This window comes from Sebastes fasciatus, chromosome 4, assembly GCF_043250625.1.
Source record: "Sebastes fasciatus isolate fSebFas1 chromosome 4, fSebFas1.pri, whole genome shotgun sequence".
NCBI classification, from domain to species: domain Eukaryota; kingdom Metazoa; phylum Chordata; class Actinopteri; order Perciformes; family Sebastidae; genus Sebastes; species Sebastes fasciatus.
This window is the reverse complement of record NC_133798.1, coordinates 24,755,170-24,899,348: the sequence shown is the minus strand read 5'-3', so window position 1 is coordinate 24,899,348 and position 144,179 is coordinate 24,755,170. Positions and strand designations below refer to the sequence as shown.

At 40.8% G+C, this 144,179-nt stretch overlaps 1 protein-coding gene and 2 long non-coding RNA genes across 9 annotated transcripts in view; all 3 read left to right on the top strand.

Annotated features, from left to right (window-relative positions):
- The window catches only part of mctp2a (multiple C2 domains, transmembrane 2a), a 35,611-nt gene extending 12,054 nt beyond the window's left edge, over positions 1–23,557 (top strand). For all 6 annotated transcript variants that reach the window (XM_074633025.1, XM_074633020.1, XM_074633024.1 and 3 more), the window contains exons 9-23: positions 314–490; positions 1,193–1,323; positions 1,430–1,616; positions 1,899–1,992; positions 2,091–2,193; positions 2,281–2,383; positions 2,488–2,589; positions 2,713–2,787; positions 3,066–3,185; positions 12,963–13,082; positions 14,192–14,233; positions 18,956–19,065; positions 19,161–19,270; positions 20,460–20,557; positions 22,709–23,557. In XM_074633025.1, coding sequence (XP_074489126.1) covers positions 314–490; positions 1,193–1,323; positions 1,430–1,616; positions 1,899–1,992; positions 2,091–2,193; positions 2,281–2,383; positions 2,488–2,589; positions 2,713–2,787; positions 3,066–3,185; positions 12,963–13,082; positions 14,192–14,233; positions 18,956–19,065; positions 19,161–19,270; positions 20,460–20,557; positions 22,709–22,768 — 1,632 coding nt within the window. In that variant the 3' untranslated portion in view covers positions 22,769–23,557. The remainder of the gene's footprint in view (positions 1–313; positions 491–1,192; positions 1,324–1,429; positions 1,617–1,898; positions 1,993–2,090; positions 2,194–2,280; positions 2,384–2,487; positions 2,590–2,712; positions 2,788–3,065; positions 3,186–12,962; positions 13,083–14,191; positions 14,234–18,955; positions 19,066–19,160; positions 19,271–20,459; positions 20,558–22,708) is intronic.
- A 12,649-nt stretch (positions 23,558–36,206) lies between these two features.
- Positions 36,207–109,543, top strand: LOC141766309 (uncharacterized). 2 transcript variants are annotated; one of them, XR_012593611.1, is made up of 4 exons: positions 36,207–36,402; positions 105,052–105,292; positions 106,950–107,030; positions 109,474–109,543. It is a non-coding gene; the product is annotated as an uncharacterized LOC141766309 (long non-coding RNA). The 2 variants fall into 2 exon arrangements; XR_012593612.1 differs by lacking the exon at positions 105,052–105,292.
- An 18,350-nt stretch (positions 109,544–127,893) lies between these two features.
- LOC141766311 (uncharacterized) overlaps positions 127,894–144,179 on the top strand; it is a 93,207-nt gene continuing 76,921 nt past the window's right edge. The window contains exon 1 of the long non-coding RNA XR_012593615.1: positions 127,894–127,977. This is a non-coding gene — a long non-coding RNA (uncharacterized LOC141766311). The remainder of the gene's footprint in view (positions 127,978–144,179) is intronic.

The following is a 144,179-nucleotide window of genomic DNA, read 5'->3' as shown; positions in this document are numbered from 1 at the left end:
CTGCCTCCCCACACTCAGTCTGGGAGCCAGTGATGAGTGGGACTGTCACAGCCAGGGACATCTGGCTGCTCGCTGACGTCCCTCTCTTCCTCGCTCTCCAGGAGCCTCCATGGTGTGGCTTACCTGTCAGTTGAGATGTGGTAATGTGCTCCAACAGAGATGCGCTGTATAGTGTGGACCTTTGTCCTACTTTCATGCACTCTGTGAACATGATGAGGTGCCAGGCTGAGGCAGGAGCAGGTAAACAGAGGGGGAGAGCGTCCACACACACATTTTTGAAAAAAAACTGTCTGTGTGTATCTTTGCCCTGCAGCAGAACCTGGCCGCACCAACCCCGCGGCCAGCTGAGACGCAGAGGAATCAGCTGAGGAACCAGATGTGGACTGGGGTGCTTGGTATCGCCTTGGTGGAGGGTCAGGACCTGCCGCAGCAGGGCCATGGGGACATCTACGTCCGCTTTCGCCTCGCTGATCAGAAGTACAAGAGCAAGGTTGGACTTGTTTTTTAAAAGTCTTTCTCTTTTCCAACTTCTCCTACACTCCCTTTAGTCATGCTCCTCTGTCTTTTTAATGTCGGCTCTTTATACTTCAAGTCTTTCTTCCCAGCCCCTATCTCTTACTTCCCCACTTCTCCCTCTCAGCAGGTGCCTGTCAGTGACTCACCTCCACCTTGGCTCACTGGGCCATGGCAGAGGCAGCTCATTAGACTGGGCAAGGCTGCCACTCACTTCTCCCTCTGCCTCGGGTGCTGGGCTTCATTGCCTTCATTTGCATACCCAGCATGCCCTGTTCATCTACCTGTACTTGTTGGCCTCCCCCCTGATGATTCTGTGGTGCACTTGTCTTGTGTTGTCGTGTCATTTCTTTGTAAACCTCTCTGCTTTCCTCTCTGCTTGTTTGTTTGTTGGACAAAGCTGATTCTAATTGGAAGCTGTCAGTGTTTACAATCCCAGAGTGGCTACTGAGGTGTACACATACAAGCACACACAAATAGAGAGAGACACACACACACACACACAGCACACCTCTCTTTCTCATCTCCTGCCTCGCTCTGGTTGGACTGAATGAAGACTTAATCTACCTGTCATGCAGGAGCTGCTCACTCTGATAATGCATTAAAGCTGACATTGCGTCAAAGCGTGTGTGTTTCCACGTTACTGTATGTGCTGAATCTGTGTCTCAACTGCCCTCAGAACCTCTGCATTCAGGCCAATCCCCAGTGGAGAGAGCAGTTTGACTTCAATCAGTTTGAAGATAACCAGGAACCCTTGCAGGTGGAGGTGTACTCCAAGAGAGGGAGGAAGGGCGAGGAATCATGGGGGATGTAAGTATTTCCTGGTGGGTAGTGTTAATTTTGCTCACATTGGCTCGTCCACAGAACTAGTTGGCCTTATATGTTTCAACTGAGCTATTTTTCTTTTGTGTGTCAGGTTTGAGATTGACGTATCGAGACTTTCACTTAATGAGAAGCAGCACTACACTCATGTGCTGAACCCAGGAAAGGGCAGACTGGTGGTTCTGGTCACCCTGAGACCCTGCTGGGGAGTCTCCATCTCTGACATCGAAACTGCTGCCTTGGAGAAGCCTGATGAGAGAGACGCAGTACTGGAGAAATTTGTAAGTTATTTTTTTGTTTTAGTTTATTTTCATGTAAAAAGAGAGTCCCCAAATATTTAGTATAACATTTATAGTTTAGTAATGTCGGCTGATTCATTAAGAAATACAAATATGTCATTATGGATTTAATGAAGCGCTGGTGGGAACATTTTCAATAACATTAATATAATTCTGTTACACGCCAGGTGTTAAGAATGCAATTTTATGTGGTACATTTATGAACCATGCTCATAAAAGGTGTTTTGAATAACATGTTTTGAATGATTTTCTTTCTTTTTCCAGAGCTTAAAGAACTCTCACAAGTGTGTGGGGGAGGTCGGCTTCCTTCAGGTCAAAGTTGTAAAGGCAAATGATCTTCCTGCCACAGACCTCAATGGTAATCCGTTACAACAATTCACTTCTGTTTTTCTGTCCTCATGGTCATTGCTTTTTTTTTTTTTACATTAAATAATAACACTTCTTTTTCATTTGCAGGAAAAAGCAACCCTTTTTGTGTTGTTGAGCTCGGTAACAGCAAACTTCAAACTCACACAATCTACAAGACCCTCAATCCGGAGTGGAACAAAGCCTTTACATTGTAAGTAAGACATCTGGTGAAAACAAAACAGGACATCTGTCTTATTCTGTGTTGTATATTTTAATGTGAATGATTCTTATGTTACAGCCCAATAAAGGACATTCATGATGTGATAGAGTTGACTCTCCTCGATGAAAATGGAGACAAAGCCCCAAACTTTTTGGGGAAAGAGGCCATTCCTTTACTGACTGTGAGTTTGTTTATGATCAGACATTACTGCTGTGACAGGATTTAGTTTGTCTTAGATATTAATATCTGATATACAACGTACACATTTTCTTTTTATTCTAAAAGGTCCAGAATGGGCAACAGATATGTCTGTTCTTGAAGAAAGAAAACTTGGGAAGTGCATCAAAAGGAACCATCACACTGGTGCTGGAGGTGATCTATAACAAAGTAAGGATCAAACTAAATATGTTCAAGCTTGTTAGAAAGGTGATAATGTTCCATATCATATAGCGTGAAGACAAAAAGTAGTTAAAACTGCAGTGTTTTATTTTGTTCTTTCTTTGTCCCCAGGTCAGAGCTGGTATCCGAACCTTCCAGCCGAAGGAGTCCAAATTAATGGAGGAAAACCTAAAGTTCTCCAAAAAGGTTATCTCTATTGATGTTTTTAGCAGATGGAACAAAAAGGCTTGCCAGTATGTTCCCGTCACATCCCGATAATAAAGTAGCCACAACAAAGCCACACACGGCCGCAGTTTGGATCGGACACAGTCAAACTAATTTGTTTAATTGGCTTTAAACATCTAGCTTCACACGAAGCAAATAAGGGATAGTAAAGCTGATTGAACTTCATTGCAAAGTCATAAACATTATGTCCAGTATCAAATGATACTAACCGGTGTTTTGTTCCAATCATTTCCCATTAGGTCCTTGCCCAGAATATATATCGGGTTCGAAAAATCAGCACAGCAGTTCTGTACACGTTACAGTACATTAAAAGCTGTTTTCAATGGGAGAGCACGCAACGGAGTCTAATAGCCTTTCTGGTAAGTCATTGCCTCACGTTAATGAACTCTCTTTAAGCCTAGGGGCGAACAAGTTTTGTCCCATTTCGCTGCAGCCCAGTTTTAACTCTTTCATTTTATGTGAATTAGATGTTGGTGGAGAATCTTTGGTTTAGTTGTTTTCTCCCTCGCTAGTCTTTTTCCCATGAAAAACAATGTCTGCCTTCTGTTTTTATCCCATGCGTATGTGATGGATGTGCTTTATCCTTTAAATCAAACCCCACTTGGCTTTCCCTCAGTTCTGATGACATTAGAGTGTATTTGAAGGGGAAGGGTTTGGGCGTTTGTACATCTGACTTCTTAGCAAAGCCTCCTAGCCCGGGGGACGGTGTAAGGAGGATCACAGTCTCAGCTTCCTTGGGTGGAGGAGTGACAGTCTGCCTCCGAGATTTGAACCTTGTTTAAATGTCTCTGTTTAGCTGTTTTTAATGAGGGTATGTGATCTAAGGTCCTAAGCTTAAATAATCTTAAATCACCCTGTGAATCCCCCTCAGTACAGCACATGTAATGTCATGATTAAGAGTGTACACTTGCCATGAAAGCCCTGCCAGCGCCGTGTCAGGGTGAGGAAGCGGTCACAGACAGGGTGTGTGAAGAACTCTCCTTTCACCGCCTTTCTTCTGTCTGCTCTGTCTCAGAATGACATGCAATTCATACCTGGTGTATTCTGTAAGCCCTTCTCACTGATCCTGAGGTGCAAATCCCCCCAGGCAATGGCCGGGCTCAATGTATCACAGCCTTTTTAAAACAGCAAGGCACACAGACAGGCGGGCGGACACACAGACAGGAAGACGGAGAACAATGCAGGCGATTGTATAAGGATAGAGTGGGAGGCAGGCTACTATCTGGGAAAAAGAAAGTTGGAGCGCAGAAAGAGGAAGACAGTTGGGTGAGAGTGCGGTCCACGAAGGCAGATAGCGAGAGACTCCGAGGCAGGGATATGGGCAGGAGAGCAGGAGGATAGGCAGGCTGACAGGTGACAGGTCAGCGGGATGGGGCCATCTTCTTCCACCTATAATTAGATCCTCCGCAGGCGATGGGAGTGTGTGGTGGCACACTCTAATCTTTCATTTCCACTTCTACTCCACCTGCTGTTTAGGAGTGCAGCACACAAATAGAGATCTTAGAACGAAGGAAAAAAGACTCACTATTTTCATCAGCGTCATCATTGCTACTGTAGTATATGTGCTTCCCAATCTTATTTTAGTCAGCTGTGTGTGTCATCTGCGCTCATCTGCGCCAGTGCGGATGGTTATTCTTGTGACATTGACTGTAGCTGCTTTGTCCTTTTTCATTCGCTCTGTTTTCAGACACTAACACCAGCACCAGATATTTGTAAAAGCAGACAGTAGTCAGCGTACGCCTTTGTCTGCCACGAGGTGCGCTTCAAATAGTCTAAGTGTCGAAGGTGCACGGCGAGAGTTGCCCAAACAGAGAGAATCCGCCGCTGCGTATTCATCACCCACTCATCAGCAGACTGAGAGTTCAACGAGTGGAAAGTTCTTTCTTTTGAATGAGTTATTATATTGTCAACAAGTAACACGCAGAGTGAAACATGCAAAACACATGTAAAAAATTGCATGCAATTGATAGTAACCGGAAAAACTCTGAACTTCAGTCAGGGAGGGCAACAACAAGGTCTTCACTGACTGTCATTATAGGCCTAGAGCCATGCCGCTATCCACACTAGTGCCCCTGCCCACTCCAAGGGTAGCCACTGTACAGCCACTCCTCCTCCTCCTCCAAGTCATCATTTGCAATTAAGTTAGTGTTTGGAGCTGTCCGAAGCAGCATGCCACCATGTGCCTTAATGAAAGCAGCTCCCACTCCTATCTTTATATCTTTAGGCAGTGGTAATAAGGTAACTGATTCAGACATTGACAGATGGCCTCTGCTTGCCTCTCAGATGTGCATAATTATACCACTAGTGTCTGCTCTTTTCCACCGTGGCAGGCAGCGCAGGGCTTCTCAGGGTATGCCGGTAGGAAACGCTGCAGTGGTGGGTCTGGCTTTAATATACATTACAATACATTATTTATCAAGCAGGCAGACCGGTCCTACCCTTTTACACCATATACATCCTGTAATGCATTACCGCTGCTGTGGTTTCTACTGGGACTGCGGGATGCTCGCGTAGTGCTTTACCAGGAATACTTAGCCATTATATCACTCAGTCCCACAGGCCAGTTTTCTGACCTCCACACAGCATGCAGTCTACATTTGTATCCTGTTTATGTAGATTCATGTATGCATTATGAAGCGGTTGTTGGTGGTATTCAAATTCCACATGAGGGATCACCGCTCTGGTTCACGTTAACTAAGTGAATGGGAATGCGAAGATTTTTCTTTTTTTTTTGTTGAGAAGTCTTCTTTGTTCATATCAAGATAACTTTTTCTCTCATGAGTGGCAGTCTGAAAGCTGCACATCCAGGGAACATGTCAATTTAGCATTTACAGATTGATGTTTTATTTGGTTTTTGTGCTGCAACGGAGTGTTATTGTGTGTGAGGAATGGAAATACTTGCAGTATTGTCACTGTTTGCGAGTGCAGGGAGGTTACTTGTTTTGATTGTGCAATCTCATCAGCAGAAGTCCATTCCGTTTGAAGTCGCCTTCGATTTTCCACCAATGTGAAGCAGTTTTAAAATAGAAACTCTCTAATTAGGTAATGTAACAAAAAGAGAAAAAAATTCTTTCTCACGCATTTAAACAAAGTTCTGGCAAATCCTCATAAACATTTTCATCAGTGAACGGAAATACAAACAAGAAATTTTGATTTTTTTCCCCCCTCTTCTTGTTTATGCTACAGTAATGAGCCTAGGATCTGCGCTTTTCAAGAGTTTGACAACAGCATGTTCCTTTCTCTGAGAGAGAGGAAATGTGACAGCTAAAATCTTCATAAAATAACGGCCTTTAGATGTGCTTTTCACTAAGACTGAGCGAGATGAATGTGCTATACATCAGCAGTGACTGCAGAGGGGTCACCCAGAGTTCTTTGCTGCACACAAGAATAGGACCTGTAGATGGAGCTACAGCACTGCTGGAAACGTGAACGGAGGCGCTGAGGAGATCAGTTACTTTTCCCAACAGGAGCCGTTCGTGGGAACAACTTGGAGTGAAATCCTCCATTCTGTGCATTACACCGAGAGACACAAGTTTCTTCAGCAAAAAAAAAAAAAGAAAAAAAGCTAAATGAGCATGCATTAGCCAGCCAAATTAATCCGTTTCAGAAGTTTAAAGTTGAGAACAATTTTGATTTAGATGAAATGGATGAAAAAAGAAAAGGGATCATTTACACTTGAAAGCTGATTTTGAGCTTTGCTGTCATTAGACCGCTTTAAGTATTTAAGTAGAATTAATATTTTAACATATGAGGTACCTCATCTGTCAGGAGTTGGACTAGAAAGAAACCTGTATACCTTATGTGAGTATTTGAACCGTTTTCTTTTTGTCACTGCCAGGTAGCAACCGCTTTAGACACCATTTGACAGCCTGTGAAATGCTGATTGCCTCACATCACACACTGTAAAGATGGCATTTGATGAATGTTTGATGCGATGCAGCTGTAAACACACTTGGCAGCTGCATCGGGCACTTTTTTTTGGGGAGGCTGATAGAATCATCGTCTCCCCAGATGAGGGCAGGACAGGGTCAGATCTGGCTCCAGAGGTCTCGGGAGACCACCTGTGTAGTGGAGCCGCAGCAGTCGGGGCCATTAACCAGAACACCAGCCCGGCCGGGATCAAAGCCATAATCAGAGTTGTCATAATTGTTCTTGTTAACACTGTCCCTGAAAATGAGATGCTTTGTGAGTCTTGGATCTGCCTATTTGGTGGTTTACTGCATTGCAGTGTGGCCGAGCCTTTGTGAGAACAGCGAGACTGTGTGCGCGCCTGTGAATTGTCTCCTTGTTTCGTCTCTGCATCTGTTTTCTCTCTGTTTGAAAAAGTTGGAGGCCTTAAAGGAGTGGGCTTCTTCGGTCTCATGGGGGTTACACTCTCCATCTCCCTGGCTGTGGGAGTTCTCACAGACTGCGTAGTGGGAATGTGTCTAGTAGGAGAGAAAAAAAGGATGACAGTGATGGCGATGTGTGTATTCATGGTTCGGAGTCTGAGATCTATTAATTATTAAATGATAGGCTATGACTACTTGCAAACTGCTCAGCAGTGCCTCCTGATTTAACACAGTGTTATTATTTAGCTGCCCTGAGTGGCTATGTGTCAGTTGACAGCTCTGGAGGGTGGCTGAATGTGTAACCTTGAAACATGTCCCCTTATTAGTGGGATTAATAAGCTTTCTCTGTTAATATTCACTTCATTAGAGCTGTGAAATTGTTTCTATTTTTTACACGTTTTTAGGACATGGATTTCAGTTTTGAGAACACACAATTTAAACTCCCCAAATTCATCCTTATTATTTAGCATTATTAAACAGAAACTTTTAAGTAGAAACAAGTAAAGTGTCCTAAGATGTATTAATAGCTAACTGCACTGAATAAAACCAGTAAAGGTTTTATCTGTGTGTTTTCATGTTTAACCCCATTGTGTGTGCCATATCATAATTACTGCCTTTAACATACTCGCCACCTTCCTAGTCACAGAGGACACCTCTCCCCAGGCAGCTGAGGCGGCGACCTGTCCGCCCCTGTGTGCGGCTGTTCCGGGGCCGGTCTTGGCCCCGGCGCGTTAACGTGCGTGTGAGCGGAGCTGACAGGGAGAGAGAGTCCATGCCACTCCCTCCCCACCTCCTCGGGGGAAAAGGCTCGCATGGCAGATCTGTCACCCAGGAGGTCGCTCAGTGTTAACGCTCCCGACACGGATTAAACACTAGTGGCCAGTGCCGGAGTGCAGGGTCAGTGTAGCCACCACTGACAGGCACCACAGGGCCCCCGCTGACTGCCCCGCTCCAGCCTCGCACCGCCGCTACTCTGGCCCTGGCATGTGTCAGACAGGCGGGGAGACAACGGCCAGAGCTGGCCCTGTGAGCAAATGCTAATGCGTTGACTCGCACGGCTGCTCTTCCTCAGTGCTTTGATAAAGAGCTGCTATCACTATTGCACTGTGCGGTGCATGCGTCCTTACAAGCTGTGGCGTTTGTTTCATCATTCGCTTACTTTTTGTTTACAAATTAGAAAAAAATAGTGAACGCTGAATTAACTGAAATTAGACTATATGACACAATTTTTATGATTTATATTTTAGTTTTGAATTTAAGAGAAAGAAATAGAATTGTTTATGCTTATATTTAGTGATGGCTTTATTACTAAAATGTGTACTTTTGTTGCTCTTTTTTTATTAAGCTATCATTAAGCAAAATAATACTAATAATTGTAAACAAAGTGGAAAACTAACCACTTAACTTGAGTAACTTAAAATAGAATAAATATCAGTGTTACTATATACTGTAGCATATTTGATTTAAAAATTGAATTGTGAATTGCATCACACTCCAACGACTGATTTCGTCCCGCTGAAGAGGGACATGAGATTCCCCATTTTATTGCTCTCACTGGTATATAGCCTCTCTCTTTCTCCCCCTCTTCCTCTCTCTCTCTCTCTCTCTCTCTCTCCCTCTCTCTCTCCCCAGTCGATAAGACTTGAGCTGAGCGTATGTGAAATATTTATTCAGCGTTAGCTCAGAGCACCATGGCTGCCCACACACTCCACAGTACCTGCCCCGAAGAGAAATCTTATCTGTGCTTCCTCTGCCTCCGACACCCCCTGAAAGCCTGTCCCCACACTGGCCCGAGCTCAACACAAATTACATGTCTCATTGCTCTGCGTTTACAGCTACTTTAAAGCCTGCCGCTGCTGTCCCCAACATAAGCCCTCAGCCAGACTCTGTTTCAGCCGGCCTGAAAAAAGAAAAGACCTGCGTGAGCTGAGCTGCTACTTGTGCCTTTGATTCATTATTAATCTCCTTTTTTTTGTATTTTAATTGAGGAAGTAATGCAGATTAATTTTCACTGCCCTTGATTTCACCCAGAAAAAGACCATCTCTATGAAGTGTAGTCAAGGTTTTTTAGAGGTTCCTATTTGTTTTTTTAAATTAATAATCATTTTAATTAATTTTCTTTATTTCTATATACCGCATTTGCGCGTAGCCGCATGCACGGATCCCGGCCTTTTTTCTGTCCGTTACACAAACACCGCATACACACACACGGAGACAACCATACATACACAAAACCCTGCAGCCTGTTAGTCAGTCTTGTTAAACTCTTTCAGTATATGTTCACGTAATCTGGCATCCGTCCACAGCCCCCATGACTGACCCTCATAATGCTGGCTGGCGCTCTCCTCGCTTTGTTTAGCTTTCCAAGTGGAGTGAAACTGAAGAGAGAAGTGAAGATACAGCCAAGATGAAATCTTTCGGATGGTACATAGTCTTAAAAATAAGGGTATTTTTGAAATGCACCACGTTAAACAAATTTTTAGTTAGCGGCAACAGTAGTGATATTTTACGGCCCCGTGTGCTGTGACATTACACTAATTTGGCTCATCAACAATATTATGTGTGCTATACTGATGTGACGCCTATATTTATAGGCCGTTATCTGCTGTAGTGTATAAAAGGAGAGCATTTGGCAGCCTTGCAGTCTGGTAGTACGTCTGCCAGTCAGTAGTTTGGGTTGGTAGACTGGGCGACCCCCTCCCCTGTTAATCAATTTACAGGATGGTAGAAACTCTTATAGAGGGTGTCTTTGTCCCTTTGTTCCTGCTACGATCCCTTCTCCCTCTCCTGGGAGAGTGTGGGTGGTGGGAGCTGCCATGCTTGCTCAGCTTTAAGTTATTTTATTCACACTTTTAATCGCTGAGTGCTTTATTATTAGGTACTGGATTCTGCTGGCCAGGGGATCTGCATGAGAAGGCGCAGAATGCATTTAGTGGAATCATATTAATGGCACTATAAAACAAATCTGTCAGGCTGTTCTTAACCCTGCTGGCAGAATGGCTCTGCCCAGGGTTGCCCCCTTCTCCAAGCGCTTACAGGTGGCTAAGGAGAGTGCATCTCCATCATCTACTCCACCGTGTGCTAATAGTTTTATTAATTCATTCTTTTTTTTCTCCCCAGGCACCCTGCGCATAATCATACAGACATTTTTCAGCTAAATGGTGTTTGTCAAGGGAGTTTTCCTACATTAGAGACACTCCTCCCAGACATACATACTAACACTTGTTCAATTACAAGTCGTTCGTTATCCAATTCTGCTGTGTGTGAACCTAAATGCTCAGGTATATCATTAATTATTACCCCCCTTGCTTTTGTTTTGTTGCTTTATGGCCCTTTTGGTTAAATAAATGACTGTTTTACCGCTCGCGCAACATATTAGCATTGTCGTGTTTAAAGAGTTCAAGGTTTTACTTGTCATGCGTAATTTGTTTACGGGATGAAAAAAAAAAAAAAAACGCAGTCAGGCCCTTAAGACTGAAACGGAGCCTCTTTGATGGCAATTAAAATGTGGATTATTTTTTATAGAAATTTTTCACTTGCGCCTGAAAGGTTGCACTTTGTCCAACATGTCCTTTAATCACTCAGCTGCTCGCTAATAAAACATAAACCACTTAGCGGGGAATTAGTTCTGTCTCCGTTTCACAGAAACTCTGGAGAATGTGGGGAGACGAGGGGAAGGTTTAGTCCTGCCTCTGCTCATTACTGCGGGATGTCTGACGGCAAAGTCTCAGTCTGTGCACCTGAGTAAAGGAATCTGAGAGCTTTTCCCAGATGTTTCTCTCCATCGTTTTTATTAGTGTTAAAAAAGCATGTAAATCCTGAACACATGGGCTGACATACCATGAGGGAGGAATTGAGAAGATATTTCTGACAGTTTTGGTTTATACCCTCATTTAAGCACTCAGTTTAGACACAAGGCATTGTATTTCTGTAGGCTTTTATCTTGTCCACTGAGCCAGAACGCGGCGAGCAGAAATTTGCATTAGTGGGCGATTATGAATACCTGTGACAGATTCTCTCTGCCGGCTCCCTGGGCGGAAATGAATTGGCTCCCTCTGTTGACTCGCACAGGAAGACAGAGACCAAGCAATTAGACTTTAGTGGTTAATGTAGCAGCTTTTGCAGGGAGGGCAAGGAGGTTCAACATTCCTGCTGGGCTCATGTCAGTTTCCAGGCACATTTCCCCCCCTTTTCTTTTTCCTTTTTTTACGAGAATACTGGGAATATGACAAGCTACCTGTCCACCAGCCAGCTGAATTCCTCTGGGGGTGAGGGGAGCGTCGCTTTAGAGTCGCCTCATGGGAACTGAGGTGACAACACATGACGTAGGTTATTCATAACAGAGATGAGATGTACTGCAACTACCTCGGCACATCATGCATATTCATTGTTTACCTTTTTTTTTTTTTTTATCCCCCACTAGCTCTAGTCTGTTGCTGCATACGTAATTCAAATGAGCCCTAGTAAAAAATATAAATAACATATCGTTCATTTCTTTACACCTTGGTCATCCCGCTGTGTTTCTGCATGACGCTTTGGCTCACCCTCTATCTCCCCAGGTTTTATTGAGTGATAATAAGCAGTACAGTGGTGAAGCCCAGGGCAGTTTGGGCCACAGAGTTGTCTGCATTACTCACGGTTCACGTTTCCCTGGTGGCCGTTTGAACCTAGGCCTGGTGTGGCAGTAGGTAGACTGGCCCCCAGAGCAACATACACGGACTCTGTATGGTTGCTATGACAGAAGCAGTCTGCTGTTTACAGGCCTGCTATTGAGGCCTGAAGGCCCCGGTGGTTCACATCCTGTCTCGGGCTTAACTCGAACATATTGTTCATAGTCTAAGCAGCCTCCAGCTCTTCGAGCCTAGACTGCACTGTGCTACCATCGGGTGGGTTCAGTTATACTCAACATTTTGAAATAAACTTTGTAAAAAGAAAACTTAGGACGAATGTAACTGTTAGAAAGGATGCATTAATTATAGAAAATGTTGTATATAAAGCACGAGGACACACTTACATTGGGAAGAATATGTCTGCGGTAAATAAAAGTGGACCATATGTTGGAAGTATTGGCACAATAATCACACTATAATAGATTTTAACTCGACTTGCTGTGTGGGGACATTTTTTTATTTCATCCCTGTCAACCGGCTGGTGTGATCCTCCTCACACATTCCTGATAATTTCAGTTGGAGACAGACTCATTAGGCTGTCACTAAATGGGTTTAAATGCAGCCGTCCAATTAGTGCTCTGCTGTGAAATGCAGTGGGTGTTGTGCAGCGTGCTTAGCACCACTCCTTTACAGAATTATGAGGGATTACTCATTCAGTGTGATCCATCTTATTTCTACCAGGGGTCTTGGCTTTTCTCAGTATCACCGCCACGGAGGGGGTAAATGTTGCAAATGCTTCTCCAGTTGCCATATGCGCCTCGTCAGAGAGCCTCGCTGCCTCCGAATCTAAGAGGATTTGATGTGCTAGTTAAAAGACAGCATACCATGCCTAACCATGTCATACTTTCTGTTCCGCAGTAAGGCACTCTGCCAGCACACTGTTATTGGTGTATATAAATAGGATTTCAAGATATTAAAAGTTGTCCCTGAATGTCTGTTACTTTCAAACCACTAAGAGTAAAATCTGTTGCCATCGGCTGTAAATCTCAGAGGCTTTACAGTCTGTAGTGCTTTTCATGAGATTTAGGACGTGGTTAAATCCATTATATATTTTGTTTTGGGAACAGGCTTGCTGAGATTTGAAAGCTATAGCATGATGGGCTTTGCGTCATACTGTCATGTCCTGTCTTCTCAGATCTTCCTTGTGACGGTGTGGCACTGGGAGCTCTTCATGCTGCCCCTCTTCCTGCTGCTGCTCATTGGCTGGTTCTACTTCCAGCTCTCTGCGGGGAAGGCCAGCTCCAACCAGGACCTAGTGAGTGACGAGGACTTAGAACTCTTCAGTATTCATCTGTACACATCTGTAGATGCACGCTGTTAAAGTGCAAATTCAATCTATATGTTAACCCGACTCTGGTCTAACCCCGATGGAATGAAATCCCTTTGGCACACATTGGGCAAATTTGCAGTTTTACAGTAATGTCAATTAACAACTCTTAACACATTGTGTGTACACTGTATAATACAGGAGCTGGTCTATAAAATGCACCTCACAGTACAGCCAGTTGTAGCAGCATTCCACGGTGTTTTATAGCTGGTTAAACTAGTTTCTACACTTTCTCCAGAGGCCCAATAAAACACCAAGCAGGACGAAGCCACTAAAATCGAATCACTGTAAATGTATGTATAGCTTATAGTCTGTTGATTTAGTCTCATCACATCTGTTAATGCAGTTCTCTCCACAACATACCACTATCTCCTCTCTATCTACTGTTATGGAAATTATGTTTGCCCTACACATGTCTGTGAAGGTTAATGCTGTTCACACTTCTGACTGCCCCCCAATTTCACTGTGTTGTAAGCCTTCTCACCGGCCGGCCGGGGGCCTGGCCCGCTCACACACCCTCCCCAGAGCAACATCCCCGGCCCGGTGATTGTGTTTATGGCTGCTGGCAAAGATGCCGTCCCTGGGCAATGTTAAAGCCCAGGCTCACCCTCATATCCAGTGTTGAGACACTGCCACCCCTCTGTGACCCTCTGGCCGGCAATGACACAGCTCTGTTCCCAGGCAATGTCACAGCGTGCACCACATTGGGGTCAGGGATGACTTGATATAAAGTGATCTAGGCAACAGCATCCAAATTAAATGTGTTTTTTTCCTCCTCTTTCTGTTTTTCTGTGTGCTTATGTTGTGGAGAAATGAGATTGCTTTGGTGTGACAGTGCTCTTGTGAGGAAGGCCCTCTTTCACCTCTCCTTTTGTGTGAGGTCACCCCTGTGATGCAGTCTCTATGGAAACAAGCCTCTCCCAATAGGGGTGAATGTACTCAAAGAAAATTTCATTACTAGGTGTTTGTTAAAAATGCTCCAGTGCCCACATGTCCCGTTCGTTTGAAATCACCCTCTACCCTTTATTTTCTCTCAGGTGAACATGAGCATGGGTGACGACGAGGAGGAAGACGAGAAGGTATTTCATCTTGTCTCTTTCTAACATTTTAAGGGATAATACATTTTGGTGGAATGTCATCGCTTTTCAGTTTTCACCATAAAACATAAATAAATCCTTTACGGTTTACCATAAACTCTGACTGTTTCAACATTTCATAGAGACATTCCTCAATAGCATGTGTAAAGATCATTTTCGAACATATCGGAAGCGTGAATCCTGCTGATATTTCTTTCTGAATAACCAAGGTTAAATCAAACACATAACAATGTCTGTGTTGCCTCTGGTGGGTACAAATTCCTGGTACAGCAGATTATTCTTATACAAATGAACACTTGTTTCTTAGAAAATATAAATTATTTTACCAAAGAGCCATACAGGTTCTAGTCTGTATTTTAGCAGCGTCACAATGACAGTTGCTTCTCAGAAGCTCTTTTCTAACTAAGAATAGAAATATTTTCATGCATCCCAAATGAGGGCAACATCTATGAAACAGTCGTAGCATGTAGATCTTTATTCTGCTCCTCTGGGTATTCAGTGTCACTCTACAAATGCACTCCGCCGAGATACCGCAGCCCTTTGAAAAATCTATAAATCAAATTTAAACAGCACCGTCAATTAGATTTTGCACAGCTGCAGGGGATAAAAATCAGTACATTTTTTTTTTTGTATCATTTTCTAAATGGGATAGTTGTGTTGAGAATGACCTTTTACTACCAGAACAAATGAACAAAGTAGAATAACACAGCAGTAAACTTCTACTCTGCCCCCAAAAGGTTATCAGTCATTTCCACTTGTTCGTTTGTGAGAAATCATAAATGATAATGTTTATTAATGTGTCTCTCTGGTGTCTCTTGAAAAACAAAACAACAGGAAATCTTTAAGTAGCCTGAAAATTATACTTCCCCACAGCACATAATATTCAATTACACTCATCCCACTGTTTTCTGTAAAGAAGGAAGAGTTAACAGGGATGTGTATTATTGCTTTATGGCAATGAAGTGTGGAGCTAAGGCAAAGCCTTCAAGCAATGACCCTTGTGCTGCGTGTCTAGGCCCAGGATTCATATCCATAATGCGCTCAATATATTCTGTTGTGATGACCCGGGGCTATGAAAAAAAGCCAGCTTCTTTTAAAAACACAGGCACATCCACCAAATCCTGTCTGAAAGGATGGGCTAATTCACAGATGAAACTCGCATGATATGTCTGCACACACAAAAGTGGGAAGCAGGACTTGCTATCACAGCTAGGAACAGGCAAACTGGTGCTTAAACAAACAGCAGTGACACCGAAAACCCTGTGTATTTATGAATGTTGAATCGGGCAGGATTACCTTTTATGCACTGAATTTAATATCCTTGCTATATAGAATGATCATTACATTTGTCTTTACCTTGAAACCTCAATATATAATAGAGAGATGTTTACTTTTTTAGATTAAGAAATGTCTTTAGAAAGGTTTAAGGTTCTCTCCATACGCTGCACGCGTTTATGAACTCTTAAAGCTTTTTGAAAGGTTTTCCATGAGCCTCCCTAAGCCCTTTCACACTCAGAGGAAATGAAATATCTCCTTTCATTTACTAATTAAGCAGTCACCCATGTTTGTTTTAAGCTGTCAGCTTTAATTTAAAGTGGCTTTTTTTGAAAGTCTTGTTATAGTCTCGCTGTCACTTGAATGTGATATCATGCCGTTAGATCAAGCAGTGTAGCTTTACACCTCCTATCAAAGTCTTCTTTAGAAATATTTGGGGTTAAAGAGTGATCAGTGTTAAATTTGATGACTTCAAAGCCTTTGCTTTTTCCCCCCCTAGTCTCTCCTCTAACATGTGAATAAAGGCTTTTCCCTCTGAGAAGGTTATGATTACCACTCAAATATGTTTTTATCCCCCTTTTTCCCCCCTTGAGGAAGGAAATATTTAAACCTCAGACAGAGCAGCAAGAATGTGAAGGCATGACGTTAAAGAGAGACGAAAGGCAAGGCAGTGTTACAGCGGGATAATACAGAACAGATTCTCTGCCTGTGAACAAATCTGTCCTCAGGGAAAGAGACAGTTTACAAATTATGTGTGGGCAAAGTGACTTCCCTTTGGCCTTAGGTATCAATTGTGCAGATAGACAATATTTAATCATAACATAAAGAAACAGAGAGGCAAAACAAGTCCATAGATCTCCAATAGAAATGAAAAGGGAAGATGAAACAGGCCTTTCATTGCCCCCCGGCTGGCAGTGCTGGTCTAGGGTTGACTTGCTCCCAGAGCCTCGCCCAAGGGAGTTGAGGGGGGAGGGTGAGGAGGTGGTGGTTGTGGGGGTGCTAGACTGGGCTGGGGGGTGACTCCATCTCTCACCCGATAGTCCACAGTCACCGCTGGGTCTCCTTGAGCACACCAGTGAGACAGACTGCCCGTGTCATGATCTGTGGAGTGCATTACGAGAGCAACCGCACACGGACCCAGCAACACATTAAATCCACTGAGAGCTTTTTTTGTGTGTGTGTTTTATCCCCGCAAATTGTTTGTTAGCTTATTTTAGCTTCATGTGAGATAATTTGCCTGGAACACAGGTGTTTTTCATTTAGACGCACTTCTTATCTTCGTCGAAAAAAAAGTCACTCGGAAAATATTCAGTCTGAGAATTCAAATTTGGCACCGTTTATTCTAATTAGAATGATGCTAAATGAGCTTTTTCCATCCTTTGATAACACCCCACGTGTCTGTGAGAGTATGTTTACCTTTGTGCAGGAGATCAAATTGGTTCTCCATTACCGCACCTTAAAAGCAAAGCTTTTACAATTTTATCTGAAATGAGAATATGATTTCACACAGGTTTAATCAGTAGACATTTAGGATTCATTTAGTCCATCCCCAGTTTACCCATCCTTTTCCATTTCTGAAGGAGCTCTTTTATTTATTTTTGTTTTCTCTGCACTCATGTGCTCGCTGAAAGGAGAAATGAGCAAAGATAAAGAATATCATCAAATGATTAATGTAGGAAGGACTTCAGTTTTTGGTCGCTAAGGAGATGGAGGATTTCAAGAATCTTAAAGCACATGAATAATGATAATCATGAGAGCTGTGCCTCTCGATGCACACTTCAGAGTCCATCTATTTGTCTCTTTTTCCTTTTTAGAAATGAAAGCCAATATAGTTTTCTCTTTTTTTTCCCCAGCCGGAGCTGTATTTCTGGCTAAATTTACCTTGCATGTGTATCCAGTGCAGTTAAATAACGCTTCATATCTCGTATTAGATTGGAATTCTAAATCGTGTAATTGGGTCGCTTAAACAAGTTTAGATGGAAATATGAAAAGGAGTATGAGCCTAACTGATGAGCCTCCGTATCGTGGCTCTCTGCGTCCATCAGGAGCTCACCGACACGGATTGTAATGGCTTTTTAGCACACTCTAACACTGTTCCCCACTTTCAAAATAAACTTTGGATAAAGAGCTCAATTAACACCTGATGTGGAGTACAAGACATGCATGTAGGTTCGCTCAGCAATGCAGTGGAGTGGAGTAAGATGACGCATAAACACAGATAGTCCCCGCGATGAGACCATGAGATGCTAATCTCAAAGAAAGCATATTTGTGATAGTTTCTCCTTTTTTGGACAGTGCTGAGCCTCCAGTGTTTGTCCACATCCGAGCCCAGTGGGGGAGGCTCTGCTAGTGTGGGAATTGCTCTCTTCCTGCGCCTTTCGTGGAGGAGAGTGGGCCTGACAGTGGGGAGTCTCTATGTGCTGGCAGACAGTGTGTTCCCAGGGGCGGCCTCATGAAGCTCTGATAAAGGCATTCTGTCTGGACCCTGTCAATGCACACAGGCTGCGGCTTCGGCTGACTTGTAACATAAACATATAGACATCCCCGAGCCTCCTGCTAGGGTCCATCAGAGCGCCCTCCCCCCAACACTCTCATCCCTCTTCTCCCTCTCACTCTTCCTCTCCCGCCCTCTGTCATCATTCCTGTCATTATTTCCTCCTTTTGATGTGAGGCTTCTCAGCCCTCTTTAGCTTGTGTTACTTGTGTTATCTCCAGTCACTCCTCTGCCTCTGGAAGGCTTCACACTCGTTGTTATTTCCAGCCTTGATGTGATCACATTTATTTCATTTTGAGACCCTCCAACCCCCCCCTCACATGTTGACTTTGCCAGACTCTGTCATTATTATATCAGTGCATTTAAAAGCAAATAATACTTTATGTGACATAGTAGACACGAATGATGCGCGTGAAAAGAGTGAACAAAATTCCAACTGGTGTTCTAAGTGAGGTGAAGTGTTTTTCTCATGCAGAGAAAGTGTTAGGAGAGGTTAGAAAGCCAGGTCTGACAGATTTGTAAAAACATGTTCAAACTTGTCCTGCGCAGGCTGCTGGAAAGGAATCTTTTCCTAAGTTGCGAGCCTGCACTTCTTCTCGTCCAGGTCGTCTAGTCTGCCTGATTGCAGATGGCCATTTTGTGTGTTTTTCATCCACCAGAGTCTTGATTGTGCTGCACTTGTGCAACAGCTCTATTGTGTGTGGCGGACAAAAGCTGAAATCTCTCAGCCATCCACATAACTGCTTCTGAGCACCGAGTCTGTCTCATCTTCAAAAGCATAGTCTGAAGATGTACAGTGTTTGCTCATTATGGGCCATTCAATAGATAAATCACACATAATAGCACAGCAGAGATAAACTGCTCTTTGTCTACCCTGCCCAACAATTGACATACAGTGTACCTCATCAGTGTCTGTGCATTTTTTTTTTTTTCAGGACTCTGGAAAAAAGGGTTTGATGGATAAGATACATATGGTGCAGGAAGTCGTGCTGGCTGTCCAGAATGTTATGGGGGAAATCGCAAACATCGGAGAGCGAACCAAGAAGTAATTTTATATTTATCCTACAAAGTATCTCTATTTTTTAATAAAAAATTTTTTTTACAGAACTTCACATTAATCTGACAATCTTTTTTTGGTAGCGTATTCAACTGGTCTGTCCCCTTCTTGTCGTGCATGGCCTGCATGATGCTTTTTGTGACAACAGCGCTCTTATATTTCATCCCACTGCGATACATCGTGCTGATATGGGGTAAGTTCTACATCTAAAAACACTGTTTAATTCATAAAATTGTAAATTATAAAAAAAATGCAAAACTAAAACTGTATTGGGCGATTACATAAAAAAAAAAAAATTTAAAAACTCCAACTATCTGTGTCTAGATCCGTCCAAACACCGACCAAAACATCCTGACAAATTGTATAAAAATGCCTCTTTACGCCTGTACCATTGTAGCAAAACACAACTCTTATTCAATCTTCCTAACTGCAAATCCGTGATTTAATGAAGTAGAGTAATTTAAGAACTCTGCCATGCCTACACCTCTGCAGATGCACAGAGATCAGACAGCTGCAGAGGTTGGCTCTGCTCAGTGTGGGCTGATGTAGCAGAGCCCAGCAGAGGCGAGGCCTAAGGTTTGTGCGAAAACAAAGCAGAGGTAGAGTAGCAAGCTGTATATAATACATGATGTCCTTGGGCAGTCTGTAGGCTCCTGGTCTAGCCTCTCATTATCTGCTGTAGTCATACAGAATAGACAGTCATCTCAGTGGTCAGGGAGATATGCTGCCCTTAACAGGCTCTCCTCCTCCAGCTGTAAGCCCACAACCACTGTACTTCCACGCTGCCTTCAACACAATCAATACCAAAAAACCATCATATCAAACAAAAAAACACACAGTCTGAGACACTCCTCTGCCTCCCCAGTTAACCCCTATCTCTGTGGTTGCAAGGCAAGCCTTTCAAGTTGCTCGCACATATTTAAGTCCTTAGGTTCTTTGTCTGCATGTTGAGGTACAGGCAGTACCAAGCTGTGAATATAATGGTCCCATTACAAGACCCCAGAGATATTGTTTTTTCTCCGTGGTACTGTATGCAGCCATGTGCAAAGTAAATATAGATATGCTAGAAATGATCACATCCAAGCAACAAAAGTGAGGAAAAGTTGTCATAAATGTGTGCCTCTTTATCGAATTATAGTTATTCATCTGCTCCTTATTGATTATGTATTGCTTTAACTTGTCCCCATTGCATTGGTCTGGCTGAAAGGGATCAATTGAAACAGCATCATATAATGCAGTTACTGATACACCGGTGGGAACGCTATACTGCGCAGTACATAGATAGGGTTACACAACTCTTCTTATTATTATTATTTTTTACCTTGTAAAATATGCTGGTCGGTATGACACCTTTATTTATTAATGTGTCCTTGTTTTCACAGGCGTTAACAAATTTACCAAGAAGCTGCGCAACCCATATACTATTGACAATAATGAAATACTGGATTTCCTCAAGAGGGTGCCTTGTGATGTTCAAAAGGTAAGGGTCCAATTTTACATACAGATAGGGAAGGAATTCCCTGAAGATGTCTGCATTATTTGCTGTAGCAGAATTCCCAAGTGTTGCAGAAATATATCCTCTGGCTTTGTTTGATTATTAATGGACTCTCGCCTTTAAAGCAGCTCTGGCCCAATTATTCCTCAGCGCAGCTCCGTGTAGTCGCCGTATTGCCTGAGTGAGGAGATGCTCAGATCTGTCCTCAGCCATATTGCCGCGGCCTCGTCCGTTATTAGCAATTTTATCTGTCTGATTGAAGCGCGGTGACATTAAAGTTGGTGATTGGCCGAGGGCCGGCGGAGGGCTCCTGACGTCTCCGGCTGTTGTGTCAGCACAGAAACTCTGATGTGGCCTCAGTCACTTCAGGGTGGTGGAGTCAATTAATGTAGTCGTGAGCCCCAGTCGTCTTGCTGGGTGCCATATGTGATTACATATTAGCCATGGCTGATATGTCATTTGCATTTACATCACAGAGCTGAGGAGAGCTGTCAGGGTGTTGTAAGTGGCGCCGGGCGCGCTCGCTGTTCTCTGACTGAGAATTTTGCTCAGCCAGGAAATGAAGTGCCACACAGCGCCTTCATCTCCCAGGTAACTCGCCAGACTGAATTCAGCGAGAAATCCTGACAGTCTGGATCTGGAAAGACACTCTCACCCCAGTCTGTTTCTGTGCTGCACCCTTGATGTCCTCCTGCAGCAAGCCATCGCTGACTCCTCTGTGATGTTGGAGGGAGCCTGTGTTGTTTGAGATTTGGCTGACTGAGTTGGCAAAACAAGGTGGTGAATACATTTTGATTCAGAATCCTTTGTATGTCTTCTTCCCCATTGGGATACAATGTTTGAGCTTTGAAAACGACTCACTTTCAAATCTCATGGAAACAATACTTTTTAGCCCGGTTTAAAAGAGAAACTACATCTTGAAAATAGCTCCAATCATAAAAAACAAAACACCCTTAAGATTCATCATAAGTACGTTTCATTGTGTACTGTGAAAAATAACCTTAACATCATATACACAGGAGACCCAAAACAATAGACCACATATTTTGTTTTTGTTGACTTAGAACTTCAATCCTCAGATAGGTGTGGACACAAAAACACCACAAAGGCTGAAAATTGACTCCTGTCTTTCTTGCAAATGTGACTTGGCAATTAGTGCCTGTGCACATCTACAAAGTCTGCCTCAAACGGGGACTTCTGACGACACTGTGTCTGTCCTGAAATAAGAAGCATCTGTCAGTTCTGAGGACAGTTTCATGTTCTGATGCAGGAGGCAGTCACTTTGTTCCCACATTCCATCTCCCATTCTAATAATGGAGACCAGCTAATTAGCATAGAGTTCTTACCTTTATTCAACAGATTCGCCGTATTGTTTGAGCTCAGCAAGCATGCTTCAAAAGCAAGTTTTCAAATTCCAGCTCTTCTCCTTTTCAGTTTACCCTATGATCAGTCCTCTTTGGATTGTGGTGGCAGTTTTGGACAATTGAATCTAATTTTTTTGAATGTCAAAGAGAACATGAATCTACAACATACATTTATTTTGTAAACCCATTTGAACATCAAGGAATTTCTGGAAAAAGAAACACTGAAACATGAGTGAATCTATCTTGAGCTTAATTCTACACATGTAACTTGCGGAGAAAAAAAAACAAGGTTGCAAGTTCAAATGTCAAATTTTCAGGTCTTGTTTTTCCCCGAAGAAATCAAAGTCACACCTAGGGTCTGTAAAGCCGTGGAGAAAGTTACGCGTCAACTGATAACTTAAACAACACTCGCTTTATGCTATTCTCAGGCTCGAGCAAAGTTTTCTTCAGGGGACATAACTTACAGTGAGTGATTATGCAGTTTGCAACTCCCTCACTGGCCTGGCAGGTCATCTCAACAGTTGATTTCTGTTTCTAATATTGTGATTGTGGTGCAGAATGAGGGGGGCGTACGCTGGTACGGAACCCTTGACTCTTCAAATCCTTCCTCCCTGTGATTAATCCCCTCTGCTCCTGTGTTTAAAAAATGATTCATTACAGGCGAGCCCGCCTCGCTTTCCCCTGCACCAGCTCTCCTCAGGGGAGCCATTACCGTGCGCTCCACTGAGCTCGGATTACCTGCCTCTGACCAAACTCCTGTTTGTTTTTACAGGTGCAGCGCAGCGCGCTGAGAGCGCCCACCAGCCAGAACCAGCCGCGGAAGAAAAGGTAAGCTTCGCGGACACGCTGGATGAAAGGCTGGTCTCCTTTTGAATACGGTACGACGCAGTCCACCTGACAACAATGCCCCGGTGCCAGCAGAGCCCGTGACCCCGTGCACCCCACCGTACCACCCTAACTCTGCCCCCTGCTGCTGAGGGGCAGCCAGCCGCTCTCTGGCTTGTGTGTTTGCCCCCCCCTGACAGAGGCTGTGAACTGCAGCAGCTAGGAGGGCAGCACATGGCGCTGTCAATCACAAGCCTGGAGGTAAAGAAAAGAGAGAGCTGCAAGGCTCAGCCTTCATCTTTGGATATAATTTAGAAAAGGAATGAAAAGCGTCGGGTATGGCTTACCTTAGACCTCCACTGTTTTGCTTCTTTTTTTTTGACTTTGGTGAAACTAAGAAATTTGCCTTCAGGTTAAGTTAATACAAGCTTTCTGGAAAACAAATCATATTATACCTCGTCTGTGTGTTAATATAATTAAAGGTCAAAAGGTCATATATATATCGCAATAAATAATAATCAAAATAATATGCTTTTTCACACATTTTAAATGACAGCGTACTGACTGCTATTCTTTTTGTGGTAAGGATTTACTGTAAAATAAAAAGGCTGTCAGTTTTCTTTCTTTTATTTCAGCAACAAATATATATTCATGCACAGCATGTGTATTATTTCCAGCTGACTTTATGTGTTACTGTGTGTTAGCCTGATTAATGTGAGTTTTATTTTTACTCAGTATCTTGTCTGCATCATCAACTGGAGAATTTGCAGGAATCCTGTATAAAGAATCGTGATCAGTTTGAGCTCTTGTTTTTTCAATAACTGCACTCTAGTGAGGATGGATTACACCACTTCTTTACTTGAATACACAGTAAACACATCTGATTACACAACACAGCCATTGGAACAGAGCTCACACACCGGCCACCGCTGTGCCTTGGTTACCGAGCTCACATCAAAGCTGTGTGGCTCCAGTGTGCTTCCTAATGCATTGCTTTGTTGCCTTCTCACAATAACAGGGTCCAGATGAGAGAGAAAGAGCTCATCTCACAGAGAGTGCTCTCTCCGTCCTCGCCACTTAGTGCTTTACATTTCCACTAAAATCACCTGGCCTATCTAACGGTTACACACACACGCGCTACGGTTTTTCCCATCTGTCTCCCCACAATAGTTTTTCCAAGAAGAGGGATGTAGTAATATCCTCTATCGATTTTATCATGCATATTTAGTTTACATATGAAAAAATAAATTATACACACATTTTGCCATTTTGAAACCAAATATGTGAGACATGTTTTATTCTCGTATTAATGCCCTACTGGAAAAAAAAGTACCTTCAAAATATTTATAATTCATACGGCACTGATTCAGTATATTGGCTTGTCTACGTAGGCAGTTCACCATGCTGATACGTGTTTCCTTCTTTACCTGCTTTCTGATAGTAGACAAATGGCAAGCACTCTCTTTTAAAACATACATAGTTAGAACTGAAGTTGGGCTGAACTGAGGCTTGGACCCCACCAGTGGGAGTTTGTTCTAACTGATTGGGGGACTGCGCATCGCGGCCGGGTGCCCCCCTCCTCAGCAGTAGCACGCTGGTGAAAGAGCATCCATCTGTGCTTTGTGAAGAGTTTGATTGGCTCAGGGGGACCTGGTGGAGCCCCGGGCTATCTCTTTTGACAGGCTGATAGAGACATCACTGGGCTCTCCCAGGAGCTGCCACCAGGGGTCCATTTCAAAGTGAGAGGGTGTGGAGGTGACCCTGAGCTTCTGACGAGCTAAATCCCACACACTGGCTGAAACCCTCCTACATTCTTGGCTCCATTGGGGCTTGGAGGAGGTGGGGGGGGCTGGTTTTGGCTGTGCTGGGAGGAGGGCAGAGCTGAGGAGGGAGGGGCGGAGGGTACAAGGAGATCACTGGCAAGACCCGATGAAGTGTCCCCAAGAGGTGAAACCAATTAAGCAATACTCCCAGGGTACTTTTCATCGACATTTCAGCAAACATCCAAATTGCAGCACCGGGACATCTAAATCTCTGACAGAACACGTAAAAATAAGAAACTGACAATTACTGGGCACATGAAGCCAAATTTAACTAAAAAAAACTCACTTTGGTGAGTTTAAGTTGAAATAATAGGCAGATATATCATTGAGGCAAAATGCTGCCAGTGACATTACGAGAGGTCATATGGGAATACGGTTGCCTGCCTCCAAGCTGTCAAATCTTTGGATCTGTGGCATCGAGGTCGTGGACTTGGATGTTCCTGGTATCATTCATAGTCAATGGATCATACAGAAGAGTCTGACAGGGTTACAACAATTGTTGATTCGGCTCTGCATGCACCGATGCACACTCATGCTACCTCCTCACACACGCGCGTGCGGTGAGCGCGCACACATAAACCGCACATAAGGTCCTCTTCAAAGAGGAGTGATCATACTTAAGGAATTATTCATCAATGTATTTCCTCCTGGGAAGGCTGTGAATCTCAGCAGAGGAAGTCACTGTGCAATATGGTCCCCGAATGCAGTGGGGAAAATCCCTGGATGTTTTACAAGCTTGCTAATGAACATTTGAGCCACACAGCAGTTAACATTGTCTGATCACATTTTTTTTTCACCAGTAGTTGTTGTTGTTGTGCATGGTGTGGCAGTGATGTCTTCATCAGGCTGTCAAAAAGGAAGTGCCTGCAGCTGTGGCGGATCCCCCCAGAGCCTGTCACACTCCTTGTTTCCATGGCAGTCCTTCAGGCAGCACCACAGGCAGGCTGTGTGCAAGGACCCATACAACCTGTTTTTTCAGCAGCCGCTCCTCTGATGTTCAGCCCCGGAGCGGGCGTCAAACTACCAAGTGCAGAGAGAGAGAACACTGCAGCCTTTCTCGCCGTCGCAGCTCTGCGCTGCTTTACAAGGAGATGCACAGCAAAAAAAAAAAAAAAAAAACTACCTCATTTGAATAAGCCACTATTCTCAGCACCTCCTTAGTAATTGTTACATGTGCAATGCTGTTAAGGTGCTCTGACCTCCTCTCTGAGAGACATAATGTGCACAGTAGGACAAAGTAAGAAAAGCACGACTCATAGTTGACTTACACGTGTTAAAGCTCTTATGCATGTGTTATTTGGTCTGCTTGTACCACCTGAGAAGCGGGTCACGGGGATCAGTGGCTGCGCTCCAAGTCCCAACTGGCCTAAATTAAAGGTGCAGAGGTTACGGTCTGCCTCCAGACAGAACCCTGACACCAATAAAGAGCAGAATTCGCCGGGGCATCAGCTCAGCGGAAACACAAACCAAATGACAGAACAGATTGAGTTTCCTACAGTTAGATAGTTTTGCCTATATGAGCAAATCTACCCGAGGAGGCTGCATGGGGAGCTTTTCAAATAATGCCTGCTTTTTGCTGTTTGCTCCTAACTTAAACCTGCAATAGGCAGAATGTTTTTTGCATCATTGGGCAAAAATAATAATAATAACATTTCAGCATATTGTAATTCAAGTGTTCAGAGAGATAACTAGACTTCTGCACCTCCTCATGACTCTATTTTCAGGCTTTAAAAAATCTAGACTAGATCTAGATCGAGACTTTGGCCAATCACAGGTCATTTCAGAGAGAGAGCGTTCCTATTGGCTGTTCAGCTGTCAATCACTTGCGAACTCCGATCAAACAGTCAAACTAGGCCGCGCTGATCAAATATGAATTAATATTCTGTTACTGTAATGCCTATTTCTCGCCTCAAATGTTTTCAGAAACATCTTGTAGTGTACTGTTTAGCTGTAAAATTAGAAAGTTTGCTCCGGCTGGTGGGCGGTGCTTAGTATTTCCTCAACTGAAATGAAAACATTTAAGGCAAGAAATAGGCATTACAGTAACAGAATATCGATTTATATTTGATCAGCGCTGTCTAGTTTGACCGTTTGATCAGAGTTCGCGAGTGATTGACAGCTGCTCAGAGACGGCAAGGCTCCAGCTCGGCTCTGATTGGTTGTTTTCCTCCGGTCTGTGAAATCTTGCAGATGCCGTTAGGAGCACCGGAGGACACAGAGGCACATTATTTTTTTTCAGATTACCTGTCTTATGCACTACTGTCTGGATATAGTGACCGTTTTATAAAAATAACTTTTCTTTTAATCATATTTGCTACATTTTCACCCGCTGCAGCTTTCACCAGTCGGCACATTGCTTTAGTCTCTCCCGTTGTTAGAATATATAAATCATGGTAACCAGGATTGATGTTGTCTCTGGGAATAGGGGTGGGAAAATGACTGAGATAACAACAGGGAGAAAAATGGTCGCTAATAGCGGCTGTTTTCAGTAGCTCCAGTTTACTAATAATTCATTTTGTGGCCCACAGTACACACTGGTGTTAAGACATGGCAAAAGCCGTAATTCTTTATAGCATCAAGAATAGAAGATGGCCTTTAAGAGCTGAAATTAAATCATTGGCCTTTAAAAGCATCTCTCTAAGGGGCACGCTGCATTAATAAATTCAACTGATTCTGCTTTAATATTATTCAGAGTGCATTAAAATGAAGACAACAGCTGGGATCATGCCCAGTCTCGGGAGTATTGCTTGGGCCAATGAGTGCCGGCGAGATGCAAAGCATGTCTGAGCGCAGCCCTGCGTTGTGGACGAAGGGGGGGGCACGAGGTCTCGGTGTTACAGGTGCAGGCCTGACAGTTGCTGTTCCCGGATCAGAGGTTGTTGGGTACTGACACCGGCCACAGGACAGCTACTGCCTGCTTCAAAAACAATGTCACATGGGAACAAACGCCCGGCCACCCAGCCAATCAGGCCAGCAACACCTTCAAACTATTAAATGCTTTATTTTTATATCCACTCAAAGGAATATTTATGGGTTTACTTTGTTATGTTGAAAAATGGATAAACTGTAGGAGAAAAAAAACTGCACTGTGGCTTTGAAAAAACAGGAGAGGAAATAAAGTGTTAAGCTTTCTAACATTTGGTGTTACATCAGTGCTCTATAGTTAGCACGAGCAGATGCGTCAGGAAACAATACAAAGAATAATTGAACTGCATATTTCATTCTAATTAACAGTGATATAACGCAATGTGACTCTCAGCCTCCTGAGGAAAGAGCACCATATTTTGTTTGATGAATCTGCTAAAGCCACAGCTAGTCTCGCCACTAACCCCCGGGGAATCAGGTATCATTAGAGATATGAACAGATCTGCTTTTTGTCCCGCTGAAAGAAGGGGAAAACACATTTTCCTCCGCGCTGGCACATGGGTGAACGTGAAAGTGTTCAATATTAATAGCCTTTCATCAAGGACACAATTAGGACACCTCTATTTGACACATTCTATAGGTTCTGAATGAATATGGATATATGCTCCCAAGGAAGGAGCCACTGGCTGAATAACAAAGTGAAATCTCCAGCAGAATGAAGAATGCACAACATGACAATCGGGGGAGATGATGTATTTTGATCCAATGTGAATTTAAAAGAAGCAAGAGACTCTAAGTGTATTATTATTAGCACGATTTATAATTCACGGCCAAGGGCAAGTCGTATATTTATCCAAATTTGCATACATGCCGCTATACAAACACACAAATGCAGCACATATTAAAGAGGCCACATTTCTTTCATGTGGTACACTTGAAGTATTACTACTTGGGAAACACATTGACACCACTTGTGTGTTTCAGCATCTCTGTTCCTTTCAAGAGAATAAAAAAAAACACCAAACGATTAAACCTTAACACTGGTCACGGATCAGTCAGAGGTTCACCGTCAGAGCCGATCTGATTAGTGAGTGCGGTTTAGGATATGTAATTTTCTACACCAGAGGTTCGTGCCGCTGCTGACTGCAGAGCTAAGGTGTGAAGAGGGCTGTGGTGAAGTGAGGAGACTAATCACATGTGTTTCACCCCTGAGCACCGTCTCCTCCAAGCTCTGCCACGTTATGACACCAGAGAGTCGTGTAGCACACGAGCACAGTTAGGCCCATTAACCAGAGCGGCTAATTATCGGCTCCTACAAGGTCTTCAAGCTCTCCGGCAATGCATGCTCTCATTTCTGATTAAAAACATAAATGCGTGCAGGAAAAAAGAGGATCAATTACAGCGAGGCAGAACAGATAACAGCCCCGTACCAGAGTAATTAGGCTGGGTGTTTCATCGGAACCGCTTGCTCTGTGATGAAGGTTTAAAGGGTCCAGTGGCAGAAACACCACAACTGTGTTTGTTTTATTTATGATGCTGCAGTGTCACCCACCGGGGCCCAATTAGCCTGCGACTGATGCCTTGGAAACCAGCTCCTCTTTGACAGGAAATGAAAGCCGCACTTGCTCGTGTCCTTCTAGTGACCCGTGGGCTTCAACCTGTTAAGGGCAGACTGGCCAAGAGCAATGACTCCAACATGCCACCACAACCTCCTTCCTCCTTTCAGGCCATTTGCCAGTACATTTCATACCATTTAACTGTGTCAACGGAGGACGTCGGGGGGGATAATGTGCCAGTTTTGGAGGTATTTAGTCTCCAGATTCACTTTCTCCTGGCTGATTTTATAGTGTAATGTATGTAACAGTTCCTCACCCACATGAGGGAGCACCACCATAAGGAATGAGCCTGATTGCAATTGTTGGCTTGAGCTTCTTACACCGGCTTCAAAACCGTTTGTCAAAGTAATTTTCTTAATTAACTGCGATGTGCTCTGATTAAAATAGCATTTACCAATTTACATCATATCAGGCAGCACTGGGTGGCTTTCATGGACGTAATGTTTCACAACGAGAGAGAGAGAGAGAGAAATAAAGCAGTAAATGATCTAGTCAAGCTTTGATATGGTATTATAAATACTCTTTCTTAAAGGACATGCTCATTTTAGCGAGCAGTTTCTTTTTCAGTCTCGATAACAATAACAACTGTTCTTAAAACCAGTCATAGCAGTCCTTCACACCTTCCTCTTTTCTCCATTAGAAGTACACAGCGCTTCATGTAATCCTTGAATTACTACACGCACACACACACACACACACACACACACAAACACAGACATAGTTTATTAGTTTCAATAGGCAAATGAAAAAGAATGTCTATGGTCCTTTAAGCAAGCAGCAAGAGACCAATTAGCAAGTATCTCTATTCAATTTCTCCATATCTCTACTTGGTGAGTGTGAGGGAGAGAGAGAGGTCTGGGGGGAGGAGTTTGAGCGGCGCAGACAGGAAGAGAGAAAACAAAGCCATCATCTCCCAGTGCTTGCCCTCCTCTCCCCTCTCCTCTGCAGCTCCAATTACTGGCTCCTCTCCCTGCCATCAGTATGCAGCAGGGCCGCTCCGCTCCTCCACTCGCCCCAGGCCATTGAATACGTTACCTCCGCTATGGGGCTCGGGGCTCAGGGGCACTGCGCCCCCTAACCCCCTGGATAATTTGGGATTCCTGCTCCTGCCTTGGAGAGCTGAAAACAAATAAAACACCCCAGATAAATAAAGAAATAAGGTTGCCTCACAAATATCCAGAGATCTACTGATTTATTGATTTGCTCATTCCTCTACTTATTATTTGTAAATCATTACTGATCTGCAGCCAGCCACCCACCTCCATCCTAAACCCTAAGCGGGAAGAGGATGAGAATGCACTTCACTCATGCGGGCCAAAGTTTTGAGCAGCTGAAAGCAGATGAATGTAGTTTTTTAAAAGTTTCTTCTTCTAACTAAAATAAGTAAATATTAATATGTTGCGGTCTACTTTATAGAGTAATGTCTCTGTGGTTTTGCAGATATCCAAATTTGAAATGTATTATTTCAGTGTACATATTTAGCTTTTTAATATTCTCTACATTCATTTTTGTAAATAATGCATTTTTCTAACCTTGTAACATTTTAAAAGCTGATTTTCTTCCTACTCAGACATCACTTTGTTTCCCACAGAATGAACACAAGCGTCTCAAATCTCTTTTACTCGAAGCATTCTGCGAGAACAACAACCCCTTTTTTTTGTTTTAAGCAAAGACCATTGTCAGGTGAGAATAACCATTTCCATTTCTTTTGCACCCCAAAATCTGCACAATGCACTTGAGGCGAGACTATAAAGCTGTTCAAACTAGACCGCCTTTGGCTCAGATTTCTTTTCCATCTCCCCGTCTTTGTCCAAGGTTTAAGGTTTAAGATAGCTCACAGCTACAGACCATACAGTTCTTATTAAAGCACTTCAGGTTTCACACACAATACAGAAAGGTGTGTTTTAAAATCCCTTTTTTTAAAATGAGCAACAATTATTTTATGGAGAACTAAAAAAGCACCATACCCCCTTACATCACTACTTGTATCAGTATCACAATGCTTAAGTGGAGCTGAATGTATTGGAAATGCATACAATCATGAGGTGGAATGAATAACAAAAGAGTGATCCACAGTGGATCTAAAATTGTGAAAGAGTGTCTGTCTAGAGCCTTTTATGTTGACAAACACCTACACTGTAGTTCTCATGCAGTGGTCGGCGTCCACAGCTGCTCTTCCCACTCGCCTGCGAGCAAATGCACGCTTCGCTCTTTTGGGTCTCATGACTGACTGAATTGTTTTCGGAGATATGGGGATAACAATGAAATGCAAACAAATGGGGTGGAAATGGTGGCGTGAAAAAGGAGATCTTCCACTTCGCTGTACAGCTCGAGGAGGTAACTGAGAGCAAAACACCCAACGTGGGCCGTCTGAGTCAGATAGCACTCACATCGCAACCCGAACCGCTCTGTTCTCCTCGTAGTGACATTAATGCCGGTTTAATATGCTTCTGTTTCTCCCAAAAAAAACAGTTGGTGTAAATGATTACTAGATTACTTAATGTAGCGCTGAATCAATTCTCAAATGTGTCCGTCCCTGCTATGCAGAGCAGGCTCACAGAGAGACAGTGAGTATGATAGAGCCATAGGGGGAATTAGGAGACTATTGAGGAGACACTGTTGTTACTCTTGGCTTCTCACAGGATTTTGTCAGTGGATGTATCTCCATTTTACCAGCAACTGGTCAGGCAGTGTTAAACCTGCAGTAGGCAGAATGTTTTTGGCATTATTTGGCAAAAATTCCATAATAACTTTTCAGCATATTGTAATTCAAGCGTTCTGAGAGAAAACTAGACTCCACCGGCCAGAGCAAACTTTCTAATTTTACAGCTAAACAGTACACTACAAGATGTTTCTGAAAACATTTGAGGCGAGAAATAAGCATTACAGTAACAGAATATTGATTCATATTTCATCAGCGCTGCCTAGTTTGACCGTTTGATCGGAGTTCGCGAGTGATTGACAGCTGCTCAAAGATGTCAGGCTCCAGCTCGGCTCTGATTGGTTGTTTTCCTCCGGTTGCAATCTTGCAGATGACCGACCGGAGGACACATGATTTTTTCAGATTACCTGTCTCATGCACATACTGTCAGGATATAGTGAACATTTAACACATAACTTTTTTTTAATCATATTTGCTCCATTTCTACCCACTGCTGCTTTAAATCTGCTGGCCACATGATTTTATTTTGTGATATATGTCAAATAACATGTTCACAAATTCAACCATGATGTAATGTAACGGTGAGGTAATCCACTTCCAATGATTAAGAGGCCCCCCGTTTTTCTTTTTTCCTCCATCAACTTCAAGGCCTGTTGACCGTAATGAAGCGCAGCTCCATAATGGCCCCATATGCAGAAAATTCTACATTTGAAACAAACCACAGACAAGGTGGAATTTGACAAGCTCATAAAGTATCATCTGCTTAAATGCCTTATGACAATGTAAGATTAATGACGGCCCATTCGGTGCCATAAGCAGCAGAGGTGGAGGAGGCACCTGCTCCTCAAAGGCCAGCTCTAATCATTCTCATCTGGACTCCCCGCTGACATACTAACCTGCTGTTCCTAAGGAAAGGAGATCTGCCTCCCAGATCCTCAAACACTTTCCTGGGCCCGCCGTATTACTTTCCTAATTCAGCCCAGATGTGACGTCCCCACTCTGCCATCCTGTTTTTTTTTCTTCCCCCCGCTCTGCTTCATCTCATTCCCACCTGCTAGCTGACCTGGGGACCCAAGGCCCAGACTCTCATTTGGTTTGCCTTTCTCAAAGTAAAGTCTTTGAATTGCAGCAATCTTTTTTTGTGCCTCAGCCTGGAGGGTCTGCAGTGAAGTCTGCACACTATAGAGAGTGCTGGAATCTTCCTACTGTCACATCCTCACATGTCTGCTGTTGTCTCAATACGAAGCCCTTTGTTCATCGTAGAGTGGTCAGCCTTCCATGTTGATGGCTAACAACTGGTTTGGACTCCAGTCTGTTAGAGTACATGCATACTGCAGCATCACTACAGCTATTGTTCTATAACACCTTATTCATGAATTAAAGCTGCAGAGGGTAAAATTGGAGTAAATAGGATTTTAAAAAGTTATTTTTATAAAACGGTCACTATATCCTGACAGTAGTGCATGAGACAGGTATTCTGAAAAAAATCATGTTCCTCCGGTGTCCTCCGGTACTCCTGATGGCATCTGCAAGATTTCACAGACCGAAAGAAAACAGCCAATGAGAGCCAAGCTGGAGCCTGCGGTTTCTGAGCAGCTGTCAATCACTCGCAAACTCCGATCAAACAGGCAAACTAGGCAGCGCTGATCAAATATGAATCAATATTCTGTTACTGTAATGCCTATTTCTCGCCTCAAATGTTTTCAGAAACAGCTTGTAGTGTACTGTTTAGCTGGAAAATGAGAAAGTTTGTGACCCGGCAGCCATGTTGAGATCTGCTGAGGAAATACCAAGCACCGCCCACCAGCCGTAGCAAACTTTCTCATTTTCCAGCTAAACAGTACACTACAAGATGTTTCTGAAAACCCAACAAATAGGCATTAAAGTAACAGAATATTGATTCATATTTGATCAGCGCTGGCTAGTTTGACCGTTTGATCGGAGTTTGCGAGTGATTGACAGTTGCCTCCGTTGAATGAACAGCCAATAGGAACGCTCTCTCTCTGAAACGACCTGTGATTGGCCAAAGTCTCCCGTCACAGGCTAAATTTTTTAAAGCCTGAAAACCGAGCCATGAAGAGGTGCCGAAGTCTAGTTTTCTCTCAGAACACTTTACATTTACAATATGCTAAGAGGTTATTATGGATTTTTTGATGCCAAAATCATTCTGCCTACTGCAGGTTTAATAAGTGCAATCAAGGTGTTTTGGACCATTTTAGGGTTGTTTTTGATAACAACAACTGATCATCTTGCATATTTTACAGTGAAAGGGCTCTGGATTTGAATAAAAAAAAAAATATCAAAGCAATGTCATTGTTGGATGATGAACACTACTGGTTAGCACTGACCGCCTGAAAGATCTCTACTTTAATTGGATTGCTTGGCTTCCTCAAGCTGATGGACATGCTTGTCTCTCAGGACCACTGAGCGTCTGTCTCCACTGGATGGGCCCCAGTAAATAATCTCTCTCCCCTAAACGCTAACCGTTAATTGTGTTTTTCTTCTTCTTCTTCTTCTTCTTGAGATGTGGTGGGGGTTGGGTTGGGGTGGGTGGTGGGGGATAATTAAGACAATGCCTTTGCGCTTCACTTTGGAGCGTGGATCCCACTAGGGCTGAGGCAGGTGCCTCTTACTGGAAGAGACTTACCGACAAGGCCTGCCAATCAAGCCTGCAGAGCTCTCCATTTCTTGAGCTCTTAGGTGCTCTATTCCCTTTAGTCCGTTTATTCCAAACACAGTTTTAAAATGCTGGGGATTAAGCAGGTAGCAAACAGGCCCAGTCTGTCGGAGGGAATCAGTGTTCCCCAGCCTACGAGTACATCGTCTGTCTGCAGATGCACTCATGGTGGAAGGTTTTATACAACAATTGATTAGAGAGCTCATACTGTCGAAGTGGAATTGTTACACTAAATTAAAAACAGCACAACAACATCACAGACTTTTGATAATGGGAATATGGATATCAAAGCTATAGCAGTAGCCTACAATGTCTTTTTTATTTGAGTGTTTGCCCACTCAAAAAGTTTGCCAAGATGGTCCGACAAACCGTTTAGGTTTTTATAATGCAAATAACTCTGTTTAAATAAAAACTACAAGCCTTTCAGCCCATGGATTTTCTTAAATGTATGTTTTTGATGTTGCCTGAAGCCTAGAAGGTATGCTACAAAAATAAAACAAAGATTTCTAAGCATTTATTCCTCTGACCGTGGTCTATATGAGTTGCAATATTATACCTTATTTTTTTTTACCATATAGCGTATAGGCTAAGGTCATTTTTTTATTTATTCCATTGCGCAATGCGTTTGAGATTAGAGCTGCTACAGACAAAGAGTAGGCTGTAGAAGCAAAGAGACAAGCAGCCGCTGCCGCCATTTTTGGACTGAAAACGCTTTAATGTATAGTATTTTATTGTTCAGCACAAGCCATTTCGGTAGAATATGACAATAGAATATAAATAAATTTGTTTTACTTTTGTACACTTGCACATTTTAGGCGGATGTTTTCGTATCTTTGCTGCTTGGCGCTGATGTTGCAATGGAACAAACAATTGGGTTGCGTCCAAAATTAAAATACTAACATGCTATTTAGTACGTTAAAACAGTATGGGAGATATTTTAGTATGTATGAAACCTTACTATGAAACCAATAGTATGCAAATTGCAAACTATTTCCCATTAAATATTACAGTACAGCTCTGTAACGTCAATAACGCTTCAATTTAACTGTAAAGTATACGATTTCACTTTGTTAGGGACTGTTTTTAAAATTATAGTTCAGACTTTGATTCTCAAAAACCATCTTTTTGGTCATGTGAGGTTGGCCACGGGTTACCATGGTTACACGTCTCCATCCGGCAAGGAGGCTCTCAGGAAGTGACGACGTAAATTACTGCTCAGTGCGTCCGAAAAGATACATAATACTGGCACTGTACTATAAAAACATTATATTTGGTTGTTCTGATTACAGTGACAAAGACAGTAATGCATTAAATGCTTTAAACTGTAAAGCCTAATTTCTTTGTATTTATGAAAAAATGGAATTATATCTGTCAACAATTTCTTCCTCACAAAACAAAAAAGCAATGAAAACAATGAATGTATGCAATATCTTTAACGTTTTTAAGTGAAATTATTGTCATACTCTCGCGTGGTCTTTTTTAAAAAATGTTTTTACATTGTTTAAATTTTATGTTGGTTTTGTTTCATTTCTGTTGTCCTTTTATGTTTGGCACAGCTCTTTGTTTATGTTTTCGCTATGCTTCTTCTGTATGTAAATGTTTTTATTGTTTTCTGCTGTTACTTTGTATACTGCCATTTTGAAATAAAAAAAAAAAAATACATACTACTGTTTATTCAGACAAAAGTATGTTGAACGATAAATAGTACTATCTATTGATTATGTGGTACACTTCTTTCACTTCTTGCGCAATATACTGTACGTCCTTTGGTCAAGGCCTCTGATTGGTCAACATGTCAGGAACAGCCTCTGATTGGTTGACAGACTCAACGCAAGGCAGCAGGTGTAGTGGACGGCTAATTATACCAACAATTACTGTTTACAACACGGAAAAAATTGATTAATTACCACAGAAAACATTCAGTGCAAGATTCATCATCGTTATGGATTTATTCTACAAAGTCTCCAGAAAGACCCTGCACTAGCTTCTCGGCTAAAAGTAAGTCTCTCACATACAGCTGTCTGAGCTATTAAGTCGCCTGTGTCGTATACGATAGAGGTTACTTTCGAGCCTGAAGCCTACAATATAGTAGTTTACAAGTTAGTGTAGTTGTATTTCAACATTGTAACGTCTGCACACGTCTGTGGTGTTTCCCCACAGACCTTTTAGAGTGATACACTTGTGAGAAGTAGCTGGTTAGAGGATGTTTATTGTATGTTTTTTTTTTTATTGAACAAATTCAAATTTACAAACAACATGGCTCATAGATTATTGCATTAGAGTAAAATGACAAGGTGCATACAGAACAAGAACAGATTAAATATGTAAAATTATACATGAAAATAATAATAAATTAAATTAAGGGCTGTACCTGTAATTCATATTCTTCTATTATACTAAGAAGTTTCAAAGCATTTTTGTTTTTCATGACATTAAGGGCTTTTATGTAAGAAAGAAACTCAGAATGAAACACATTAAACCTATAGGTTTCACTGTCATATACTTGGATTTGTGCAAATAACATTTTCCAAGAAGGAGAATGTTATTCACCAGAAAGTCATCTTTGTTATTGTCCATGACAAGACCATAAACAATGTCCTTTTGAGAGAAGTTTCCCAGATGAGAAACTTTTGGGAAAAGCCAGTTATGTATATCATCAAACCATAAAGCTCCAGAATACATACTGTTTATTGTATGTAAGCAGGGAATGAAATGAGCACCTGCCAGCTGCCAAATAACAGGTAAATAACAGGCTAAATGTTGGCTGTTGCAGGTAAAACTTTCAGGTCACCTATAGGTAATAGGTTTTCCTTATATTAAGAAATATTAGTTTTAAAAAGCAATTCCTAAATTAAAAATAGTCAGGGATTAAGGTTTCATGATCCATATTCTACTGTCTGTTACCACAGTGTTTACTAGGGGTGGCCGAAAAATATTGAGTATTGCAATATTGTGTTTTGTGATACTGTATTAATTCTCAAAAACCCCTGTATTGAATTCTAATTAATAGTTTACATGCAAAGATTAACTCAGGAAATACTTTACTTTATTTGCAAAGATATGCAAATGCATGTCCTACTATAAATGCAAATGCAGATCCTACTATTCTGATTGCATAAAAAAGTTAACTTTTTTATGATCAGATTTGATGCATATACTGTAGCAGTGTTATTTATAATATGAAAGTTTTTTCCTAAAATTTGATTTTTTTTAAATCGCAATATATCGCCTTACTTACAGTATCGCAATATATCACAATATATTGCATCGTAACCTCTGTATCGTGATACGTATCTTATCGCCAGATTCTTGCCAATACACAGCCCTACTGTTTACGATTCTAAAGCGTTCTACATAGACTTCAGAAGTGGTCAGACAAAACAATTGTGTGGCTAGTAGAAATGTCTAGTGACCTGCCACAGTGGCACGTGAGGAAAAAACTTAATTTTAGCCCCTGTATGTAAGGCTGTTACGGATTTAATAAATAGTGTAAGCAGCTGAAAATGTTTTAATTGTCCATTTTGAGTAGAGACGGGGCAGAATGAAACATGTTGGCAGAGGAAACAACTTTGAGAGGAAAGATGTGCAGCAGCAGTAAACAAATCAATGCACATTATAAAAACAATATAAACATTGTAAATTGGCACAGGACATGAAAAAGGTTGCCAATCTTGCTCTATGATCTGTGATATTTTGTTTATTTCCCATCATTTCTAGTAACTTCATCAAACAAATGCATTATTGATGTGCTTGTGAACACAAACAATGGGATTATTATTACAGCGGCGGCTGTAGGGGGAGCTAGAATGATGGTGGTCCTAATGTTAAGGGGGGGAAGTGCCAAATAACACTCCTTGGTTCTAATGCCAAAACACTGTTCCTAAATTTTCTCTGCATTTCTTAATTCCTGCTGAGTATTTTGCATGGAGAGTAGTACAACTATACAAAGATTCTTTGAGGAACACCGAAGGAGACTCCTTTTTGTTATTCGTATACCTGACCTGGAGGGCGTTGTCAAACTGTGCAGAACCGTGCGGACATAGCGTATAGTATAATAACATAATCAAGGCAAAATCGTAATGGTTGTGGTAAAAAAAAAATGTGGTATCTCTTTAAACTTGCTCCTCATCTAGTAGACAGGCTGGAGAGAGGTGCCAGCAGCTATTCACAACGAAGCGGGAAAGCAGGTCATGGAGTCACGGCCACTAAGAGCCGCTGTGCTATAGAGTGCCACTGACAGGCTTGTACAAGGCCAGGGCCTCATCTGGCTGCAGTGCCAAAATTTAGGCACTGAATATGGTCTACTGTTGAGACATAGAAAAGATATCCTTGCACAAATGGAAACGAATATCTTCTTCCGTCCAGCATATTTGCTCACAAAGTGTTTCATAAAAGAAAGAAAACATCCGGATATGAGGAATAGTATGTTTAACTCTCATACATTTTCCTTTTGATTCTCATGTAACATTTTTTTATTCTTATTTTTTTTGAAAAACGGGCAGACACTCGCTTTGTGCTAAATGTGATATGGGAGTTAAGTGAATGGGAGAGTGGGTCTGAATTCCCCAGCAACCATAGCCACTCGTCACACACAGACAGGAAATGGACAGCCACTTTGGGGAAATTCAATTCAGTTGTCGTCCACTGTGAAAAAGATTGAATCATGTAGACATTTGAGGTGATTTAATGGTGTTAACATACGCACAGTGGAGCTCCATGACTTAAGCTGCGCAGGCTTTGGATTATTGAGTTCAGTGTAAAATCAGTCACTTCTCCAGAGTCCATTTGACTGGGAGAAATGGATGGACATTAGTGGGAATTCTGAAAGTGATCCATTTTTTGGGAGGATAAACTAGTGATGGATTTCGCCTCCGGAGCTGTTTTAACAGTCACTGGATCTCACTTCTACTTCGTCTTTCTTCGAATGCATCACATTTGGCCGTGTTTTTATACTATCATGCAAGTTCTGATATGTTGGAAAAGAATATAGCACAGGGCTCGCTGGGTTGAAGCTGCTTTTGTTTTTCCTTGCCAGAAGGTCTGGTGCATTGTGTGAGTCTGGCCAATGAACACCAGAACTTTATTTTCATTTGAAATGCTGGTAAACTGTAAGTTTTGTGAGATTTTATAAAATCTGATCTCTCTGTGAAAGATGGAGGTACAGTATAGTGGCAGCATTTTCACCATAAATGGAGATAACCCCCCCCCACCTCCTCTCACACTTCATAAAAAACAATGTAAATCATGGTACTCATGATATATACTTGTTATGCTACACTTTGGTTCTTGCTACCAAGCGAGATGGACCAAAAACAGTCAATGATGTCATGGAGGACTTTGACGTTCTTTATGGACATAATGCATTTTCTGTTTCCCCCTGCCAACCTTTCTCCATTAACTGTTGTTATGTATCTTTGCTGGGAAAAATTATGGCCGAAGGCTCCTTGGCTTTAAGCGCAGATGATAAATCCTCCCGTGATGAGTGCAGCATTTCTTCTGCCACTCAAGCAGTGTTTGAATACATATTTGGCATACAGTAGTTGTAACCCAAGGGTGGAAATATATTCGCTTTGGTCCGGCTGGTCAGATGAAGTATTTCAAAGATCTGAAATGTTTGTTGGAAGTTGGTTTTAAACACTTTGGTCATGTACAGTATAGTGTGTAAGGAAGATAGCTTTTAGGGGCTGCAGGCAGGGATTTTCCTCTTGTGCTACGTCCACAATTGTTCACTCATTCATTATTCACCTATAAACTATGCAGTGTGTAAATTGTCAAAATTATAAACAACAGTACCAAACAGTTTATTTTGTTACTTTGTACTTGTTATCACACTACAGGGTTGCAGGGCTGTCGATGCAATGCATGATGCATTAGTTTTGTGGCCATTAAATGTCCATTATTGATTACACAGTCAAGTCAAGTCAGTTTTATTTATATAGCCAAAAATTACAACTCCAACGTTTAATTCGCCAACTACTTTCTTAATCAATTAATCTGTTTGAGTAGTTTTTTTATGAAAAAAATGTAAAACAAATATCTGATTCCAGCTTCTTAAATATTAATATTTTCTGGTTTCTCTACTCCTCTATGGCAGTGAACTGAATATCTTTGAGTTGAGGACGTCATCTTGGGCTTTTGGGAAACACTGATTGACCTTTTTCACAATTTTCTGACATTTTATAGACCAAACATCTAATCGATTAATCGAGAAAACAATCAACAGATTAATCGACAGTGAAAATAAAGGTTAGTTGCCACCCAACGTCCAATCACAAATATCATATTTGACTCAGAGGGCTTTACAATCTGTACAGCACGAGACACTTTCTCTTCTTAGAGCCTCGATTCAGATAAGGAAAAACTCCCTCAATGGGGGAAAAAAAAAAGAATGAATACTTTTATAAATAAACTTCATACCGTAAGACATTGTTGTGGAATGATTTGAGTCCACTATATACCATAAGATTTAGTCTATCTATTTGAAAATGTAAGAATAATTTCAGACAGTTTCAGTCTCATTTTTGTCATAAAATCAATTTAAAATCTTAAAATACAATTTTGTTATTTTTGTTAATTTAGACATTTCTTTAATTATATGTAAACTTCTCTTTCATTCAAAAGATGTCTTAGATAAAGAGAACTTAGAAACATGAACTCCTTACACTTTATATACATACTGCGTAACGTCATCAAGACTCCCACTGGATTTTTCCGAAGGACAAACTGTCTGCAAGTGGCCAGCAGGCTTGACCTTGAGTTTCACTTTGCACACTTGCAATAAATAAACATTATTAGAAGAGAAATGAACTTGTTCTCTCCCGTCTCTGCTCGTTATTGTCAGTTTGAGTTCGTCGAGTGTTGAGCGTTCACAGTTTTGTCCTCCTCACCAGCGGAGATATGAACAATGTCCATTTCTAAAGACTTCCTCATCAGCTGCAGAGAGCGTGGGAGTGCTGGTATCTGGAAACAAGCTTTAGCTGACTTTTTTTTCAGACTACAACAACATCCTCCTCCCCTGTGCTCCATGCACATGTCCCCCTCACTACATGCATTATAACCCTGATGAGCTGACCACATCCTTGGAACACTTCACAAGATAAATAATTGAACCCTCAATAGCCCTTGATGGACAAAAATTGCTCCTCCAGCTGCCACTTCTTCTTTTGCTTTGTTCTCAAGAGCAACAACAACAAATGGGCCTTTGCAGAATCCCACACTAAGAAAACACATTTCACAATGATAACACATAAGAGCTGGGGGTTACATTACTCTCCTGCTCAGATGATTTGTGCCATTAGAGGTAGCCTATGTGTTGTACAAATAGTAATAAAGAAGCCTTCAAAAGAGATATGTGATCTTAAAAGAGTGTTTTATCCCAGCAGATGACTGATGTCACCATCATCAGTTATCTGTTACCAGCTAACTTGTCTTTTCAGCAATCAAGAGAGAAAAGGCAGACAAAGGTTTCAGAGCGAGACATGATGAGGGCTTTGGACAATAGGTGGCAGTGTGCTACCACAGACGGCGGCGGCGGCGGCGGCGGCTGCAGTATATCTGCAAGTTGTCTGAATCCAGTCTTGGCAGAGGAAGGCTTGAGGCTGTTCTGCGGATTTAATTAGACAGAAACAGATACTCACATGTTCATTTCTCAGCTGCCTCCCATCCATTTCTTTACAGTCTGTTGGGGAAAAACGCTTTATGGTCCAATTGTAACTTTAACTGTGAGCACAGAGAGAACCACACATTCATAGTGAAAAAGCCAAGTGTTAAGACCTTGTTTCACACCTCCTAGAGGCAACCATTACAGCAGGTAGAGCTGTCAGAATCACAGGCCAACTGTTAAAATACACAAAAGAGAGGGCACAGACTTTTTTTTTTCTTTTCCGCGGATAAAGAAAGTATTTTTGAAAAAGTCTTGAGGTATCATCCTGGCTGAAGACCACACCCATGCTCCTCAAACAAAGACCTATATAGAACCCTTTGTATTCGCAAAGACAGAAATAGTCATAAATCTTAAAGTTATAATGATATCAAGACGCCGACTTTCTCTTTCTTCCTATAGGCAAGCTTGCTTTAGTATAACTTTTTAAAAACATATATTTCAACTATCGCGTTATATGTAGTCATTATATTAGGGACCCGTCCTTTTTCAGTCCAGATACCGATAGCGATACCTGGGCTTTGGGCATCAGCCGATACCGAGTACTGAGCCGATACCAGTGTTTTATTAATAAGCTCTATTTCTCACTGTGTGGAAGTGACTGGATCAGGCTTGACTTAAACATTGTTTCCTAACTCTGTAAAACAAAATGTAACAAATAAATACATAGATAAAATTTTACTGAATTATATTAAAATAATAAAATCTGCAACTTGGTAAAAAAATCTTCAAAATTAACAGGAATTATAATTCAACTGTAAACCTTTTTAATGCAGCAACACATTGGTCAAACTTAAAAAATTCCAGTATATAATGTATATTGTATTCAAACATGGAATTGAATTGAATAGATCGGCCCCATTGTCACCGATAGCCGATCCAGCTCTCTGAGTCAGTATCGGTATTAGTGCATCCCTACATTATATTTTACAAGCTGTTTGCTGTAGTATAATGCTCATAATCTACCAAATCAATACAGTGTTCATTCATGTGAATCAAAGTTTTATGGCATGCTATGCTAACATACATGACGAATGCCAGCAGAGGAACAAAGCCTGAAAAAAAAAAAAGAGGTGGTGTAATTGAATCAGAGGGAAAAACGTGGCGGTGTTAGTGACAGTGGGGGGACACGGGGAGCTGCAAGAACAATATTTAGAGCACTGGTAGTTGAGAAAGTGGCTTGGCCTACCACTAACCTTCACATCCATATTAAAAGCAAGGTGTCACTGCATGCAAATTAGAAGTAGCCGGGTAAAGCACTGTTAATGAACCCAGCCATTGAACTCCGTGCAGCGGGCTCGTCGTCAGATAGGTGCGCCATAAATAGTCCATTTGGCCAAGAGCCAGAGGGAGAGGCTAAGGCAGAGTTAGCAGCGGTAGGAGAGGGCCTTTATTGTGTTATGACAGACAGAGGGGACGATCAGACAGGATAGAGATATGGGCTTTCCTTTCCAGATTAATTAAAGAAAGGATCAATTAACAGTGATGAAAACCATGGCGGCATACTGACTAGCTGATAGGCCAATCAAGCCTTGAAATGCAGAGTAGTTGGCATGTTTTATCTCTCCAAACTTAATTGCAATTTTCCAGAGGGAATGACGTGATCAAAATGGCGGGGTGAAATTAGCTCCATGTGAATAAAGTATTTATTTGTTCTGTGATTTCAGGACTTATTGTATCTATTTAGGTTTCTTTTTTTTATTTTTGCCTTGCACACAGAAGTTCCTAATTTCACAATTTATTCTTCCCCCCTGCTCACCTTTTATCATGGTAATTGTGAACACGGTTCCACTCCTCAACATTAGCTTTTGCTGAGTAGCAAAATGCCTTGGCTGAGGACAATTTGTCCCACACTGCCCAATCATGCCAGATGCATGCGGTTATACAATATAGAGCATTCATGAATTCATTTGCATATTAGGACGTGAATTTTTTGTAGCCCCTCACCGCTGCTGTTGCTCGCTCTACGGCAGATTCGAGGCTATAATGACCTTACAGCAGATGAAAAGAACAACGATTTGACGGCTCACTTGTGGGGGTAAAAATGAACGCAGGATGGGCAAAGAATTAAACATGCATGCAGGAATGCAATGAGGAAGTTTACTAGAGGAGAAGGAGTTTGTCTAAGTAATGTAGCAATGAGCTTTAACCCATGAAAACAAAAGGTTATATCTCATATCTATCCAACCCCCCACTCAAGGCTCACATTTGGGCTGTAAAGGAACCTCCGCTGTCCTGTTAAAAGTAAAATAACGTAACAAATTCAAGTTGCACTGGTGGTCTTTTAGGATGTTACCATTTTGCTTGTTTTTAATAATTTATCCAGTTATTATAACAATATTAGCTAAGATTAAACACACACACATTGCTCATTACCTTGGGAACACAGCCCACCAAAAGCTCATTTCCTGTTGAGGAAGACTGCCTAACCCCGATTGACCCTCAGATATTCCCATTACCATGGGCCAATGTTTAAGGGAAAGCTTATTGAGCTACCTCAGCTGGAACACCCACCACTGATTTATGAGCTGGAGACTACTCTGCTTTTAATGATTATCTGTTTATGCACCCCCCCACATCCCCCCTCACACACACACACACAAATCATATCAGAAACAAGGAAACGGGAAATATTATTCAAATGTGTCAACAAAAAAAAAAGGAATCAAAGGAATCACAGTATTGGAGTCTTCTGCTTGTTGAGAAAAATCTGAAGTGTAAAAATAAGATGTAAGAATTTATTTTGAAATGCCTTCTGGGAGGGGGGATATTTAAAAAAAAGTTTATTTTGAAGTGAATTCCTAATTTGGTTTAAATTTCTATTTTGAATTTTTTTTATGTGCAATAAGTCAGTAAAAAAGAAATGTCAGTATATTTGCCTCCCTATATAGTCTATGACTAATTAATCTAATCCCTGCCAGCCTTTAAACAGCATCCCGGTGGAATATATTCAGTCCACCTACGTTCCTCTGACACCTTTCATTACATGAACAAGGTCTAAACTGTAGACGCCGTAACCTCTCTGCTTTTTCTGGCGGTGTATGACCATTATGCACAACAAGAATCCTGCGATCTATCCATGTCAGTAATACTACTAGATGGAGGAGAAGCTTAAGTGAGTCTGTCATGGTAATTATGGCGGATAGTTGAGGACTATCAGGTCCTCAGCTCGCTCACTGCCAGTCTGATCTATCCTGAGCATAAAGAGTCTCCTGTGAGCTCGGGGGTGGGGGAGGGGGGGGGGGGGGGGGGGAATTGAAAAGATGCACTTATCTACCTAATGGCAATAGCTGAGGCAAATCACATGCATTTTATGGCAAGAAATAACTGTATTCGAGCTATAGTATCAGCGTGTGCCCTGTGGCCGTATTCAGCTGCTAGGTTTGATTATCCATCAGGCTGTGTCACAATGTGAGTGAATGCCGCTGTAACCAGCCGACTGGTTAAGGCAAATGCAATGTCACACGATTGTCATTCATTTTATAATTCGCTTACCAGTCAGTCTTTGACAGGAAGAGTGTGTGAAAGCAGCAGCCAACATTAAAATGAAATGAGTACCCAGGATACGATATTATCACGATATCTATGTCAAGATACGATCTTATTGTGATTTTAAACATCGCGATAAGATACATTGCGATATATTAGGGCTGCACAATTAATCGAATATTAATTGTGATCGCAATTTTGACTGCGATATTGACGTTTAAAATGCGTGCGCCGAACATAGAAGACTCCACTGCATATCAAATCAAGCGCTTCCTAAACTAACAGCCAGCCACCAGGGGGTGATAGAGCTGTTTTGGCTTCACTTTTGGGGAAGCTGTCATGTGCACGCAACCTGCAGCGGCAGCCCTTGAAAAACGTTCCTGAATGTTGCAGTTCAGAGTACAAGAGTAAAATACTGTATATTTTACAGGCAAATTGAAAATGAAGAACCTTATTTTTGAGTCTTATTTTGATGCAAAGATTTGTACATTAGCAGGAATGTAGCACAACATGGATTGTGAAAGTGGTGCTCTGTTTATTTAAATGTGAAAGTGCAGTAAAAAATATTTTGTCCCTAAAGTCAATGAATAATCATGATAAATAATCATTATCTCAATATTGATCAAAATAATCAGGATTACCATTTTGCCCATAATCATGCAGCCCTACGATATATTGCGATTTATTACCTTTTTTCAACTGCAAATTACGCAGTTTGTCAACATCTGTTTTTCCTATTAAGATACAGTTTTCACTCTGTTCATCTCAGAGATTTCACTCACATTTCTTGAGGTCAGAGGTCAAGGGACTCCTTTGAAAATGGCTTTGCCGTTTTTTTCTCACCAAAATTTAGCGTAACTTTGGAACGTTATTTAACACTATCTTCACTCCAGCTTTAAGAGTGAGCGCGCTACAACCTCTGAAAGACAGAAAAGCAACTAAGAGGTTAAAAGTTCATATAATAAAGATAAATGCTTGACATCTGGATAGAATATTTCCACACAAAATATCGTGATACTCTGCTGTTTCAATTTCTTTTAGTAGGAGAGGATTGGTGGATTCTGCATTGACTGATGACATTGCTTTATCTAGTTAAGTGATGTTTTTTTTTTATCCACAGTGATGGTACTGTAGCACATTATCTCAAGTATATAAGTTACTTAAATGAGACAGTGGAACTCTATGAAACCAGAGTAAGCCAGTAAATGTGAGGCAGAGCTGTTTTGCAGTCATTTATCTGAAAATGGCAACATAATGCAATAACATTTGGGAAGTAACTGTTTTGATTGGGATGGGATAGTCTGCCGAGCTGCAGTTACATGCTGAAAACACAATATTAGTGTCCATCATTTGAGGTAACTAACAGGGTTTCGGTTTCAGGGTTTTTTGGGAAATCAAATTAGTCTGCCAGACATCCAATTTGCGTTTTGGTTTAGTCAAATGTAGCCGCTGCATAATATGCTGGAGGCCACAAGAAGAGGGGAAAGTGGCTCATTTGTGTTACATAACACACAAATGCAACACTCTCAATGTGAAATGGAAACTTTTATTTTGCAAGGCAAAAAAAATGACAGACTTGATGTAGCCCAGTGATTCCCAACCTTTTTACCTTAAGGGACCCCTTAAGCCCCAGTTTGAATAAACTGATGACTAAGTGACATATTTTATGGATATTTCATAATATATTCAATGCATAACAATAACGGTACAGAACAACTGATAAACTGTACAATTAACCCAAATAGTGAACACAATAACTGGATGAATTGCGAGCAGATTATTTCCTGTGAATATTGCATCAGAGATGACTTTTACTGTTATTTTTAGGGACTTTTAATACAATTCTCTATATTATGTGTTTTTTATTTTTTTTTATTTTTCTGCTTTGGTCATTGTTGTGTTAGCTCTTTGGTTGTTTTAAATGTGTACTTTTAAAATTGTTGAGTTTATGTAGGGCTGTCAATCGATTAAAATATTTAATAGCGATTCATTTTACGATTGTCCATAGTTAATCATAATTAATCGCAAATGAATTGCACATTTTTTTAAATGTCCAAAATGTACCTTAAAGGGAGATTTGTCAAGTATTTAATACTCTTATCAACATGGGAGTGGGCAAATATGCTTGCTTTATGCAAATGTATGCATATATTTATCATTAGATAGTAATTAACAAGGTTTTCCAGTTTCATATGAGGCCAGTATCTTCTCTCTAGCTTTTAAACTGAGCCTGCTACAACCTCAAATACTTTAGATTGCGTTAAAGAAATTAGTGTCGTTAAAACGAATTTGCGTTATCGCATTATCACGTTATCACGTTAACACGTTATCACCTTAACTTTGACAGCCCTAGTTTATATTTTAAATAACAATCCCAAATTTAAAAAATAACAATTTCATTCATTTTTCTTCACATAAATGAATGAAATGCTGAGATAATGGCCAACTTTTTAAAAAGTTGGCTTTAACCCCTTAAAATCAAGAAGGCCTTGTGACCCCCCCATGAAGCTTTGGTGACCCCTACTGAGGGTCGGGACCCCGAGGTTAGGAACCAGTGATGTAGCCTACTGAGGACCTTGTAATCAAAAGGTTGTCACGCGGCGAGCTGCTCAGCAAATCCGATGTGAATAATACATTTCCATTAAAAAGGCTCATTAAAGTAATTGTTGGTCAATAAACTAGCGCGAGTAGAAGTTAGCCGGTCGGCGGGAGTGTCGAGCTTCTGCGGTGAGCACATAGTTCTTCCACAGCTAAATCATATCAGATGGACTATTGACAGCATCCTGTCAATAGCTGAGCCCTTGGAGGGTTAGCTATTTGCACATTGACTGATTGACTGTTTCTTAATAGACACATAATTGGTGACAAAGACCTTCCAATGAAGTGTCATTTGCCAGAGCATTTGTGATAATTCACAGCCTGTCCCATTTTCTGTTGGACACGGTCCCAAAGTAGGGGGCTGTGATGAGAAACATGATCCACTAGACAGTGTCACAAGAGAAAATGTACAGTATTTGTAGCGTGGTGAAATAGCTCCGCAGTCATCACAATGAATACAAGACAAACAGAACAGATAGGCGGTATGGAATCTATAGATGGAAACATGGAGGATGCAATAAGGAGCACCTCAAACTTTGACCTGATATAACATTATTCATTGGCAGTAATATTACAAGCTATTTCCTCTCATTCCACACTGTGGACAATGCTGATGCAATTTTCGCATGGCACTTTTGTTTACCTTATTTATCTGCCCTGGTGTCTGACATAACCATCATTGCCTTCATCAGGGAGACAGAGCATTTACAGCCGGCTGCTGTGATTGCAATGTAGTGCAGACATTTAAAGAGGAAGAATGAGAAGAAGAAAGAGGAGGAAAAAAAAAAAGGAAAAACGCCCCCGTGATCCTGCCGCATTTCATGAAGGCACTGCTTTTCAAACCAGCTGCTTGGAGGATTTTTAACATCTATTAATGCAGAATTACTCCAATTACAAGCCTTCTTTACACCAAGGCCCCCTTCCGCTGCCTGCGTTAGATAGTGCACACCTCTGGGAGCCAATCACAGCCTTCACAGCCACTGGCAGCAGATGTAAGCAATTTACTTCTGATTTCTTCATATTCAGTGTGAGACAAGCTCCTGGTGACCCGCGACCCCGGAGCCTGCAGGATTCTAACCCTATCAAATTAAAGCTCTCTGCTCACTTATTCCCCAGCGCTCCTCTGGTGCTAAGCAGCCATCTCGCTGCATAGCAACGCCGGTCGGGCGTGCTCGCTCATACGCCCTGCCTCATCAGCTGCTATTAGGGAAAATATACAGTGCTCTAATTGGATGAGATTCAGCTAAGGAAGTGCAGTTAAAGGTCATTTTCCACCGTGTGCCTCCTGCTCTTCAGAATAATTTCTGTGTCCTCCGTCTTTGGGAGCTGTTAAACAAAAGGGCCAAAGTTACAATCCTTTCTCTCTTTTCCTGACAGAGTGCTAGAGGCCGTGATGAGCAGCGAGTCCTGTGAATCATGTAAACAACATAGCCAGGCTCTGACTGATGTTCTCTGTGTCAACTGCACAGCTCCTCCACTGTCTTCCCTCAAAGTGTCCCGGTGCCTATGTCGCAACCTTGTCGTTAGCCAATTTCATAAATTTGCAAAAGGTTAGAGCAGACCACCTACTATTCTAATTAGTAGTCATTTTGTTGCATTTTCTCTTCATGGTGTCAGTTTTCTCCAACAATGGATATAGGCGTAGTAAAAGAGATGAACAAACAATTACAGCGTGTTTTCTCAGAGCTCGTATGATGCTATGAGATAGTCAATTATAGCAGCGGGCCATGATTACCATGCTGTAGGCGATTTAAGCCTAGAGTAGTTGTTCAGCTGAAGAACAGAAGCACAGAACCAGTAAACCATTATTCAACATCAATAACAACAATTGAACCGTCAAATACGTGATATGACTTAACCATACTGTACTTACATTTTGTCTAACTGTGTTCAGAACATGGCTGTCACGTGTAAAACTTAATTTCATACCTGGCCATCAGAATTTTTTAAGAACATTAAAACATCCCAGCGTATTGAACGTTTAAGTGATTAGCATTCAGCTCGGTCGCACGAAAAGGCGTATGAAGCACACGATAATGCAAAAGGGCAAAAGCGTGCGATATTAACGCCGTTCTTGCTTTTCGCGTGCCATTTGTACACCATGTAGTCTGCACTGACTGCAATGTAAATATGCTACACTCAGACCTATTGACGTAGAATAAAAACTGAGAAAGACTACCTATGGCGGGTGTGTGGGGAGTTGGACGTTCAGTTTAATTTTCACTTTACATCCGTAGTAGTTTTAAGCCCAACCATGTTGTTTTTCCTAAACCTAACTAAGTGGTTTGTTACCTAAACCTAAAGTGACGCCAAGGGGCGTGACAAAGCGGCAATATATGATGGATTTGGATGAGAATGTGTTGTTTTTTTAGTGATGTTGTGACGTGTTTTCCGTACTTATGTTGTTTCAGTACGTATTATATTTAGTGTATGTACTTATTTTAAGGCCAACCATGACGTTTTTTCCTAAACCTAAGAGAGTGGTTTTGTTGCCCCCTGCAGGTACTGCATCTTTCTACACACGTGTAATATTGACGCCTCGGCGAGGCAAAACGTGACACTGACACGCTATCCTCTGGTGGACAGGCGGGTCTGTTAAACTCTTTGGCGTGATACCGGGTTGTAGCATTAGCGTAGCATGTTTACACAACAGAGTACTGGTGTGAATTGTAGAGCACCACAAGAGTCTGATGTTTAAATTATTTACTGTCACATGGGTTCATGGGACCTTGAGGGATCTCTGAAGCTACATGATAAACAGCTTTGTAGTGATGACCTGTTACTTTGTTTAAATGCACATCAGTTGTTTTATGATACAGCTTGTACTGTAAATCCCACATAAGATCCATGATCCTCTTAAGTCACGGGCCACTTCATAAATAAATGATATTCTCCACTGAGGGGCTTGTGGCTCCAGTTTAGTTCAGTTCACTAGCTTGTGATGCAATAATGATGAATGCAGACCTCCTGCACTCTCACTTAGTGCTCTAATGTATAGAGACATGACAATCACTGTACTGAAGCAATGTGCAAGTGGTGCATAGATGCAATCTAGCAAAAAGAAAGGGTTATGTTTGTGTTCGTGTTCAAATATTGTTGGGTCATGTCAAAAACATCTAATACCGATTTTTTTTTTTATTGAATTAATTATGCGTAGGAATAAGATGTATGATACTGGAATAATCATACATAGCAGGTTGTTTCAACCAAAACTATAACTGAGAAATACTAAAATATCAATTGTTCATTTTTTTTTATTTCAGTAATTACTCAGTTACTAATTGTAGAATTTGAGTTGTCTTCTTTCTAGAGCTACGAAAGATTAAACAGTTACTTACTAATCACTTATCAAAATGATATATTTCTTCAGCTCTACACACTACTGTCATTTCCTCTAGTAATTTACAGTAAATAGCAAATCCATTTACACAAACAAGAGTGTTGATGCAAAAAATTACTTAAAAAAACCCAACTAAACTAAACCCTCAATAAAATTGTTACTGATTGTATAAAAATACCTGTTACTAATCATAATTCACACTGTTTAACAATAATCCTCTTTCAGAACTGAATAACAACACATTCAGTTTAAAATGTAACCGAGGTGAAAAAAAAAAATTACGTTCCCATACAACTAAACTGCATTCTCAATTACGTTTCTGGATTACGTTCGCAGTTTTAAACACGTGATTAACGTTGTCAATTGAAACAAAACAAAACACGCAACACAACTACTTGGTTAGGTTTAATAAAAAAACATCATGGTTTGGCTTAAAATGACTATGTTAGTTACGTTATTGAGCTGCGGACATAAATTAGAATAAGTGAACGTTGAATTTTAGTTTCACACGAGACATGAACAGCGGCCTGGGTGAAAGTCCTGTGTTTGTTTGACCCATCCACCACCCCGACCTCCTCCGCTTCCACTGTCATTATAAACGTATTTGTGATACGTCAAAAACAAACGTAATCTGCGACAAAATAGTTTCCCTCGAAATGTAATTCATAATGCAGTTTCATTGTATTCAAACGTTATTTTTAGGAGACAGGGCTGATGTGACATGGGTGTTGCCATTTTTATTGAAATTGTGAATATAATTTATTTTATAGCTAACAATAACATAGCTAAAAGGAAACTGCTACTCTCAATGGAAAACATGTTGTTTTCAGTCCTTACCACTGCCTGATACGGGCTGTGCTAAAGCCTGGTTAGCTCCTTCAGAGTAAATGCTGCAGTTTTGTGTGGACTCACAGTAGTAGGGGATTTCAGAGGCTCCCTGTCTGCCAATTTTACAGCTGGAAGGGCAAAGGCCTTTTGAGCTCCACTGGAAAACTGAGCGACATTCACCGAAGGAGAGGGCCCGGGCCCTGAGTCCCACAGCTTCTCCCACCTTTTGTCCTGCCTGAAAGGCCTCGCTGCCTGAAACGCATCACTTGACGCCCAGTGTTTGCTGTTGGGAAACCTGATTAAAGGAGGCGAGACGTACACATACACAGCCTAAGCCTATCAATGACTCTCACAACCCCCCAAGATACTGTATTTGTCCTTGCAGCTTGGGTGCTCCGAGTGAATGCTGCCGTCCATTGATCTTTGTCTGATAAAGCCGCTGGCGTGGTGTGCATGGTGCCTTATGGGCTTCATTCCACTCAGGCGAGTCCATTTCAGTGAGCTGTGGTTGAGCTAATGTGGGACACGCTGCGCCAGTCACGGCCTTTGGGATTTGGCCTAAGTGCTGAGCGTTGTGATGCTTTGCTCTGAAATTCTCGAGCACAGGCAGCCTTGAAAGTCTTTTACACTTCTTTAACAATTCCTTCCAGTTTCTCGCAAACGTCTCGGTGCGTGAAAACAAGGCTCAAGTCAATAGACGATTGATTAGACGATGTAGTATTTTTATTACTGTATGAATAATTGGCCTCTCAATAAACAGTCTTTTAGCTATCACACATTACCAAATGGCATTAAAGAATATCTTTCCATCCACAAAGTGTGTCTTTAAAAGCATGCCGTCTGATTGCTGAGCAAACACTCCTGTCGAAGACATCTGACAGATGCTCTTTGAGTTCTATTGGCTTAGATCCTGCTGCCTGTCACCTTTCACATCTCAATGGGCCCAGACGTGACCTCTCTGTTGCCTCGGAGCTCCACCCGTTATTGGCCCTAACACAATCAAATGCACGTTCAGCATTCGGAGGTCGAAGCGGTGGCAGCCACTAAGGTGCCCTCGTGCACAGAGAGGGCCAACTCCTGTGACCTCTGGCACCTGAACCGTGACCCTCATTTACAAGCAGGTCACCTCTGCAACAACTGCATTTTACGCAGGGTCAGCTAAGATCTCTGCACACCAAAAAGCTCTAAAAAGCAGACCGATCTTAATCATAAAGTGTTCCCTAAGAGCAGAGACACGACTGCACATCAGCAGCGTATACCAGAAAAGGGTCACAGCTGAGCCTGGCGTTGAAAGAAATACAACGCTGCAAGTGGAGAGTGCACATCAACACCTTTGCTCTCAAATTCACACACACTACATGCACACACACACACGGATGTGTGTGTGTGTGTATGTATGTATTAGGGCTGTCAAAGTTAACGTTATAATAAGACGTTAACGCAAATTCGTTTTAATGCCACATTAACGCAACTTGCGATTTTAGGTTGTAGCGGGCTCAGTTTTAAAGCTATAGATTCTGGTATCATATGAAACTAGAAAAAACGAAGGAATCCATTGGTACAAACCATGTCATACTAGCTTGTTGAGAAAAACTGGCATGGCCATTTTCAAAGGGGTCCCTTGACCTCTGACCTCCAAGATATGTGAATGAAAATGGGTTCTATGGGTAAGTCATAGTCAAGTCATCACACTGACACACTGACAGCTGTTGTTGCCTGTTGGGCTTCAGTTTGTCATGTTATGATTTGAGTATATTTTTTAAAATACTGCTAAATGCAGTACCTGTGAGGGTTTATGGACAATATTTGTCATTGTTTTGTGTTGTTAATTGATTTCCAATAATATTAGTATATACTGTATATTGATATACTATATATACTATATATATATACTGTATATATATAATCGCATGATGTAAAACAGAAAAAGAGGAACAATGTCATATATTTATATTAAACAAGAATCTGGCGATACGATATGTATCATGATACAGAGGTTATGGTTCGATATATTGTGATACTGTAAGCTAAATGATTTATTACGATTTTTAAAATCTAAGAAAACTGTCATAATATAAAGAACAACATATGTATACAATCTGAGTAAAAAAAGCTAACTTTTGTATGCAAAAGTGGGATCTGCATTTATCACAGCCCCTGTAACTTTGGATGTAAAAATCTAGTTTTTGAGAATCAATACAGAATCACAAAACATGATACTTGATCATGATACTTCATATTTTCAATATTTTCATACACCCCTAATTAAGAGTGAAGCCAGATTTATATTTCCTCACGTCACACAATTTCTCAAACGCGATCTTCATATAAACGACTGCAAACTCTGTGAATAAATCTCGTTTTAATCACAGTGTAGGTTTGAAAAAAAAAAACTACTACCAGTCAACTTATAACATTGACAAGATTGCACAAGTGAACACATTTAGCAAAAACATCATTTAAATCTATTTAGTCAGTAACATGAGCTAACCATATTTCAACCATGAACCAAATCCCTTTTTCTTCTGAAATGTGATGGCACAGAGACATTCATTGTTGCTGATAGGCCCGTCTTGATATACAGCTGTGCTGAAACAGTGCCCTTATTGCTGAGACATCTCAATAAAAGTAAAAAAAGGGGTCCTTTAGCTCTGACCTTCTGGCAGCTCTAAATCGCATAAATAGGGATGACATAATGCACCGTTTTATGGTTAATCAAATTCCCACAGAGCAGAGAAACAGGAGAGCAGCTTTACAGTTGACAGATGTAGTCGGATATTGCTCATCTGCCTTATATCTATAAAATTATTCACCATTATTAACACAATACTGATGTATTAAATTCATACCTTACGGTGCCGAGAATATGAATTTATTTCCCTGCTTTGGTAAATCATTTTGAATAAAGCAGGAATTTCATTTGATTCATATTCTGCTTAATGCTGCGCACACAGAGAGATTCACCTGTCATCTGCTACTCTCTCATAACACATTTATAGGGAGACAGACAAAAGGGGAGCGAAAGAAAAGAGGAGGATATGGAGGGAGAGAGAAAGGAAATAAATTGAGAGAGGGGGAGAGAGAGAGATCGAGGGAGAGGGAGGTCATAGCGACCGTGTGATGGTCGCTGACACAGGAGTTCAGCCTGCGGTCAAGGGAAGCAGTTGAAGATGAAGCAGACACACAGGCAAGGCTCTGTGTGCAGGTGCCCCCTTGCTGCCCCGCTCGCTTTCATCCCCCATCCACTCCCACATTGCCCCGCCAGCCCCGCCAGCCCCGCCTGCTATCCACCAATCAGGGCACAGGGGGGCGGCGGCACAGTGGGGACACATCAAAGCGTTCTCTCGGTGAGAGGCTCAGGGCTGATGCTGGCACAACACAGAGGAGCACAGAAGAAAGCAGGGACGGCCAGTTTAAAAAAAAGGGAGTCCAAATGGAATGGAAAAAAGGAGTCTAACCAGAACAAAACATTTCATTCTCTTCACAAACCAGCATTATGCCAGCCGCGCATCCAAAAACCCAGACACATTTTTCTCACTGCCTTGAGCCAATGGCCCCCTTGAGTATGTGAACAAGGGGGATAATTTAATTAAGAAAATCCAATCTTCCAGTTTGAGGGAACAAAGTTAGATTTGAATGAGCGCAATATGTTCCCTCCTTTCTTTTTTCAAATTAAAATTTCATAGCTGAAATCAAAGCGTCGCTGAGGTGCCCCCATCTCTATTGAGTGTATGCTTTCAGAACAGACGTGACGATGAGAAAAAACTGCTAGTTTTTCCTGTGTCCTCGAATCTAATTAAAAATATTTATAACATTTCGCTTCTCCAAAATGAATGCAACGGTCTGTAGGTGAATAAAATACCAAACTCGGTATTACACGGAAAGAAGACAAGGTTATACCTTATATCTTTGAACTAAAAAATGGAGTATGAGTTAAATTAATAATGTCCACTCTGCCATATTGTCATTAAACTGTAGCATTCTCGAGATGCTCAAACTCAAGACGTATTAGTGTCTTCTCTCTGATGTATGACCCTTCATGTTCACTCAAAACTTACAATGACTTTCTTTGTGAAAGCCCTCGGAGTGAGGAGAACTTTCTAAATGAGAAGCACCCCTACAATAACGCTGAGCAGCTCGCACACGAGTACGAGGCTCATAATACGAGTGTGTCAAGTCCCTTAGTGAGTGTGATGCACAATCCAGCAGGCTTTTGCATATGTTAAGGAGGATAATAGGTTCCTATGGGAGAAGAGGCTAAGGCCTAAAAAGTGCTGTGGAGGGGATGCAGACTACATGGAAAAGTGTCGGAGTCATCCTGAACAAACACCACTTTGAATTATGAACTACATCGAGGAAATGAAGCAGCACTTGTATGTACAACGATAACAGTTTAAAGGCTCAGCATCACCTTCCCTAAGGCACTGTCGGTAATTTGAACAAAATGTCACTCAAAATACAAAGAGAGGGGAAAAAGAGAAGAAAGCAATGCGGTACCCTTGCTTAAAAGAAGATCCTTTGCTTTACTAAATGCTCTCTTTACTCATCTTTTCCCCCAATGGAGGCCGAACATGAAGCACAACATTTCAAGATCAATACTCAACAAAAACAACAGCAACAAAACAGCACCCCGGTGACTTTGTTGGATCGAGCTGCAAGGGAGCGCTGTTGCTATCCCCACGTCGCCCGTGTTCTTAGGCCCGTCAATAAGACGAGCAATGCTTCAAATTCCAAAATGTTTGAATTCAACCTTTCTCTGGTGAACTATGAGGAAAGAAAATAAACGCATTAAAAACATCGGGTCATTGGACGCGTTACAGCACCTTGATGACTGGAGGCGCAGGAGGAAGACAATGCTTTCATCGTCTCCTGCCCCGGGAAGAAACCATCACAGTGTATTGACTGAGAGCAACCCCTTGTTGATCATTACAGGAGAGAGGACATACAGGTGTGGAAACATCAAGTCTTATTGATGGAAGTATCAAAGCCACAGACAGGCGCTGTTGACCCCTTCATGATGTCAGCGCTCAACTCTTGCTGCTGGGCACTGTTTAAGTGATAATATAGACATGGCATCTCAACATAATGAAAACTTATTGATGCCCTGTGCTGCTGTAATGATGGAATTGACTGAACGCACCGAGCTATTATTTGTATTATTCAGGGCGTTTGACATGTGTCAATGTCCCAGAAGAAAAGGGAAGGTTTTATCTGACTGATGTCAATCACTTTAAAGCACATTATACACAGTTTTGAAGTCGGCAGCGTCGTACACGTCTGAACAATGAAAAATGTGGCAGTTGGGACAAATCTCAGGATTTATCACTGAACAATAAAACAGAGCTGCTCAGCAGGAAATGGGACACATTGAACACATGTTCCATGGTGTGTGCAATCTCATGTAAAGACCCAGCTGACATTCTGGCAGCGTCCTCCTTTCTGTTTTCACTCGCCGTTCTCTGCTCCCGTGCCAGCTTATCCTGTGTGTGGTCTTTGCTGTGACTTGGCACTGTACCTCCGCGGCTCAGATTACCACATTCACGTTTGTTTCATTGAACGTGCTCCGCAGCAGAAAGAGCTTTTTGGGTGGAGTGAGGGCAAACGCGGCGACACGGACGACACGGGCAAGGTCGGATCTAAAAGTGCAGATTTTTAGTAAAGTGAGAGGTGTCGCCGTGGCGCCGCGGCCACGTGGCTCGCCAGCGTGTATTTGGGACGACCTTCCCATTGTTCGTGAGCAGAGGCTGCCGTGCCCCTGGTCCGGGCTGGGTCTGTGCCCGCGGCCAACCTCATCAGACACTCGGCTACTGCCTATCCATCTTCCCTCATTGTGCACAGAGGTGACAGCTGGCATTCAGCTGTTTGTAAAAGGCCTTTAAAAAACACGCAGGGCCTCCGTACTCGGCTACATTAAAGTAATTAGCTGCCAAGCTAGTAGAAAGCACCCCCCACCAAGTGCCAGCAAGACTGCGGATTGAAGTCGGCATCCTGTTTGACACATCTGGGCAAGGGAGAGTAATGAAAACAGCTGCTTCTGCCCATATGGCATCCAAAGGCTGGCAGCGTGGCGGTGTGCTGTGCCAACCTTAGGCAAATTATCCATCATTAATCCCGGGATCTGACCAGCATACGAGTTGCTGCTAATCAAAACATCTGGGGATGGTGGCAGAAGAAGGGGGGAGGTCTCACTTGAAAGGGACGTATTTTGTGAGTGCAGTCAATGCGAGGCGACTGTTCAACAAAGAGCCCCGGGTAGATTACAGGTGTGATATCTGCAAACAAATAGTGGACAAATAAAGCACCAGGGATCTGAATAATTGCAAAATCTCAAAGAATAGATGCAGCAGAAATATAGGTACAATGTTTCCCTTCATGTTTCTGCCACATTTTCTCTGCAGACAAATCCGGCGACCGCTTTGCGTGTTCCGCGATCTAGCGGCGCCGCCATCACTGCGGTGGCAAGTTGTAGTGACTCTACTGTCTGCTAATGTAAAATGTAAAACTGGTGACTTTCAGCCGAAAGCATCCGTGGTTGCTCGTAGTAACTCATGTGGTCAGCTTAGATAATAAACACGGTATAGGTGTATTAGGGCTGTCAAAGTTAACGTGATAATAAATCATTAATGCAAATTTGTTTTAACGCTGCTATTTTCTTTAACGCAACTTGTGATTTTTAGCTTGTAGGGGGCTCAGAATGAAGATACTGGTATCATATTGAACTAGAAAACCTAAGGAATCTATGTCATACTAGCTCGTCGTGAAGGAGGCTAAATAACACTCCAAACGTGCGTAAAATTTTGGCGTGGAAAAACGGGCATGGCCATTTTCAAAGGGGTCCCTTGACCTCTGACCTCAAGGTATGTGAATGAAAATGGGTTCTGTGGGTACCCACGAGTCTCTCCTTTACAGACGCGATTAATTGCGATTAATCATGGACAATCATGCGATTAAATGCGATTAAATACTTCAATCAATTACAGCCCTATTATGTATTTAAAAAGGATTAAAGTCAAATTGAAGGCTTTTACGAGGACACCTGCATGTTCTGTTTGTGTTTTCAACTGCTGCCGTCACCACGAGCAACCACGATTCATTTGGCTGAGAGTCACCATCGAGACATCGACGCATGGTTTGCAGACTCTTTGTATCTGTTCTGTTTTTGATGCTGACCGATTAATGATGTTTACTTTGTGGTCATTAGGTTTCCCTAGTTAATGTTATAATTCACAATAACGCCACAGTTAGTTGATTTTTGTGTGGGACCACCGCCGCCCCTAGACAGTGCCTTTAACCCACTAACATTAGCTACGCTAGCTAAGCAGTGTTAACTTAGCTGACTTGTTATTTGTTTCAGGCTAGCGTCAGACAGCTGAGAACTGCTCAGGTTCTTCCTGAACTCTTACAGACATCATTGTCAAAAGTAACTTCACATAGAAAGTAATTGTAAAAGTAGAATGTTGTACACTTCTTAGGACAGCTTGCATTCAAACGTGTGCATACTTTAGGGAGACGCCAACGCAGAAATGGCCACTTGGTTGCTTCCAGTATTTCCCCGGATTTGTGTATAAAGTGTGACCATTTGGGATTTAACAAGAACCCAACATGACTTTTAAATGTTGTTGTCTTATGAAATCCTTCCACTACAAACAGTTGCCCCGAGAAAAAAAAAAAAAATCAATTCCCAGCTATTCTTTGATTAGCTGCAAATTGCCCTCACATTTGTTTCTGCGTTTGTCTATTGTGTGTCCTTTCCGTTCATAGGCTGGCCTGTTCAAAACCGGGCTTCAAATTCCCTCAGAAAGTCAGTGACATTAAAATGTCCTTTGATGTGCCTTCCCCAAGCAGGGAGCACTAACAGTAATAGTGATTCTGTCACTTAATGCTTTTCCGGGGATCAATAGCTCTTAAATGCTAAAGTGGGACAATTAAAAATAAATAGGAGGTTGCTCTAGTCTAAATCAGATTATACATTGCTGCCCCTAGCAGGTCCTCAAAAGCACAGTATGCCTCCACAGTGAGTCATCTGCACAGCACCCTGGTTTGTGACTGATGCATATGTAAGTGAGGATGAATTGGAAACACACGGCTCGGTTTTTTTTTTCCCTGCCAGAGGCTCCTTCAGTCAGTCAATACAATCATTTCACAGGAATCTAAAATAGTATGTGTTAAAAAGGGCACAGTACTTATTTACTGTATACAAAATATAACCGGTATCTAATGACGATTAATAAAATGCAATTAAAATCAGAGAAAACCCCCAAATGGCACAATAATGACATGACTGAGATTTATATTGGCTTTTGAGGATCCATCAGCCCGAGCCGTGGCGGTGAGGTCGCAGGTTGGCTCTGGCTCCCCTGTGGCTGCTGCTGTAATGTCAACTCTGGCAGTAATACAGCTGTAACTGGAGGCAGGGCGTGATGGGAGCCCGCTCCTGACAGACATGACCAAACCCAACACAATTAGCCGGTGACAGCAGGTGCTGCCTAACTCTGTTGCGTTAACACGTCTCAGGTTTCCTTGTAATGGCCACAAAGTGATCCTAACTTTCAATTAACACATCCCCTGCCTCCGCCGCCCCGGCCAGCCACTCATTTCCACATCCCCGCCATTAACTGCGTGGGAAGCACTGCTCTGGCACGGGCGAGCTCTGTGCATGCTGACTGTGAGAGGCAACAGTTTTCACAAACAAAGACACTCATGTACTCCCAGTTTCTCCCTTTTTTCCCTCTCTCTCTCAAACACACTCCATTCTCCCGAGTTTTAAACAAACACCATTCTTCAGAGTATTACACCACAGATTTGTAGCAAGAGAAGGCTGTAAGAGGCGGAATATCAGTCTCTGTCCAGCACAAAGGGGAAGTACTGATGTTACCACTCCAGACTAAATCAGGATAAATGGCCGGACCCTCCAGGAGAAGACGAGGAGGAGGCAGCACTGCTGAGTGCACAAACACACATAGTGCAGACACCTTCTCACGCACAGGAAGAGGTTCATCTTCATTCAATGGCGCACTATCCATCACTTCATGTGACTCCACAACAAAGGCCCTGAAAACCACACAGCTGTCTGGGAAGCATCTCTGTGACACAGTGCCAGGGGAATTACATGGCACAAATGATTGCTCAGGTAGGGGAGCGGGTTGCCGTCGAACAACAGTCTCGGCTTTAACTCGCTCTCCGCTCTCCATCAGAGCAGAATGAAGAAGTGTTCGGCTCTGTCATTTGAGTCTATTGACCTTTGGCGAATTCACTGGCAGGCTGTACCTGAAACAACAGACACGAGGTGAAGGGTTTGGGCCTAACCTACGCACTGGCATACATCACGCCGCCTGATGAGTGATGCAGCTCTATAAAGTGTCATTTACCTTGTCAGGAGGCAGATACGCCATCCATATGGATGGACACGCATCCTCTCTAGGTCACGCATACTCTGCCTGCAGACGGAATAGCAAATGACCGTTTGGGACGAAAGTTTCTGTGATGGACATCTTTTGTCTATCGGTGTCTATATCTTTATACAGTATATGGCCTGTGTTGGAATTAAATAGATTCAATTATGCATATGATACTTCAAACTGACTTTACCGTGTGATTGGTAAATCATATACAAATGAGACATGTATCCACCATGCTCATATTAGAGAAAGCATTTTATCTTCCACTTTAATTGATACCCATTTGCCATACACAACAGTGGATGTGTGGTGCATAACGCAGTGAGCCAAGCCTGGTCTCAGAGGTACAGTACCCAGTAGCACTTGTCATGCCGGCTCTATCACAGTTTTGACCTTGTTTGAGGGGCAATGAGAGTCGTCAGGAGCTCCCTTAACTTCCCAGGGACTCGGTAGAAATGACAGGTCCCCGCAGAGTCTGAATAAACATGTGTTTTAGTGAAAGTTGTGTGTGTAATTTGCTCTTTGCCATCTTAACTGTAGTTATTACTATTTTAAATGGATACATCTGTCTATGTGAAGTCTTTCATTACCTCCACTCATTACCAGCACATCACAGTGCTCCCCAAGGACACGCCTTTTACGTGCTCATCCGCTGAAATCCACTTTAATGTTCTGAATTTGACGCTTGTCTCAAAACAAATTTGTCTGAAGCAATTAAAAAGTATCACCTCGCAAACAGCCCCCCCTAAATGGTATGTTTTTACATCAGCTTTCCTCCTACTGTCTGGTAAATATGTGCAGCGCTACATGTTTGACCTCACTTTCAACTGCATATCTGACATGAATAGATTAAAAGTAAAGGCTTACTTTTGATTGCATATGGAAAACGTGCAACGCTCAAAAAACGTGTTTTGATACATCCATTATTTGTGTATTGCCTGATCATTTTCAATTTTTATATTGGCTCTGTGGGTTTCAACTCTATAATGGAGCACATGTATCTTACAATATAAAACTAGACTCTTTAAAGGAATATAAAATTATCATTTAATGAAGTACAAACGTAAAGATTCCTGTAAAACTTGTGTGCATGCACAAGGACTTTAAAGCTGCAATTATACTTCTGCGTTAATGGGTCACACACGAGCAATGATGGGCGTAGTCATGTTTGTTCTTGATGTTGTCGTTCACAAAATAGCCTGCTTCTACACATCTTGACTGTTTCCCCTATGTAGATCAGTCACCATCTTATGTGGTATGTTTATTCATGTAAACATCCAACACCATAGGTGCAATAACAACTTGTTGCAAATGCAACACATACAGTAAGTTGTTATTGTAACCGGCGAGCCCTCCGCCAGGTTTCGGTTTCCCCTCAACCTGTGTCTTGCGCTCTCGTTGTAGCTCCACGACAGGTCCAGATATTTATCATGCTAGATATCTGGAATGTGTCTGCAAACCTCTCTGCTCGCGTCTCTGAACAGTTCACAAATGGCGCTCGAGCGCCGATGTGCAGCGCCGAGCCAACGCGGATTTGCCTCAAATCTAGGGCTTTTGTCCGGGAGCTCCTAAAACCGTCAGCGAGCGGAAAATCGGGGCTAAAGTTGTGCAGTGTGAACTAGGCATTAAGAAACCGAACCCACACACCCCACCATTTCAGTCTAAAGTTAGTTACAGCAACTTGGGCATTTTATTGAGTGTTGGAGCGCTATACTACACGTCGGGGTTACTGTGGTGACAGATTTAGCATGTGGAGACAGCAAGAACTGTGATTGGTCGGCATGAGCTGCTTGTGTTTTGTCCTACATGTTTCTGATGCTGGTGGAGATTGTTGAGAGTGAATGTTTATGCTGGTTTTATAGTCTTAACTTTGTCTTGAAACTCTAATGTAGGTTTGGGTACTAACTATTATGTTTACTTTTGTTTTCACCTCTAAATAAGTGTTTTAATTAAATTGTTCAATTGGGGAATTGTTTGTAGAATTTTGAGCTGCATGCCTTTACCCCAGTTATAGAGAATATTTTTGCATTTCTTCTCTCAGTTCATGTTGTGTTTTGGACTCACATAAGCGATTAAGGTGACTGTGACTGTAACTTTTAGTCAGTAAATGTATTATTTGGGAAATGCTTATGGTGTGTGTGTAGTTTTTCCTCTTTTCTTTATATAAGTTTCCTGAACCAAAGTCCAACTCGTGCTGGATGCGCACACCAGCGACTACTCTGTCTCTGTGATGTTATATTGTTTGGAAACACAGACCCGTGAGAACCCAATCTACGAATGTCGATGGGCCACATTTAATAGGTTACATTCACAGACACTGCGTAGGTGCGGATCTTAAAGCTCCCTTTTGTGGAGATATCCATACTTTTTGCAATCACAGCTGAAAGTCTTCTAACCTGAACGCCGCACCCCACCATGACATCAGACGTCTAAACAGCGTGCCTCGGACACACTGCCATGCTCAATAAAATCCAGGTCAACATAATACCAGTTGAAACTAAAAGTAGCGAGAAAGGTCTCGACTGGTGCAAGTGGACAGAAACATGAGCCTCTTAGGAATGTAAGCGTTTTAGAAGTCATGAAAAAGTGCAGCTGTTGCTGATGAAATCAGTTGGTTCCAGACCTCATTTAAAGGTCAGAGTTGACCAAAATGACAATTGCACAGCATAGGCCTGCGATTCAACATATGCCTGCACTTACCATAATTACATTTTGAATGTGGCTTTTAGTTCATATTTACTTTTGAGAGCGTTACTTGAGTACAGTCCAAAGTACCAAATGGCTGTGTTTAAAACTATGAGAGCATGTTGGAAATTATTTGGGTCACAGGGTGGAGGTTCAGTTGCAAGCAATTCACTCCCTGTGTCTTCATCCCCACCTTGCCCTTGATTTCTGGGTGAATTACTGGCTTCCTTTTGAAAATATTTTCCCAGTTTGTTTAATATTGTTTATACAGCTGTAATACTGGGCTCCACATACCTGCTGGCAAACTAGTTTCCCGTCTCCTCTAATCCAGTGTCTTGTGGAAGTCATTGGCTGTGACACAGCTTTGATCCAAAAAAGTAGGACTGATGGTGCACCATTCAGAGGGTAGAGTGGGGTTGGTGTGGTGTATGGCTGGATGTTGGCTGAGTATAAACAGTAGCCATTCAGTGGTCAATGTGATGGTTGTTATAGTAAAATTGAATTCCAAATTTGTGATGTAATTTGATGAGAATCACAGTCACTTAAGGGCATCCTAAGGAGCTTATGTCTAACAACTCCAATTTATAACATTTTTAATGGCAATTTACAGTATAATTAGTTCAATTCTGATTTGTACAAAAAAAAGTTTGTGTCCAGATTTTAGAGTCAATTACTCCAACCTCAGAACCCATCGGTTAGCGGTGTAATGACAGATAAGCCTCTGGGGGCAAGGGGCTATATTTCTGGGGTTCTGGTGTAGCCAGCGGATATCCGTGCCAAGACTTCCTTTTTCGTGCGCTGCTCATTATTAACAGTCCGATTAGCAATTTGAGATGCAAGACTGGAGTTGAGAGACGACGTGTACGACCGGATTGTTTCACAAGTAGCCAGTTTACAAGCCAACTTTAAACCAATAAAAAGCTAAATCGAAAAAAAGATAGCCGGTGGGTTTCGAGATAGCATTTCGGGTCGTGTCTAGAAATTGCAAAAACTTGCAAAAACGTGCCGAAACTCTTGCGAGACTCGCCGCCCAACGACCTACCGTAATCTTAACCATTCAAGGTCGATGCTTAACCTTAACCATCTTGCGAGAGTTTCCAAAATTGTGGGTCACCTTCTAGACATGACAACATTTTGACCAATGCGTTACACCTCTTTCACTCTCTACATGAACTGTTTACCTGTATTCAACCAAAGCCTGCTCGGACGTGGTTGGTCAATACTACTTGGACTACAAACGGAAACCACAACGCTTCTGATGCTAAAATCTTCTTCCATTACGTACAGATTCTACATGCGAATGCAGAATCTGCTTATAGAGGTTACAATTACTCATACTCTTACTTGCATTTTACTCATTGAAAAAGTAATTACATAAGCTTACTACTAACAGCAGGCTAGTTAGTTACATTACTAGAAAGAAATAGAAATAGAAAATGAAACATTGCCTTTGTTTGCACTGTTCATGCTGTTAGCACCGTTAGCTGTGAGCTGCCGTCTTAGCCGTCGCCATGTTGAGAGCTGTGTGGAGGCAATAGCTATGCTCTGAATTCCGTAAAGAGAACCTTTAAAAATAATTTATTTCATGTCAGAAAAAAAATTAATTTAGTTTCAAAGAAAAATAAGAAGTAGGCTTCACATTCCCTGTTTGAATATACCGTATCATTTAGACAACAGTGCCACTTACATGAGAATTCTGATTTTACCTCAAAGTTACGTATTATTTCCCTGTCATTCTTTTGTCTTTATGGAGTACACATTGAAACATATTTATGCAGAACGGGTTTGTGGATGTTATGACATATCCACCAATAACCCCATGCTGTCAGGCGATTGCACCTCATTGGAAAAAAGCCTGATGAAATAAATGCTGGCTGCTGACTCCTCCAATTTCACGGCACTCCTCATTGTCACCCCTAGTGCCTTTCCCAGATTGAGATATTTGCAAACTGTCATCTCCCATAAATAGCTGTCTGGTCTGATGCTGCTGCTGCTCCTCTGACTCTGACTCTGAGAAGCTTTGGTGCATCATTTCCACATCCTCGCCGGTTAGTCTATTAAAAGTCAGAACTGCTGCAAAAAGAAGCCGTGACAGTGGTTGACGAGTGATGGAGCAAAATAAAACCCTTTTAAACAACACACAAGCACTCGCATAGCTATGTACATACCCTTCCTCACTTCATACCTAGTGCTGTCACTCACTTCCCATGACTTCTTATCTGACACGCTGCAATCTTTGAACTCCATTAGTGGAAGCAAATCCCTCTCCCTGTCTTTGGGATAAAATGGGCTTTGGCATAGTTCCATGCTGAGATTAAAAGTTGTCATGTCGTGTGCGGCCACGGAGGTTTTCAAGGCTCTTTAGGATGTTATCTGGCAGCTCATTATTTCATGCGAATTCCCATCGGTATCAGATATAAAAGAGATAAGAATGAACTCATTTTATATTTTTTTCTGGATTACAATGTCACAAAAACTTAAATATAATACATTTTTAAAAAAGATTCTCTCCAATTGTTCTGTTCCTTATCGTCAGGTAGTTTTTACTTCCACTCTTTAAATGACAAATATTTTTTTATTAAAGTGGTAGGAGGTAGAATGTTTTTGGCATTATTGGGCAAAAACTCCATAATAACCTTTCAGCATATTGTAATTCAAGTGTTCTGAGAGATGACAAGACCTCTGCACCTCCTCATGGCTCGGTTTTCAGGCTTTAAAAAAATCAAACCCGTGACGGGAGACTTTGGCCAATCACAGGTCATTTGAGAGAGAGAGAGCGTTCCTATTGGCTGTTCATTCAACGGAGGCGGCTGTCAATCACTTGCAAACTCCGATCAAACGGTCAGGCAGCGCTGATCAAATATAAATCAGTATTCTGTTACTGTAATGTCTATTTCTCTCCTCAGATGTTTTCAGAAACATCTTGTAGTGTACTGTTTAGCTGGAAAATTAGAAAGTTTACTCTGGCTGGTGGGCGGTGCTTGGTATTTCCTCAACTGATCTCAACATGGGTCGCAAACTTTCTCATTTTACAGCTAAACAGTACACTACAAGATGTTTCTGAAAACATTTGAGGAGAGAAATAGGCATTACAGTAACAGAATATTGATTCATATTTGATCAGCGCTGCCTAGTTTGACCGTTTGATTGGAGTTCACGAGTGATTGACAGCTGCTCAGAGACAGCAAGGCTCCAGCTCGGCTCTGATTGGTTGTTTTCTTCGGGTCGGTGAAATCTTGCAGATGTCATTAGGAACACCGGAGGACACAGAGGCACATGATTGTTTTTCAGATTACCTGTCTCATGCATTACTCTCAGGATATAATGACTGTTTTATAAAAATAACTTTTTTTAATCATAACTTTTTTTAATCATATTTGCTCCACTTCTACAAAATGCAACTTTAAGGCTGGTATTTTATTACTCTATGAAAGAGAACATACACCACATATGTTTAACAGCATGATTTGTAATCATATGCCTGAATAAATGCCATGCTATATTGTGTACTGTTTATCCTCTGATAGTAACACCTCTGTTTATTGGCAACTGTTCTGGAAACATAATATCCCACATGGAACTATTGAGAAGACGTGGCAAGGTAAATGTACAGCCAATAATGAGTCGACTCAATTTGCCAAAGGAATCCATACGTGCAAACAGTATGAGGCTAATTGAACATTACAAAAGGCTGGAAGAGTGTGAACCCTAAAACACGTTTATTTGGGGCATACACTTTTTTTTCTGAGGGCCTCATTAGTCATGGCACTATTGAAGCTGAGCAGAAATACAATACTGTCTCAAATATGGCAGAGGAAGTTAAAACGGGGTTAATGAGAGGTTTAACAAAGCGCCATAGAGCCATGAAAAATAAACCGTAAAAAAGGCTGCTTTCGCAACCATTAAAACGGTTGTTCTTTCCTGCCTCTCCAGCCAGTATCTCACTGTTACAACAGGAAATGCAGACAGGCTGTTAGGCAGCAACACAGGCCTTTATGAGCTTAGTTATTACCACTGCTGGCCCACTTTTAATAGCCATACGATCCACCCAGCACACAATGGGCTGTGTCTGATAATATCATAACCAAGTATTTACCATGGAGCCGTTTAAGATTTCCCAGATAAAACTGAAACACTAGAGCTGCAAATTTGTTAATATCATTAAAAGATGTTACCAGTAACTGAAGCTGAGAGAATATGATCCCTCAAGGCCTCGGCTCTGTGGAAATAATTTATAATGTAACAGCTATAAAACATGTACAAGTTATCAGGTTCAAGACCTGTCCCAGTATCTGAAGGCTCCTGTTACACATGGCACTGCCTTTAATACAAGTGGTAAAACAATTAAGGGAAATGGATTTTCCACTGTCTCCATGTCAGAATTCGGCCTCCCAAGTCTGTCATAAAAGCTCCAATCAGAGTCATAAAAACTTTTCACCTCTGAGCATGTTCTACTTGTGGATCATGTTGGAGAACATATGCTTCTTGATTTACCACATGTACTATAAAAAAAAAGGTGTCATTTATGCAAACATATAACATCAACAGTGTCCCTTCAAACAAAAATGATAAGCGGTGGAAAGCATCATGTTCATTGCAACATTTAACCTCAACACAAATAGCTTAAACCCTGCCATAAATTAACTGCATATCTACACCATCACTGTACCGTATGTTTAATATCTATCTACTTTGTCTAAGGTGTCAGTTGTGTGCAACAAATTAGCTCCAGCAAATGGGGCATAATGGCCCCCGCAGAAGAAAGAAGAAATGGACGGTCATTGAAGCTGCCACAGTGTTTAGTATCCTCCTTTATTGTATTCACAGTGGTAATGTGATATGTCACACTGTTGCTAATACACTTCTGTACGCTGTCATCTGGCTGTAATGCTTATCAGGCCTGTGTTGATGATTCGCCCTCTTGTCAGGGCCAATTATGCTCGGATGTGTCATGGTGGCAGGCTGTGCGACTGCTATTACTGGTGCAGAGGGATGACGTGAGTGAGGCAGTCGCAAAACTGCCTGCTGGCCTCCCCACCCAACCCCAGGTTGGCAGGTGCTGCACTCAATCTTCCCCACTGCGCCGCAGGTCGATGTAGGGCGAGAACCCATTTTCAGGTTGCACTTAGCATGGGTTGTTGAATGAGTAAAACTTGTACCTATTTTTCACGCTATCGGTTGAATTCTTGGCGATTTTAAGCATCAGAGTTTGATCCGTCTATCCGTGTCTTTTTCTTTGACTTTGCCTCCAAGGTAAAGATATGAAAGAAAGAGACATGAAAAGACAAATAAGCATAGCTGGTTATTTAAAGTTTCTGAATAATCGTTTATTGAAGCGAAGGAATTTTCATTAAGCTTTGAATACAATTGTATACATGCACATTCTCATTGGAAAAGCTCATCATATTCGAGACCTTGAAAAGCTCAGTAATAACGTGAATCAAACCATATCTGACACGACTGAAATGTTGGCTTTTATTCCATGTTTGATTGAAGTTACACCAGTATGCAATATTTTCCCTTGGCTTAGATTAATACATCGAGTGCAGTGCATGCATTTCAAAAAGGTATTACACTTAATGAAAATTATATTGCTAAATTACATAGCCGACTATAATAATTCTTGCCATCAGGACGAGGATATAGGACGCAGGCTGTCAAGTCTACGTTGGAGCTTTCGGAGGTGTTGAATTGCCTTAAGACCGTGATAGTCAATCCCTGGACTAGGACTTTGTAGTGTTTCCCTTTAAGCTTTGTTTGGTTCAGAAACAAGACAGTTTCCCAAAATAAAACTCCTCTCAGTGACCTTCCCTTTCCACTGAGTAGTGCAAATCCCCATTCTCTCTGCCAACAAGGACTCATTACTCCCTGTTTTAAAGAGAGCTTTCTGGTCCAGGAGGCCTCATTACAGCTGAGAAAGACACCCATGGGACATGCAAGGAAAACAGTGAAGACCCCCCCTTGAGTAATAAGCCTGCAAACTTCTACACAAGACTCAGTGAAGAACTTACAAACTGTAAAGCGAGCAGCCCCCTGCTGTTCCATAGGAAAGGTGTCTTTGAGGTGTGCAGATTGTATGGCTCAGTAGTCAGGAGGAGAACTTCCAAATGCTCACAAACTGATTAGCGCTGCACAACGGTTCAAGACAGCAAAGCAGGTACTTTGACACAACTGATGCCTTCACTGTCAAACAACGCTAAGAAGAACACACTTTGAAGCTTCCCTTTTAGCCAAATGTCACCGCTAATATGCTGTTTCTGTCCCATCCAATTGTCAGAATAAATTAAGAATCCACTCATTAAATTAGCTTCATTAGTCAAATAATCTCCCCGGTGGAAACAAAGACGGATTTCTTTCATAACAAATACGTGAAAGGAGCACCGTCTCCGCATCTGAAACTACAACAATTGTTGCAACAAGGAATTTTGGAAGGAGTTATTTTTAGTTGGTGTCTATTGAGCGACCTTGTGGGCTGGACTGAAAACACAGCTGCTCATTTCTTTGGACAAAAATGTTATCTGAACTAATAAACTTTGGACGGCAGTTTACTTTAAGAGAAACATTAAGGGACAAAAAAACTCACAATTGAATTTTCCCACAAAAGTCTTGCAGACGTTTTTGTTTCAATATTGCTGCAAGCTGTGATTCCCACGTGAAAGGCATCAGCGAGCTGCCTCCTCCTGTCACTCACTGCTAAGGACAGAGAGCCTGGTACGTCAATGTCATGACCCCACGCTCCAGGCAAGTGTATCCACCCACAACCAACTCCGTAGTGTCAGTTACACAGTCTGGACTTGATCACCATGCTCAATCCAACTCTTCTACTTTGGGCCACTGAACAAAATAAACAAAATGTGCTCGCAGCGCGAGGAAAGAAGTTGACAATTCTTTCTATGTTTCTTGCAAATAACTTCAGCTTTTTACTCCAAAAAGACAAACGCTACAGAAAGAATGACTTAACATGCGTACACAGAGACATGCTGGCAGTAGTATTATGTTTTACACCTGGCACATTTTCCATTTTTGTCTACAGGAAAATGAGTATTTCTACAATAAAAAAGGAGGGACTATTAACCTGTTTAAGTCAGTGAGTCTGCCTCTCAGGATATGATCAGTTTTGGATGACTTCAGTGTCTGCAGAGGTCAGCATTCCCAACAGTTAGCACAGTGGCAGATGGCATCTCCATAAGATTTAGTAACACATGTCAACTGAGGCTCCCTTAAGGGAGTTACCCGGCCCATTTATAGCATCAACTTCAATCTCATCTGTAACAACAGAGAGGTGACTACAGCCTGCGCTCCACATGCAAATGCAGGGTTTCTTTTTTCTTCTTCTTAAAGCTAGGGTTGGTAATCTTCTTCAAAAACCTTTTTATTATTTTTGTTGAAATTGTCATTACATCCCGACAGCAATCATTAATAATCAATAAATGCTCTGACAAAAAAGAAAAAACAAATCTGGTATCTCTGGATGTTGCAGGATTGTAATAAACCCGTCCAATCATGTCATTCGGACCGATTGACATGATTGGATGGCCTACCTTCCTGTCTACCTTCCTACCTGCGAGCACTCTGCCCGTGCACTCATTGCGGGTCACCAGAGTCTTCCACAAGCTGCTAGCTTGACAGTTTTGAGTACTAACAATAGTCATATTCATTGTTTACTTTCATAATGATAATTGTGGGGGAGTGGCTTCAGAGGGAGACCTGAAGGGACGGGCTGTTACTGTCGCCGACTTGGTGACCTTCTCGCTAGATTTAGTGACTTTTGGAGCTAGTGATGAATCTTTTGCACCATATGCATGGAAATATACCTTACTCATTAGAGCTGCAACTAACAATTATTTTCATTATTGCCCATTATTTTCTCGATTAATCGATTAATCGTGAAAAATAACCATTCCAATTTCTCAAAGTCCAAGGCGATGTCTTTAAATGTCTTGTTTTGTCTGTCCAAAACCCAAAGATATTCACTTTACTATGATATGAAACAGAGAAAAGCGAGAAATATCCATATTTGTCTGACATTTCTGCATTAAAAAATTACTTTAACGATTAATCGGTTATCAAAATAATTGCCGATTATTTTTCTGTCGATCGACTAATCGTTGCAGATTTATTGTTCATGATATTATATATCTCCATAGCATCATATTCTGCTGTATATTCCAGGAACAGAGGATGTCTTGTTCTACTTTCCCACCAATACAAGTTTTGGCTTCGGTCCTTTATAAAGGAGGAGAGCCAGTACACAAGGGTAGAAGGAGATGACGTAATGATTTAGGGATTATGTTGGTGTACCGAGGGGTTTGTACAACATTAAAGCACAGTCCTTTACATACTGACCCACAGTAGATCATCCTTGATCACAGCAGTTTATTTCAATTTTGGGTTATTATCTGCATCATTGGACAATCTGCAACATATTCCAACAACAGCTAAATGGCAACAAAACACACTAAAAATATTATTTTTATTCTTGATTTACATGTTTATGTTATTTAAATGATCCAAGTATAATTTCTCACAAATATATGTTGGCTAATAATTAGTTGTTTTTATGACATTGAGGTGTATTGACTGGAGCCAAATCCACACACTTCAACAGGTAGTGTTGAGTCATAGGGGACTGTTTATTGACGGGCCTTTAAATGTTCAAGTCGTTTTAATTGATCAGCCCCGGAGCTCGCCGGCTGCGAGTCAGAGGGTGCAGGGGAGCTGTAGGGCAGGGGAACTTAAGAGCCATTAGGCACAAGTGAGTGCACAATCGTTGATGTGAACAGATTATTGTGGCTGGTCAAGCCTTAAAGAACACTGATCGCAGTGATTATCTTTTCACCGGGAGCACTCAAAGTGCACTGACACTAGCAAAACATTTAAGAGGTGTCCAGGATGAAGTGCAACTGGAGAGGGTTCCTCTCACCAGTACGGATCAATGTGCCACGGCCTACCAGGGTAAGTGGCTTGCTGTTGACAGGAGGTCATCTTAATCTTTCTAAACTTATTAACCCGTGAATTGTCATGCCTACTGTTGTCTAAGTGTTAAAATAATCCATCCTGTAAGGTTCATCAGTTAAATCCAGTGGGCAACCTCTGGGTCTGAAAAGTGAAGCCAATGCTGAAGTGCCTTAAACTTGCATTCTTTCTACTGGCCAGCAGGGGGCGACTCCTCTGGTTGCTAAAAGAAGTCTGATTATATAGAAGTCTATGAGAAAATGAGCCTACTTCTCACTTGATTTATTACCTCAGTAAACATTGTAAACATGAGTTTATGGTCTCAATCGCTAGTTTCAAGTCTTCTTCAATACAGCATGATGTTCATTTAGTAAATTATGGTCCCCTTTAGAGTCAAATAGACCATAAAGCAGGGTTTGCTTTAGGGCGTGGCTACTTTGTGATTGACAGGTCACTACCACGACGTTGTCCGGTCTGGGAGTTGTTCTTGTTTTTGTCGTAGAACTTTAACCCTTTCGCAGTGTGTTTTCAGTTCATGAAAGATAATTATAACCTTTTTGGTTGCCTAAAAATGTCTTGTTCAGCGTTCAGTTGTACTTAGCTCCACCCTCTTGTGTCACTGGTTGCAAATAACCAAGATGGCGATGGCCAAAATGCCGAACTTGAGGCTTCAAAACAGCAGTCCACAAACCAATGGGTGACATCACGGTGACTACGTCGTCTTCTTATATACAGTCTATGGTTAAATCCCTCCAGCATATACTAGCACGTCCAATCCTCTGTCATCAGCCGTCTGATATGTTGTATCTTTATTAAGATGCCGAACTCCTATCTACTCCCCCCTGTAAGGCAGTGTAGATAAGAATGTTACCTAAAGGCAAAAAATGAATCAAAGATTTCGACAGTCGGCCGTCCTCAAAGTGAGATTATTTTTTTTACAGTGTAGGATATCACCACGGTCAAACGCCCACTATTGCAAGGTGATTCTAAAATACTATATGTTGATGCATGCATCGCATAGCTTTTTACTGCACCTATCATTTTAAGTCCAGATGCTCTGATGGAAGGCACTGTGAGTTATTTCTGTAATAAAAAAATAAGAAACAGCTCTTTGTTTGCTGTGCTGTCAGACTTTTTGTTTATCGATACCCATAGCAAATTCTGTTTGAGTGACAGAACATTGCAAAATGCCAAAGTTGCAGAGAGCTTTCAAGTGGAGGGAAATTGAGTATGCAAGACTGACACTGACTGATTTAGCAAATGTCAAGCAGTTATCTTGAGCAACAAGAGCCACAATCATAATCGGAGAGGCTCACTTTCAAGTAGCTGTTGAAAGAGGAGATATTTAAAAAAAAAAAAGATGTTTCATCTACTTTCCTGTTCTGCTCGAGTCCATAATTCTGAAGATTTCTGCACTGCTGTTTTCATAATGATAGATATAACCTTGATATTCCAGATTCCTTGAATCACATGACTGGGAAAAATATCTGCACACAAACTTTGGATGCCGCTGAGAAAAATGTGCACAACACCATTCTCGGTGTATTTGAGCTGTCACCGAGTTGTCAGAGTACAGTGATGCTGACAATTGATTCATGTGCAAATGTCTCCGCTCCCCGGATGGCAGTCAGAGTATATAAAACTCACTTTTCCCTCTGTGAGAATGACAGGATGCAGTGAGTCAAGACAACAAAGCTGTCACAAACAGCTGTCTGCACTGACAATTATCAGATTTATTTATTGACAACGATCGGGCAGAACCACTCCATGAAAAGCGCCGTCTGAAGACAGGGACATCCTCTCCTGTTAGACAGGATGGACAACTATGATAATACACTGCACACTTATACTGATAGGATGTTGTCAATCACCTCCTCTTTGAAAGGCTGCAGACTGATGGCTGAAAAATTCTTTGAGGCACTCGTTCATTACCTTTCACCATCCTCTGAGAGGAAAGAGCTCCCAGTCAAGACAGTGCGAAGTGCCAGATATTGAACTGGGTCACGGAAAAATAATGTTCAACCAAGTGAATTCAATGAAAAATAGCCTTGATAATGAAGATCTACTGTGTTAAGCACATAATGATCAAAAGGCTAACACTATTACAGACCCGGGCTCACCTCGGCGTCCCACCGGCTCTCTGAGGACAGCTATACGTGCATCTCGAGAAACGCGGGGTGCAGGCCACCACCCTCGAGTGGCTTATGTACTTCTGGTCACAAATGCAGTGCCCTGCGGTTAATTTAATGATCTCTCTATCCAAAACCCCCTCTGAAAGGTGAGAGTAATAACACTTGTAACCCTACTTGTTTGGCGGAGAGCAGGGCACGCGTGTGACTTGGCTGTGGGGGACGTGTTTTAATCCTCGCGGCCCCGATAGCACCAGAGGCAATGGCCCTTCATGTCTCATCATTTCTCTGCTGTGCCCCACTGCTACCCATTACATAAAGAGGCTGCGCTGTTTGTTCACTGCTGTAAGTGTCAGACCTATCTGAGGAAGTTCATTTGTATTAGTGGATGCACACAGCGTGCCCTCCTTATGGGATGGATGTATACTGAGGGCCACCAGCTGATTTGGGTAACAAGGTTTTCCAAAGAGCAAATATTTGGATTGAGGTAGCTTCCAAGAGGTGCTGAATACAAAGTATGTAATGAGTAGTATTAGGTTTTGGCTTTGTGTCCCGACACTCCTGGTGACAAATCCTACTTGTCCAGATGTCAAACATTGTAATATATCCCGAATATTTGTCGCTAAAGATAGAACTACTGAATCCAAATATCTGTTAACCATTGGTTCTTATTCTTTTTTTTTTATTATTATTATATTACATAAAGAGTTTAATCATGTTTTTGCTGATCAAAGTACCACTCCCTTGATTATTTACTCTAATTTGCCAAATGTTCCTTGGTAATGTAGTACAAATACTTTCTAAAATTAGAGGTCAAATTATTGTCATCATATTCTGTCCCAGACTAAATACTAGTCAAACAAATGGCGAGCAAAGACGGAGATGTGGGATTTAATTTCGTTATTCAAATCAGAAAGCTGCAGTATAGTCGACGAGGCTGTTTTTTCCCCCTGAAAACCCTTTTTCAGTCATACGGAGTAGTCACTACTGAGAATACTAACACCTGCACATACTCTAAATACAAAAAAATACATTTCTTTAAAGGAGCAATATGTAGTACCGACAGCTAGCGTTTAAAATGGGGAACAGCAATACAAATTCAAAACATTTGATCCGTCGCCCGTCCGCTCCTCCGGTGTGACTGATAGCAGTTAGCGCACGTTTTCGCAATTTGAGGGTTACCTTCTAGACATGACCATGTTAGCCTCTGCCCAGCAGTAGACGGGATCACTTCACCGGCTGTGTGTCTCAAATACTCGCTGCCTTGATAACCCAGCTGCACACGGACCACAGAGAGATGTGCCGAGGCTTTTCAGGTCGGGTAGAATCTAACTTTGTTATCTCTGTTGATCCAGTTTGTTTGCGTGCTTCCGTGGCTGCAGGAGGTTGTGTTTGAGTAACAATTTGTTTCATATGTGGCACCAAATCGAAATGGGCAGTGGACGGGATCCCACCGGCCAAAACAAAAACCGACGTTCCGGACCAGAATGGAAATTTCAAAGGAGAACATACTGACTGTAGTCGGAGATGTCAGTATATCAATTCAGCATGTTTCCTTAATCTCTGATGACATACAGGATCATGGTCATTTTATAATTCCTTATAGTAAATATATTACATATTGGTCCTTTAAAAGCAGAAGGAATTAAAGCATTAATAGATAGCCCAACATGTATTACCCTGCTGTTGGAGAGAGAGAGAGAGAGGAGTGAATGCCGGGATTGAAGTGTGCTATAATGTAGACGGCAGCCATAGATATGATGTCTGCCCCCTGGATGTCATTTGTCCATACAGTATCTACTACTTTACAGTTTCACTTGTGTCTTGAGGCTATTATTCTCACATGGAGTGGCAGATAACTTACCACAGAGCTGATGCAGAGTGCCGGCAAACTTTCCAATGTTATGCTGCTCAGCTGAAGTGCACCAGTGAGGTCTAAATGGCCTGAGAGGATACAGTAATGCTTCCAAGCCCACACATGAGCAGGCATTACGCCTGTGGTCTGTATATGGGCCATTTTGTGTCTGAATAATCTTAGGTGCTCTGAATGCTAATTTACAGTGCTGAAAGTCTAACTGACATTTTTAATGCATATTCCTAGATCACAAGCAGCTGATCCATCCTTACTGTCAAACACATATTCATCTCCACACAACTGTTTTGAATCTCTCTGTTCCAGCATTCACAGTCTGTGAGGAGAAGAGCTTTTCTTCAACTTTTTAATCTTCATCTCACACGTACATGCTGTCAAGGCAGAATTTGTACTCATCATTTTCATTATATTTCTTTGGAAGCTATGAGTTTTAACGAATCAATGTCAAAAAACACATACATGTGACATTTCTTCTGAGTCTAAGGCTACGTTCAGACTGCAGGCAAATCCCATTTGTTTCTCAGATCAGATCTTTAAGACAGACTGTCCGCACCGTTATTTGCAAGTGCTCAGATCGGATTTGTGTGTCCAGACATCACCAACCTCTCTGCATCGGTTGCTGTGGTAACGACATAGGCGTCAGTAACTACGTAGTTATCTGGCTTTCCAATGCGGAAGCATGGCTGCATCCGAAATCGCATACTATTCACTACATACTCAATATGTGTACTATCGCTCAACATACTTTTGTGTGAATAAACAGTAGTATGTATCTTTTCGGACGCACTGAGCAGTAATTTACGTCGTCACTTCCTGAGAGCCTCCTTGCCGTTTGGAGACGTGTAACCGTGGCAACCTGTGCCAACCTCATGTGACCAAACGATTATTTTTGAGAATCAAAGTCTGAACTAATTTCCAAAACATATTACGCATAGCAAAGTGAAATCTTATACTTACACTTAAATTGAAGTGATACTGATGTTACAGAGCTGTCAGTCAACATCTGTTATGAACTTTTGTCCTCACTACTGCATTGCATTGTGGAATATTTATGCCACTTAAGTGTCCAGTGTTTGCATACTGTAATTTCACCAGGAATGTAGTATGCAATTTGCTTATTATTGGTTTCATACTAAGGTTTTGGACATACTAAAAGATCTCACATACTGTTTTAGCGTACTAAATAGCATGTTAGTATGGTATCCAAAAGAAATGGAGGTCCATCATTTCACCCTCCAAACAATCGCAATGTCAAGCCGCGGTGCAGAGCGCTATGATTCTCTCCCATGGTTGATGACTTTCACTTAATGTAGATGGAAAGTACTAAAAATATACACATCCGGGACATACAATAAGTATAAGTATAGCAACGTTTTCACTCCAAACTCTAGTTTTACCTTTACTATGAATGTCAAACAGCTCGGTAGTCCACATGCTACTTAAGAAAGTTTGTAGTGGCAAAGAGAGGACTTAGTGCATTTAATACATTGCACTTCAGTGACTTTCGTCTACAGCTATATGGATTGGTAAACAAATCATTCTCAAATTATGCCGGGATGGCTCATTTTCTTATTGAGTCCCAGGTGCCGCTATTTTAATCATTACCTAATTGTCTGGCTGCTCAATCGACAGCATGGAGGCCTCCCACTCTGATTCTGCTGACTCTGGCAGGGGCTCCAAGATCTGGGTTAACCTTTCGATGTCCATTGACGCTCCACAGGCTGATGATGATTGATCGAGGTGGCCCTTGCTGTTAGATAATACCTAATCAGCGTTCGGAGTAATTTGTGTAAATGAGACCTCATTATTGATGGTGGGCAACTTTAGGAGCTTTCATGCACGCTGAATCTAAACAGGGATTGGATCAGCAATAAAACTTTGCTTTGTGCCTCCTGCATCTCCTGCTTGAGATTGAGGGCAGACGGGCTGGTTGAACTGTTGAATGGCAAGTAAGTGGGAGAAGATGAGTTGACAGAGTGCACATAGAGAATGAGAATAAACTTCATACAATACTGTGGACCTACTAAAAGGCTATTATATGTTATATGGGTTGACTATTCTCACTTTTTAATGTTGTCAATAAGATTACCATGCAAAACAATAATTGCAATATCCTCATTAGGCAAATTCTTACCATTTACATATTCCTCATAATGCGACTTAGATTTGCTCCTTCTTATCTTAATTAAGCTATCTGTGATGAACCAGGGGAAAATAATTTTCCTCTCTATAAGACGACTTACTCTCAGAAACCATTCTGTCAGCACCCTGGTGAAATAAGTCCAAGCAGGGTATTAAAATGATAATGGAGCGCGTGGGTGCTTGACAAGCCGTCCATGCTGGAGATTATGAAACTTAACTATTATATTCAGCTCTTTACAAATTTCAACTCTAGTGGAAATGACTGCCAAAAGACAGACAAAAGTCAGCATCTGGACAGCAGTGCCCATGGATAATAAGCCTGCATTAGATATACACCATTATAATCATATACAGTACCAACAATTACCTTTTGATAAAAAACATCTGTCTCATCAGCTGGTTGATGCAGCTCTAATTTTATCATTAGGTGCTGGTCATAGCAGTATTTTAAAAATCAAAGTGAGCGCTTCAGGTGCTGCTGTTGCTGAGATGTTGATGTTGGAGGATGGATGGTTGCCCCAAGGACATGGCCCAGTCCTGGCCTCAGTAGATGACGCTCTGCCCCGACAGTCACAGCACAAGGCCCGGACTCTGACATGACGACACCAGGCCTTGATGATGATTGATCATGTTGTTTTCTTCATTACTTTAAACCCAATCAGTGCTTGCTGTAATTTGAGTGATGATGGCTCATTATTGGCAATTGCAGAGTTTAAGGGCTTCTTTATTTTACCCCACCGGTGGACCCTTTGGGACAGCATTAAAGGATCAATGATTTTCCTCTTTTTGCATACACATTGCTGGCTTGGAAATCCTATTTCAACTGTGAAGTTCAAATTAATGGCCTGTAATGAGTGATAAGGATGGCTTTGTCATTTCACAACAGACTGGCGTTACTTTGAAGCTTGAAAATCTTGTGAATCACGAAAATAAAACACGATTTACCGCAGTCAAACAAGAGACCAGAGGGCCATCACACTGACTATGATAATCTTCTCCGTGATTTGATCAATACATTATGAATGAGATATAATGGTGCAAACATACCAGGAGATAAAGATGCATATTTTTAATCTCATTTCAATATAATTAAGGCAAATGGACACTAACTAAATATGAAAATACTAAATTTGAAGTGGTGCGGGGCACTTTATTTCAGAGCCTATAATGAGCAACTCATTAAGCATACAACACTTCAATTATACTGATTACTGCAGCAGATGTACTTACTTTTAATAATTCAATTAATTATAGACTTGTGTACGACGTGATCATATAAAACATGGTTGAATCCTAATTTCATAATTTTCTTCAAACCTGAGGCAGGTGTTTTACCTTTGTTGCATATCTGAACATGAAAGATTCATCATTAAAAGCAGGAGTTTTTAAACTTTAGATAGATAGATTGATAGATAGATAGATGTGTATTTTGCATGCACACTTTCCTTTACTGCAAACTTGAACTTCTTCAGTGAGTATACTTGGTCCTAAAAGGTGTTAAATTCGAAATTCAGAGCATGGAGGGATTGCCTCCACACGGCTCTCAACAAAGCTCAATAACTTTTGGTCAAGGCCAATACTTTTTGAGAATATAAGTATGTTATATTTTGATTATACATTTTGATAATAAAATAAACAAAATACAGTTATTACATTACTACATACATTACATTAATATACAAGTTTATGATCAAAGACAATAGTAACACTCGTTTTGTAAATCTGTGTGTTCTGGTACACAGCTTTGTCATTTTATGTGTGCCTGAAGGTCTGACTGTGGGAATGACAATGTAATTTGTTCACAGAGCTCCATGTGTTTTAAGCTCCAGCTGGATGCTTATAAGCTTTGACACGCATTTTGCGTCGCTGATAATCAGCTATTGATCCCAACCATACAGATGTGGCTGTGAAAGACAAATAATCAAATAGCGCAGTTATTAAAAAGGATATGCAAAATATGAAATATGACAGCTTAATTAAAACACGGGTGCTGATTACAAAGCGAAATGACAGAGACAGACATCTGAATATCACTACTGTTGATATCTGCAGAAAATAAAAAGGATGCATTACCATTTCTAAAGCTGAACGCTGCAGTCGAACATGCCGTCTATAGAAGCAGTGAAGTATAAAGGTATGTCTAAATGAAACTGTTTCTGAGCTAGATTGGGATCATATACTCTTAGATGAGGGAACCAATGCGATCTGACCTTTGTAATAAATACTGTGCAGGTGTTTAACAAAACAATCACAGCAAAGAGCATTTCCAATTTCACTCGATGCCAACAATCAATCATAGGTCCAAAGATGGGACATAGCAATAAAGGCACCTGCAAAACCATTAATGAGCCTTTCTAGCGCTGAGAGACACAGATGCTGAGAGAGACCCAAGCAGGGGAATTGTAAAGAAAGGTCATGCCACAACTTTACACAGTTTGATCAGAATCAATACAAAATTTGGAGATATAGAATATCAGCAGTCCTCCAGGATTCAGTGGCAGATGGGGTGATTAATCATGCTAACACTTTATTATTATTCCTATTACTCTTAAGGTCACAGCATATGTGCGCAGGGCACTTTCTCAGAAAAACAAATATTAAAATAAAGTGTTGCATGTACTAAACTATTTTTATATCTTGCTTCTTTAAAGCGCTGCACTTCACTTTGATGCCACCGTAATGACCCCACTATCACACACCGTTATGAAATCTACTGCATATAAAAGAATGCTGCGAGACACATGAAAGAATCCGCAGCAGTGAAGTCTATAACAATTCTTGTTTGTAGCCTTGACAATGTTGATCCTGTGAGGCACTAATGCCCTGAATTAGAGCAGATGAATGGGCCACTCTGCTGGTCATGACAGGGTTTCACTAGCCATCTAGTCTCTCCCTTTTCATCTTATTCCCTTTGGTGGATCCCTGGTCCAAATGTTGTCCCCTTTCTTCTGGTCTCAATTTCTGCTCATCAAAAGAAAGGTGAACATATGTCCAAATCCTGTAGCCTCAACCGCAACATACTGTGTCATTATAGTTGAAATGGGAGGGCTTTGCTGCAAAAACACACACACGTACACGCGCACGCACTGAAACATATCATGATGTGTGTAAAACCACAAAAATGCACAGCACGTATAGAGATGCAGGCATGTTCACACACGCCTACGTGCACAAAAACACACACCCAGTGGACACTGGCACACACATACACGGAGGTATTTGATGTTCTCCCTGTTTGAAGCCAAATTCTTGTTATCACTGCTAGCTATATACCGCGCTCCATTTCCAAGGTTTTTGAGGAGAGTCCAGGGCTTTCATCTGAGAGCCACCGTCTATACAGAAGCCAACAGTATCAGAACCAGTGACATACTGATGGTTAACATTCCCCAAACCCTTCCCTTATATTAATACATGAAGACACAAGGATATACACTCTCACAGGCGCTGAAAGACCTATGCAAACCTGACTGCCCCCGTCTTCAATCGTTTGCTATATTTAACTTTTAGATGTCATACATCATCACTTTATTAAGTCTTTCTGCCCCCTACAGCGCACCTCCACCAACAGCACCCCTCTCCTCTCCGCACTAACACCCACTCCTTGTAGCTCTGTAGAGAACCACTTACAGACAGAGTAGGTAGACATTAGCCATTAAGCCTTGTTGCAGCCATTTCCTGTCTCGTATTAGCAGAAGCTCGGACTTTGAGCAGCAGGGACTTGAAGAGGGCGACGCTACCACTTGTGTAAAACATCTGGGGTGTGGGAGTGGGCTTCACGTTCAAGCATGTTCCAGACTGAATGTTTTTCATTTTTCACTTCAGTGAGGGGCCCTTTTCGAAGTCCTGCATTTCGACAACGTACAAAAAAGAAAAGAAAAAAAGGAACCACAAAATGACTAACCATACTTACGATAATGAGCTCGTCAGCGAGCGAATCAATAAAAGCTAAAATAAGATGATGTAATCAAAAATGGTGTAAATTGGCCGTTCTGTTTCCACTGGAAGAAGTAAAGAAATATAATGAGTATTATTGTAAGGGAACACAACACTTTTTTTACATTTAAATTAAAGAGCATTTTCACCATCATTATTGTGGGTGTTAAGTCAACCTTGAACACTATTTAAAAAGGCAAAAGCAGTTTAAAATACAGCTGCTATATTTGCTAAGGCAATGAAATATATTTTGCTTATAACCGAATTTAAGCATAAATATTTTCTAATGATTGAATTAAGTACATAAATAAATGTCTTCTGGTGAATGGTGAATACTAATCGGAATATTGGTTAACATCCACTCCTATCTAACAACTGCAAACCCTGCCATGTCTCTTTTCCTCTTGCAGAGGAGCTTTATGTAAAAAACAAACCTGGATAATAAGATAGCTTTCTCCATTTTGGACTCTCTGGCTCTCCATTCCCTCAAACAAGTGCTGTCTAGACGCTTTGCGATTAGTAAACAGTGTGATTTTGTGTTAAAGTTGAACCCTATGCAAATTGACTTCATCTTGGCAAGCACATCCACTGATTGTGCCGATTTAGCTATTGAAATTGCTTTATTTTGGTGCGAAATTTTGCCGGTCCCTGAAGCTAAAGCCAGCAGTTTACACCTCTCTCTATGACAAGTTGGTTTCAGCTATTAGCAAGATCACACAATGACAGAACAATTTTTTGGCTGTTTGAATTTAGAGAGGCCTGAATCCTCCCTTGAATACAAACCACTCCAAACATGAAGAAACATAGATTCCAATGCAGTTTACATCTTCCAGTGGACAGTAGTAGGATCAGGGTCAGATTCATGCCACCATTATATGGATCAGGATTAAAATCAGCAAAACTGATGCTTCAAAGCCCCCTGCTGACCTCTAAACATGACGTGAAGAAGATCATACAAGGCGACAGCCGACAGTTATCAATTCATTAAATGTGTGTTATCAGTGGTTATAAGCCCCATAGTTGTGGGTCAGTAGGGCCCTGCTAAACCCAATAGCAGGTTTTGTCATCTATTGATATGGACGATCACGGAAAAAAGGAATAAAAGCAGATGACCGCAACGTCCACCGACTGTAGTAGTGAGGCACTGTAGTGTAGACAGCCTGAAACTCCATACAAACTCCATGTTTTCAAAATCTAGGATGCTTATAGGGAGTGATAACACACATTTAAAGGTTCTCTATAGGATATTCAAAGCATTAATATAACAGCAAACAACTATTTGCTATGTACAGATATAGAGGAGTAATGTCTACCTGAGCAGAGATTTAACTTGCTCTCCCTTTGTGTGTGTTGTAATCAGAGCTTCTCCTCACTTTGTTTACATAGCCGGCCGTGTGTGCTTTTAGTGCATGTTTGTGCATATGAGCGTGCCCCACTGGCTAACTAACGGCCCCCGCTCTGCACTGCTCTCATACGACGGTTACAGCTGATAACGCCTTCCTGACCAACGGCGCCATCGCGGAAGGCCTCAGGTAAACACTGCAAGCTCTTTCACCCTTTTTGCCGTAGGTTGCACTGTTAGTGCTGTTCGCACCGTTAGCTGCGAGCCGCCGGCTTACATCGCTATGTTGAGAGCAGTTGAGAGGCAGTACAAATGCTCCCAATCCCGTATTTAGCACTTTTAATGGCCTGATAACAGACAAATCGGGTGCAAGTGAAGAGGTAGCAAGACCCAGAACTGTTTTCTCACCATTCCTTTAGACACCAGCCGACATTGTGCAATAAGAGCTATTAATATGGTAAATTTGCATCTCTCCCTCAACGCATAAATGATTCCTAACTTACCTTTTATATGCAGCCTATTAATGTGTGAATGGTAGAATGAGAAAATGATAGAGACAGAAAAATGGAGTGGTAAAGGCAAAGAGAGAGAGGACAGGGTGGGGGTTGAGGGTGTACTTAACTCTATTGTTCTAAAAATGTTCACTTCCTTTTTGAACACATATTTGATTTACTATTTGGCAGGATTTCAATGCACTTTTACCCTCCATTTTCAGCAGAGGAGGACTTAGTTGACACTCTCGATTCAGAACTCCACCAAAAGCTGAGGGGATCCCTGGAGGATCGCTCATTCATTCAGCATTCCCATCAGCCCATTAGACTGGCCATCAGCCAACATAACTGCTTCCTGTTTCTCTAAGACACCTTTTTCATCCTCGGTATAATTCAGTTGTTTGAGAAACTTCCAACGGGGAGAGGTAGTAGATCACTTTAGCCCGAGGATTCTCATGCATTTAACAAACTGAACCGCATATCAGGAGAATGGTGGTGCATTCATTCCTGCAATTCATCGCCTACTCAAGAGCACGAGATTGAGATTTGAATCTATGCCACAAGCTGCATTGGAGTTGTTGTAAAAGTGCCTCAATGTGCGGCGTAAGTGAAAAAGTAAAGGGTCAACACGTGTAATTGGATTTCACAGATGCAACCATTTCCACTGACTGTCTCTTTGAAATCTAAATACAATACAGTGAGTGCATCGCTGACTGAAAGTAGACACCTTCTTTATGATATACAGAAAGAATAGGATTGCTCATTTTGGACTATTTCTACTGACTGTGAGTAAAATATCACACATATTAAAATAGCCTTATTAACAGGAAAAAGTCTGAATCATTTGCATGTAGTCATATTTTACATTAGAAAGGATTGGAAAGTTATGTTACAATGTTTTCGCAGTCGTAGTGTTATTATGCAACGATCCTCAAACAGTTCGTATGATATTGTACAAAAAGTTATTCTTCATTTTTTTTTTGTTTTCTTACGAATGTCCAGCAGCATGTGACGCACGTTTCAATTTCTGCTCCAGGCTTTTCAAAATAGACGTCCGTCTTCAAAGGAAACAACTTGATTAGGTTTAGGCAACACAATTACTTAGTTAGTTTAAGGGAAAGAAGATTGACTTGGTTAGGTTTAGGCAACAAAACTACTCGGTTAGGTTTAGGAAAAGATCTACTTGGTCAGGTTTAGGAAGAGATCGACTTGGTCAGGTTTAGGCAACAAAACTACTTAGTTAGGTTTAGGAAAATATGGACTTGGTTAGGTTTAGGCAACAAAACTACTAAATTAGGTTTCAGAAAAGATCGTGATTTGGGTTAAAATAACTCCTGAAGTCAATATTGGCTTCTGGTTTCACACTTGGTACGAAGTCTGGTGTTTGTCGCTCTTAATACTTCCTGGTTCACAATTACTTTGATTACATACAAATTGATTTCATATAATATATAGAAATTATAGCGCATTACCTTTTGTAGGTATAGCTACGAACGGTGTATGAGAACAGCCTGTATTATGTCATGATACTACATCACTTACTGTATGTGCTGTTTATGGAAAACCAATGCTATTACATGTATACACGCTGCACATTAGCCACATTGAAGTATAGAGGGCGAAAACAGAGAAACAGAATAGTGTTTTTTTTTATACATGTAGGGCATAAATTATGTCCGATCGTGCAAGCTTGATGCCACCGTCGAACAGCTAGTCAATGGAGAGGGCAGGGAGAAGCAATGGAGCGAAGTAATGTGTAATCTTACTACTCAATGGGCTGTGCCCAGCAACGGGCCTCTGAATGCTGGAAGTGTCAGAGAGATAAATAGCAGAGTGTCCCCCTCGAAAAACATGATTAATACCCCGCCTGGTGACGCTGCTGAAGATGAAGTGGGAGCAGCTGGCTCAGGCAGCGTAGGCACGCAGGGAGAGGTGGGAGGGGGGACGGGAGCGAGCGCAGCGGAGCAGAGAGGGCAAAGAGTAGGACACACTGGCAGCTAGGGGAAAGGGAGGCAAGGCAAGGGCAGTCCGGGCCACCATAGGCACTGGGAACCCTACCTCCCCTCATCTCTCCGTGTATATGCAGCTTTATTCACCCTTTTTGCCGTCATGGTTTAGCGCTTAAATAATCTGCAGCTACTCACTTAATGTTTGTACACATGCACACATTCAATAACATCACTTTGTTTCTGTAAGGCCCCATAAAAGTTAAAGCCTGTGTCCTTTAATTATACAAATCTTACAGGAAATCAGGGCTACCAGGAAATTCATCTCAATTCAATTAAGCAGACCAACAGTTCATAACCTTGCCATTTATTGCATCTGGAATATAACAAAAATGCCCCACTAATAATTTTCATGAGTGTTATTAACATGAATGTGCGTGTGGTGACGTACTCGAGAGCCTGCTGCACTTTCTTAAAGTGCATTGTTTAACACCGTACGTCAGCTTTTTTATAGCTTTATAACCACTCGTATATCAGCCTACACCTCTCAATTGTTAGTCAACAGACAAAGTTTTGTCAGTCAGTAAAAAAATCCAGTTACTGTTAAGTACAGTGTCCCCTGCTGAGTGGGGCCTGTTTCATTGGAAACAGTCGAAACTCTCAAAACACAGTACAGAACACATGGAGTTATTGGGTCCGTTCTGTTGTGTAAGTAAACATGTCGAGGGGTGGGCTACTTTTTCATGGTTCAGGGGCCCCAACCCTCCCCTCACACAATTAACTTTTCCAGTGTAATGAGATGATTGATATGCTGGAAGTGTGTGCTTTAAGGAGATATTAATCATTCCCTCTGGTAATTTTAATCATGCGTTCCATCATCCCCAGCTGCTGAGGATCACCTTCCTAGCAAACAAAGGGCGGCCACGCCACTTGCATAGTCATTCTGTTCTAGTTTAACTTTATTTTATGCTGGTTCCTCCCATCTGTTCGCACAAGCCTCCGCAGCCCACGTTGCACGTTGACAAGCTGGGGAAGCAGTGTGTGGGTGGGTGATTGTACGAGTGTGTGTGTGTGCATGTATGTGTGTAAACTTTAGAAACACAGGCATCTTTGAAATGGTAAATCTAATCCTCCAGGTCCGTGACTAGTTGGTACACCGCCACCAGCCACCTCCACTAACACGTACAGTAATGCATACAAACAGCGGGCATACATACACACACAGTCTCAAACACACACAATTATTGTGACGCACACAGACATATACACAAGCGCATATACAAACACACACGTACACCACATGGTGTGGGCAATATGTCAGAGCAAAGCATAATTTGGCATTTGAACCAGTCACTATTATTGGAAGTATGAAGAAATGCTGCAGGGAAGATTTGTTTAGATGACAAACAACTTGGAAACTCTTTCTCTCCCTTGACTGCCTCGAAAGTCAAAGAGACTTATATATTCCCAAAACACTGATTAGTTCATGTTGAGCGCCTCCATTGTGCTGTACTGTACCTCTGCGTTGTTGTTCCATGTTTTTACCCAAGGCTATGTACGATTTGGAAGGGTATTCCACAATCAAAGGCATTTCTCCTATGACTTTTATTCAGCTGCTGCTGTCACAGTCAAGGCCACGGGGAAGCAAGTGGTGACCCAGCGGTGCTTTCAAACACAAAACAGCACAACTCTGACTATACAAAAAAAAGTGTACCTCTCTCAGTGGGACTTCCAAGCCAGGAGGTGAAATATATAAACCATGCAGAGAATAGCTGATCTAGTACTAGTTATAGTAATGTTAAATAATGATAAATAATGCAGAATGTGAGGATTATCAATGAAAAATCATGCAAAGTCAGTCATGGATTTATTATTTTTTTTTTATTTTAGCCTCAGTTTTGCTACATGAGGCGGTAAACAAAACATAGAGGCTCCCACAAGGTTGTGCAAAAAAAAAGAATGCTGCTCAAACCGGCGACAGCTCAAAACTTCCACTTGACAAGTGTCGTAAATGCGCGCTTAATCATGTACAAAATTAATGAGAAGCAGCTGACAGATATTCCATCATCAATGCAGAAGTTTTTGAAAGTTATTGAAGGGGGCTTGTCTGGTTGTGCATAGATTAGCATTGCTTGCATGCGCTCGGAGGCCAATGCAAAGTAGATAGGTTAATCCCCAGGACGAGTTGATAGGACACATCCCTAAATGCTCTGAGCTCCGCTGCCTCTAAAACCCATTAATTGTGCCCAATATGAAAAAAAGTAATTTAATTTCACAGGAAGTCCAGCCTCATCTGTTATCTGTGGCACACTTCTGCAGAGTACATAAAGGTAATAGAGGTTTTCAGGGGCTATTCCCCACTTATTATCTAATAATGATGAATGAATATGCCGGGAAGTGACAGGTGTTTAGACGTTTTGTCGGTGGGAAGGCATCTATTTGCAACTTTCCTGGAAATCAGTTCTTGTTCACTTTGAGGACGTGCAGCAAACTTTTAGTGCGCTGTCTCTTTCACACAGTAAATACTGTAGAACATCCCAATATATCCAAAGACTCAGGGGATGTAGAGCTAAGCATCAAACACAACAAAAATGTGACTATTTGCTAAAACATTTTACCAAAGTCTGAATCTATTTATAAGAACTTTGGCAGGCTTTTTTTTCTGTTCCAAAAACTGCTTCGGGTGCTTTGACAGCAGCTTAAACTTGGCACAGACGTGTAACTTTTCGTGCAAAGTTAAAATAAGTCACCATGTGTGAAGATCAATACTAAAGATTTCTGAGGCCAAAAGGAACAAGATGCTAATTATGTAAGACACCTCTAACCTGGCAGGTGTGTTTTCACAGCACCAGTATTCTTACCAATGCAGCGTTTAATTTAAGAATAAATGGAAGGTTTTGTCTGTGCATTTCATAAACTATCCTCCATTCAAAAGCATTTTCACATGTTATTATGACTTCATGCTTATCACACATCTAAATAGTGTTGATAGAGTGAAGCAACTGTTTTGTGAAGGGTGCCTATAAAGAAAACATGACGACTGCTGGCTGGCCCTCATTATTTCCACCTTGCTTTACCCTGGCACTCCTGCTCCACTGCATGACTAAAAGACAATTAATCCTAATAATCAGGGCCTCGGCCATCATTCCTCATTCTGGCAGGCCTCTTTTTCCATAGGGGCACTGAGGGAGTGCCCGAGCCATGGATCTCTGCTGCACAGATGAACCTCTTACAGATGTTGAGTGAGCAGCGCGGTTAATCGCTTAGCCATCTTATGGCCTTCACACACGTACAAAAATGGAAAACTGAAGGTGGCATTTCATCATGTCATGTCTGCCGCCGAACACGAGACTGGCTGGACGTGGTCTATATTTGCTTTGGTGTTCTAAGCAATGTCATACTTGCTGCAGAATAAGAAATTTAATAATAGAAAGACAGGAATGTGGGCGCCTGTTAAAGCTTGTCGTAAGGCACCGGTCCAACATGTTGGCACTAGTTATTTTAGCCTCAGTTAACAAGATATATATGTTTATATATATATATATATATATATATATATATATTCCATTAAAACCTTTCTGCTGAGGCAACAACTCTTAAAATAAGCAGGATTGCATGCTGGCGCTCACGCCGCAGACGTGCACATCCTTTTGTCAGCAGTGCCAGAGCATAGTGACACCCTTTTCATATCGTAGCAGAAAGGCTGTGATGCAATGTTTGACTTATCAGCATGGGGACCTAATCTGCTCAAATTAGAGCCCAAATGTTTGGTGAGTGCTACAGGCCCAGTGTGTGGAAGCAGAGGGAGTGCTATGACCGCCGCAGACAGGAGGCCCAGGCAAACAAGCAGATGCTAAGGGGCTGCTTCAGATGCGGAAGAAGAGAATCACCATCACAATGCGGCAATTATGGCAGTCTCAAATTCACTAAGCTGGAGCACAGTATGTTCTCACAGAGTCTCAGCAGCGCTCGCAGCATCCCACACAACAAGCTCATTAGGCCAGCACATCCTCCCTCTGATTTAGGGTGGAGGAATTAATGCAACAGCACCTGGTCTCTCAGAGCCATCCATCCTGCCACATGTACAGCCGGCCACGCTCAGGTTATGCATTATCTTCTTTAAAAGCATGAAATGTGGCCACCCCTGTTCAGTTTTAGGCTACACCTCTCTTTTTCCAGAGTGCTATGTGAGGGGCAGGCATATTAATCACACTCACAGCCACTAATGCTAACAATCAGTCAACACAGTTGGCCGGGCTCTCCATCTCTGGTGACAGGGAGGTTTGTCCTGAGGCCTGCTGATTCGTCCTGCTATGTCTGCCTCTAGGACAAAATACACAACACAGGCAGCCGCTTCCTCCAGCTATACCCCTACATCATTTTATAAATTAGGGAAATTCTGAAAATGTACATTAAATGTGGCTTTCTAGAGTATTTCAAATTGTAAACAGAATATTAATTCCAAAATAATAATAATATTAGGGCTGTCAAAGTTAACTCAATAATAATGCATTAACGCAATGTGTTTTGATGGCACTAATTTCTTTAACACATTAATGCAACTTGTGATTTTTAGGCTGTAGTGGGTCAGTTTTAAAACTAGATATCTGGCATCATATGAAACTTGAAAAACCAAAGGAATCCATTCTTACCAATGTCATTACTAGCTTGTCGCAAATGAGGCTAAATAATGCTCAAAACGTACGCTACATTCAAGGAAAAACTGCCATGGCCATTTTCAAAGGGGTCCCTTGACCTCTGACATCAAGATATGTGAAAATGGGTTCTATGGGTACCCACGAGTCCCCCCTTTACAGACATGCCCACTTTATGATAATCACATGCAGTTTGGGGTAAGTCATAGTCAAGTCAGCACACTGACACACTGACAGCTGTTGTCGCCTGTTGGGCTTCAGTTTGCCATGTTATAATTTGAGCATATTTTTGTACTAAATGCAGTACCTGTGAGGGTTTCTGGACAATATTTGTCATTGTTTTGTGTTGTTAACTGATTTCCAATAATACATATATTAAGTTGCATAAAGCAAGCATATTTGTCCACTCCCATGTTGATAAGAGTATTAAATACTTGACAAATCTCCCTTTAAGGTACATTTTGAACAGATAAAAAATGTGTGATTAATGGCGATTAAATATTTTAATCAATTGACAGCCCTAAATAATAATAATAATAATAATAATAATAATAATAATAATCCTCTTTAATGCTTACAATAATATCCATTAATGTAGGGCAGATACAGTTTTGGGAAAACTAATTTGTTATTGGAGTGATTTTCTACAACATATGTCAAACAGTCAAGTTTTGATAAACTAACAGCTGGCTAGTTCAACTGAGAGGAAACTTCCTACTGAGCAAGAGTGATCTCTCCCTGAGTGTCATCCGCCAGCAGCATGAGGCAGAACCAGCATGTTTGGATTCCTACTGTACAACGAGAATATGGCTCCTCTTGTCAACTTCAAGCTGACAAGTGTTACCATTGACACAAATTAATACAAAACCTGCACAATTAATTTCATCCTGTGCTCCAGCTTACAAAAAAAAAAAATCTATGAATGTGCTGAGTGCTGTAATCTATGTGTGCGTGGTGTGTGCACAGTTGCTTATGCTGGTCCGTTTGTTATTTTTTTTTTCCATTGCTCAAAAAGAAAATGCTAATTATTGGGCTTCAGGTAGCGTAAAATGTACAGCTGTGGTGACTGTCAGTGCTCGGTGGACTATTGAGCTGGTGTACATCTTGACAGTGGGTGGTGTCTCTCGCTCTCATCCCAAGAATCACCAAGTGGCATTGCCATCTTCTGCCAACGTCAATCAGCAGGTTGCTTTTAAAACACAAGGGAATAAAGCTGCCACTCTTTAGTTAAACCCTTTCCCCCCTTTACTGTCTGTAAAACAATAAGTTAAAACGTCACTGACCTCTACTGAATTCAAGGTTCCTGTGTCCCAGAATATGCCTCTCTCGGTGTCAAGGATAGGTTAGCAAGTAGTTAGAATCAGTTTGATCCTTAACTTGTTCAATCATTGAGGTTGAGCCTTAATGTTTGCATATTAGATCACCTCACCTTCACTGGTAATAGCCAGATGGCAGCGACAGTCCGTGCACAACACTTATAAGTGGGGTCTGCTAGCAACAGCTGCCTGCTATGTTCCACTGCTCTACATGACTATATATACACCACAAGTCACTGCTATTTGTTAATAAAAATGTTTCTTTACTCTCCACACCGATGTTGAGCCAGATTGCTGGATCTTGGGGAACAAACTTTATACCAGACCAGCTTGACGTCAACTTTGATTACTTCATTTCTGAAGAATTCCAGATGTTTGAGTCTTCACTCGAGGGGATTGCAGGTACCTGCACTGACAGCATTTGGACCCATGTGCTGTTGCAAGGTAGAGTAAATATACACTCAGGGTAACATTAGAAAGATGTTTGAGGATATTTCATAATAATCACTTGTAAGTTTATGCAGAGGAAAAAAAAAAATCTGGCTTCGAATGATTGCGGTTTGGTTCTTCACCGTGAGAGTAACTGATCACTCATCACTTGATTGATGGATTGATATTTATTTATATTATTATTTAAATATGGCCGTCACCTACAACACTTAAAACAGATCAGCCAATAAGGATGAATGTATTCAAGAGTTCTATAGGTCACCACACAACTACACATGGTTTGGTCACCTCTGCCGATAGATGACATGATTCAAGTGCGTCGGTGCAGAGTATGCTGCATGCTGCTGACTTAGAAGACAAGCAGAAGTGAGTCCTGCAGTCCTTTTTGATGATACACGTTTGATGCTGTTTGATAGAACTGAAGTCAAGCTGTTTCCTTCACTGCTGAGAAAGTGTCTTTCTGGACTCCACTTTTGGCAAGGACTTCCAACATGATGTATTCTGCCACTGCCCTAGTGTCTGTGCCATGATATTGTCTCCTGGAGGGACTCAACAGACTGCATAAACAGTGTAAAATTCCACGTTTATTGCCCCTTAGCATGATCAGGACACGGATAGTCAGACCTGCTTTAGGTTAAGGCTCCTGTCTCCTGTTTTTTTAGACATTTTCAGTGGGAAAGAGTGATGTGGTTCACCATAGTATTCCCCAAGTCAAGAATCCATTGGCTCCCTGATTTAGCCCTGATTCTGCTAACTGTTAGGCAATCTGCGCAATAGGATGATCAAACTCGCATGGGTCTATGCACATTAGGAGTCAGGAATGTTTGGCTACATGACCACCTTCTAGCGTAGAGACAAGGAAGATCTACTGAGTCCACTGTCTCCAGAGAGAAGCATCACAGTGACCCAGTGACTCCAGAGTCTACAATCTTTGCTAGCTCAGTTGAAATGCTCTACATGTGGCAAACCCTCGGGTCAACCGCTGAGGTCCGAAGAGTCCAGTCACCAACCCGCCTGCCCCGAGGGGTTGTCCCAGGGACTATACTTTCAGAAATTGAAGGGCCATGCCTTGCTCTTTTTGCACAGTGGATAGTTACCACTGATGTGTGATAGATGAGCACCGCTTTAAGAATCTGTATGATATCAGATATCAGGTGCAAGGAAATTAAGGTCAGCACCCAAGCTCACAATTTGCTGTGTGTTCCAAAACAAGGAACACTACTATGAATTAAAGGTGGTGAGGCTTTCTCTCTTGCTAACCTTAGTGGCTAAATGAGCCTACTTCTCATTTGATTTATTACCTCAGTAAACATTGTAAACATGAGTTTATGGTCTCAATCGCTAGTTTCAAGTCTTCTTCAATACAGCATGAAGTTCATTTAGTAAGTTATGGTCCCATTTAGAGCAAAATAGACCATAAAGCAGGGTATGCTTTAGGGCGTGGCTACCTTGTGATTGACAGGTCACTACCACAGCGTTGTCCGGTCTGGGTGTTGCCTGTGTTTTCAGTTCATGAAAGTTGATTGTAATATTGTCGCCTAAAAATATTCATTGTTCAACGTTCAGTTGTACTTAGCTCCACCCTTTTGTGTCACTTCTGGTTGCAAAAAAACAAGATGGCAACGGCCAAAATGCCGAACTTGAGGCTTCAAAACAGCAGTCCACAAACCAATCGGTGACGTCACGGTGACTACATCCACTTCTTATATACAGTCTGTGGGTGGCAGATCATAGTAGGGCTGATAGCCATCTCATTATGTAGCCACCCTGCCAATACAGTTGTATTTTATTAATTACTGTATCTTGTTGTTAAGTTCGGACTATTGCACATGAGATGTTACAGAGAAGACCAACCTGTGATTTTGGCATGCCAAAATGCTTCTTTTTTTGCCATTTAAAATCAGCCATGAGGAACCTGAACCGTCACATCCTGACAGTCAGAACACCTTTTGTAGATGGTAACCTATAACTTCCCAACTCTGTGATCACAGCCTCCTAATGTGTTTCCCTGCCCTTCCACCCATTGCTGAATACTTAGTGGATAAAGAGTTGAACAGGGTTGAAAAGGTTCATCCTGATAGCCAGAGCATGAACATTTTATTGTGCAGTGATGCAAAGAGGAGTATAAGTCTACTGAGCCCCATTAGTGGTTTCAGCCAATAATCATAAAGCTACAGTTACAACAGATAACTTTTGTTTCCCAACATTGGAATACATTTGGCCATCACATACTGTCTGTCAACCGTCTTATAAATACAGTAGTGTCTTCAATCCTCTCTGTGGTGGTGAGGCTGTTAAGCTCAATCTCTGAATGCTCTCAACATTATGTCATGGTATTACTGTAAAATGCATTAAGTATGTGTTGCACGGTTCTTTATTGTGTGTACAGTTCACAGTTCACTGCAGGCATACATGCCATCGATCATGTATAGTTGAGTTGCGCTGAGTCACACTTGCCGAGTCAAAGTGCACAACGGGGAGATGTTAAGGGAAAAAATAAGCTGAAAAAAGGGAAAATGTAAAACATAGCATATGTTGTGGAGCAGGATTGAAACTCACTTGGCTGATTCCGTCGCCCCGGGGAGAGCTAACACTAAAATGCTCTTTGACCATGAAATGGCCCTGCCTGGTAATGGTGGTTAATGGCTGTACGGTGCAGTGGTGCCGAGGCTAGGCAGGAGGGAGACCTAACAGGGGCATCCTGCCTGCTCCAATAGGCCCCATCCAATGAAGGAAAAGGGGAAGGTTAGGATAGTAGCGATGTTTTGCTTGAAATTATAAACGTCAATGTGCCGTACTCAGGAGACTGTATGTGTGATGGGTAAATTTGGAGCATATTTGTTGGGTCAGAAAGAGAGAAACAACAAATAGTACTGTAATGTTTTCTACAAATAAGCACTAATAAAGACCTGGTGGAACCATGCTGTATAATGGAAAAATGTCAATAATTTAGAATATAAATATTCACGGTTCACTAAATGAGCCATTCCTTGTCCCGTGTAAAAGATTATTTTGTTTCCACTACCAGAGTCAATATCATAAATGGTAATTTTCTAGGTCAATTTGACTCATTTAAAGGATACACCAAGCCAAGCAAATAGTACCAATATCATGTGACAGTGATTGATATCTACAGATATGATGGAGAAATGTAAATAATGTAAATAAAGGTTCTATATACACTTTACCCATAGTTAAATGTTTGCCAGAATCTTTAAAAACACTACATTATTATCGATAACCAACGCTAACCCAACACTTCCGTGCACACTTGTATCAGATTAGGTTTGATTCAGTTGACCTTTTCAGATTAGTGCATATGTTTTACCCTTCGTCCTTTGACTCTTTGACTACTGAACTACAGCTGATGCTATTGTATGACTTGAAATGCCTCTGACTGCTGACATATTGCCCTCATCACTGCAAGGTTCCCCCAATGTGTCCTCAAGCTGAAATCCTGAAAGAGCAAAACCCAGGGGCAAGATGTGGGTATCAAGACCTCAACATAGCAATGGCATATCATGGGCCTACCACGGGGAGATGAGGTTACTCTCTGAAAGCCATCTGGCAATATAGCATGTGACAGTACAGATGTAATGCTGGTATTGTAGCCTGAAAGTGTCTCTCTCTAAAGGTCATTATTAAGAGACAAGGCATTACACCACCAGACCTTGCAAGTAGCCTTGCCTTTGATAGGTGGATGGCTTAATAATGTGTTTCTTAATTCTTTTCAAAGCAGATAACAAATTTAGATTTGAGGAAATACAAGAAACCCACATTGATTAGTGAAAGGCTTAATTAAAAACTGCAGTTAAAGTACCTTCTTTTGAAACATCTAATGATTTGACTTATTGACTTATACTTGATATCATTTTTCAGCAATGATATCACTGTAACACTTCAATGTTTATTCACAGTGTAAATTCTAACAGTGACCTGCGGTATTATGCTTATACTGTATATTGCTTTCTGGGAGTCATAATGCTTGTGCCCATGATCCCAATGGTCAAGTGTTTCTTTACACAGTAATTTACTGCTTACCATTGAGAATCTCTGGAAAATGGAGTAGAGAGACTGTAAATTATACCGTAGCTTACTGGTGAAATTGCTGCCATTCATTTGCTGTAATTGTACAGTAAAAAGTTTTCCAGTGAAAAATACTCAGATTATCGCCCTTTTTTGTTGACATGGCAAACTTATTAGCAAACAGTTGCCTGTAATACATCCAGCAGATACAGAAAAACATTAATTTGGTCTCCACATTTGGGAAATTAGCTGTTAAATGCTAAAATATGTTCACCAGTTAGTCGCTAAGCTAACTTTGTCTGTCTGCCGTTTGGTGCAGGGCAGGTAGTCTGCAGGGGTTTTTAGAGCTTATGTGCTGGCAGCAGCTCTCTGCTGCGGTCGAAAATGACGGCATGAGAGCGGTGAGGTTGATTCAAAACAATAAAGTTGCTGGCCGTTTAAACAAAACAATGATCTGAAAGACACTATAGAGCATCGTGGAGCTGAGGGAAAAAGCAGAATTGGGTGATAATTCATTGTGGGTTCAGCACTACGAACGGCTGCTTTCACGTACATGTACAAGTCATCCATTGTTGATGTAAAAATATTGGTTATAGCTGCTTTGAAGAACCAATAAAATGTTGCATTTATGGACGAGGAAATGAATAAGTGTCTCTTTTATCTGTGGTTTAAACATGCTTGAGTACTGGCATTTAGTACTGCTGCAAATCTTAACAGAATGAAGGAAAAAAGCATTAGAATACACTGGCTATGGTCATTTCAATTCAATTGCAATTTCAGCGTTTACTTCATTATTGAGTTACCAAACATGCACATATGCACATACATGTGCATGGACATATTGCATGTTATAAATAGCAGACACCTTTATGAATGGCAATATAAATGCACAGACCTACACTTACATATGTCCGTGATTAAGACGCATTAAGAACTGCACAGCAAATCCAGTTTTAATCAGATTTGACGATGAGTCGTGACGAGGAAGTGAGTCATCAGCTGCGGTGCAGACAGTGAGGGAAAGACGGAGACAACTGAGGGTTAAGCTGCAAACCTCTTCTGACAAACCTTGTCTGAGAACGCTTTAGTGGACAAAATGACAAGTGAAATATGGGGTCAACTATCAGTCATTCATCAATGAACCCGTCCTGTCATCATTTGAATTTTGAGCACTAGGCAATATTAACCTTCTTAACCCCGAGTCGCATTGGACGGCTTGGCGATGCCTAAGACTGACAGGCACAGTATCAAAGTAACTGTTGGGTGTCAGTGTTATAAATGCTTTCAGTCACATAAAGCCATGGATGAAATGGTACCAGCATGATGATGGGCACTTGAAGAGCTCTTCATAAAAGTCTTATCCTAACTGCTTCTATACACTGAGGCTTTGGCAAGTCTACACTATATGTGGACTCTTGAGACATAAAATTTAAGTGCTATTCTTTGTGAGGATATTTTAAAACAATTACTAACTTTTGTCTCATACAGTGCTTGGCCTTTGTGCTCTAATAGATAGTTCTGCCAAGTAAAGCTGCCAAGGGGCCATACCAACGCTCAAGGCTGTTTAATCTAATCGTTATGATCTATATGAGTGGACAGAGCAATGTGGCCTCAGTGTATATAGAGGGTACTTCTGTGACCTCAGCTGACCTAAAAGTTCACTGGTCTTAAGTTAGTCTGAGATAAAGTTACATCCAGTGGGAGCTGGTTGATATATCCACTTACTGCCATCGCCCTGTGGGAAATGCGGTTGACACAAGGAGCCGTGACTTCTAACACTATACAATATTAACAATGATACACGATCAGCAGGCTCCGAATGTAAACGATAGCTTTATCACGTTTGCTATCTTTGTATAATAATAACGGGAGAGTTTGAAATGGCTGCTCTCCTGTCCTGCATGCATTTAGCTGGATTATATTCTCTGTTGGTAAATTACTCCCTTTGGAGAGAGAAATTAACCTCACATTTCCATATCAAAGCGTTATGAATTGAGCCATTTTCCCTGCCCTCCCGTTCTGGTGAAAAAGAGAGAGTGGAAGGAGTCTGTAGAAGTAGCCTGCAGTGATACGCCGGCCGTACAGGGCTCCTTTCTTACAGGAGCAACACTCCTAACAGAGAGAATCAGCAGCTTTCTACTGAAGCGGAGAATGAGATCACTGGGCTTTTTGTGCAAGGTCAACTCCGAGGCAAGACACATCGTGTTTAAAATTCAGCCCTATCCTCGCCGAGCACTTGAAACACACTGTGCCAGCCGGGGAACCTGCTCGCCATTATGCAAAGAGGCGGCGGGCTTAAAGTAAATACGTAATCTTAATGAATGCTGAGATCTGTGGAGGTGGGAGTGGGGGGAGCCCAAGTCAAGTAGAGAAGGGTCAGAAACACAGGGTGAATAATCCTGTGTGTCAACAAGACACAACCAGCTCTCTCTATCCCAATATGTAGCCATGTTTACAGTAAACAGATGCAAAAGTTTGATGTTGTATTGCGAAATATGAAAGAATCTTTTTTCTTTTTCATGTAAGAAAGTGTTGAATACCTGGTCGTATGTAGCCTAGAGGTCGGACAAAAACTAATTCTAATTACTGATGGAGATAAAAGAGGTTTATGATAAATCAACAGATGCTAATGGATACTAATAAGGGAAGGTAATTATGTTTCTGCTAACAATAGGGTATTTAACTTTTAGATTATTAAACATTAAAACAATTAACCTTATGTTCATTTCTGAGACTAAAGAGCCTGCTTATATTTGTCTCATACGTTGTGACCTATGTCATTGGCCCCAACTTGTCTCAGATGCATAAATTTAAAACAAAAGGACAGCCATTAGATGACATGTCACACAATATAGGGGTCTTGTTCTGGCCCCGTGCCTGCTGGCTGTGTCCTTTGCTTTGCCCACTTTGCTCTGCGAGACTGCCAGGACATTGAGCCTGACACATCAGAACTGCTGCTCTCTTGGTGCCCTCTTTCATTCGCACTATCACAGAGTCAAAGCCTGCAGAGACGGAGCTGTCCAGAGACCGAGCCCTGCTGGGTTTGACTGGGCCAAGATCCGATCAAGCCTCGAGGAGCGGGTCATCCTCTTCCCTGACTTCTACTTGCTATGATCTCTGAACCGATTCTAAAAGGCCTCTGACTTGATTTGAGCAGACAGTCCCCCCTTGAAAGCAGCCTTTGGTTTGGCTTCTGTAGCCTGGAACGGGAAGAGCAGGGTCAGGCTGCACACAGGCAAGAGAAAGCTCAAGCAAAGGCAGTGTAAAAGGGGGGTGGGGGGAAGGAGAAAAAAAAAAACAGAGCTGATAGCCATGCTCCAGGTGCAGATGGCACACTGTTTTATGTGTGGCCTCAATGGATTATGTCAGCCAAGCTACTGGAGGCATATAATATGGAGAGATCACACAAAAACATTGTCAACCAAAATTCAAAGATTCATTAACAAAGGTCATCTCCATGACAGCAAACGCCTAATAGATGGCCAAGACTCTTGAAGTCACCACGAGGATAAAAGCAGGCTGGATAAAGGAGCCTTGAAATGAGGACAGGAATTGTAATTTTTTACAATCTCACAAAAGATTTGTACAGTAAATTATACTGCATTCATGCAGGATTTTGGTGACAACGTCTCATTAACATGAGATTTAAGCGAGTCATTTGAAATAACAATTTTCAAATGAAATGCACCACGTCACATGTAAGATGTACGATACATGGAAACCTTCTAAACAAAAGGAATAAGAGAGCACTTTGAATAAAATGGCACTTACTGTATGAACAGAGTCAGAATAGTTTATTCAAGGAGTCCAATTATTAGCTACTTCTACACATTGTGATGATATGATCAAGGCGGACACTGCCCCTAAGGAGCCGGGGCTGAAGCAACCCTGAAAACCAATAATGGTCAGAGGTCAGAAGAGGGGAAGCAAAGATCCAAGTCCCATCCTATTGTGTGACATGTTTCCTTCGCCTGCTCGCCCCAAAGGCTTAGTGTCAGTGTTAACACTTCAAACACTCAATATCTTCACAAAACACAAAGGACACAACTGCTTGCCATCCACATCATTTCTTCCAGGAACAGAGATATGGATCCTTCCCAAAGGTCACTGCCAGCTGAAGTTTCAATGATTAAGCAACGCTTTGTTGTTTGACTTTTTTCCCTGAAGCAAAATCTACTTTTAGGTGCAAATTGAGTATGTTTGTTCAATATTATAAAACCAAATTGAACCACATTTTTATATGTCAACTTTAAATTATAATGGGTGGATAACCTATTTTATAATTTAAAGGTGGATAATCAAAATGTCAATGAGGAAAGAATATATTCAGAACCCAGATTGCCTTTTTTTTAAATGCATATCTGTATAAGTAGTATTATTGTTGCTTGCCAATACTGCAACAATGATTCAAACAGTGATAATGTATAAATATGCAGAGGGCAGTTTGAGTGGGTGACTATAACACACCTACATATGTTCCTTACTATGAGTTCATTTTTTTTCTAGTACAAGGGTGATAGCTTTCTCTCTGGAACTTTCCTCGTCCTGCCACTCTTGAACCCATGAATACTGTGTGCCTGCAAGCTACGCTGCCACTGGAGCTCCTTCAACAGCACGCTCCTGAATCAGTCAAAAGACGGCATTGTTACCAGACAACTGAGTCCGCCGTCTACTCTGTTACACATTTATGGAATCATGCACCAGAACGCAGACAATGTCGTCGGCTAATCTCACAAGACCGGGATCCAATTTCAAGCAGGCACGGGTGATTCAAGAATCAATCTGGTTAGCTTCCTGTTTTTAGCCCGCTGCTGTTATACTCTGGGTGTAACTCAAAGGGATCTCCAGTTTCACTGGAATGTGTTCCTGCTCCTAAGGTGGTGATAAAACACCTTATTTTATGGGTCGCTGATTACTCACTGTACCCTGATGTGTGTGTGCTGATACCAATCTTTTGCAAGCACAGAACCAGAGGACTCTCCATATTTACAGGAGCCTCCAATTTTTGCATCTCTTTCCCATGTTTCCACACACACATAAAAAATAAAGAAAAATCTGTGGCGGATAAATATATAATTGTTTGTTCAAGTGTGTTTTGCACAGTATGAGACCTTCCGATTGCTGCACCAAGTAGAATGCACTGCAGGCAGTCTCTTGAGGGAAGGTCTCATTTTCTGCCTCCCGCCGTGAAATATTCAGTCCGGCCTGAAATAATATGGGACTCGTTTCAAGGCTTAGCACTTTTCAAATATGCTGGCAATAATGGACAGGGCATCAAATGAAGCACAGCCTCTCCGAGCAAGGGGAGCAGAGGTTTTGAATCCACAGCCAGGGTTTCACATAACACCACAGACAGTTGAAGTGCTGTCTACATATATGGCGTAGTGATTAGTTATTGGTGGGATAAGCCTGTGAATTCTTGCCAACATTGATTCAGTCATACTGTACAAGGTCTTTGGTTCGGGAATATTTAATACAAATCCCAATATTATTTCTAAATACCTAAGTAGGATACTGTAGAGTGCCAAATTATAATTCCATATTTCTCTGCTTTATGCATATCATCAGGGAATCTGAATTTCATTCGGTCTTAAAAAGAAAAGAGAAGAAAATCAAGGGTGCACCATAAATGCACAGAGATGGAGTGCAGAAGAATGTTATAGAGGAGGCTTTGGTGAAAGGATTCAAGGATTTAACAATCCCACATCCTCTCAGCCTGTCCTTCATCTCTAATAATCAAGCTTGGCCACAGAATATCCCTCTGGATGGGAAAAAAACATGTTGCCTGTCCGCCTCTCACTCATCTTTAGACTGCCAGTCTTGGGTCTTCCTCTTGAAGTCTTCTGTCACATTTATGGCTTCAAACGCTAAGCGCAGCCTTTTTTAACTGACTGCCATGTCTTTAAAGCTAGATATCTTTTTTGTACTACATTAGCATGAGATGAAGGGCAGCGCGTCTGATGCAAAGGAAGCCCTGAGAAGGCTGGACCACAGACACTGTGTGAACTTGTTTGTTGCTGTACACCAAAGGCCACCGAAACAAGCCAACCGGTTTCAGCTCAGGTGAAGTAAAATGGTGTAAGTCCATAGCGTTTCTGCATATTCATCGGCACTCTTAGTGCAACTTAAGACAAAACTATAGTGCTTGAATTTGATGTATATATGGTTCACAGACGGAAGTCATATTTAGATGGATGCAGGCAGGTCCAATTTGTAATTACATACTATATTCACAAGCTATAGAGCACACTGTATGGTCCAAAGTTACAGTGTGTTGGTGTGTGAAGGTGACAAACGGCTCTCTGTTACACGTGAGGAGGAAACCCAGTGACATCTCAGCATACATGCTCAATTATCTATTATACAGCCTATTAATCAAACAAAGCTAATAAACAAAACTCTTGTCATCGGCATTAGGATACATAATCATTCAGAGAATACTGATAGTATCTATCTATCTATCTATCTATCTATCTATCTATCTATCTATCTATCCATCTATCTATCCATCTATCTATTGTTCTATTGTTCTTACAATATTACCCTCTGAAATGTAGTGAAGTAGAAATATAATGATATATTGTAGCATGAAATGCAAATGTTCCTATAAAGTACAAATACCTCAAAAGATACATATTAATGTTTATTCACAAAAAAGTATGTTGAACTATAGTATGTTGAGTATGTAGTGCATATCTATCGATCTCTCTATGTATCTATCTATCTATCTATCTATCTACCATTCTTACAATATTACCCTCTGAAATGTAGTGAAGTAGAAATATAATGATATAATGTAGCATGAAATGCAAATATTCCTATAAAGTACAAAAACCTCAAAAGATACATACTTGTGTTGTTATTGAGTATGTAGTGCATATCTATCTATCTATCTATCTATCTATCTATCTATCTATCTATGATAAAATGTAGCATGAAATGCAAATATTCCTATAAAGTAAAAAATACCTCAAAAGATACATACTAGTGTTTATTCACAAAAAAATATGTATCTTTTGAGGTATTTGTACTTTATAGGAATATTTGCATTTGCTTGAACTAATAGTACACATATTGAGTATGTAGTGCATATCTATCTATCTATCTATCTATCTATCAAATGATACTCACCTAAAGAAGTGTGGATGAAAACAGTCGAGTACTGCACAGTTAAAAACATTATATATAAATACCATTTTTTTTCAATAATAGTTATATACCCTACAATAAAAATTTTTTATTTTGTGCGCTCTTACAATAAAACCTTAAACAAAAATAAAATAATAAAAACCTAAATAATAATAATAAAAAATAACTAGATATATTCTAAAAAAAAGTTTGGGGTTTGAAAACTTGAAAAAGAGTTGCTTTATTTCTTGCATGGCCGGAAGGCAGCCGTGACTGAGAGCTCCAGAGGAGGAAGGAGCTCCAGGAACCGGATCGTCCACTGAGCGGCGCCGCAGCCCGCAACTTCCCCTCCCAGCAGCCCAGCGAGCAGCTCAGCCAGCCGGCGCTTCCTCTCTCTGCAACCCGCTGCAGGGCCAATCCGCTCACACTCACACTCACTCCGTGTTGGGTTACAATGACAAGGGCCCTGTCTGAACCGCGACTTTTAGAAAGATAATATTACAGGTAGGTGCAAGCCACGGACCGTGTCACTATCGATAGACAAATTAAGCATTGAAAAACAAGACCGTGACCCAGAAATTCTCGCTTTAATCGGGTCACCGTGCTTGTTTTCAGCACTGAGTGATAATGGCACCTCTCACTGTCCTTAGCATTTGAAGTCCCCTTACCGCAACCTGTAGCTTTTGGGGCAGTGAAAATTGTCCAGCTGGACGCCTTGTATTTCCCCCTATTGGTTGCCTTTGTGTGTTTCGAGCCATGTACACTTGCCTGCTGATAGCTTTCAACGTGCTTTTTTTTTTTTTTTTTAAAGCTAGTTGAAGGTCAGTTCTCCTCTAATGAGCTGCTGTGAGGATTTGTATCAGCAGAGCTATAAAACCAAGGATGTGGATAAATGTGTATAACTGTAATGTAAGTTAAATGAAAGTGCATTTAAAGAAACAAGGATGGACTCATTTTCTGCAATATTTCTTTTGTTTATATTGGTGGGTGTTTTCTTATCAGCCTCACTCGCATGTATAGGGATGCACCGATGTGACTTTTTTTTAGTTCCGATACCGATAGCGATACCTGCAGGGATTTGGGTATCGTCCGATACAGAGGACCGATCCGATACCGGTGTTTAATAAATAAGTTGTATGCCTCACTGTGTAGAAGTGACTGGGATCATTCTGTTATGTGTAAGGCAACTTGACGTAAACATTGCTTTCCTAACTTTTTAAAGCAAAATGTGACAAATAAATACATAGATATAAATTTAGTGAATTGTTATTTATTATTAAAATAATACATCATACACACAAAAAAAATCTTCAAAATTACAATTCAGATGTAAACATTTTTAATGCAACAACAAATTGGTGAAAACTGTTTATAGTATATAAAAGAATAGAATTTAATAGATCGGCATTGTCACCGATACCCGATCCAGCTACTTGAGTCAGCGTCAGCCCGATATCCGATCCGGTATCTTTGCATCCCTACTTGCATGCTTTTTTTTTAAAGACTCTTAAAGAAGAATTGAGCAGATCATTGTAACCCTCTACAATGTGCTGGAGGACTCTACTGATTCAAGTCAAGTGAGAAGCTGCAGTAAAAGAAGGGTAAACTTCCCTTTTTTATGTTGCACATGGGAAAAACAGCCTGAAAAACTCCAAGTAGGCTTGTCGGGCGTCGAAAGAAAACGCTGAGATGCAAGCGGAGATTTCTCTGAAATAGGCCGAACAGAGAGCGTTTTGCTCCTACAGGGTTTTATTCAGGGTTTCACTGAGAAAGCCCAATGCAAAGTGGGCCTACAGCCAACTGGGATGGATTGTAGGGTGGAACCTAAACAGATGGGAAATAGTATAAAGGTGAACACAAGGTCAATCTGCGCTTCAGTGATAAAGCTGTGGGCACTGCTCATAGCAGTGTTTTAAAAGTTGACTTAAGAAAACAGATTGTGTGGTCAGAATAAACTCTTAAGACCATATTGGGCCTTTTTTTCTCCCTCTTTTGTCTAGATTGCCACAGGCGGAAGCAGCAGACACCAAATGGTCAAAAAATTGTTATCATTATGTTTGTCTGGAAATCAGCAGAATGGGGGTGTTGATTTCCAGCGGGTGGGTTTTCCTTTGTCCCTTTTTTTTTTTTTTGTTCTAACCCAGATTTTCATGTTTAACAGGCCCACAGCTGATCCATCTCCCAGTGCACAATCCAGACAGAGGAGGTTAAAGCACTCTGAACGCATGGGACCATATTGCAGGTAATTAATATGTCAGCTCAATGATGAACTTCGTCAATACATCTATCACCACACTTACTTGTAACTGGAGTAGCTCGTGGGATGCTGCAGAGAGCGCAGACTGAGAGTACATTTGTCCATTAGTAAACACTTCATAGTGTGTGTTGTGATTGGGGAGGTAGCGGGGCTCTTCTCTGTCCAGTCGCAGTCATTTTCGCCCGTCACCTCCTCATCGCTGTAAAAACACTTGCTGTGGTTTGGTAGATTAACAGAGAGCCCCCTAATGGAGTAATTACACCGAGCCAAACATCTATTTTTCACCTGTGCTCTGCCATTATTCTCTGTCCCCTATCCACTCCATTGGAAGTCACTTACTCTCCTTACAATGAGTTATCATTGACTGCCATTTAGACGTTCTGGAGCAATTTGTCTTACTGAGGCCACGCGCTGGCCTCATTGCAAAGAACAATCATTCTCCCTCCAATATATAAAACATTCATGGGGAAAAGGAAGAGAAAATGCCCCACAAACAGATAGTAGAGAGTGGCTAATAGATACTATAAAGGTGACAGACAAGGAAAATAATGTAGGAGATTACTGAAGCAGGAACAAGCCTGCACAACCAGTACAAAAGCTTCAGGGACTGTAAAAAAAAGAATCCTTCACGAGACAAATGTGTTAAATGGGTAGTATGGCAGCTATTGGTGGTGGTAATTGCTGTTGCAAACAAACTATAACTCTCAATTTAAAATCTTTATTTTGCAATTGACTATATTTGTCTTCCATTTATTGTCATATTTAGTAAATGTTCGGCCATTCGAGTGTCATATTTAGGTCCAATTGTTCTCTTTTTGGTTGGTTCTTCTTGTGTGCTTGTTATTGATTGACTTTAAGTCCTTGATTCTCCACTGATGGTGTATTCAAGCTCTAGGTAATTTGTTTCTATATGGTATGTAAAGAGGAAACCTTTTTCATCTCCTGGCCTGAAGGTCATTTTACCGAGTCGCACCAAACTAATGGGAATAATATAGAGGATTGTACAGTACATTGACATTTGAAGAAAATGCTATGTGCAAGGTTAGATTTCCCCTTTTATGAGTGCATATACACAGTTCTTTTTGAGCATTTACTACCTCCATTTAGCATAGTTTTGTTGTTATTCAACCATGAATCAGTTCAACACACAGAAGATGAGCATTCATTTTAGACGGTGGCTCGACTGCTGTGCACAGTCCAGCACACATCCCATTCAGCCTCCCCAGACTGGGGGTTAATCACGTTCGTAACTGAGTGTTTTGTTAGATTAGTCTCTCTCACTGCTTAACACAATGACAAACAACCATTATTCTTTTTTCTTGCACTGATAATCGGGACAACTTAAACATTTCTTACTAGCACAAGTGAAACCATTAATCCTGGGTGATACTGCTGATAAGTGGTGACTTTGGAGTAATGGCCCTGTCACCTTAAAGAAAAGAGGGAAAATTTGAACAATTAAAACAAGATGCCCGTTATATATTTTGTGCATCCCGTCTCTTTGTATCATCAGGAGGGATCCGTCAGTGGTAATAGACTAAATAATGGAATGTGTTTTTGTTGATTATGGATTATAAGGAAGATGTCCTCCATATAAAAAATGATCAGTTTAAATACTTACTGACAAACTTTCTTATGTAATATTTCAGTGTCATGCATATTAATATTGAATGAAAGATAATTTTGCCTCTGGAGCTGCAATGATTAGTCAAATAATCGATAGACGGAAAATGAATCAGGTAACTATTTTGATTACAGATTAACTGTTTAAGTCCATTTTCAAGCAAAAATGGCAAAAAATATGAAACAAATATGGGAATTTGCTGCTTTTTCTTGTCTTCACTCTATGAATCTCTTTGGGTTTTGGACATTTTATGACCTCACCTCGGGTTCTAGCGCTGTCAATCGATTAAAATATGTAATCACGATTAATCGCATGATTGCCAATGATCAGTCACATTTTGTATCCGTTCAAAATGTACCTTAAAGGGAGATTTGACAAGTATTTAATACTCTTATCTACATGGGAGTGGACAAATATGCTTGCTTTATGCAAATGTGTGTATGTATTTATGATTGGAAATCAATTAACAACACATGACAATGACAAATATTGTCCAGCCAACATTTAGCAAAAGTTCGAAACGTTATTTAACCTCCTTCGAGACAAGCTAGTATGACACGGTACCAATGGATTCCTTAGGTTTTCTAGTTTCATGTGATACCAGTATCTTCACTCTAGCTTTAAAACTGAGCTCGCTACAACCTCTGAAACATTGATTGCATTAATGCGTTAAAGAAATTAGTGGCATTAAAACAAATTTGCATTAACGCGTTTTTATCACGTTAACTTACATAACACTTTATTGTATCGTATTGCATTTTGGACCCAATGAAACGTCTTCTGATACGTTGTGTTTTCCTACAGCTGAATATTCGCAGCGGCTTAACAGTCAAAGAGGCAGTTACATGAACAGCTAGAGAAGTCCATAAAGGAAAGTGTTAAAACGAATAAGAAACCACAGCCAAATGGCTTGATAGAATAGTAGTGCTGCATGCAGGAGGTATATACCAATAGTAACATGTCTGAAACCACATATGGGAAGGCATCGATTCATTTCTATCCTAAAAATACTGTGCACGTTACTCTGCTTTCCCAAACACACAGTTGTGCCATATACTGCACTTTAATGTCCTTCAGTTGTATTTACAGGCAGTCCACTATGACTACAGTGTGTGTTGTTGTTGTTGTGATACACCAGTCACACTGTATGACTCGCCCTGCACCCTTTGAATACCTTTTTAATGTGGACTGGAAACGTGATAACTGTTTAAATAAGAGCTAACCACCAGCGCCATGAGGAAATATTTAAAGACTTCACATAGGCTAATTGAAATTCTCTCAGTTTAATCGTCTTCACCATCATACTGTATGTTCTATCTGTCATTATGGCCGTCTGCAGCACTAATCAGCTGTTGATGTAGCTTCCTAGAGGTGTTACACTATAACTGACAGGATGATAATAAACACGCATAATTGAGTTTTTGATTGATTATGATTTTAGATTATCTTCCCATTTTCATTTAACGACTTCAGCTATCTTGACATTAAGGAAAAAAGATGTATTCGTCGCACTGTACATTCGGTCAGGTTATATTGTTAGCCTTCTTGTCAATTTGGTGATAATAACTTTGAACACAGTTGGATTCTCTCTGACTTTATTATTAGAATAAGACAAAAACATGCCTTCTTAATTGCTAAAGGCTGCTCAAGATGGGAAAATCTGTTTAAGTTTGAATCATTTGTGTTCTTGTTTGTTTCATCAAGCACACTGACTAAAACAGGGCACTCGCTGAGAGTCAAAGTAGAACTAATTAGCCAATTGAAGTTAGCGCATAACATCCTTTAAAACAGATGTTGAAGAAAAACACTTTTACCACCTCATTTAGTCTTCATATGTCCTTACTTTAGAATTCAATTTAATCTAAATCTTTAGCTAACATCTAAACAACTATAGGTCACGCTTATACCTCTGTGTCTCTAGGTTTTGCTGCTCATGTAGTACAACTTGATATATAGAAATGTCAACTTGTATTTTGGTTTAGGAATGGTAAGGTTAGTGTTGGCGCCCATCATCGCTGGGGGTCATCTGGCTCCATCAGGAGAACCAGTTTTGAAAAACTACCTTTAATTGTCCTGGATGTTGGTCATTGGTTGGAACCCTGAGTATATTATAATAAAATAGTGTTTTCATACTTCTTAGCTTCCTGCTCTACTATACTATTATCTGTTAGTGTTTCATCCTACATGCCAAACTCACCATTCCTTGGCGGCGACACAGTCCCAGGCACTTGATACTTAGTATTTCTATGGCCGTAGCTCTGTTTTGATCAAAGGGGGTTCAGGGGCCTAAGTTTCAAATCCCCCAAAGCCCATTTTGGCTACTCTTTGTTTAGCCCATTGGCATTCTGACCCCATGCTTCTTAGACTTTGAACTCAAAGCTTGGAAAAGCCGTATCGCTTCTTTAAACACATTATCAGTGGGCTAGGTTTTAAGAATATCACTAATCATCTTAAGGTTTTAGTGCAGTGTGGCAGTATCGCTCAAGCCTCGGGGCCCATTTACTGGCATGGTCACTGTCGGGAAACGTTTCTGTGAAATATACGATAACTTAATGGCAGCGTTATTGGTGTTTTTGTAAGTTTATGCATTTCATATTAGAGCAGCTTGAATCTACACTGCTGCAATGAGTCACTGTAAAAGTGAAATTGTTTAAATTTTTATACCAGGGTGGGTGCAGTTTTGTGGAAAATACGGCACTTGAAAGAAGTGTGATGTTTCTAGAATCAGTTGAGGTATGGCATGACTGCTTGTAGCATCTTAATACAGGATACCCAGTATTTATTTACTTTCATTTCAATTATTTAGCTCTGATGATTTAGCTTTCATAGTGTGTTGTGTTAAAACTCGCCCCTTACACATCAGAGATCTCGACTTGGAAGTTTAATTCAAACGGTTAATGCTGCAGTTTAATAAATAATGTATGTATTACTGTTAAGAAATTGGCATGGACTGCATACATTTAGAAAGGGTGATACAGCTTGTTGCATATTATGCAACGATTATACAAAGTGGAAAGGGATCAGATTTCTGTAGAAGCTGCTTGCTGCTAAGTGTTGCATAATCAGTGCTTGCAAACACAGTAAACTATGTTTATCAGTCAAGCTGCTTGATTTTTTATTTTTGCAGTCATTTTCTAAATCTATAGTTTACGATAAGTCTGAATGGAAGCAGTAGAGGATGTTTTTGTAGCAGTACTAGTAATTATTGGCACATTATTTTTAAAGCAACAATCTATAGTAGAGGTATAAAATAGGAAAAACAACAAATCTAATAGAAATAGAAAGTTTGAAGTGATTTGTGAGTGCAGTCTGAGTTTTGACAATGTTTTATTTCATTATTTATACAGTATGTTATATTTATGGTCATGCTCTTGTCTAAACTAAATCGTTGTGAGAATGTTTGTTTCGTTGTTAACAAGACAGCCCAATCAGGTATGTTTCTGAACACGTTGAACACTACCTGGATGAACAGGTGAATTAGTTGCAGTGCAACATGTAATAGTTGTTGATGATACTGTTTAAAACACAATTTAAACTTACAGCATCATAGTTTAAATGAAATGTCTTGTGCGCACATAGGACCATCTCTTTGTGCAACTGCATGCAGGTCTGTTTGTGCCCCCTTAGCTCCTCTCGCACCTCCTCGCTCTCATCAGCCCCCATGCTTAAGAGTTGGCACCTTGAATCACATTGTCTTCATCTGGAAATATTTCAGCTGCATTTGTGCCACTCTAAAGGGAGATGAAGATAAAGGAGAAGAAGGTAAAAACACACCCTGTTGTGTGAATCCTAGAGAAGGCCTTGAACCCTGCCATTCATCCCTTTCACTTCATCAGCTGAGTCTAATTGCCAGAGAGGACAGGATACCCAGGGCCCAATTGTTCCTTATCCTCTTTGGAGCCTCTGAGGCATGAAAAGCGAAAGGCCTGCTTTTGATCTTTTTTTTTTTTGTTAGTTTTTTTTTCTTTTTTTCCCTCTCTGTCATCCCCTACTATCCTTTGCCTTAGAGTGAGACACTCCTTTCACACTGTGCCCCGTTCTTCAGCCACGCAAAATAATTATCAAGCTCTGCTTCATCAAATAATGGTAGATATTGGAGGTCATGATGGGGAGGGCCAGAGGTCTGCAGGGGTGGCCCGAGGACGTGGTGGAGCTCCCAGCTCATCTTAGAGGCATGCTCCTTAGCTGTGGCTACCTTTATATACCTTGACCCCGGTTTTCGTTTGTCTGTCCTAATGAGACCCTCTCATGCAGCCAATGCAATAGAGGTCTTGCAATGGCAGGGTTGGGAGGCCAAAGTACAATGAGACGCAGGGCTGTGCTCAGACAAGGGCGCATCTGTGCTATCTTATTAAGCCTTGGAAAAGAGCTCATGCGTCTCGACGTCCCATAGGCGCTGAGAGCAGATCTATTGACACCTACTTGTCCTTTGCGGTCAACACCTTTCTGTGAAGAAGCAGGCGCACCCAAGTTCTTGTTAGAAGTAATTCTTGGCAGAGTATTTAGCGAGGCAAAGTGCTTAACTCGGTTTGGGTGGCCATGTGGCGTAGGGATAAAGAATGCAGCTTTGTAATGATGAAAAATTCCTTGGAACTAGAGACATGGCAAGGGATGTCAAAGACCAATTTGTCATAAGCAAACAGGCCTTGTAGTTAAAGAACGAAGGGCACCGAAGTCTCTCTTAATGCTTAATTCCACACTCGATTTTTTTTTTTTTATAGGTTCAAAAGCTTTAGGTTATAGTTAATCATCATTTTTTAGAAAGTGTTTATACAGAACAGTTTTAGCTTTGTTGCCCTTAGTTGGCCAATATCCGTGCCAAGAAATTTGTCAGAATTTGAAAGCGTAAAACACAAGTTTAAACCCCTGCTGATTTTTGAAAAAAGAAAACCACTGTGTAAGAAACAATGAGACCAAAGACAGCCAACCTAACCACCTATCTCAGTTGACAAAGGGGACAGCAGGATATACTATAAGTAGAGCAAAATGACAAACAAAAACACAAGTAGGCAAACAAAAACCTTTAAGCAATCATGTTAAGCGCGCCTAACATCTGAGCACTGTGCGAGAACAAAGCAGGGCTCCTGTCAGAGCATCGATCCACTCCTGAAGGCACACACATCCATAGCTCTCTGATTGCTCCCTGCCTCTCGCGCCTCTCTCCCCCGCGCCTCTAACTCTCTCTGCTCCGGCTCCTTTCTGAGAATGTGCTTATCGATCTGGCCTACTTCGTTGGAGTTAACTCACTGATAAAACCTGACCAAGGGCTTCCAATGGCCTGGAAGAGTTTGGAGAGCTGGCGAGAAGGCAGAGATGATAAGAAAAAAAAGAAGTGATCGCTAAAATCACAAAGAAATATTTTGTCGTAATATTGAGTTAGTCAACTGTTAAGTTTATTAAATGTTCAGACATATAATGTGTTATTGTCTGGACATGGGAGGAGTTTCTTTTTTTTTTTACTGTAGGCAACTTAGCAAGAAGATAAAATGAGATAAGGTAGTTGCTCAACTTAAAAGATTAACCCTTATCTGATTTGATTCACAGCTTTATAGTTCTTAAGCAGCTAATAACCTGCTGATTCGGAGAGTGTTGTAAGACCGACTGGTTAGAATTTTAAAAATATTGAATGGCTGTGGGACTTTGACCTAATTTCAAAATTAAATGTTTTCGGTTGTAGACCAAATCATACACAAATATGTTGTACTACTTGGAAATATTGATCAAATATATACAAACCATTTTTCATTTGACTTTTGTCACTTGATATTTGTATATTTTAGAGCTGCCCCTCTTATTAGTTAGACGACTAATCAATTGTTTTGGTCTTAGTTGACTAAGATTTCTTTAGTCCATTAGTCGCTTTTTATGCTTTTTTCATGCTGAAAGACTTATTTCCAAGAAACTTATGAGCACATCTCTGGGAAACACAAGATTTAAAGTGGTGATTCTTTGTTGGGAAATCTGTCAATTAAATCAAGTAATCGATTAGTCAACACACTCGTGGTAGTCGACTAAGAATTGCTTTGGTCGAGGGCAGCCCTAGTATGTTTTACATATGATTGTGTTGGTTTCTGATTTTTACACATATTGCTGTGAGCATGGCATCTCCAGTCAAGTGCTTAAATCCATCTACTGTGTGCTACTACACTGTAGTTAGACTCTTGAGTTAGAATAGCCTAGAAAGCGTTGTGTTACTCAGTTAAACTCTCTTGCATATACTGTACAGTATCTGGTAGAGCTTCACAAGGCATTTTCCCTCCTCAGTTGTCAGAGACTTCATTATAGACATGATGAGTAAAGTGAGTAAAACTGGATGGCAGTGATGTATAAAGTAGCCTTGGCCATTCATTCATGTGTAATTGCAGTTGAGTTAGTCTGACATAATGCACTTTATCTACTGAGTAGTGTTGCAACCACTGGTTATTTTTTATTGTCGATTAATCCATTGATTATTTTCTCGATTAATCGATTAGTTGTTTGGTCTATAAAATGGTGAAAAAAGAGGATCAGTGTTTCCCAAAGCCCAAGATGATGTCCTCAAATGTCTTGTTTTGTCCACAACTCAAAGATATTCAGTTAACTGTCATAGAGGAGTAAAGAAACCAGAAAATATTCACATTTTAGAAGCTGGAATCAGAGAATTTTGCCTTTTTTCTTAAATTACTCAAACCGATTAATCGATTATTAAAATAGTTGGCGATTAAATTAGTAGCTAACTAATTGATTAATAGATTAATCGTTGCAGCTCTTGTACGCTACTCTATTCTAGTTAGACTCTTGAGTTAGAATTACCCACAAAGCGTTATGTTACTCAGTTAGACTCTCTTGCATTTATCTTGGTAGAGCTTCACAAGGCATTTTCACCCTTCAGTTGTCAGAGGCTTCATCATAGACGTGGGCTTGTATTGTAAAATGATGAGTATATTGAGCATAACTGGGATGGCAGTGATGTATAAAATAGCCTTGGTCATTCATTTATGTGTAATGCAGTTGAGTTAGTCTGACATAATGCACTAAACTAATGATTATTTTAATTGTCGATTAATCTGTTGATTACTCTCAATTATTCAGTTAGTTGTTTGGTCTATAAAATGGTGGAAAATGTTGATCAGTGTTTCCCAAAAGCCCAAGATGACGTCCTCAAATGTCTTATTTTGTCCACAACTCAAAGTATATTCAGTTTACTGTCATAAAAGAGTAAAGAAACCAGAAAATATTCACATTTGAGAAGCTTGAATCAGAGAATTTTGACTTTTGTTTTCTTAAAAAATTGCTCAAACCGATTAATCGATTATCAAAAATAGTTGGTAATTAATTGAATAGTTAAATTGATTCATTGATTAACCATTGCAGCTCTACTACTGAGTTACACTCCTACAGTGTTTAAAGTAATTACAAACTAGTGGAATATTGTGGGTAAAATTTGTCCATTGACTCAATGGGTTAAAATACCAGTTGCATCTGAGTTAGTGATCATTTCGGTGATAAGATTGAATAGAAATAATAATAAAGTAGTAAAATATAGTAACTATAATACTACTATTGTTGTGAAGTGTATTGCAGATCTCAAACAATAAATAGTTCCTTGTGTTTTTTTCAAGAAAGCATGCACAAAGATACGAAAAATCAGTGTTTCTTAAAAAAAAGCGACTCATGTTTCGTGTGTGTCAGTGTGTGTAATCGTGTCTCCAGAGTGTGATTACATTGTATGTCGGTTTGTGTATATTTTTGCAAGTGTGTTGTGCTGTCATGTTTGTAACATTCCATGTGGGAGGGTCTGTTGATAAGTAAGCCATCTGTAGTGTTCTGCCGAACGACATGTTGTAAAGCGAGATTTGAGAGTGTGGAGAGACTTGACTTGACAAATCTTGGCACATAATGAGACAGAAGGGAGTAAAGGCAGAAGTCTGTCCAGAGATAAACAATTAGATTTGTCCCTGAGGTAAAGGCCAGGCAATGCAAGGACTCTCAGACTAACAAAATCAATATGGCTTCCAGTAAGAACACTCAGGGGGTAGAGTGATGAAGAGGTTATCATTCATTTCTCAGATTAGGACACACATACACAATAAGAAAACATTAACGCTTTAAAAATCAATATGATCACCAGCATGGAAGCTGCCTGTCAGTGATGCATACATTTGAAAGTATGCATGTGATATTCAGCTATCTGTCAAACATCAGCGGTCTAATGAGACATGATAACATGGATCAACAGGGACGCTGAACTGAGCCAGTCAAGCCAGTTTTCTTCAGCAGCCAATTGTGAGAGGATCTTAAAGGAGACCGCATTTGGGAATGATACTTTCACACCCTCAGATAAAACCATAATGGAGCATGAGCCATAGACGGAGTGGGCAGTCCCTTTGCGTTGCATCCCCTCTTAGGTCCTGCCCAGACTTGAACGTCTAATCTAACATCTCACCACTGTTCCCAGCAGGCCTCACAGGGCTAGCACTGCCAGGGCAAGGAGGGTTGGACTGTTGGGGAGGGAGTGGGGGGCGTCCTGCGTTGTGCTTGCTTTAAAGAAGACAACAAAAAGAGAGGGTGAATGGTTTTGGGATGGGAGTGGGAGGGAAGGGGGGGGGCGATCACAACTTGTGTGCAACTGCTGTTAGGCAGGGGAGTCTCCTCAGAGACGGCGAGCCGCTGACCATAAAGGTGTGAGTCTGAGCCGTGGCCAGCCTGTCGCCTCATCTCCATGGAGACGGCGACGTGGCACCCCAGTGGGCTTGTCTCTGCTGTGGCCCGGAGCAGCAAGAGCACTTGGGGGATGTGGCCCAGCCATCACCTGGGCTCCAGGGGACCAGGAGCCACTGCTCCGATGACCTTCAACAACCTGCCAGTCTGTCATCTGGGTTTGGGGAATAACAAGAAGGAAATCAGCGAGGGATTTGTGTAGAGACATTGTTTACTGAGCCATTGTGTCTTCGGAGGAGGCTCTTTGTTCCAGTGGGAATGAACTATAGCGAAGGACTTACTTTTCACAACATCATCCCACTTGATATTCAAAAAAATTTCCTTTGCCTTCATTACCCTTTCGAATCAAGACAATATGAGGATTTTAGACTGTACTGTACTTTTGTACTTTGCTATTCTCTGATTGGTTAGTCACTCATCTGGCTTAGGAGGTAAAGGTTAAAGTAAATCAATGTAATTAGATTGCAATATTTTCATACTGATTCTTGTACTCATTCTTCCCTCAGCAAGGGACAATACAATGAAACCAATGTTTGCCCCAACTCACCATTTTAGTATGCAACATTTTTATTGATAAAGAAACGTGTTGAATTTAAAACTGTTGCACCTGTTGTGATTACAGACAATGTAGCTCCCCATCATGAAATGCTAAAAAATACTAGGGCAAAACAGTAACATCTCAAGTGTTAAATCAATAATAGTGATTATTGATTAATGTGCTGATTATTTTTTTTGATTCATTTTTGGTCCATATAATGTAAACGAAATAGTGACAAATGCTCACCATTTTCTAAAGGCTGTGCTTACAAATTAGGTTTCTTGTTTTGTCCGACCAACAGTCCATAACCCAGTAATATTCCAAATAAAACGATATAAACATAGAAAAGAACCACATCCTACCATTTGAAATATTTGGCGTTTTTACTTGAAAAATTGCTTAAACTATTAATCAGTTATCCAAAAGTTGTCAAGCAAGCATGTCAGTTGCTGAATAATATTCCATCTATCAACTAATTGATTCATCGTTTCAGCTCTAGTAGATACCGTCAGCTAGGGATCAGGCGACATTGGATTTTATCGCGGATCGTGATTAAAAAAAACTCGCAAAAAGTTGATTGTGGTGAATTTCCATTATCGGGATAATCATGAATATTGCCACAAGTGACTTGGAAAAAGCTGTCTAGCTAGCTATCATGGTAGAGAAGTGAAAAATAAAGCACAGAAGAACAGACTGGCACAGTGTTTTTATTTATTTATTTATTTATCCTTTATTTATACAGTGGGACCTTATGATATATGATTACCTTATTTAAGATTTTTTTGTTTTTCACTAAAAAAAAGATGTATCCTATCAGTGATGCAATAAAAATATTTATTTCTAAATAAAATATTAGGTAAAGTGATTCAAGTATGTTTTAAGCTTATTTTGATGATTATCATGATAATATTGTGAATCGCAATTATTTTGGCCAGGATAATCGTGACATGAAATTTTCATAGATAGACAGATAATATCTATAGTATACACAATATAAAGAATATATAAGAATACACTATAAATATACCAGACTACTACAACTAGCTTAGAAAATATAAAATACGAACATAGAATAACAATAACATACTTTATACAATAGCAAAGTGTGCAGTGATATACTATGTATTAACAAGTTACAATTTTGTTTTAAAATTAAATTATATGAGGTAGTAAGACAATGTGCAAACCAAACCTTTGCATTGGTTTAAGTCACCATCATTTAGTAATGTGTGCATTGCTATGCATTGTATATTTGATTGTGCTTATGCAACTCATTTTAGCTCTCAGTCTCAGCTACACTAGAATATCACAGGTTGTCAAGAGAGAGGATTTTTATGGGCTTATAAAGTAAAATAAACATCAGAAAAGTAAAATGCGAAATAAAGAAGCTACTTTTCTTCTTATGTTTCGTGGGTGTGGACACCACAGTAGCAACAAATCCCCCGCCATGATTAGATACATAATCAGGAACATCACAGTAATTCCTGTATAGACTATTGTTGGTATCACTGTCATAAATTATTGCCAAATGGGATCTCAAATCTCCTGCATTCGAGTGTAAAGCAGCGCCATCCAAACCATTCCCTGGAGACTCTTGTGTTGCATTATCTGACAAACCAATACAGGAGATTCTGTGGAAAAATCTGTGCTTTCTTCCTTTCAGCCAAAAAGAAAGAGGATTTTGAATGGAGTGGTGATTCTTTATGCAGAGCTGAGACGCGACACCTTCCAGACGGTGAGAGATGGCGAGCCCTAATAATACAGAGCCGTACAATGGTTCTGACAGGCGAGCAATAAAGCAATCAGGGTCCCAGGCATTCCAAATCTCTTTACCGCCCACCCTCTAACAGACTGAGAGATGGGCGGCTGACCTGTGAGCTGTCAATCATGGGGGATACCTGCTGGAGCCTGATCAGGGAGAGCTGAGGGCACCAGTCCATCAGATCTGTTTTCACACTCCAGACACTAACATTGCAAGCATAACCACAGACACAAAAAGCCCCACCGCCTCACTCTTAATTAGGAGATGTGGGTGCGTTGTTTGGGGAGGGGGTCGGACTTGTTTGGTTTAAATGGGTATGGGAGTGTCTTAGATATAGGGGGATAGTAAGTGGAATCCCAGTGAGACAGAGAATAACCTTTTCCCTTGATTTAGGAATCAGGCATTGATCTGTCACGCTGTTTTGTACAAGCAAGAGCTCTTTCAGCATTGCTTCTCAGTGTGTGTTGCTCCTCAGTGTATGTGTGTGTGTGTGTGTGTGATACGTGTGTGATGGGTGGTGGGTTGAGAGAGGGGGAGGAGGGTAAGGCTTGTTCATTAGCTGTCTGTAGCCCATTCCAGCAAATAGATCACCATAATACTGTGGTTAGTTAATGGCTTTCTGGTGTTTCCTCTAGAGTCTTCCTGTCTGAGGGCTGACTGCTAAAACTCCTCCACTGTTTTCTCCTCCTTTTTCCAAGTGGGGAGTCTTGTGTTCTGCTGCCTAACTCAGACAATTGGCTTCAGCCGGCGGTCAAGCCTGTGAGCAGTCTGGCCGCATGGACTCACATTAGAGAACTAAAAGCAACATCACAAAAGACATGCTGATCTGACATACTGTCATCACTGGTGACTGGAATCATACTGGTTCTCCCACAATTAAAACGCCCAGTCTGTGACAGCCGGGAAGGCTCTCACAATAAGGACTTATATTTTGTGTGTCATGTTTTTAGACATAGTTTATGAAATGTGACATATTGAATTTTTAGATGAATACAAGATACATTAAGATGAACATAAATTGATACTTGGATGATATTCATACAGCTGCAACGGTTAATTGATTAGTTAACTATTAAAATAGTCGCCAACTATTTTCGATTAATCGGTTTAAATTCTCTCATTACAGCTTCTTAAATGTGAATATTTTCTGGTTTCTTTACTCCTCTATGACACTAAACTGAATATTTTTGAGTTTTTGACAAAACAAGACATTTGAGAACGTTATCTTGGGCTTTGGGTAACACTGATCATAATTTTTCACTATTTTATAACATTTTATAGACCAAACAACTAATCAATTAATCGAAAAAATATCAACAGATTAATCGACAATGAAAATATATTATTAGTTGCAGCCCTACAGTTGATTACTAAATTCATTGTATCACTCAAATGCAATACAAATTTGTGCAGTAGACATAATATGACACACATTAGGCAACATCATTGGGATATTTCACTGTGGTCCAGAGCAGATATACTGTATCAACAACTATTGGCGGGATTGCCATTAAATTTGGAATGGAAATTCATAAATCAGTAAATTCTGTCACAATCTACCATTAGATTTTTATATTTTTGGGGCAATTGTGGGCGGGAACCTTTTCCATTTTGGACACAGGGTGAGCTTTTGTCCAGCGCCAGGTTCAGGTCAAATTGTCATGCCAAATAATATACTGTGCCCCAAAAGCAGTATCACGGAATTGTATTCACATTCATACTCTTAAGGTGATTTTAATGACTCCATGGTCTTTCCTGGCACATGCCATTTTTTACATCTTTAGATTGATGCTGTCTTCAGTGAATCAGCTTTGTTAGCTAGCTTTCCTATTGTTTTTTTTATGTTTTCCAAACAAAGTAAAGCTCCATTTTTTGGCATTAAATCAACACTTCATGTGAAAGGGTTGCTAGTACCGCTAAACCCACTGAGAATCGAGCTCTACAGCTCCCTGCAGTATGAGGCGTTGTAGCTAAATGTTTGGTCTGTATTTACTCTATTGTTGCTTCTCACCAACTCTCCCATGAAACCATACTCAGCTGTTTCTGGCAAACAAGTTTAGCGTCGGGCTTTTTCCTTAAGGAAATCATAAGGATAGAGGGTGTCTTGTGCTGTACAGATTGTATGAGGCAGATTTGTGATATTGGGCTATATAAATAAAATAGACTTGACAGTACCTCTGGTTTTGGCCTATTTTCCAATGAACACATTTGGTTCTGTTCAGTTTTTCAGTATTTATAAGGACTAGTGCCTAATTATGTATATACAGTATAATTTGAAGTATTAAAGGTGCTATTGATAACATTGATAACATTCAGCAACTAGATGTCTCTTTCTCCCTCTCCCCGTTCCATTGCATTTACTTCACAACAAGTCATTGCCAGACATTTACCGTCAAACTCAGCATTTATCCGTTTTTTCCACACTAACTTACGACCCAGAGATATCACGTGATACCAACGTCATTTTACTATTGGCTCACAAGCCTTGTTAGAAGTGGGAACCAGACTATCTTCCACAGAGATAAACAAAACATTAATTTTGGGCCCGCCAAAATGTTTAAAAGATTAATTCACAATCATAATATTTTTTTCAAGAAGAGCCATACTTTTATTCAGCACTTTTCTAAATGCTCTGTGGATGTATTATTTTTAAAAACATATTCGTCTACATAAAAATGTTATCAATAACACCTTTAAATAACATTTCTGAGTACTTCAGAGTCCAAAAGCTCAAATCCCACACGACTACTACAATAGCTTACTGATTAAAATGCCTACCAGTGCTGCACAGTCAACTGGAGCTAAAAATGTCAAAATCTGTTCTTCAGCTTCTTGTTGGTGAAAAACCAAACCTCAGACAAACTTTAACACAGGCGCACAGTGAATTACTTAAAATGTGTGTCCAGACATTGAATATTGAGATTCAACTCTTAATAGGCAGCATTGTTTTTGCTGTTCCACATATACAGTAAATTATTTATAATGCATCCCTCGCAAATATGTGACTTATCGAGCAGTTTGACATTTCCCAAATGGAAAAACTCAGAAGGGTGTTTTTTCTAGACATTGTATAGTGCCGTTTTGACGTTTACAGGAAGCAAATGTTTGTAATTCTGACCACTCATTCGTTCTCATGTGATGGAATCTCATTTTGTGATCAATGTAGTTCCTGACTGAGGGTCTAACAACAGCCTCATCATTCAATGATCTTTGCTGATTGAAATAGTGGGAGTCTAGGGAGTCTCTCTCCAGGTTAACTCTGTACAGTATGTGTTACTGTAGGCTTAGGAGCTATATATGAATTTTAAAAAAATCTGATTGCATTATGACATTTCAGATATAGCTATGACATTTGTTAGTTAGATTTTTTTCCAATATGGGACATGGAGTTCACTGTTGCTAGGCAACTAACAACAAAAAAATGGATGCTATCTGCTTTGTGTTTTGGAAAAAGGTGATTTTTCTTTTTTCTAGCATAATGCATTGTAATGAGAAATAAGCAGAAAACAAAAGTTATTAATTCAATTGGCTCAGACATTTTTAAATTCTTTTTAAATTTGTACATCACTACTCATAGAGTTTGAGCTGTCAAAAAAGAAATTCATTATGAACATCACAACAGAGGTCAGCTTTGCTCAGCATGGTTCAGGCTAAATCGTCAACAACTGAACAGGAGCTGGAATAGCTCAGTTAAACTTTTATTAGTTCCTATATGTTTTTAACTGTGTTGTCTTAGTAGCTTCAGCGAATCAGCGTTACTCTCATCAGATATCCTTAGTTTTTAACAATGTGAGAGGTGACCATAGTTTGTCATTATTACCATACACAGTGCCTGTTCAGAACACATGCCCTTTCGGAGCGGGCCGATTGCTAGGCCCCCAGTAGTGCTGCTTGCAGCGTTGTCGAGAACCGCTCATTGCTCGTTGACTCCAGGGAAGTGAAGAAGAGTTTGGTTGTAATGTTAGTATAACATCAAAATAAGTGAACTATAATCAATGAGCCGTGACCTTAAAGGCCTGCTGTGGACGACATGCTGGACTCTGTAGTCTGCAGAGCCCTGAAGCCCCGCCCCCACTGCTGAACAGAGAGCTGTTCGCTTGTTTATTCAAAGTTTATTAAAAAGAAAGAGAGGTTCCTTGATTTATAGATAGGCCAGAGATGGTCTGTACCAAATTTGGTGACAATTGCTCAAAATTAGAGCAGCGTAAAACCGGATTTGGGCACAATTCAAAATGTCGCAAAATCGATTTAGGATATTTTCATCTGGACCCACAGCAGGGATTTTTATTTCTGAGACTTGCAGTTCAAAAGTGACAGGCCAAAACGTTAAGTTTGTTGTTTTAGTGCCACCATCTGACAAAATAGCACCATCTTTGACACTGTTTGTCCTTGGGTGCCCGGCAATACACCCGGCAAGTGTGAAGTAGATCGAAGGAACGGTTCTCGAGATAGGCGAAGGACATACCCACATACCTACATACAGACAGAGATTCCTTGTTTCATAGTTCGAAGGATTGTAACTGTATGCAGCTGAAATCAATAAATACACCATAAATGACATTAATGATGCTATTCTTATGTCATTAAGATTATTTTTGTGAGTAATATGAAGTACTCCTATAATTTCTATTAAATGTGAGCCAAATTGTAGAATACACTTGTAGTATTGTTGGATTTTTATATTGGATGGTTAAATGATTTATATCCAGTGCCAACATTAAGCATCTGAAGAATCACAGTCTGATGGATCAGGCACACTACATTACATCCTTAAGTGTTTTTTAATAGTTCAAATTCAGAAAACAGTAAGTTTCACTTATGGATGGCTTTTGTATGAATACAGTATGGCATCAGAGCAGCTTGTTTGTCAGTCACAGAGTTTATTTTACTCTCCCTGATTTTCATTGACTTAAATTTCATAATTCGTTTAACATGAAGTAATATGAGTTTCATATTTTTTAAGTGTAACAAAAAACATTAAAATATTTAGAGTTAATGTTAAAAGTACAACACATACTCAAAATATAAGCAAATGTATCTCCCTACCTGTAATCAAAACACAGCATTTGAACCTGCTGTGACTCTTTTGATGCACCATTTGACCAATAACAAAATCTATAACATACAATCTATAATGTTGTCTGATGCAAAGTTGTGTTGAGTTTGTAAAGTTTGGAATAAAATTGAAATATATTTGATTGAGAAACACACCAAATAATATACTATCTAATACTCAAACTATGCAAAATATGTGATTATTTGTCAAATCTATATAATTTTCTAAAAACCAGAACCTTGCATATCATCACTGTCTTGTGAACACCATGGATTTTTAAACGGATATTCCATTGGGTTTTTATAATTGTTTTTTTTTAGCATGAAAAGTAGGAGAATTTTCTCAACCTGTAAAGGAACTCTTAATACTACGGTTCATTTGAAAAATTCAAAATCACCAACATTGGAGATGCATAGTTTTCAATGAGCAGTAGCAATATGTGTTTTTCTGATTTGTACTAAGGAAGCTATGTTTGCCGTGTGAAAGGCTCATTCTTTGAGGCACTGCTTTTGAAGTTGCTTTGTCGTTGGCTTTGAGTTTAAGTTTTTAATCATTTTGTATTATCTTAATCGGTCTTCCGAAGAGCATCTGTATAATTGTATGTGGAGGGTTATGTATGTGTGTGGGGAGGTGGCTCCTGCTGACTGGTTTTAATGAGAACCTTGAAATCTTGCCCCTCTTTTTGCGAGCTCATGGGATCGCTGTCTTATGTGCGGAAAAGTAAACCTTCAATGATAGAAGATGAAAGGGGTGTATGTTTTAGGGTAGATTTCCACCTCTGCTATATATGACAGTGAATGATGAGTTTTGCAGAAGTCTTGACTTAAACTGTCCCTCAGTGGTGCTCTGTAGATGATCTCCCCCCACTGCATCTGGGAAACTAGCTCACTTGTGGGGCCAGCAGTCCAAAGAAAGGCTTGTTTTGTTCCTTCCAGATCTCTGATGTCATCCTTTACTGAGAACATGTATATGATCTTCTGCAGCTGGAGCGGCCCATATGCATTTTACATCACCCTTAGTTATTTTTGGGTCAGAGACAAGCAGGGTTTACTGGACCATTCACAATCTGACATCACACTGAAGTCTGGCTGAGACTGGATTTTTCTTCCCATGCTCCTGTCCACTGACCGCAATATCCCCAAAACGCATCATGCCTTTAAATTTTTTTTATATCATGCTGTATAACTAAAGTTAGATGTCTGTATTTAATGTTTTCACCTGATGTCAAAACTTTGGTTTGGTTTTCTGCCAATGTATATATGGTTCATTGCATTAATGTATTAGTCACTACTTTTATAGCTAAGTCATTTAGCAAATTTCTAAACAGTGTTCGTAGTTCATGTACACGTTAGGGGTATCAATCGAATAAAATATTTAATTGCGATTAATCGTATGATTTTCCATGATTAATCACAATTAATCACAAATTAATCGCACATTTGTTACCTGTTCAAAATGTACCTTAAAGGGAGATTTGTCAAGTATTTCATACTCTTATCAAGGTGGAAGTGGGCAAATATGCTTAGTTTATGCAAATTTATGTATATATTTATTATTGGAAATCAATTAACGACACAAAACAATGACAAATATTGTCCAGAAACCCTCACAGGTACTGCATTTAGCATAAAAATTATGGTCACTTCATAACATGGCTGTCAGTGTGTCAGTGTGTTGACTTGACTATGACTTGTCCCAAACTGCATGTGATTATCATAAAGTGGGCATGTCTGTAAAGGGGAGACTCGTGGGTACCCATAAAACCCATTTTCATTCACATATCTTGAGGTTAGAAGTTAAGGGACCTCTTTGAAAATGGCCATGACAGTTTTTCCTCACCAAAATGTAGGAGTTTGAGTTTGGAGCGTTATTTATCCTCCTTTGCGACAAGCTGGTATGACATGGTTGATACCAATGGATTCTAGTTTCATATGATGCCAATATCTTCACGCTAGCTTTAAACTGAGCCCGCTACAACCTCCGAAAGATTGTTTACGTTAATGTGTTAAAGAAATTAGTGGCTTTAAAACAATTTTGCGTTAACGCGTTAACTTTGACAGCCCTAGTACACATACTACTCACGTACTACTCACACAAGTACATGTACTACTACTGTAGTTCACAAGAGGTTAGAATGCATTGGGATATTTACAGTCATTACTGGATATAGATATCAACAATGTTTCTGTGAGCTGTACTCTCATTGTACTCAACAAATCTGAGTGAAGCATCAAGTCAGATGTAAAGAGGATTTCTCATATTTCAAATGTGAGCCATGGGGACTCCAGTGGAATCATGCTGCTTTCTAAGTATTACAAATGTTCTTTGAGAGAGGAAAGAAAGTATACCGTGCTCGAATCATACTGGCTGCCGTTTCGGTAAAGTCTGTGAGGAAGTTTTTGTTCATTTTCCCATTTCTCAACTTCAACATGAACACACAGCAAAACAAACAAACCTGAAAGCCTGCCCCGACAACTTCTTCCCTTTATTGGCAGCTGATACACGAACAAGAGGTTGTCTTGGCTGAAAAAAGCAACCGCTGAGGCGTTGCTGGACCTCCAGACCTTTGTGACCAATGGCGTGTCATCCCTCACTTTGTCATGTTTAACTAAAACCAATCCCCATTCAAAGCAGCATCCATCAGTGTTAGTTGAGAACAATGACAGATTGCCTTTCTGCGGCACTCAAAGCATCTGGATCCTTTCTCTACTCCCCCTCTTTTATTTATGGTAAACAGCCTGAATAACAGCTGGGCAATGGGAATTTACAAGTTAATCAATTGTTTGTTAGGAGCCACAGCGATGCCCCATACCCAACCATCTGCGAGTTAATGTTCATTTACCATGCTAATTTTCCCATAGGCAACAGCATATCTATTGATTTCTTCTGGAGAGATTTATCCACACTTAGCATTATGCTTTATATATAAAATGGCAGTTACATTGAAGATGTGGGAGTGTTCAATTTAGTCTGTGAGTAATAAAATGTTACGCTTGCCTGGTGCTGATAGACTTGTGCCAAAACAAGCACTATAAGAGCAGTAACTTCCAGAGCGATGTCCTGGAAGTCATATTAAGTTTCCCCCTCTGTTGATTCGCCTAGGTAAGCACTGTTTATCCTGGACACTGCGTTTCCTGTTAGAGTGAGGTTGCCTTTGTCTCTTCTCCCAGGTGTTTGTGCCTGTGGCAGGGTCTTGGTCTTTTGTTCCCCTCCTGCGTCCTCTGCACCTCAAGACGACCGGCATGCACACAGGTCAGTCACACGTATCCCTCAACACGCAGTCAGCAGTCCACATGATTGGCTCTTGTACAATGTCAGCACATGCATACATTTCTTTATCAAAAAAACGCTGGCAATGCATCTAAGTGTGTTTGAGGTAAAGACTAATTTTACATTTTGGTTTTTAAGTTAAAAAAGTTTTTTTTTTTTTTTTTTTTTTAATGTTTTTTTTCTAAATCTAACAAAAAAAACATTAGAAAAAACACAAGCATCTACTTCCTTTCGCTCATGACTCACCTACCCCCAGAATTTATTTAATGAGATGGCAGAAATGGATAATAACAATCGTTAATCTGCCAAAAAAATTTTTAAGAAAACTCATAAATACACAGTGGAACTGCAAAATGTTTGAGCACATGCAGAAATTGGCAAATATTTTTCTATTAAATCTACTTTATTTGGCCGTGCTATTGTGGCAGCCTTGAACCAATGTTAGGATAGGGCATCATTTACAATTGCGCTGTGAGCACTGGTATTCACCTTTTTCCTATTTCCCGGCTGCGGCACAGAAACCACACGCTACTTTATTTATAATCCAACCAACCTCGTTGTGTAACTCTTGCCCCGTACTCTTGCTCGCATCACACGGTGAGGTCACTTCCCTCTGCACCTCCACCACTGCTCTTGCATTCCAACATGGCTCTAGGACAGCAGCCCAGCAAAGCTCTATACTCCTCAAATCACAAAGAGGCCCAGATCAGAGCCGAGCTGGACGCGAGCCAGGATCCAGGCCCTCACAGCCCAGGCAGCTGGGGGCAGCCTATAATAAGTGGGAGACAATGAGAACTAGCACACCTCCCACGCTTTGCATGTGCATGTCGATTCAGAATTGGAATTAAATGGTTTCATAGGTTTCAGTAGACCACACTAATTACGAAACGATATGATAACACTGGTGGATTTAGAGCTTATACACATTAAGGGTATATGTTTATAACAGACCTCAAATTAAGAGAATATGTATTATTCAGTTGACTATAGTGAGTTTTGAAAGTGCAAAGCTGTAAAGGACAAAGATTAATACAATCCACATGAAGGTATAAAAAGAGGCTTTCTGGAGCTTTTGATTTTGCTGAAACTTTAAAAAGTGCTGAACTATTATGAATTCATAGGCCAGCTTAGTTTTTTTATGTGTTGCATACACTTTTTAAAAACCAAATTTAATTGCACCAGACTGTAAAAACTGGGCAACTGAGCAGTTTTTCCAACAGTCATCAAAAACATGTATGTACAATTCCTTTTTTTTCACATGGGGGGAAACTAGACATATTAAAGGCATTCTGTTTTAATGAATAATAATGAACAGTTCACTGTGATGTAGACGGCGGTGGTGCTTTAATGGTCCCTTGTAGCCTCTTAAGCCTCTGGTGATAAATCTCACACAGGCTCACTCGTATAACTAAAACCCAAACCTCATTCAACTTCACATCCATCAGTGTTTGGCTGAAAGCGATGACAAAGCACTTTCAATTACACCAGTAACTGACTCTGGAAACAGTTCATAGCAGGGTCCAGGCTCGGAGACTAGGGGAAACACACAAGGGGGGGAGGGAAGAATGGCTGGTGGGGCATCCGTTTGACTCGCTCCCAAATAATAAAAAGGGTGGTGCGACTCTGGGACACAAGGGATGCCGCCAGCATCGCGAACCCAAGGACAATTCACCTATTTTGTGCGCTGTCACCCCTGTAGTCTGATTTATGGTTTGGACATCCTTCCTATGACCCATTCGTCCATCAACTCGGCGCTATAAGGATACTCTGGTGATCTGAGGCTGAAGTATCAAAGCGTCCTCAGTCAGGGCCCTTGTCTAGCACCAGAGGGCCTTGTGCTGCTGAATGGGGAGCGATGCAGTTGGGAGGGAGAGCGTTGCAGCAGAGGAGAGCCATTCTTAACCCTGAGCACCAGAGGATAGAAGAGCTTTTTGAGAATCCATCAACTATAAATGCCTCATTCTATAATGTTGGTGTTTTCTTTTCCATTTTTCATCCCAATTTGTAATTATATTACGTGGAGTGTGTGCTCTCTAAAAGTTAACATGGCAGTGTTTAATTGGAGTGATTTTACTCGTAATTGCATGATCCTCTCTACCACTTTTGGCTTCCACTTTATTTGAATAAGCGGCGCTAATTTCGGAATCCGTCCTCAAAATTAATCAGTATAGCATACTTAATATTGAAGTTCAAAAATGAAATAATTGAGAAAATGTAAATCTGCTTTGAATAAACGGGAGCCTTATTCATCAACAAAAACAGCCAACAATGACAGCAGCAGTCAGGGAAACATCTAATGCAACAGTGATGATCATTTTTCTCTCTTTTAAAATGCCTTTATTACATAAATAAAAAAAAAAAGAGTGTGATCCTCCAGAGTGCCTGATCTTTTAAAGCAGCTCTGACTCCAAACCCCCCTGATGAAAGGCCCACACTAACATCAGGAGTCCAGAGCCTTTACTCTCTAACTTCAGGCAATTATGACACAGAGGAGATCTTTGCCTTCTGCTCTCCAAAAGAAGAAGAAAAAGGCTTCCCTTTTTTTCCCGAGCTTAGTTGTAAAAATAAGCTTGCTCTCCTCAATTGCAGTCACCCCGTGCCCTTTGCAATAGCAGCAAGGATGTATCGGAACAAGCCATGGGGCAAAACAAATCACTTGTGATTTACAGAATTATAAAGATTTTAATAGCTGCAATGTTTCTCTCTCAGATTGGTCTTTATTTCCAGGAGTCAGAGTTTCCTGGGAGCCCTAGGCTTTTTAAAAGCAGTAATTGGCCAACAGAGAGACTTAGGATCTCCCTGAGTGATTGAGTGTATTTGTTGCTATGAACTTGAGGGTATCACTCTAAAGATCACAGGTCCAGGTTGTGAGAGCCTGCAACTTATCAAGCACCATCCAGTTTGCAGCAGCCGTGGAAGTCAGACTACTTTTCCATACAGTTTTGTTTAAAGTTGTAACCTTTTGGTGGATGTTTTTTTCTGCCGATTAGTTATGTTTGCAAATAATTCAGCATAAACTACGGGGCTCCGGTTTGTGAACTAAAGACCGCTCTGAATTAATGCAGAATAATTGTTATGATGAAGAGCGTGACTGTTATTCTGGCATGTTAGAAAGTGGTTACACAAAAGTACATCTTTGAGAAATGATAATGATTTTTGTAGTGTAATTGATTTTTTTTTTTTTTTTTACTATTTGTTTTCACCCAGTAATGAATCAGCACACCACGTTTTTTTTTTTTTTTTTTTACATAAATATACGTTACATCCAGATTTATTTATAACATTGCAGAGATAGCATCAACCAAAAATCAATTAAAGCTTTGCTGTACTATGCCTGACACAACGAATAACAAATCAACCTGAATTACTACTACACAATAATAGTTAGAAATGTAATAACATGCTCACACAACTCTGAAACTAACTATCTCTTAATTAAACAACCTTTCTGTATCTCTCATCTGTTTTTTTAGAAAGTCAGGCAGTAAACAGTTCAGAAATGTCACCATAATTAGCTTGCATTTAACAATACAAACTATCTACATTATGCTCACAATTTAGTAAATATATCACAATTGATTAACTGACTTTTTTCCTCATTGTGCTGTAGAGTTTTAAAATAGATTGTTTTTACTTGTTGTATCTGTTGTATTAATTAATGGGTCAAATCTATTTCATTTAGATAAAGCAGAACATTTTACTCCACATATCTGCACTCTCATAATGTTAAAAGCATGTGCTTTCTGACTGTTAGAAAAACAAGCCTGGCAGTAGCTATAAGCTATATTAAGGAAATCCACCAGGGAGGCATAATCGAGTTTGACTCTCTACCGGTGGTCTCCTTGTTAGTGTTGTGAGTGTCAGAACTGACAGTGCAGGTAGCTCAAATGCCACTTAAGGTTTTAGCTTCAGTGGCTTTTGGAAAGAAATGACCGTGACCTGTGTAGCTTGAGCCCACATCCCACACCCTTTCTGCCTGACAGCTGCTCAATGGCAAGTGTCTGCCAGCATGCCGAGGGGAACGCTGCCAAGCAGCCGGAGATAGAGATGATTACCACATCCCTCTCTCCCTCTCAGCCTGCTCGCTGAAAACTGATACCTACTAACAAACTGCTGTCAACATGTTAGCGAGGCAGAGAGAGTGAGAGCAGTGCTGAGAGAGACAGAGAAAAGGGGAGAAAAAGAGATGTGTGGGAGAGTCAACGCGAGGAGTCCAAACAAGTTAGGATTAATGACATTGAAACAAGTTTGTGCTCCGCTGTTTTCAGAGCTCACACTATTGTGGCAGACTTGAAGAATGCAATCAACGCTGTAAGGAAATGCCTGTTAGGCAGGCGCTCACCTACAGAGTGCCGATCAGATGATGACTGTCAGACGTTGCAGTCACAAGGTCACCAGTTTTCAGCCTACTGTAGCTCATCATGCAAAATTATGTGTATCCATGTGCAGTCACGGATGCGACTGTAAGAGAAATGATTTCTCGCGTAGAAGTTTTATTTTCCGTGCTGTAACAATTATAATTTGTGCACAGCGGATGCTACATTGTCAAGAGAAAGTTTTTACAGTGTTGTGCAGATATGCAAATCGCTCCAGACCTTTACTCCAGCCACTTAAAACTTAGCTTTTCCTGCTGAGGAGAGAATGAATGCAGTCCTTCCACAGAAGAGTTATAAATGTCATTGTTTTTGAATAAATCGCCCGCGGCGCCACTTTAAAGTGAAATAAAGGAAAAATCACAGCTGACATATATTTTTCTAATTGTTGCAGAGGGGGGACAGGAAGCAGCATGGAGTAGCTTGAATTATCTGTAATTAGAATATCGCTGCGCTTAATTACAAAAGATTTTGATTGTCTGATTTCCAGCAGAAGGACTATTTTAGCTACTGTCTTAATACACATTTGTTTTTGAAGATTGGGAATGACAATTATGATAATGTGCGTCCCAGCATGAAATATTTTTGTCAAAGACAGGAAAACAGGACATGTTAAGTAGACATAATGCATATGTAGATTCTTTGAAAAATGATCATTAATCTATTTTGTTTTATTTTTTTTGTAATTTGAAAAATTAAGCTATTTCATTCTGGGATTATTTTTTTCAGGGCACTACAGCTTTATTGGAGAGTAGTGTGACAGCATACATATTGAGGATTTAAAAAAAACATTTTTATTTTTTTTGATGTGTTCTCTAAATCAACTATTGTTCACTTCAATTTCTTAATCGCCCTGCCAGAATGTGGGTTAAGAATACGCACAATCAGGTATTCAATTGCTTAGCTAGAGGTTATTGCGAAGGTAAAAGTTTTCTGCTAATACAAAAAAAAAATATATCAATTACTTTAAAAAATGCAAAACTTTGTGTGCAGAGCATCACGTGGTTCATCCTCATTCTACAACAGGGCTCTGCAGAGGTCGGGGACTTCACATTTGTTTATTTCAGTTATTAAATGCCACAAATAAAAAAAAATCTGGGACAAACTAAAACTGTCTACAGTAATTCACTGTGGAACTTTGTTGAGCAACAAGATAAGTATTTCTCTAAAAAAATCAATTTTCGAGAAGAGACAATGGAAACAAACCTAAGTGCTAGTTTGAACCAACCCCACAAGGCTTCCAGGGAAACCACCGAGCCTAAGAAGCACTTTATTAGCCAGCAGGGGGGGGTCAGGAGGACCAGCCCTATCATTGATTGAGGTTGGAGGATGCATCCACAGCTGCACTTTCTCTAAATTTCTAAGAGTAAATATGCACCTTTGAAGTGGGGGGTGCCTAGGAGCACTCCTCTGCACAGATTGTGTGGGTTTCTGTGGGGAGCTGTAGTTACGGGAAAGATCAATGGACAGGGCATTAGGGGGAAGAGTACACTACACTGTCCAGCCCTCCAGCCTACAGAACAACTCAGCAGCTCCTCGATGGCCAGTATTATTGAGCTCAAGGCAGTTTAATTCTCCATGCTGTTTTCTCAGACTGATAAAAATTTCAACCTTTCCGGCTGCAAAATGTAACGGAGAAAAAGATGAAATATACTATGAACTTTATATACAACTGGAGTTGAGTTCATATTGCTCTGCTGCCACTTCAACTTCTGTTGAAGTCATGATCTTTAGAACATTTTTACAGGTTTAGAGAATAAATACATTTTTAAAATAGGTTACGGTGAGGTCATTTGCTTCCTGTTTAAATACAGGACATTTTCATATTATTTATATATTGATAAGCATATAGTTCTCCTAATTCAACATTTTCGTTTGTTTCTGAAGACAAAAATGCTGCGTTTAAATTTTCATGCCTTTTGTTTAAAAAAATAAAATAAATAATAATAATAATATTTTTGACTGGAATTCTCCTGTCTGAATAATTACTGACTGGAAAACTCCTCCGTCCACTCGTGAAAGCATGGAAAAACCCATATCCTGCTCATTGTGTGGCTGGATATGTGTTCTTGTGGCAGGCTTTAAGTGCATTAGACTTGTGCTGAACACACAGCTTCCATATTGTGGTTTGTAAAGACTATGGAAAAGCCTTTTGGGGTAGCCACACTTCCAGATGAGGCTAATCTGCTCGTGGTTGGTACAGAGTGATAAGTGAGCACAGATTTTTTAAGCCCTTTGTCTTCTACTTATGCCTTATAATATGTCTCAAACTCAGTGTTTACTAAATCCAAATATGATATAAACACAATACCAAATAAGCTTTCAATTAGTAAAAAATAGCAGCAATTAGCCACTGAATTCATCTTTTAATTGATTGATTTTAATGAGTCTGATTTAAATTGGTTTAGCGCAGTAAATGCTACGCTGTCCCCGAGATGAAGACGAGAGGACGACATGTATCATCTCCGCGGAGTGTCAGAGTTTAGTGCCTCGGCGCTCCCAGGTGTCGCCGGGGTTTGGCTCCACCAGGCTCGGGAGATGCAGCCAGAGAGAGTTAGCATTTACAACCCCTGTCACACTCCACAAAACACCGTGTCACTCAAGCACAGCCTGTGTGGCAGCTCTGGCATTAATGGAGACGTTGACATCTTCCGACAGAGTGTTTATCTAATACTAATGCTAAGCAACCAGAGCCAGTCGCCCCCACACGGAGCCATCGAAGCCCGCCGCAGACCTCGGCGTCTGGCAATCACACTAGTTTTCTCATTCATCCCTCAAGACTTATAGAATTCATAACAATGGCTTTGCTGCTGCTCCGTGTCATGTCTGTTTTTTTTTTTCTTCATACATACATATTTCTTGCCACCATCTACTAGACAGCTCAACTGCTTCACAGGTGCTTCACGCAAAGTTGGGTAAAAATTCTGACAAATTGCAGGAAGCATCACCTGCGTATGCTGGCGTGAATCTTCATCTCAGGACCTCCAACAAAAGTTGTTTACATACTTCTGCTGCGGTGTTATCCTCAGACCTTTTTTCTTGTAGTTTCTCTTCACTAACCCCCCCCCCCCCCCCCCCCCTTACACAAAACAGACTGGCCCTTAGAAAGGGAGATTCAAGTTTCAGCAGCGTATCAAAACTTTTTTCACACTTTATGAAGGTATCTTTAAAGAATATATATTTTAGACTTCATTCATATGCATCATGTACATAAATATCCTCTTAAAATACAATATATTGTAAAATCTGTTATAAAATAAGTTGTCAAGAAAACACAAGTTAAAAATATATAACAGTAGTTGCTTTGAGGCTAAACATATTGTGCCGTATACAATGCACAAAAGGCCGCAAAAATTCCTATATGTTACTATATGTATCAGAGACTGATGATGGGTTCATGAAGTGTATGGAGCTATCTTTAGAGGATTGATTTCCCATACTGCCACGCAGTTGGCTGCATTTATATTCCATGCCTGTGGCTCTGTGACCCCTGGTTCTCCTTTGATGTGGCAGGCAGAAGCACAAACTAGGATGAGGCAGAGAGAGAGAAGGCTGAGGGATAGCAAAAGGTGAAACAGTCTACAATGGGAGGGGGGGGTAGAGAGATTTTTCTCGTGGTGCAGGTTTCTAAGAGGGATGAGAGGACGGGATGAGGGAGTGTGAAAAAGACCGGTATGAGTTTGCGGGGAGCAGCCGCGAACCAATGAAGCCATCATCTGACAGATCTGTGAGAGTTTGCACTGAGGGCGGGTTTGGTGGTGGGTGGGCAGAAAGGAAGCTAGGCCGAGGGAAAGGGATCGGGTGATGGTGGGGGGTTGGGAGAGGGCATGACGGTGGCGCGAGCTGATAGAGACGTCAGCGCCGCTTCAGTAATCTCACGACGGCTGGCCGCAGCGAGGGGCCATCGAGGGGCCCACGAGAGCAGAGGCATGATAGAGCAGACCACCCCGACAACGCTAGCAGGGGGCCAGGCAGTATGGACAAATCAAAGCGGGAAGAAGTAATTTTTGAGAAATTACAGAAATCTCCATGGAAATTAGCATGAAACACTTTCTAATCTCTTGCTTTTCACCGTGGACGATAGGGGTCAGTGCTTCAAGTTCTCCAGCCCTTGGTTTCTCTTTCTCTCTCGCCCCATCCCTAATTTCATTATTCCCTCTTGATTTTTTCTCTTCTCCCTCCTGCTTTTTTTTTTTTTTTTTATGTATACTCATTTTACAGCCCCTCCCTCCGCTCATATTCTTCAACCATTCATTTGCTTGAACCCTTTTCATTGACCACAATTAAACGTTTAGATTTCAAAGGCAAATCAAGGGAGAGCCAAGCCGTGCCCTCGGAGTGACACGGGATCAAGCTGTTGGGCGCTTTGGAGTCTCAGATGGGGTGAATCCCCCAAGATTTGTCCTCTGCACCCTTCCTTTCGTTCCCGTGTCTGTCAGAGCTCAGAGCACTGTTCGAATGAATGGGAGGAGTGAGGCACCCCTAGTTGTGACCATGTGGTTATTGGTAATCAACAGCAATACAATGACACCCTGAGCCATAATTCTTCTCATCGCGATCTCAACAATACGGGACAAAATGCACCTTGAGAAAATGGTTGTGGAACAGTGTTTGTAGACGTGCATATATCAGAATTTAAAAATGTTCTGCAGTTTGTTTGAGTCTTTTCATACTTGTGTTTAACTTGTTTTGCATTGTAAATTAGATCAAAGCAGAGTGTGAGGGGTTTTTACTCTGTCAACTTTTTCAAACAGTGGACAAGACCTGTGTTTTTATGGAGTAAAGCATGTTTGGATACATGAAAAAGTCTGCAATGTAATTGAGTTTGGACTGTATATTTAAGGATTTACTCATTTTTCACATTATTATCATCAAGAGGAAAACACATTTTGGTTATATCTACTTAATTTAGCATAGCTGACATAAAAAACAAACTTGTAGTTTTTTTCTGCATCCATGGCAACACAAGAGCGTTGTCCTCTTTCATGGTCGTGGTCATATCATCAAACATTGTACTAAACCGAGCCGCTCCTCCTTCACTGAAGCACATACACAGAGAGCGAGACTTTTTTGTTATTATGCTACATGTAAATGGTTCCTCCTCGTGTGTCCGCTTCACGGCCGGACAGAATAATAAACTTATTTGGGTAAAATAAATTAAAGAAGCATCTCGTTCTGACAGCAAAAAAAAAAAAAAAAAAAGCCTGAATGGTGTAATATAACACACTCTGCCCTAACACTGGATAACAAATACATGAAATTGTGCCATTTGTCATATTCAATATTAAAGAGTTATTATGTGTTCAGATTAATTATTAGATAAATGATACATTTTAAAATGTTTTGCCGTCCCACTGCCTCACTATTAGGAGACAGCAAAGAGAACGAGGTTGCCAGGAAATTCAATCGAGGCATAAGAGACCAGGGTCTCTTGAAGCCTCAGTACAAACGAGCCAATGGGAAAAAAAAAAAAAAATTGGGTCATCTTTCTGTCCTGTTGTACTACAATATAGAGAAATAATTGCATTCAGTCACCCAATAACAATTTATCTGAAGTTAACTAAACAGTTTTTTTTTTTTAATTTATCAAGGATTTGCTGTTTTCATACAGTTTTTTTGTTTGAATTCAACGAGGACACGGTCATATTTAGAAAAATATAATTCTGCTTCTCTTGTCCTTGTCATCCTGACATGTTGGTGAAGGATTTCTTACAATGTCAAATCACTTCCACAGGTCTCATGCCTTATTAAATAAAGGTGCACACAAATTCACTAATAGCTACAGTAGACAAGATAGAAATAATGGGCATTAGGTCTGAAAGTAAAATAGTGGCATTTGATTAGCATTACATTGTATGCTGATTCATGGGGAATAGCTATAGTATAACTGCGGCGGAGGCTTAATTAGAGTGCTTGCAGACTTGGCACATTGCAGTGACAAGCAGTAGAAGTGTGTGTAAGATATAGAAACCTTTCTAACCTCTAGTTAAACCCTCTCTTCCATTCTAGCAGTTTGCCCTCTAATTAAGCTCCACAGTTGGATTGTCTAGGTTTTTTTTTTTTTTTAAAAAACGTTCACATGCAATTTTGCTAATTGCAACCATAGAAAATGACAGGATTGTTCAAAATCTGAATCTATGGTGTTGTCAAAAAGAAGTCGCAGAGATGATCGGCTATAAATATGCGGAAAAAGTTGTCTGTGAATGCACTCTAAAGGTTAGGAACATGACCAACTCACAATAGATTTTGTCTTTAAAATTAATTATTTGTAGATAATATACAAATTAGTTGTAGGTGATATTTTTATGCAGAATCGGATGTTAAAATATTTTCTCAAATCGTATCCATCATAGCTATTTTTTTTTAACAGATCTAGCAATGGTGCAAATTGAATATATTAATTCCTGAGAAACTACGGTTAATATGATCTCAAAGAATATAACAAGGATATACACCAGTTTGAGACCTTATTTAACCTAGATGGTACAAACATTTGGCAGGGCCTGAGAGTACCTGCTCCTGGTTGCGGTTCTGCCAGTAATAGATAGATGGCACTGCATCCAAGGTAGAGCAAAGGGCCAGAGACTTCTCTCTCCCATCTCTCAGGGTCTTACTCTCATTATCCATCCGAAAATTAACCTGTCAATTTATCAATCAACACCATCTTGAGTTTTCTGCCTCCTGTTTGGCGACTAGCATTGCAACGACGCCGACGCGCTGATAACCAGGAGGTATGTGTTTGTTAGTGTAGTGAATGAGTGCATTATCACTTAAATGACTGCTATGAATCACAATTGCTGCCAGGCGGTTGATAAGAGGTAAATACACAAGCAATTTGATTTGAAAGTATATATCTGTTTATGTATTCTTTTATGTGTCAAGAAAATAAGGTCAGGGCCGGGCGGACAGTATTTTGCAGCTTTGTTGCACACCGTTTTCTTTAAGTCCCATACAGTGTAAGGCCAGGTTGTATTGTATGGATTGAATTCTCCAGTTTAACACCGTTGCCAGTGAAAAGGAAGATGTTTAGACTAAATAACAAGCTTGCATTTGATTTAAAAATTGTAAATGTACACAGTGTGTTTAAGCAAGAAAAATGAAGCAATACAAAATTACAATCTAAACAGAATATCATAACTAAAGATAGTATTCATAAAATATTTGTATTATTATTTTATTTTTTATTTAGATATATTATGATTATTGTGGATATAATAATAATAATAATAATAATAATAATAACAATAATAATATCTTCACCAAAAATATTAAACAATTAGTGAATAATTATAACAGAAGGTTTTTGTATTATTATTTTTTAGGAGCAGTATCTTTGTAATTATGGCCACTTTGATATTTCATTTATTATTTGAAGAACATATTAGATTTTATGTTCAATCCAAATTTTATTAGTAATTTACAAAAACAATATTTATTTCTTGATAATTTTAAGAAATAACACAGAATTGCAAGTGTAAATATCAATATTATAGTTTAAATGTGGTTTAAGGACATTGCACACACTGCCTAATTCTTCTGTATTGACTTTGGAGTTAATGTTACATCTGCTCTTAGAAATATCTAAAAGGGAGGCGGATTGAAATATGTGTTTGCATGCTCAGCATGCTACAGAGTTATAATAAGCAGTGGGACATGTCTTTATCTCTAAATGGGTTATAATGTGATAAGCTAAACTAGACCCTCAAAAATCCCCACCAAGTGCAACCGCGGGTGGGGGACCTCAATTGCTTCAGTTCATTCTCCTTTTTTCCTGGTATTTTCTTCTTCTCTGTTCAGGTTATTAGCCGCTACATGACTGGATCGCCCCGAAAATGGAAGGACGCGAACAGAACCAGATAGGGGTTGTGAATAGCGGGAGGGACTTTCCTTTTTCCAATTGTTGTTATTTGCAAATGGCCTTATTGTGTCGAGGTGTCGGAGAGGAGGGGGCGCTAGTGAGGAAAAATGGCGGAGAGCATTTTAAAATGCTGACAAAAAGACGAGAGAAAAAGGAACACAACATCTGGTAATTTGTTTCAGCAAGCTTAGCCTAATGATGTAAGCAGATTACTTTCCAACAGAGTGGGAACGGGGCATAGAGGGCTTTTTTTTCTTCTTCTTTTTTCTTTTTCTGTGCCCCTTATGGGTCTGCCCCATTAAAGATCGAGACAGAAGCCACCGCCATATACACCGTTAGTTCATATCGGTGATGCTCTTCCATCCCATTTGATAATTCACATGCCCAAGAAGTGGATTTTTGATCAGATCAGAAAATCTCTGCTTATTTTGCAGGCTATTTGAGCGCCTTTATAAAAGGGGGAACCTCCCTGACTGTCTGAGGTGGGATGTGAGCCACTCGATGCTGTGGGTGCCCCTGGCCCGATTTGCTCTCTCTCCTCAGAGAGCAGAGATCAGTGGTATGCCCAGATTGAAAGGGAGGGCAGGAACCCGGCGTGATGAAGGACACTGGCTCCCTGTCAATGTGCGGAGGAGACTGGAGGATGAAACACACCATTAAGACCAATTTAGAGTGTTGCTCTAAATTTCAGCGGGACTGATCGATCCTGACAGGAGGGCATCGTACCGCCTGCCAGATCACTTAAACCACTGCCCCTTGTCTCACGTTGCTTAATGTCATGTCATTGGCTATCATTCCCAGTCCAACAGTGAGCTGCTGGATTTCGTTTCAATTACTACTTGTAGGATTACCTTTTTATTTTTACACATCAGTAATCAATGAGGATTTTGATAATAACGTCATAATGCAATCTCAGTATTGCATTCTGTCCTTTTTTTTCCTCTATTCTTAATCCAAAGTGAAATCCTCTGAGACTAGTTGTCCTGTTGGTTTATTGATTTTTTTCTCCCTCTTGCTCTGTGAACATTGGACAGAAACTTGAGAACCAAGGTACAGAAAAGAGACTATACCTTACTCAAGGGTTTAACCATCAGACAGATATTCACATGATAATAACAATAACAGATAACTTATTTATAAGACTCTTTTCATGTGTAAATGCAGCTCAAAATGCTTCACAGAGTAAAACAAGACAGATATCCCAAAATATAAAGCTCAAACAATTCATAATAACTAAACAGTCTCGGTAACAAAGGAGGAATAAAACCTGTTACGGTTAATGATGAATAAAACAAATTAGACAACATAAATAACAAAGTGAGATAAGAATAAATAAATCTGTATTCATTCCAGTACCAGTTGTAATGTATTTCATTTCTGTATATAAATCCAGATTGTGTGCGTTGCGATATGCAGAATCCTAGCATACGCTGTGTGTTATTATTGCTACTATGTGCCGGCGCTGTGCTGACATTTTATATGCCATCTATTTATTAGTTGGGATGTTCATTGAGGCAGCTCAGGTTAAGTATCTTGCTCAGTGTCTGACTGGAGATATTGAACCTGCAGCCCTCTTGTACCAAGTTCAGTTCCCTAACCACAACCAGTTTGCCCCTTTGAAGGATGAGGTCTCAGGAAGAGTGGTGCTATGTATACCACACAGACAGTGATCTATTCCGCGTCTGATATCATGTTGCTCTATGTCACTGACTGATGTTACCTGCATCCCCCCGCGATGATTAGATCCATGACTGCGCCTACAGTTCCCTTATAAAATCAGTTCCTTTCTTTTAACCCACGAGACGCCGCAGTTCCCCCGTCGGAGAGAAAAGAGCGAGCGGGTGAATGAGTGAGGGAGAACGAATAAGTGAAGTTATTTTAAAGGATGATATTGCTTCATTGTGTGCTGTCATTCCATCCTTGACAAATGTCCCTCATCTGAGTTGGTGACATGCTCCACTGTATAAATGGGTTATGAGCTAGAATATAAGTTATGTAAGTCGCAATGCTTCGAGACATCTGCTAAGCACATTCATATGTAATGGAACATAATGTAATAAAAATAACGGAGGCAACATGGAAGATTTATCTCCCATTATAAGCAGCCTTGCTCTGCTTTTATTGCAACCTTCCACCTGCGCCCTGAAAACACAAGAAAATGGAGAGTTTTCCTTCGCTGCAGAATTCTTATTCGCACCGTGGAGGGTGCACGCTTGGTACCTTTAAAACATTTTTAATTCATGGTGGTTTTGATGGCTAGTGTTTGCAAAAAAAAGTTTAAAAATATGGTGTTTCTCTAGGACTATATAGCAACATTAATTAGCGCTTCAAATGTTGAATTTTCAGCTTTTAAATTTAGGATAAAATCTGGATAAGTAATTTAAAATGAGACGATTTATGCTGTAAGAAAAATATTTTTCGAATCTAAACTAAACTTTGATCAATTAAAACACATCAAAAGATATTAATTAAGTAGTTTGGTGTACACATATTCAGATGCTGAGCCTGAAATTTGGTTTGGTCCATGATGAGGGGAGTGAACTAGTAGCCTCTTTAATGATTTGCCTGGTGCGTATCTTCAGGGGCTGTCTGTGCCACCAGCTGAGGCGTTAATACAAATATAGCAGATCATTTGTGAACTAACCTGTTTTTTAAGTGGCTTTCTCCAAAAGTGTGACAGGCAGGTGGGGAAACATGGCAGAAGTAATTAGATATTTGCTGTTATTGAACCATCCTGAGAATTCAGATTTATCAGGTGACACAACTTTTGAAAATCTGATGTCGGTCTATTTATTTATAATCTATCCATCCAATCCGTCTCTTACAATTGCTATAAAATTAAGACAACAAGTCATTCTACAAAAAGAACATCTCGTTAAATAATCTCATTAGCTTTAGCTGCTTTCTTTTAAAAAAGAAATAGTAGGGCAATTGATAAAGTCTAAGCTCCACCTTCGCCGCCTCTCCATTTTGTAATCACAGGCAGTTTGGCAGCACAACGTAATTAGTTTGCACGCCAGATTTCCCATGAGTCCCAACCCAGCTCAAAGCCAATCCCTTCCTCATCAGCAGCCCAGAGACTAAACACCTACTTTATCTGGTTCCCCCAAGGCTGTCCATCCATGGGGAGTCAGGGTGCCCTCAAAAACATTGCCAATGAGGGCTCCAATGCCTCGGGCTGATATGGGTGAAACTTCAGATGGCAGATGGCACAGGGAAGGAAAAAGGACCATATCTTTGAGGTAGAACTGCCAAACAAAAGTGGAACATCATATCCTAGAGCCTTACGTCCCAGGGCTGAGATTAAAGCGTGAAATATATGTTTAGAGGAGCCACAAAATGTCTTCATTTCAAAAACTGTAAGCGATCAAAGTGTCTGATGTGTGGAGGCATGCTGCAGGGTATTTTCATGTTTTCACCAGTTGACGGTAACCGAGGAAATGTTTCACAGCTTGTTCAAATGTCATCAATGATAAACAGGACGGCTGGAGTTGAGTGTCATTTATTACAGCTGCTATCTGTCGCAGAATAAGGTAGCGCTATGCGGTATGTGCTTTATATCATACGTACATCAGTATCACGCCATGATCTCTACATCTTCTAATCTTTGTGACGGAGTGCTGGAAGAAACGGTGAAGGCCAGTCTTTTTTTCTCTATCTTATCCAGTTCACTCTTTTCATTGTAAGTATTTGTAGATGTGCGCACATCTGAATTACCTCTGCCAGTCAACAGCAAGAAGTGATCGGGCAGTTTTTAATACCACTCGGCCCATCTGGGAGAAGGACCCTTTTCATTCGACATACTTGGCTGCTTGTCGCCTCACCATAATGGGCACGTTGAACGAGCTCTGAAGCAATAGCCAATTAAATGCCTTGAAGGGGATGCCTCGAGGCCCCGCATGAAAGGCTTCAGGTGTGAAATGCTTGTTTTTCAAGAGTGCTGCAAATGTTGG